Below are 140,661 nucleotides of genomic sequence, written 5' to 3'. Positions count from 1 at the left end.
GCAGCACAGACAGAGCCCCTGTAGCCAGTCGCCACGGCAGCGGCTGGGCTCGGGGAGGCCTCCCGCCAACTGGCTCCCTAACTCCTCTCCCAGGCGGCGGAGGGCGGAGGGAGGAGGGAGGCGGGCCCCAGCCACAGCGTCCAGCCGATAGCAGGCTTGGCAGCCCCTCTGGCGCGAAATCGCTCCTGGAGCCGGAGCGGGCTCCTTCTCTCCCCCGTTAAAAATCACCAGCATTTTGCAAAGAAAGGCGATTCGCCGCGTGAAAAATCATCTTTTAAAATGGAGTTTAATTTGCATATAAGGGACGCGAGATTTACGGGCGAGCGGCCCCGTCCGGAGCCGCATCTGTCTGGCGTCCGTGGTAACTTGGATGCTTTGTGACTGATCTTAAATCCTGCAGCTTGGGGGGGAGACGGAGTGCTCCGCGGCCCTGTTATTGTCAGGAGTCTAAGACTTGCCCGAGATTTATTAGTAATCTTATCACAAACATGTCTCGAGTTTTTTTGCTTTTAATATGTGCCAGGCTCCTCGGAGGAATTTTCCTCGCCGCAATTATATCCCTCGATTGCACGCGTTTCTGAAGCAGAGTTGATTTCCTTCCCAAAATAAAGCGACCTATCATCACACCACAGCCGCGCGGGCGCGCACATTCCTCCTCCGCCACTTAATAATCAATGTATTCATCATTAAAATCTGGGCCCCGCAGCCACGGTTTTTAGCATATTCTAATGACTAGCGACTCGCAAATTACAATGACCTTTCATGTACATTCTGTAAGCACCTTGTTCTCGTGTGCGCTGTATTTATAGTTTGCCAATACAAACTAGCCAAAGATTGGATAATTACTGTAATCTATTAGCTCGATTGCTTTCCCTGCTCATTTATAGCATGTGCCACGCAGGCCGTTTCCAGGAGCCGGCCTATCTTTCATCTCCCGCAAGCTCCGAACGGGAGCCAGCCTTCATCCTCACGCGAGACGCACTTACTCATGTCTGGAGAGCGGCCCATCTCCGCTCAAGGAGGCTCCACCACTGAAGGGTCCTCCTCCCGGTGAGGGTCCTGGGCTGCCTGCTGGCGACTGCGAGAGCCCGGCCCCGAGAGCGCACGCCTGCGTGGAGGGTGTCGAGGCCGCCTCCACGTTCTGCCCGCCACGCTGACCTCCAAGTAGCATGTAACAAGGTCTGCTCCTTCCCTCGCTCGGAAAGAAAAAGATAAAGGCATTTCCCTTAAACAAGAAACATTTTCTTTCTTTTTCTTTTGTTGTTTTTGTGTGTGTGTGTGTGTTTTTTGCTCTAAGGAAGTGTTGCGAGTGAAGCTTTGTTAAACTTTCTTCTTTGGTGTGTGGCTGTGCCGCGGGGCCGCTGGGAGCCGCGTGGACCCCATGGAGCCAAGGGCTGCCTTCAGACCTGGCGACGGGGGGCTGCAGGCAGTTATGGATAGACAGCGTTACAGACACTGGTAATTAACACAACACTAATTTTGTCTCCGTGGCCACGCTTTGTGGTTGGGAGCCATCGATCACGGCCTCCCCGCGTCACACAATGAGGCGGCGTTCGCCTGCTCTCAGAGTGCTTGGTCAACGCTTTCGCCCGGCTCCCCTCGCACCTGGGCGCCCGGGGAAGCTTAAAGACATAGTGCCTTCCTTCCCACCCGATTCATAAAACATCCGGCCGGATCCGTCCGAGCGCACTGCGGCCTTCCTGCCCCACGGGCACGGGGCGGGGAAAGGCCGTGCTCCTGTCCTCCCGTTTAGAAAGAAAAATCGGCCGCAGGAACCACAGAGAGATTCTCTTTGGGAGCAGAGAGGACGGGAAAATGAAACGTGGACCCGTCTGCCTTCTCTGTGGAAGGGACCGCGTGGCGTGAACCTGCGGGCACAGAGGGCCTCCTGCACCCCCTCCTGGACGCCCGCACACGTGTCGGCCGGAGGGTTGATTCTTTCCCGGGCGCCCGTTCCTCCGACTCACGGACACTCCATGCCCCTTCACCATTTGTTGTGGGGTTTTTTAATCCTCACCGAGGATATTTTCCCATTGATTTTTAGAGAGACTGGAAGGAAGAGGGAGAGACAGAGAAAGTGAAGCATCGATGTGAGAGAGACACTTCCGTTGGTTGCCTCCCACATGTGCCCTGACCAGGGCCGGGCATCAAACCTGCAACCGAGCTGTGTGTCCCAGACCAGAATTGAACCCGGGACCCTTCAGTCTGCAGGCCGGTGCTCTAGCCACAGAGCCAAACAGGCCAGGGCCCTTCACCTTTTCTTACAAGACCTACAGCTACACAGAGGCCTCATGCTTTTACATCAGGGGGATTTTTTTAAAAGCTCTACCCCAGAGGCCCTTAGAGGAAATACTGGGGCAGCCAAAAGGCGCAGGGAGAGCTCAGTTGGGTGGTAACAAACGCAGACGCGCGTGCGGAGGCGCATTGCCAGGGATCGTAACGAGTGACACCAGCAAGAGCAAGGCAGACGGGACCATTTAACTCCACGCGGCACCAAGGAGCCCCCGTGGTGCCCCCCCCCCCGCCCCCGCCCCAGCGAGCCCCGGCGGCCATGTGGCCGCCTTCATTTCTCCGCAGAAATGCCCACCCTGGAGACTCCAGGCGCCGGCTGCATTTTTATCAGGGGCCTCGGGGTGGGAGCTGTTAGGATTCTTTCCTCCCTTTCACAGCTGATCACAGCCCTTTCCCCTTTCGCTGCTGACGTACATGTACTTTCAAATATTAGCAGGAACTCCAGCCTCCGCCAGCCCCTAATTGCTCTCTCAGGGAAGGTGTCGTAAAGGCAGGTACGGATGACACCGGGGTAGCTCCGGCTTTCTGCAGGCAGCGATCCTACATCAAAGCTATTTGCAAGGTGACACCGCCAGGTATTAAAAGTACATTTTTATTAAGTGCCTTGGAATTTGCATTCTTCAGAAACCACGTGTGTGTGGTTTTATTTTATTTTTTTTAAGGTGGCCACAGAAATGTTGGGGTGAGGGACCCCCTGTGAAGGTCCGCCAGGGAGAAACACCTAAATAGTCCTCAGGCTGGCTGAATAAATCCAAGGGCTGTACGTCACAGACTCACAGGCACCTGAGTATTCTCCCATAAAGACAGGCGTGTCCGCCTCGGGCGTGGGCAGGTCTCCCTTTATACGGCTGGTGCTTTTGAAATCCTTTATTTTTTTTAATATATATTTTTATTGATTTCAGAGAGGAAGGGAGAGGGAGAGAGAGAGAGAAACATTCATGATGAGAGAGAGTCATGGATCAGCTGCCTCCTGCAGGCCCCCCACTGGGGATCGAGCCGGCAACCCGGGCATCGAACCTGGGACCCTTGGGCTCTGACCACTGAGGCCGAGGCTCTATCCACTGAGCCAAACCGGCCAGGGCTGAAATCCTTTTTAGACTCTAGAGCAGTGATGGCAAACCTTCTGAGCTCGGCGTGCCGGCATTTTGAAAAACCCTAACTTAACTCTGGTGCCGTGTCACATAGAGACATTTTTTGATCTTTGCAACCAGAGTAAAACAAAGACTTATATTTTTGCTATTTATTTTATATATTTAAATGCCATTTAACAAAGAAAAAATCAACCAAAAAAATGAGTTCGCGTGTCCCCTCCGACACGCGTGTCACAGGTTCGCCGTCACTGGGAGAGAGTCTTGTTCACGGGGCGATTTTCCACGGATGTTCAAAAGCCAACACTGTCCCTTCCTCGATCCTTCCTGAGTCGGCTCAGGCAGCGAGAGGGTTTGAAGCTGCGGTTAACCCTGCGAGGGGAAGGCAGGAATGAAATTCCCGTTGCTGGTTGTGATAAAACGTGTCTCCCCAGATACCAGCGGCGTCTGCCCTGGGGAAGGTGTGCAGAGGAGGCTGGGCGCAGGTCGACGGGGCAGGAAACGCCCGGTGGAGGGAGCCCAGTGGCCCGAAGCTCCCACCCTAACCCTTAAAACAGCAGCACCGGGTCCGAGCCAAATGCGAGCGGATGCGTGAAGGGGGGGACTTGGGGGCAGCGGGCCCTCCAGCCCCAGCCAGGCCGCCCGCCCCCCGACTCTTCGCTTTCTCGTCACTCATTCGCGTGAGTTTACCTTTTTGCCTTAAGAGGCGGCTGTGCTGTGGGTAAAACACACCGCGCCTGTTATCTGCATGCTCTCACAAAAGAAATACGATGTTAGTATAAAGTCAAGGGGTGGGGGTGCGGCGGGGGGGGGGGGGGGAGAAGGAGAAAGGAGGCTGTGAATAAATCCCGGCCGCTCACCCCGCAGCGCTGCGCAAAAGCACCACCCGCAGGCGAGGGGCGGCCCTGCAGCCGGGCCGGCTGCTAATTCGGGAAGTGACAGCGCCGGGAGCTGACGGCTGTGATTGAAGTGACTGACTGGCGGGTGCACCTGCGGGAACTGATGACAATGGCGTCTAAGCCCCTCATTAGGACGGGGCTGCGCGAGCGGCTCACACGCCCGCGAGGCGCGTGCTGTAGATAATATGACAAAGCACTGTTTTCAAATGAACGTGCCTTTGACCTAATTTTATCGAAATCATGCAAAGGAAGGGAAGGATATTTCCAAACTCTGCACGCAGCTGCAACTGAGGGTCCCTCCCCTCCTCCTCCTCCTCCTCCTCCTCCTCCTCCTCCTCCTCCTCCTCCTCCTTCTTCTTCTTCTCTCTCTCTCTCCCCCCCTTCCCCTCTCTCTTCCTCATTCTCCTTTTGTCTTTAAAATAAATTTAAGTGAAACATCCTTGCACTAGATCTGCTGGTTTGGTTTAAAATATTTGTCCGATGACAAAGCATGTATTTTTACCTTTTGTGAGCAATGCTCCTCCCGGCCAGATGAAGGAACAGTATTTTAAGGTTTTTCAAGCCCCCAATTTGCTAAATTGGACACAAGTGGAGATGAGGTTTTTATAAAAAAAAAAAAATACTAATCACGATGCCGTGTTCACAGACCCCTTGGGAGGAACCACCCCGACGCCCCGCGGACCGAACTCCGTGACTGACGGCAGGCTTTGCAGGGACGCAAAATCCCCTTAAAAAAAAAAAAAAAAAAAAAAACACAGGCTTTTCTGGTCAAAGCAGGTAGAACCAGGGGGGGAATGCCAACGCCGTAGGTTTTACAGAAGACTCCTGACTCGCTGTGGGTTTCGGTGGATCGGAACACTGCCCGTACTGCATGAAGCTTTCCCTGTGGGTCCAAGCAGACGGTGGCTGAGAAGGGGGTGGGGAGCCACCCTCCCCCCTGGCGTGGCCCCAAGGCCTGGGGAGCCGAGGCCGCAGCCGACTCCTCGTCCTGCGGCCGATATCCCACAGGAGGCTGGAGTGGCTTGAATGGCTTGGAAAGAGTTACATTTTCTTAAAAGAATACCTGGTGTTCAGGAGCCCGAGCTGCTCGCTACGGAAATAGATCGCGCTTCCCCCGGTAAACGGACCCTCTGCCTCCTGCTTGGAGCCCCCCCAAAAGCACAGAATGAATATTTATTAGCGTGAGAACCTGGCGCAGGTCGGTCCCCGGCATCCAGGCTGCCAGCACGCTTCCAGATCTCTTGCCTGGCATTTCAAAGAAATTCTATTTTTATAAAAGCTCGCGCATGTAGGTTTTGCTAGCAGGAAGGTAATTTCTCATTAGGCATCTTGGGGTGTGTGTGTGTGTGTGTGCGCGTTCTCTTCTCTCTTTTCCTAAAGAATCTCTGCATGTCCCTGAGGGGCCTGCGTTAACCCCGCACCTGGATGGAGCGACACTGCAGGTGCGGGCGGCGTGGCTCCCGTCCCCACAGCCACGTGGGCTGGAACACGCCAGACGGAGCCAGGCCAGGCCCTCGCCACCGCCACCCAGCTTCCCGAGGAGGCCGTGAAACCCCTAGGGCGGTGACGGCGAACCTATGACACGCGTGTCAGAGGGGACACGCAAACTCATTTTTTTGGTTGATTTTTCTTTGTTAAGTGGCGTTTAAATATATAAAATAAATGTCAAAAATATAAGTCTTTGTTTTGCTATGGTTGCAAAGATCAAAAAATGTCTATATGTGGCACGGCACCAGAGTTAAGTTAGGGTTTTTCAAAACGCTGGCACGCCGAGCTCAGAAGGTTCGCCGTCACTGCCCTGGGTGGTCCCCTAATGGCCGTGCCTGGTTTTCTAACGGGGAAAATGCCCAGGACACGGAAGGTGGAGCGGGCGATCCTGGGCCTCAGTGAGTCACGCCGCCCGGGGCAGGGCGGGGCGGGGCGGCCTGGGCTCCGGCCACCGCTGCGGCTTGGACCCAGGTTTTCTTCCCAGGCTGGGTGACCGTTTAAAACAAAGCCCCAGCCTGGCCAGTGTGGCTCCATGTGTAGAGTGTCAGCCCGTGGACTGAAGGGTCCCGGGTTCGATTCCAGTCAAGGGCACAGGCCTTGGTTGCGGGCTCGATCCCAGCCCTGGTTGGGGTGCATGTGGATGGCAGCCGATGGGTGTGTCTCCTTCACGTAGATGTTTCTCCCTCTGTCTCTCCCCCTCCCTCCACCCTCGACATATCAACGGGAAATGCCCTCAGGTGAGGATCAACCACAAAAGTCCCAGCTTGTCCCGGGGGGCGTCTCAGCGAGCGCCCAGGCCTGCGAAATGCTGAGGTCAAACGTCCACTCACCCTCACTCGTGCGTGTGTGTGTGTCTGTGTGTGTGTGTGACTGTGTGTGTGTGTGTCTGTGTGTGTGTGTGACTGTGTGACTGTGTGTGTCTGTGTGTGTGACTGTGTGTCTGTGTGTGTCTCTCTGTGTTTCTATGTGTGTGTCTGTGTGTCTGTGTCTGTGCGTGTGTGTCTGTGTGTGCCTGTGTGTGTGACTGTGTGTGTGCCTGTGTGTGTGTCTGTGTGTGTGTCTGTGTGACTGTGTGTGTCTGTGTGTGTCTCTGTGTGTGTGTGTGTGACTGTGTCTCTGTGTGTGTCTGTGTGTGTGTGTGTCTCTGTGTGTGTGTGTTGCATGGCAGCTGTGGGTGTGCAGGTGGGGGGCTGTTAGGTGTGGGGGTTGGGGTGTGGGGGTGAATGCTTAGGTGTGGGGGTTGGGGGGTGGGGGGTGGGGTCGGGTGGTCATGGAGAGTAAAATTTGCCTAAATTCCTAACAGCACAAAGCAAGAAAGCGAGGTGCCCAGAGAGGCAAGGACTCTGGGTCCAGGAGTGTCCTGGGGGGAGGGGGGAGGGGGGCAGGTGGCACAGCTAAGCAGCTGCAGCGCTGGGGCCGGGGAGCAGGGCAGCCGGCAGGAGCACAGGAGCCTGCAAGGATGCACGGGGAGACCCCTGAGCTGCCCGCCCTCCCTAGTGACAACCCATGCGGCCCCCAGCGAGGACTGGACGGCCGGCCTGTGACCTCACCTCTGACCCAGGGAGCAGCCCTGTGTGAGGGGCCCTGATGGGGACACCCACTCTGCCTTCCGGGCTGGCGCCTTCTCAGGAGCCTCCAGACTCGACGCGAGGGAAGGTCGCCTCCTCCGGGGCCTTTGCTAAGGACCATCCCGGCCTCTGGTGAGGTTCCGTCCGTCCGTCCTTTCTCCCAGGAAGCCTGCACCGTCGCCACGGCGAGGGCGTGTGCGCTCCTCCCATCGACAGCTCCTCGGCCACGGGGTTTGGTCCCCTTGCCCTGCGCATCCCCCAAACCCACTGCAAACCCTGGTCTTTCGCAGCCACAGGATGGGCAGGACGCGCGGGACGGAGACGCCTCTGTCCTCACTGGTGTCGAAGCCGAACCACCTCCATGTCCCTGAGACACAGGGACGGAGCCCACACTTTGGAACAGGGATCCCAGTGACCCCAAACCAGCGGGGACCTGCTGCACCGTCGCAGCGAGCACCCCCTGGCTGTGGCCACAGGAGGATGCGCGGCCCTCAGCCCTCCGCCCACAGCCAGTCCAGCCGCTGGCTTGGGAGCCGCAGGGCTCGGGAGGGAGCCGCACGGAGAACACAGGAGGGGGCACCGTCTACAGGGCTCGCGGCCGCTCTGGCCGGTGCTCTGCCTGCCCACGAGGCCCCGTGTTCCCAGCGCCCCAGACGCCCCCAGAGAACCGGAAATCCAGACAGTCATGGGGAATCTCCCATTTTCCCTGTGAGCAACACGTTCCAGTTTCCGAGTGACCCGGGAACCGCGCGGAGTGCATCGGAGTGCCGAGGGCCCCCCAGACACCCCTCCATCCAAGGACCCTGGAGGCCCACAGGGACCCCTTACTCCTCTCCTCCCCCACGCCAGCTGTCATCCACGAAACCCACGGGACCAGAAGCCGAGATAAAGGTCAGCGCTGGTGACACCCCGACCTGGCCATGGGCGGGGCCCCCTCGGAGCATGCGACACGGGCCTGCTCCTGGGGAGACATGGCCATTCCTGCCCCCCAGCCACTCAGGACCCCCAGCCTCTCAGGAGAAGGGTTCTGGGGGGGTCACTGCAGGGCCTCTATTTCTGCTTCCTGTTTCTCTTTGGGAAAAGGCAGAATCGCACCCCCACCCCCCGCCCTGTCAGGAGGGGGTCACCTTTTCCCGGCTGCAGGACGGCGCGAGAGCCAGGATTTAAACTCTCCCTTTGTCGACAGTCTCTCCCATCGGCTTGTTCTTGTTACAACAGTACATATTACAGTACACACACCACACATCGTACGGTTAATGATACAATGATTGTAAATTATTTATACATATACTAGGTGCACATTTACAGATGCGTTTATTTTATACGTTTCACATATATATATAGTGTGTGTGTGTGTGTGTCTTCTCCTTCTTTGCTAAGACCTACAGGCCGAGCCGATGCCGTGCGGACAGTATCACGTTTCTCCAAATGGGCTTTTCCCTGTTGAAATGTGATCGCCGAGGCTCAGCAGGAATCGATTGGCTCTCAGGTTCCCCGATCCTGTGCCCCCTGACTCCGGCGAGGACAGGGGGGCCCCAGGCACACCCCCCACCTCAGCTGCCAGCGAAGCACCTTCCAGCCCCTGCGGGAGGGGACACGGAGCCCCTTCCCTCGGTTCTCCGTGACCGTCCGCGCCCACGGTCATGACTGCCCGCACCTCGAGCCGTTAAAAATCCTATTTAAAGACGCAGAGGTCCACACGGTGTCACGGAAACAAATGAGGGCCGCCCTTCGGGCGTCGCGGGGAGAGCGTGATGTGGGGTTTTTTCTCGTGGCGATCGCTGTACATAAACCTAACGTATAGCAATAGCCGTGGAGAGACAGCGTGCCCTTGTGTGCGGATAATTAAAATAGGAACATCTCCGGACTAAATTAAAATGTGTAGCAGCCAGATCCTCACAGCGTCCGTGAAATTACAGAGGCTCCGGGCGAACCCCCAGCCAGGGACGGGCTTTCTCTCATCTCCCCGACACCCTGCCCCGCTCGCGGCCGCACACGCTCCTTAATGCCGCTAACCCTCTCAGCCCACTGCGCCGCCCTCCTTCTTCGCGCTCGAGGGCGGCGGCAAACCGTCTCCCGTCACGTGAGAGACTCCGCACCTCCTGTCCTTTTGATGGCACATGACTACGGATTACGAACCAAAAACTGGAACAGGGTGATGGAGATAAAGTGTGTCTTTATGAACATACAGGGGGGACATGCATGTCTTCCAGGGTGAGAAAACCAAACCCCGCAGGTCCCCATGCGAGCGAAGATGGCACCCCAACAACCTGACCACGGATCTCCCCCCTCGCCCGGGACCTGCGCCCCCGCGCGCCCCCCGCCACGGGGACCCCGCGGTGCCCTTTTCTCCTCTGCACTTTGAGCGTGGAGGTGTTATTACCCATAACTTTTTATTTAAAGGAATTGTGCAGCTGGGAAAATGAATGAATTTAATTATCAATGCAGTGTGAAAAAAATCATTAGAGCAGGGGCCTGGAACACCACATATTAAAAATAAACAAAGGCTATTAAAAAACAGTTCCAAAAAAAAAAAAAAAAAAAGAATGTCAGTTTCTCCTCGATTCCTAAAAGGTAAATACCAAAAAGAAACCCGTGCATAAACATCCGCGGTTACGGGGAGAAATTACTCTTTAAGAAAATGCTAAATGACTGACTGGGTCATTTAACTTTAAATCTATACTTTATGTGGCAGCCTCAGAAGGTCATTTGATTGCTATGCATAGAAAAATGAGGATTCTAACCCATTCTCCAAGTTTCACCTTCATAAGACAAAATTTTCATTACCGGCGTTTATTGGATGGCGAGCGCCCGGGATGGTGCGGCCGCGTAGCCAGAGAGCGAGCCTGGCTTTGCCTGTTGAAAGATGGTGGAATGATATCTTTTAACTGAATTTTTAAAACCACTCTGTATTAATATTCCCTCCATGGCCGGAGTGGGAGTATTGATTTAGCATGAGTATCGGGGATAAAAATTCAGTGCGGCCGCCTCCCAAAGGCCTTTCGGGTTGGGAGGGGAGGGGAGCCTGTGTCCTGGGCCCGCAGGGAGGGTGGGCCACCGGGGGCGGCCGGGTCTCCTGGCTGGGACCACACTCGGCCGCCCCCGAGGATGTACAGCGGGGTCTCTGACCGGGAGGGGCCCAGGCAGGGCGATGGCGGCTCAGCTGCGTCACAAGAGAAGCCACGGACCCAGAGACGTGGCCCCGTGGTCACCTCTGGCAGAGCCCAGCCAGACGGAGAGCAGGCGGCAGGCTGAGGAGTGGGCGGACGGAGGCCAGAGGGTGCCACCTGGGCCGGGAGGGCAGGGTGCCTCCGTCAGCTCGAGGAAGATCCCCTCTCGTGTGGCCTCGAGGCTGGACGCTGACGAGAGTCCCTGCTGGTGACGGGCACCAGGAAGATGCCGCTGAGCAAGACAGGCAGGAACCCAGGGCACAGCCGGAGGGAGAAGGGCCCAGGGCCCCGGGACCTCGGCGGTGTCGGCGCCCCCTGGGGACCAGAGCTTCATTCCGTGGCTGCGAGGCCAGCGGGAAGGCAGCAGCCTCATCAGATAACAGTCGCCAAGGATCACAGGGTCCAAAACAGCAATACCACCACCGGGGACCCTGGGGGCCACGCCTGGGACAGGGGTCACCCCCGCCCCCGCCCCATGCAGAGCGGGCGGCCCCAGCTGCTGCTGCAGAAAGCACACTCGCTATCTTTAAACAGTGGAGGAGGCGGGGGTGGAGGGAGGAGGCTTGGTTGGATGAATTCCGAGTGATTGGAACACGTTGCTGGAGTTAAGTTTAGTGCATGAGCCAGGACGGCTCTGCCGCGAATTCCAATGAGGCCTGAAATACCGAGGCTCTGGTGCTGCGTTCGAGCCGTGCAGCCTGACAGGCGGGAGGAGGTGGCCACAGCCCCACCGGGACCTGTCCTCATGGGATCCGGCCTCTGAGAAACGGCGAACTCTGCAGGGGGCATTGGGATGGGGCATTCGGATGGGGTGCTGGGAGGGGGTGTTGGGAGGGGGTGTTGGGAGGGGGTGTTGGGATGGGGTGTTGGGATGGGGTGTTGAGTACCCAGAGTGAAGGATGAGCCATGGGGGTCACTCCTGGACCTTGACAACCAGCAAGTCCTTCGAGGAGCAGCCAAAGTCTGTCCGCAAATCCTTCCAAGGACCCAGGTGGCTGTGGTGGACCCAGGTGGCTGGGGGGGGACCCGGGTGGCTGGGGGGGACCCGGGTGGCTGGGGGAGACCCGGATGGCTGGGGGGGACCCGGGTGGCTGGGGGAGACCCGGATGGCTGGGGGGGACCCGGATGGCTGGGGGGGACCCGGGTGGCTGGGGGAGACCCGGGTGGCTGTGGGGGACCCGGATGGCTGTGGTGGACCCGGGTGGCTGGGGGGGACCGTGTGTCTCCGTGGCTGCTCCTCCCAGCAGTTCCTTGGCTCCTCCTCGCCCCCCAGGAAGCACCCGGAGAAACAGAGCTGTGACTATAACTAAGGAACCAAGAGGCCACAGGGAGTCCTTCCCAGACGTGAGGGGGAGGGTTGGGGAGCGGAGGGGTGGAGGGATGGAGACAGAGGAGGGAGGAAAGGCAGCGACAGGGACAGTGTGGGGGCGGCTGTCGGCAGCGTTCCCAGGGCCACCCAGAGAGCGACAGGCTCTGAGAACGTCCCATCCCAGCAGCCGCCGTCTGGGCCCTGGGACAGGAGGGCAGCTGCGCCTCAGAAAGAAGGGAAGCGTGGCGGCCATCTGCGAGGTCGCCTCCCACAGCCCGTCTCTGACGCCACGGAAGCACAGGCCGGCCCCAGAGGAGCCCACGGAAGCACAGGCCGGCCCCGGAGGAGCCCACGGAAGCACAGGCCGGCCCCGGAGGAGCCCACGGAAGCACAGGCCGGCCCCGGAGGAGCCCACGGAAGCACAGGCCGGCCCCGGAGGAGCCCACGGAAGCACAGGCCGGCCCTCCATGGCACTCAGGGCCCCGCCAGCTGAGCCCAGCAGATGCCAGGAGCTTGCAAGGCAGGGTGGCAGCTCTGAGCCTCCGTGTGACAGGGAAGCAGACTGCGGCCCCCACCCCCAAGGAGAAGGTGTGAGCAGTCACAGCGGCGGCACCGCCTCCGTCCTGTCCTGGGGCAGAGCTGCTGCTGGACTTTGTGAGGCGTCAATGGAGACGCCGTTGGGTGGACATGCGTGGGTTCGGCCTGCCCGGCACGTTCCTTCTTTTACTGGAAATAACATCTCGATGTTCCTGGGGGAAAACCTCCCCTGCTCCATCCATAGGGTTCCGGGAGGTGGGGGGGAGGCAGGGGGGGCGAGGCGCGGGTCCCACCCCAGCTCCGCGGACGGGCAGTGATCCAGACCAGGACAGCGAGGACGTGGTGTCCCCCGGCCGCCGTGACCGGCTCGGGTGGGCACAGGCGCTCACTGGGGCCGGTCTGACTCAATCACGGGTTTTTGTGTAACGACGGCATCTTTCCCCCGGCGGGCGTTCCCGAGAAGACAGGCAACTGTCCGGCGCTGCTAGCGGCCATGTCATCACCCTGTGACGGGGTCCAAGCCACCTGGATCCCGCTGCCCCTGCAGCTCCGCCCCCTGCGGTTTCCAGTGACAGGAGCCGAGACAGACCGTGGTTTGACGCCCTTGTGACTAGGGCTCCTCTTATTGTTAATATATATTTTTATTGAATTCAGAGAGGAAGGGAGAAGGAGAGAGAGAGAGAGAGAGAGGAACATCAATGATGAGAGAGAATCACTGATCGTCTGCCTCCTGCAGGCCCCCCAGTGGGGATCAAGCCAGAAACCGGGAACTGTGCCCTGACCGGGAACGGAACCGTAACCTCCTGGTTTATAAAGGGTGTCCCAAAATTCACGCAAGACGTAATTTTGATAGAAAACACAGGTTTATAATTAAAATTGTAAATTTTTTATTGATTCATAAAGTATACAGTATAGGGTTATGTATGGAATAGCACATCGGGTAAATGGCCTCCACGGCTTTGCTGGCACACGCGCACTCTTTTGTTACTGCCTGAGCAGCCGCATTTTCGAAGAAGAATGGTCCGATGACGCCTCCAGCCCAAAATCCGCACCAAACGGTGACACGTTGTGGATGCATTTGTTTCTCACAATCACTCGTGGATTTTCTGAACCCCAAATGCGACAATTTTGTCGATTAACCAAGCCATCAAGATAAAAATGAGCCTCATCGAAATTCAGCCACATTTATGCGAAATGGTCATGGAAAATTTCAACAAAAGAGTGCGTATGTGCCAGCAAAGCCGTGGAGGCCATTGACCCGATGTGCTATTCCATACATAACCCTATACTGCGTACTTTGTGAATCAATAAAAAATTCGCAATTTTTATTTATAAACCTGTGTTTCCTATCAAAATTACGTCTTGCGTGAATTTTGGGACACGCTTTAGGTCAAAGCTCAACCTCTGAGCCACAGCAGCCAGGCAACTAGGGCTGCTCTTGACTACAGGAGCTGCTCACGGACGGACGGAGGGGCACACATGGGTCCCTGGGGTCACAGGAGCACGGGGGGCGGAGGGTCTCCTCTCCCAGCTCACAGCGTGCTCACCGGCTCCCGGGCCTCCAACAACACACCTGCTGCCTCGCCTGGGAGACGCCGCCGTGTCTGCCGTGCCGTGAGGAGTTCACGGTTTCAAAATTACTCATCAGGCGCCGGGTTCCCCCCCTGTGCCACCTCGGGGACTGATTACTTCCAGATCCGACCGAGCCACAAACTCTTGTTTTTAAAATGCAATCAGCACGCCCACGCCCCCGTCTATAGATAGAGGAGCAGGTAGCTGGGGCCCGGAACGCAGCGCCGAATCGCGGGAGGAACGGGGCGTCGCAGACAGACACTCAGCAGGAAAATACCGTTCAGCCCGCACTCCAAGCTGCTGATGAATAATCAGTTCATCCTGAATAATGAACGCGGAGAGCCCTGCCGCTGGGACACCCGGTCCGTTCTGGTCTGTGGAAGGGGGGGTGGCTCCGTCACCCCGATGCGCAGGCCACCGCCCCTTCCCGGGCCCTGGCACCGCTCCGGTCAGCTGGACGGCTGAGCAGAGACCGCCGGGCCGACTGCCCGGGCCCAGTGTGTCACCAGCTCCGACCGCTGGCTCACAACTCTGAGGTCTCTAAACACGCTCTTTGTTTGGTTGGTTGGTTGGTTTTGTTTTTTATAAAATATATTTTTATTGATTTCAGAGAAGGGAGACAGGGAGAGAGAAACATCAATGATGAGAGAGAATCATGGACCGGCTGCCTCCTGCACGTGCCCCCCCACCCCACCCCCGACACACACACACACACACACACACACACACACACACACACACACTGCAGATGGAGCCTGCAACCCGGGCCTGTGCCCTGACGGGGAATCGAACCGTGACCTCCTGGTTCGTGGGTCGATGCTCAGCCCCTGAGCCCCGCGGCCGGGCCGGGAGGTTTAAAAGCCCCATTTTTTGGTTTCTTCTCCTCCGTGCCTCGGGCCCCCTCATGGGGCCGCCCATGGCCGGGAACATCAGACCCTCACGGGGAGGGGTCCGCCCTGTGTCCCCGCTCCTGGGACTCCAGAAAGCGCTCAGCGGGTCACGGGCCATGTGCCCTCAAGGCCCAGGACCAGCTCCTGGCAGCGGGGACCCGGGCTCGTGCTGAGCATTTTGAAGGAAGTTGTGTGGACACAGACACACCCTCCTGTCCTGCTGGCTGAGTCGTCGGCCGCCTCCTCCCTCACGGGGTCCCCTCTCTGGAGTCAGGAGCCATGAACCTCCTCCCGGACAGACCTGAGCAGGCCAGGCAGGGGGCTCCCATCCAAGGGCCAGGCCCTGGGCCTCCACAGGAAGCTTTGGGGCCACATTTTCGGGAAACGCTGACCTAATCCTCGCATTAAGGCCGGTGTTTACATCAAAATCGGTCACATAATGAAAAAATAGAAGTAGTTCATTAATATGCTAACAAGTGCTCATTTGAACCTTGTCAAGAAAGTAATTGCACATTCCATACGTGCAAATGTGATGCAGCGAGAATGGAGGCTGGGGGGGGGGGGGGCGGGGAGCAAGGGGGGGCCAGGGTGCTCACCGAGGATACATGGGTAAGAGCTGGTGTCCACTAGGAGGGCCCTGGCTGGTGTGGCTCAGTGGATAGAGCACCAGCCTGCAGTCTGCAGGGTCCCAGGTTCGATCCCCGGTCAGGGCACATGCCCAGGGTTGGGGGCTCGATCCCCAGTAGGGGGGGTGCAGGAGGCAGCCCATCCATGATTCTCTCTCATCATTGATGATTCTCTCTCTCTCCTTCTCCCTTCCAGTCTGAAGCCAATAAAGACATATTGAAAAAAATAAAAAATAAAGGCTCGGTGGACCAACTGGCCACACCTCCCGGGCACCTCTGGGGGCTGTCCCCTCTGCTGTCCACTGAGGGGGGACTGGACGATGGCCCCAGGGGGGCGACCGAGAAGGTGTGGGAGGAAGTCACAGTCCTGCAGGGACCTGGGTGGGCCAGGCAAGGAGATGGCACCAGGGCAACCGACTCCACCCCCTTGGTCCTTTGTCTCCTTCCGGAAACCGCCAGCACCCCAGCACCCCCGGCGCCCCCGCCCGCAGATCCGCCTTCGGGGCTCAAAGCCACGGGAGGGGCACCGTCCAGGATAGAGACGGGCCATCGGTCTTCACCTTCACGGCGACAAAGGCACTAAATTAAAAACGCGTGTGTCTGCCCTTCAGCCCTGCACACGTCGCAACATGTGAGTGCACCTTCCCGGCTCATCACGCGCTCACGGGCTCCCGCTGGTCAGCAGGGCGATGGCCGTCCTCCCGCGCAGCTCGGCCGGCACTCCTGCTGTTAAAACGCATAGATTCCCGCCTGAGAGCGAACGGGCTTGGCCGACGGCAGCGGGGGCGACGGGCGGGCGACGGGGGATGGAGGGCCTGGTCTGCGTCTCCTGTCGGGCTGAGCGTTTCTGAAAGGCCCTCCTGCCACCGGCACTCGGAAGTTTCCGGTCGGCTCGGCAGCTCGGGGGAGACCGTGGCGGTCACAGCAGAGTCGGACATGAAACTGTCCGTCATTCATTGCCCTGACCGGTGTGGGTCAGTGGATAGAGCATCCGCCTGCGGACTGGAGGGTCCCGGGTTCGATTCCGGTCAAGGGCCTGTACCTTGGTTGTGGGCACATCCCCAGTGGGGGGTGTGCAGGAGGCAGCTGATCGATGTTTCTCTATCATCGATGTTTCTAACTCTATCCCTCTCCCTTCCTCTCTGTAAAAAATCAATAAAATATATTTTTAAAAAAAAGAAAGAAAGAAGCTGTCCGTCATTCAGCCACCGGCGTCTCCCAGGTTTCCATTCCTCAGTGAATGGGGGGGGCACCCTCGCCCGCTGCCCATCTCACCTTGGCATTAGGAGTATCAGCGGTCCTCCCTCCCTCTCTGCTCCCCTGGCCCCTCATTTCCATGGTAACTGCCCAGCTGCCTCTCCCGACCTCCAGGGGGTGCCAGGGCAGCACCAGTCCTCTCCTCCCAGCCCCCCACCACACCTGAGGGTGACCCCCACCAACCTGCCCCACCCCTCGTGGCTCCCCGGGGGGCTCGGCCATCCAGCTACCCTCTGGGATCAGCTCCTATGCTGGGCAGTCGCACAGGCCTGCTGGCTCTACAGTGATGGAGTCAGACACCCCCACAGCCACTGAGGCTGTGGCCAGGGAGCCCCGCTGCCAGAGGCCGCGGAATTAAAAAAATCTTTTTAAAGAATAAAATTGCTATGGCTCCTGGATGACGGATCCTGATCACCACAGGAGAGCGAGACCATAACCATAATCATCTGTGGTCCTTGCCTGGGCAGACCTGGCCTAGGGCTCCCATTTAAACCCACGGCGACTCTAAAAGCTACGTGCATAGTTCATTTTCCAGCAAAACTGCCATACGGGGAGACAAATAATTTAAGGAGGGACAATCCTTCACCGTATGCACATATTAACGGTTCGAAATCACAGCCCAGGGAGCGAGAGGGAAAACACGCTTCTGTGGCTTTTCTTCCAGCCGGAGCCGTGGCCCCTCTGCGGCCGTCCCGTCTGAGCGAGGGAGTCGGGGTGACGGCCACAGAGGGACGTGGAGCGGCCACCCTGCTCCCCGGGGCCCAGGGGGAATTCGCCGGGAGGAGGCCAGCCATGGATCCACAACCGGAAGTGTGCTCCATGGGGGACGCGCTTCGCCCCAGAAAAGCCGTCCAGGCCCCTGACAGGTGACAGCAGCGAGGTCCACCTTCCTCGGCTTCACACGGCACCGTGTCTCCCTGCACCCGCCGGAATCCACATATGGATTATAGATTATTGATCTCGTAGGGCCCAGACCACAGCCTCTCCTCTCTCTCTCTCTCTCTCTCTCTCTCTCTCTCTCTCTCTCTCTCTCTCTCGGCGTCAGAAGGCGAGGGAACAATTCCCTTCGAGGCTTTTAACCACAAGTCATCGGGCGTTTTCAGACACGGAGCCATTTTTCATCGTCAGGTTATCAAGAACCGAAGCTGGGCAGAACCTGCACGCCTTCCCGCGGCGGCGCCGCAGACGCAGGAGAGCCGGGAGGACGTGACGGGCCTGGGACGAGCGGGACTGACACGGCAGCTGCCACGGGACGCGGGACACCACTTGCGGACCCGCCGGCCAAGGGCCCGCCGCGGCACTGGGGTCTGTTTCCGGGACCAGTGCAGCCGGCGGCTCCCCGTGTTCCGCGGAGCACGCCACGCTACAGACAGAAGTGTTTCGAGTCAACACAATATGAAAAAATTCAAAATAAGACGGAAAGTGTCTGCAAACAAACCAACATAAATATACAGCAGTCCTCTTAATTATGATTATTTATGATCCTAAGAACTGGCACCGCGGCTGCGCTTTCCTTCCCAGGATCTCGCCGACTTGCCTCCACACGCAGCTCCCGAGTCCGCGGGCTCCCCGAGGGGGCGGGCCGGCGGCCGCAGTCGTCCCGGACAGCGGTCACACGTGTCCCGGGACCTGCTTGCACGCGTGCACGCGTGTGTGCGCCGCCCACACAATGGAGCCCATGTGGACCTCCCACGGGCGCCGACGTGAAGCCGCTGATGGGGAGCACCGACCTCTCTGACCGGCACCCCGTCTGGTGAGCGAAGTGCTCGGGGTCTGAAGAAAGATCCGGAACCCCACCCTCGGGGAGGCGAGCTGTGGACCTGCCTGAGAATCGCACGGGGATGACAGGGCTTCCTCTCCCTTCGCCGCACCTGCCACTGCCCGCACCCTGCCCGCTCTCCTGACAAGTCGTCACGGCCGTCCGCTGACCTCCGGGTGCGCGGGGCCCAGCGGTCACGCTGTCCTCTCTCTCCAGCCACGCCTGACAGGAGACGAGGCGGCCACGGCGGCGGCGCCTGGCACCTGGGCCGCCCGGGACCACACAGGTGAGCCGGGGGAGCCCGTGTTGTCTGCGGACGAGCAGCCGAGGGGAGACTTGACATGTGCAGCCAGGAGCCCATGTCCAAATATTCAGAAGTTCACCAAGCGGGTGACGAGGGCGCCGCGGCCTTGGGAAGGCAGGAGGGCGGGGAGGAGGGGGCCTGCCCCACCGGCCCCGCAGCCCCAGGCGGGACCCAGACCCCACAGGTCAGCTGCCTGGTCCCTCCCTGGGGGCCACGCCCGCCCCCGGCCGCGCAGGGAGCCGGGTCCCCTCCGAGGCACGGGGTCTGCGCTGCCAGGCTCCCCTGCAGCCCCTTCAGGGGCCGTGTCAGAGCGGAGAGAAACATGAAGCACTTTGACTGAAGTGAACACTCCGCGGTGAACGGCCGCCCTGGAGAGCTGTCCGGGGCTTGAAGGACACGTCCTGCGTGAAGCCGGTGACAGCGGCGTCCCTGTCGGGGGGCGGCATTTCTGCAGACTTACAAGCCGTGGGATTACGTTTGCTTCCGAGACGGAGAGCCAAGCAGCACGCGTCACGCTGCGGGGACCGCTCACGGCCATGGCGCCTCGTCCCCGCGCGGCCGTGACAGAGGAGCCTGCACTCGGGGACGTGCAGCCCGCGCCGAGGCCCGCGGACAGAGCACGCACGGAGCTCCCTCCCGTCCCCCCCCCCCCCCCCCCCCGTCGCCACACCGTCCGCAGCAGCTGCCGCAGCCCCCCATCCAAAGCCCCCGCGGCACCGGGTCTGTGAGCACAGGACGGGCACACCCCACGCCCCTCCCCACCCCGGGCTCAGAGCCCCGCCAGGCCACCCCCCCACACACCCCATGTTCCTGTCTGCCCCGGTTGCACATCAAGCCCCAGGCCTTTGCCATCCGCAATCACCCTGACTGGACGTGTCCGAGTCTGTCAGCATGATCTGCCCCTGCCGACCGGGCTCTGAGCCTGACCCCGGAAGCGGGGGAGGACACAGGCATGGCCGAGGGGCCCGTCCTCGGCTGCAGCTCAGCCCCGGGGGGGACGAGAGGCTGCGGAAGCCTGGCCAGACGTCCCTCTCTCATGATTCATTTCCGGGTGCGCATGTGGGATTCTAATGCTGGTGCAAAGGGCCTTACATGTCCTCTACCCCGATCCCTAACTTAATGTGATGTCCTCCAGCCTCCCCCACACGTGGCCACGCCCGTGGTGAGCACCTCGGTCATGGGGACCCCCGCCCCTCATCTCCCCTGGAGGTGATGCGTCTTCAGTCAGTGCCAAAGGTCTCTCCCCTGTTCTTGGCACATGTCCACATCGCTGAGGTTCCCACCGTGGTGGCTGCCCAGGACGCTCCGCCTCCTCTTCACCTGGAAGCTCTTAAATACGGAAAGCCGGAAATCCCAGGCCCCCGGGGTCCATATGTCTGGATCGACTGTCCCCCATTCGTTACACAGCTTCCGACCGATGTGTCCACCCCTGTCCCGGTCTCTCCTGACCACAAACTGCCCTGCGTGGCCTGGCCGGCAGGTAGGATAGACCTTCCCATCACCTCCTTTGTTCTTTGCACTATACTCCCGTTAATGCAACCACATTGCATGGCGGTGGGAGAAATCTACGACGGGGTCAGACCAGTGGAATTTCCTTCTTCATCTTTCAACAAAGACAGCACCTGCCCTGCCTGCATGTCTCAACGTGCCAGCGATGCCAGCGTTCCTCGCTTTGTTCTACTTCGGTCGTGTTCCGACGCCCAGCACCTCGGGCCGGTGACAAAGCCCATTTCCTGCCCACGGCCAGGGAAGGGCACCCGGCATCAGCTCTGGAGACGAACGTACAGGCGAACATGACGGCGACCAGCGTGACGCTGATCTATGGGGCCACCCACCGCTAATTGTCACCCGGCCATTTCGCTCCCCCTGGTCACGTGACGGGAGACAGCCACCGACAGTGATGGATTCTGACCCCGACGAGAAGTCCCGATTTGGGGGGGGGGGGGGGGAGGGGAAGGGAGGCAGCGAAGCCGGCGCCCAGCGTGCGGAGAAGGGATGGAGCGGGGGAGTCTGACAGTTCCAGCTGAGGAGGAAGATTAGAAAGGAAGGCCCGGTCCCACGGTATGTGGCCAAGGAAGGGCCGGGACAGCGGGGAGAATATCGCCGGGCCCGCGTCCCCGGCCGGGCTGTGGTACATGCCGGCGTGCGGCTATCGATACCCATGATTAATGGTAATGATTTATGTTAATTTTGCCATAAGGTTTATTTGTGCCTGGTGTTGAACTTAAGGACGTCAAATCATTCCTTAGAAGGTTGTTGGAGATTTTTAAAAGCAAATCTAAAATATAAAGACAGGCGTTGCATAGATCGCGGCCCAGCCCCCCAACCCCTGCCCCCCGACATGCTTTGTGAGCCAGGTCGCCACCCCCGTGCAAGGGCCTCTCGCTGGGCACCAAATCCTCGGAAAAGGGGGCCCCTCACAGGGCAAGGGCTCCACAGGGGACCCTGGTTCCTTTGGGGGGAGAGGGGTGGATCCCAGGGCAGCTCGAAGGCAAAGTGCTCCTCGGCCCGCAGCTCGAAGGCAAAGTGCTCCTCGGCCCCCAGCCCTCGGCGGCTGCCCATGGGCCACCCCGGCGAGGAGCGGGCAGGGCCAGGGCCCCTCCCCTCAGGTGGCCGCTCAGGAGCCACGACAGCCTCAGTTTCCCTTCTGTTAAATGGGCCGGAGAAACTCACCCACGTTCTGGGAACATGTCGGGGTTCACACCCAGCAATGCCTCAGTGCTGTGTCCCCCGTGATGCCCCCCACACACAACACGCGGCTGTTGCGAGGGGGCCCTGAGTCCGGCGGCTTCCCCGGGGCCCGGGCGCAGGGGCTGCCGGTGCAGAGCAGACCTGGCCCGTCAGGCGGCCACTTGGTCACCTGGGTCCTGTCCACCCGCCAGCAGGCACCGCCTTTGTCCCCTCGTGTGGCTGCGGACACCCTCTGTGGGGCCAGCCCTAGACAAGGTGACGGAGACAGGACGGGTGGGTGGGCCAAACGTATAACCTCAAAGCCTGACCCACCGCAGGGCAGACCCCCCACGGTGTGGCGGCAGCCGGAGCCCCTGTGGGGAGGTGGACTCGGGAGGAAAGGGGGTGTCAGGCAGGTCCCAGCGCCATCAGCGCAGCCCGCTCGCCCCGAGCTCCCACCGGGGACCGGCCCCGTCCGTCCCTGGCTGCCCCGTGAACTCCCGCCCAGGACGGGCGCCCCCCTGCAGCCTCAGACTCCAGGGTTCCCTCCAGGACCCTCAACAGCTCAGGGGACCATAGCTTCTCCCGCCTGGAGGCCAGTTGCCTGCCTTCAAGGAGCCTGCGTGCTCCCCCCGGGACCCAGGTCCCAGCCAGGACCAGCACAGCCCAAGCGAGGGTGAAGCAGAGCCCAGATCCCACCCACCGGCTGCCCCCTCTTGCTGGAGACTCAGTATCTGGAGCTTAAAGCAGCCGCTTCTACTGGCTCTGCACCAGGGAGGAGCTCCTCTCCCTGCTCTCCGGCTTCCCGCGGCGCGGGCCTGCCGAACCGGCCGGGTCCGGGCTGTATGGCGAACGCCTGTCAAAACGTATGGACCGCGCCATTTATCACATAATCTGCTCCGAGAACAGATAGGCACTATCAGCAATCTGCTATTGATCCGCGAGGCCCTGCTATTGTTCATCCGCGCATCCCGGATGCCGGCAGGAATTAATGAAAGAAGCCGAACAATGCATACCAATCACTCGGCCCCCAACTCCGCCGGCTGCTCTCATGGCGGTGGGCAAAGGGCCCCGGCCACCCTACACACGGGCTGGGAAGGTGGGCCCAGGAGGCAGCCCTCGGCCTGGGCCCTCGCTGCCTCCACCTTCTGACCTCAGCGGGCCCCGCACCTGTGAGCCCTGCCCGGGGGCGGGAGCAGCTCTCCGACTCTGGCCGAGGCGGCCTTACGTTGCGTTTCAGCTGCCCTTGTCCAGGCCCTTCTCCCACACGGAGTCTGTGTGCCTTTCCCCGAGCCTGCGCGCTTTGTTGTGGAGGGACAGTCTGTACAAAACACCCACAGGCCACGGCGGGGAGACGGGACACGTGGGTAGGGGGCAGAAGGGGGTGATAGGAAGCCAAGCCCCAGCCTGTCCCCCAAGAGAAGCTGCAGAGAGACACCCACCCCATCCTGGGCCCCCCACACAGACCTCCCCGCTCACACCACCGTGTCCACAGCCCAGCAGGCTTTGGGGCTCAGCTGACATGGACGTTCTGAAGCCTTGCTGATCCCGCCGACCTGAGCTCTCCCTCCCCGGGGCACTCACCCGCTCGACCTGGGCTGTAAGGAATCATATACGCGTCTCCTCCCTCAGGACTCAGCCGTAGGGAGCCAGGTACAACAGCACCCAATGATGCGCCCGACCCCTGAGCTCAGGGACATAGATGCCGTCATCTTTGCAGCCTTGCATAGTGCCAGTGCTGTTAAAAATGGACGGGTAGATGGACAGGTAGATGGATGGGTGGGTGGGTGGATGATGGATGACAGGTGGATGATGGATGGATGGATGGTGGATGGATAGATGGATGGATGAGTAGATGATGGGTGGATGGATGGATGGTTGATGTACAGGTGGGTAGATGGATGGATGGATGGATGGATGGTGGATGGATGGATGGGTGAGTAGATGATGGATGGATGGATGGATGGTGGATGGATGGATGGATGGATGGATGGATGAGTAGATGATGGGTGGATGGATGGATGGTTGATGTACGGGTGGGTAGATGGATGGATGGATGGTGGATGGATGGATGGGTGAGTAGATGATGTATGGATGATGGATGGTGAGTGGACGAGTGAGGGATGGATGAATGAATGGGTGATGGATGAGTGGATGCATGGATGAAAGGACTGGATGATGAATGGGCGGGTGGATGGATAGATGAGTGGGTGGGTGGATGGGTGGTGGGTGGTCGGTAGATGGATGGACGGGTGGATGAATCTGAACCAAGTGGGACAGGAACCCAAGAGCAGTCCACGGCTCTGAGCCCGCAGAGGTGGCACCCTGGTGGGGGCAGCGCTGTGGGTTTCACTTTCCTTCCAAAGTGTGAAGTATCTCCTCGGACTCCACCCATCACACCAGGAGCTGCTCCGCCTGATGGAGCAAAGGAGACACTGAGGCTCGGATCTGCCTGGGTCACAGGCAGCCGGGCCTCCAACAACAGACGCCCCGAGAGGCCAGCACTGGCTCCCTGACTCCACCGCGACTCCCGCGTGCAGACCCTCGCCGGGCCAGCCCCATCGGCGCTGACTGAGGACCCGGCTTGGGGCACCCGAGAGGCGGCGGCCTGAGCCGGGCACCGGAAGTCAGGAGCCCTGAGCCCCAGATTGCAGGAGGACGTTGCTGCTCAAATAGGGCAGGTGCAGCCTGCAGCCCCCCAGTCAGGAGATGGGCTCAGCGTCCCGCGCCTGGACGCCCAGGTCAAGGTCGCCATCCTGCCCTCCACTCCGTGGACACGTGTGTCTTCTCACCTTGGAGATGAGCTACTCACTCGCTCAGGGTGGGCAGACCTCTCTCTCTCTCTCTCTCTCTCCCCCCCCCCCCCCAGCAGCCTCCCTGGGAGAGTAGCAGTTCAGTCTAGTACAGCGGCCGCCAACAGGTGGTCCGTGAGGCCCGAATGGCGCCCGCTGGTCTAGTCTGTGCTGGTGCGGAGCCTGGTGTGACACTGAGAGAGGAGAGACCCGCAGGCGGGCCTGTCTGCCCTGAGGAGCCCAGAACACGGTGGGGAGTAGGTCGGAGACCAGCGGCCAGGCGAGTACAAGACACCGACCCACAGCCCCGTCCCAACAGGACCTCCCGGGACCCCAGGGTGCACAGCAGGGCAGGTGGCGTGGCCCAGACCCTCCTTTCCGAGCTCCCAGACGCCTCTTCCCAGAGCTCACGCAGCCCCGCTTCCCCCCGCGGCCCCCGCCAAGCCTGGGCCCGGGAGGCTCTGAACACGCACAGAGCTGGCCTCTGCGGCCGAGGCCGGGGAGGCGCCCCGGTGGCCCTGCCTGACCCCGGGGCCCGGCTGTTGGACAAGGGGCCCCTTGGCCACTGGGACGGTTCACACTGCTCAACCCCGGGCAGCCCGAGGCCACAGGAACCCCTCGGCGGCAGGGCCGACGAGATGGCGCCCAGACAGCTACCCGTCCCTCCCCCTACAGCCAAGACGGAGGCCACACCACACACCCAGCACGTGGGCGAGGCGGGCGTGGGAGTCGGCCCAGGTCCCTGGTCCGGCTGGGTTTGGCACACACAGGAATTACTATTTCACACTAATTACCTAATCGTTAAGCAGAGTGTATTTTTTTTAAGTCTGTGCTGTCTCTGTGTAAACTATAGAGGACCAGGCCGGACGGTGTTGCTCAGTGGTTGGGCATCGACCTATGAACCAGGAGGTCAGGGTTCGATTCCCGGTCAGGGCACAGGCCCAGGTTGTGGGCTCCATCCCCAGTGTGGGGTGTGCAGGAGGCAGTGATCCATGATTCTCTCTCATCATGGATGTTTCTCTCTCTCTCCCTCCCCCTTCCTCTCTGAAATCAATAGATATAGATATAGATATAGATATAGATATAGATATAGATATAGATATAGATATAGATATAGATATAGATATACATATAGATATACATATAGATATACATATAGATATACATATAGATATACATATAGATATACATATAGATATAGATATAGATATAGATATAGATATAGATATAGATATAGATATAGATATAGATATAGATAGATATTTTTTTTAATTATGGAAGAACTAGCAACCCTGGGTCACTTTCCCACCTGGCCACATGGGCGGGGGCGGGCAGCTGTGGCCTCCCCAGCCCGTGAACTGGGTCAGCCGCCTGCCTGGCCCCTGCGAGCACTGAGGCTGCCGACTTCGATGAGGAGGGTGGGGGCCCCTAGGGTGAGACTGGCCACAGCAGTCCCTGCCGTGGCCCTGAAAGGGTTGACGGAGCCAGTTCCCCGAGACAAGGCTCCCGGGGCCTCGCCGGCTCACCCTGGAGCCGTACAACTTGGCTGACCGGGGAGTAAAACCCTCCGAGAATCCCGGCCGGGTCTCCCCCAAGCGCGCGGGCACCGTGGCTCACCCGGCCCGTGGCGCGGGCACCATGGCTCACCCGGCCCGTGGCAGGGGGGCCTCGGGCTCGCTGTGCGTGCGGCAGGGGCTGTGATGGACGGGCGGCCGGTAAACAAAGGAGGTTAACCAAATAACGCCGGCTCGCCTGCCCTCTGCACACCCGCCGCGAGTGCCGGCTGCCACGTGAGCGCCCGGCGCCGGCTTCCATCCCGCAGAACATTAATAAGAGGGGGCGCTGACCCCCTGCGGGAACCAGGTAAATGGCAGGGAGGGGCCGGCCGCAGGCGGGAGGCATTTCGCTCGGCGCGGAGGGGGCGCCTATAAAGATGACGGGTGCCGCAGCGCCGGGGAAAACACATAATTTCTCACTGATGTGCGGCGGCGGCCGGGAAGGAGGCAGACACTACAGCAGATCCATTAGCGGTGACAAGGAGCGGTGTTCGCAGCCACCGACTAAACTGTTTTTGATTCTTTAGTACCAACATGCAGAAGGATGCTGACATTATGTTGCCAGCAAAAAAACACGCTAAAATGCATTTATTTCCTAATGTAACTCCCCTGTATTATCATAATAGAGCCATCACGGTGCTGCCAGCACCGTGGGGTCTGGAAACACCTCGAGGGGGTGGCTCAGTCGGGCAGGTTTTAATGGGGGGAGGTCTGGAGTGTCCACAAGATGGTCCCTGCCTGTGGGGCCGGAACGCGGCCGGCGACGTCTCCCCGGCAGCCTCTCCTCTGGCCACCGGAGCGCGGGACCCGAAGCACCGCCCGTCACGGCCGGACGGGACCGGGAAATGCCTGGGAGGGACACGGAGCTCAGCCAGCGTGTCCAGCTGCTCCAGGGGGGTGTGCTGGGGGCGTGACGGCCCCTCTCCCATCTCGGCTCAGTCCCCTCCCAGCCGCGATCCCCGCGCCCCCACCCTGCGCCCCACCTGCACAGGGGGATAAAATGAGTGTGCCTCGGGCTGGCCGGTACCATGACCGGACACTACATGCTGGGCAGTACGTGGGGGTCATCGGTAGCACGACCGTTACTGTCGTCCCTCCTGCGTCCGCCATGCGGAGGCCCTCGCCCAGCCTGTCTGCCCGCCGGGTCGGAAGGAGCCTGTCCCAGGTTGGCATCTGGCTGCCTCAGGCCCTCAGACACGGCCCCTACTGCTCCCGTGGCCGTTACAGCCAACGCACCTGCTCCCAGACTGTTCAGGGGTGAGGAGCGCCCAGCCCGCCGGAGGGACCGCACCTGCAGCTGCGGGTGGTCAGGGGTCACAGTGAAGCGGAAACTGAGTGTGGGGGAGCAGGGGGTAAGGGGGCAGGGTGTCTTCCCAGGAGGCAGCGTGCCCCGGCCTGGAACAAAGCGGAGACGCCGAGGCTGGGTTTCAGCCCAGTTCTCCGCCGGCCGCCTGCGGGGGGCAGGCTCTGTGTCCTGCCTGGTGTGTCCGGTTCTTTCATTTCCCGTGAACACATTTTGCGCCGACGTGATGTTTGCGCCGAGAACACGTGTGTATCGCTAGCGTGGCGCTGGGTCTTGGGTAATGCAACCTGAGAGGCGATCTGGGACAAGCACCACGTGCGGCCACGGAGAGCGGCCGGGCCACGTGGGGGGGGGGGGCCGACCACGTCCTCCCGTCTGTCAGAGCCGCATCTGGGGTAGCGAGGCCTCTGGGCGCCCGGAGGGCGGGTGTGGCCTCGTTTAATTGAGAACGAAGTCCATCGGGGCTGCCTCCTGCCGCCACAGGAAGGTCGCGTCGCTGTGCACACGTGTCGGCGGCTCCTTCGTGGTCTGTCCCCCGATTAAGCCCAGACGCCTCTGCATCGCCGCACCTGCTCCGTGTGACGGGAACACAGCCTGCCAGGCCGGTGCCGGGGCTGCCAGCAGCTCCCCGCCCCCGGGCCCACCGCGCCCGTCTCCCCCTCATCAGCCACCGACTCGCTGAGACGCGCAAGGTATTAAGACGGCAATATCGTCTTATTGGCTATTAACACAAATGTGCCAATAAACACGGTGCATAAAAATTATACATATTCCCTCGGAGTCCATAATCCCGGACTGATGCGGCATCATGCACAGCGCACGTCCCCAAAAGCGGCGCTTGCAGTCGCAATGTACAAATTGAATTTTAAATAAATTTCCTGAAACATCACCAGTGGTTCCAGCCGCATGCGCCACTCACATGGGCTAAACATAAAGCGCAGAGCGCGCCCGCCCCCCCGAAGCGCAGGGACCCGCCCCCCGGAGCGCAGGGGCCCGCCTCCGCCTGGCGCTGCTCACAGGTGGCCGCACCACATGGGTGTTTGGGTACGTGCGCCTCGAGGGTTTCCCCTAATTGCCCGCGATCATCGGGTTCCAAACAGTCAGCTTGTCTTCACCTCAGTGTCGATCAAAGAGGGAGATGTTAATTGCCTTCTCGCCCTGCCAACACCCTCGGAAGTGCTGGAGGGATCGTTAGCAGCCGCGCAGAGCCAATCAGAGTTGGCCCAAATTCGGAACCAGCCAGTGAAGGGCTTCCCAGCCCCACGTGAGGGCGAACACCAGGGAAGGGGCGCTGGCAGAGCCTCAAGCCAGACCTGCCCCAGAAGCGGGAGGGGGCGCAGCAACCCCATAACATGTCCAGCTTGCTGGACTCTGGGATCAAGGCTCTGATGCACATACGCACACGTGCACACACACGCACATGCATGCCTGCAGGTGCACACCAACACACATGCTTGCACACGCATGCGCACAGGCACTCGTGCAGACGCATGTGCATGCACACACACACACACAGAGACACATGCACACGCACACGGACAAAGCAGTAAAAACTAGATGGGCTCGAGCCTGGTCATAGTCCCCCCACCTCCCGCCTCCCTGACCACGCTGATCGGCCAAGAAGAAAAGCAAAGTGAAATCCAGTGCCTTGTTCCAGGAAGAACTTCTCCAGAACCTTCTCCTAGTCGAGTGCTTGGGGTCAGGGGTCACGTACACATTATTTCCGTTCACGCCGAGACCAAAATACCTTGTGTTCCTGCTCCCTGACGCGTTCTCCAACAGGCACGAAGGGGCATGGGGTGTGATGCAGACCCCATGGTCAGACCCCCGGCACCTCAAAGCCAGGCTCACATTGCAGCCCAGCAGGAGAGAGACACTGGCCCTCGCCGGTTGGCTCAGTGGATGGAGGGTCGGCCTGAGGACCGAAGGGTCCTGGGTTCGATTCCTGTCGAGGGCAGATGCCCGGGTTGCAGGCTCGATCCCCAGTAGGGGCGTGCAGGAGGCAGCCGATCCACGATTCTCTCTCCTCGCTGATGTCTCCCTCTCTCTCCCTCTCCCTTCCTCTCTCTTCCTCTCTGAAATCAATAACAACGTTTTTTTTAATAAAAAGAAGAAAAGACACAATGAGCCTGAGCAGTCAGCGTCTCTGTGCTGTAACGGGCTCCTCCAAAGACGCCTCGAGAAGAAATAACCCAAACGGCCCCACGATCCGCCGAGAAAGAAAGAAACACATACAGTAAGCAGAGGAAGACGAATTCAACCTCCATCGTAAAAGAAACCCCGACGTCCCATATCCCCATCTGCCCAACAGGCAGCTCTGGAGAGAGGGGCGCCGGAGGAAAGCGGGGCCGCCTCCCCCACCCCTCCCAGGACCACCCTGCCCTGGGGACAAACTTCCAAAACGCGGGGGCCTCCCTACGCAGGACGCTCTCCCCCGGGCAGCCGCTGTCGGGTCAGTGACGAATGTCGGCGCCCGTGTCCTGGGAGCGCCAAGCAGTCAGAAACACCTTCGTGGTTGCCAAGAAGGAAGTGGTTAAAGGATGGGGAACATCCATAAAACGCAGTTTTGTGGATTCTTAAAATTAAAAAAGAAATTTGTGGAAACCATTAAGGACAGGGAAAATGTTTACGATATGTTGGGGCGGGGGGAACAGGACATAAAAACTATGTAGAGCAGAATCCCAATTCTGAAAAAATAATAATACATCCCAAAGCCCATGGGCCTGTAATGAAATACATAAAAAATTTAGCAAGGCTCGTCTCTGGGTAGCGGGATTACAGGCCGCTTGCATTTTCTTCTCGAAACTTCCCCGTTTTCCCAAACGTTCAGGCATAAATTTGCATTCCTCCTCCTCGGTCCAGAAAGCGGGGTTTGCCTCTGCCCCCCACGTGGTGCCTGGAGCCCAGAACCCTGCTTTGCGGGACCCAGGCCCTGACCCCCTGCAGCTGGGCCTCCCCTCCCGCCTGCCTGCCCCTCCCCCGTGTCCGGGCCCAGGTCCCTCTTTTGTTTTTTAATATCATTTCATTGATTTTAGAGAGGAAGGGAGAGGGAGAGAGAGAGACACATCCAGGATGAGAGAGAATCATGGACCGGCTGCCTCCTGCATGCGCCCTCCGGGATGGAGCCCGCAACCCGGGCCTGTGCCCTGACCAGGAATCGAACCGTGAACTCCGGGCTCACAGGTCGACGCTCAGCCACGAGCCACGCCGGGCGGGCAGGTCCTGGTTTTTGTTGGGGGCCCTCGGTTTTCCACTCTGACCCGAAGTCCCCGTCTTTTCCCTCCAGGTGCTGCCCCAGGTGACCCGGAGCCTCAACAACGAAAGGAGGCAGGAAGGCCGAGCAGGGACCCGCCCATGTGTGCCCTCTGCACCCTCCCATGTGGACCCTCTGTCGCCTATAGGGGGCAACATCCTGTCATTGGGGGCGGCGGGGGGGGGGGGGGGGGGGGGGCAGGGACGTGTTACCCTGAGACCCCTCGTGGCTGGGCCCTGGGAGGGGGAGCTGTGGGCCCCTGAGTCGCTGTGCGAGGCGCCTTCTCACGGGGGATTTTCACACCATCCCTCCGCCAGGAGCACCAGGCCCGCTCCTCGGGAATGCAATTAAGGGGGAAATTAGCAATAAATTGTCTTCAGTCCTTGACCCAGCTCCAAATTTATGGTTGCTGGAATTTATTGTTCCAGAGGCCTGGAAAATGGCGATTAATTTCATCCTATTTCCTGTCATTCACCAGCCAAACTGAAAAGCAGATGAAGAAATGTCCTGGCCGCGGGCGTGGCTCCGTGGCTGAGCGTCAACCTAAGAACCAGGAGGTCACGGTTCGATTCCCGGTCAGGGCACAGGCCCGGGTTTCGGGCTCGATCCCCAGTGTGGGGCGTACAGGGGGCAGCCGGTCCATGGTTCTCTCGTCATTGATGTTTCTCTCTCTCTCCCTTCCTCTCTGAAGACAATAAAAACATAAGAAGAAGAAGAAGGAGGAGGAGGAGGAGGAGGAGGAGGAGGAGGAGAAGGAGGAGGAGGAGGAGAAGAGCTCACAGTCCTGGGCCCTCCTGCTGGTCTCAGACCTCCACGCCGGGCCCAGCCAGGGGCCAGAGCCGTTCCCGAACCCGGACACTGAGGGGCCACTCACCTGCAGCCTCCCCTGGCATCACCGCCCACCCAGGGGGCTTCCCGGGGCGCACGGGGCAGGACCCCGAGTTGGGCTCTGACCACGGCCTGCAGGACGCCCCGCTTGCCTGACAAATGAGCACAGATCACCCGGTTTATTGAACCATTTTCCAGGCAGGTGAGCCCCGGACTCCCCGGCCTCTCCCTCGCCTGCGGCTCCCGTTGCCGAGAGACTTACGGTCCATTCGCTCCTGGGAACAGAAGCCCCCCGGCCAGGGCACAGGCACGGCAGCCAGTTCAAAAGGTAACGGCCGCTATCCCTCACCTCTGCACCCAGCACCCAGGCCGGCGCCACCTCCAGGCAAGGCCAGCACCTCTGAGGCTCTTCCAGTCGCCTCCAGAAGTAACGGGGCGCCTCCCCAGCCCCCCGACTTAGAGGTGCTCCCCACCCACCCACCCCCCACCCCCGGCAGGACGAGGAGAAGACGCTCTCCCTCCAGCCCACCCGAGGGCTGTGCTGAGCCTTTGCCCCCAGCGATGGCGCGGAGCTGTGTGGCCGGCGTCCTTCCCCCGTGAGGACGAGGAGGCACAGGCCTGCCTGGGTCTGGCCCCGACCCCCAGCGCCCCAGCGTCCTCCCGGCCCCTCTCTCCCGGCCACACTTTCTTCCACCCACAGCAGCCAACCCTGCTCCCGGAGCCCGAGCCAGATGGATGAGGAGTCAAGGGGGGCCCTGGCCCTGACCTCCCGCCCGAGCTGGGGTGCAGGTGGTCCCCGCAGGGGGAGCAGCTGGTCTGAGGGGTCACAGCGTCCCCCCCACCTGGACAGGGCCAGGCACAGAGCCAGCACAGGCAGCGTGTCCGTGAGAGCGGAGAGGGACAGCCCATTTCACAGAGCGGGAGGCTGAGGCCAGAGCAGGGGCGCTCTGGACAGAGAGGCCGCACGGCCGGGAGCGTCTGCTTCGATCTGAAGCGGCCTCCACCGCTGACCAGCCTCAGTCTCCTCGTCTGAAAAAATGGAGGACTGGCCCGGCCGGCGGGGCTCGGTGGCTGAGCGTCGACCCGTGAACCAGGAGGTCACCGTTCGATTCCCGGTCGGGGCACAGGCCCGGTCGCAGGCTCGATCCCCAGTGGGGGGCGTGCTCTCTCCCTCTCCCTCTCCCTTCCTCGCTGAAATCAATAAAAATATTTTAAAAAAATAAATAATAAAATAAAGCCTCCCCCTCGATGCTTGGTGGCCTTTGGAAACAGGTTTTTGCTGCTTGATTCTGACGCTGTGACCACGAAACTCCAGAGGCAGGACCCTCACCGCCCCCTGGGACGGCCCAGGTGCGGTCACCTGCCCGGGGCCCAGGCGGGGGAGGGAGACGGGCGTGAACTCAGAGCGGCCAGCCCAGGGCAGGTGGGGGGGGGGGGGGCACGGGGCTCGGCCGCCTGGAGCCGTAGGAAAGGCGCTGGCCACGGGCGGCTGGAGCACATCCCGGCTCATCAATCAGGTTTTATCGTGACGCCCCTAGCTCAGCTCCTACGGCAGGAAAGCCGCCTCGGCAGCAGTTTACAGCGTTTCCAGTTTAATAATCCCGCTAATTGAAAGCAGCCCGGATGCGGGTGGGGGCGGGCGCCGGCCGGGGTGCGCCATCCGGGTCCTCCTCGGGGACAGAGCGGCCGCGACGCCTCCCGCCCCGACAGCTCGCTCCTGCAGCGTCAGCTGTGGCCCTGGAACCTTTCCCGCCTGCGTTTTATTTTTCGTTTGTATGTTTGTTTCTGTTTTTTGCTCATCCTCACCCGAGGATATGTTCCCCTTGATTTTAGGGAGAGTGGGAGGGAGAGGGAGAGGCAGAGAGAACAGAGAGAAACATCCAGGTGAGAGAGACACACCGATGGGTGGCCTCCTGCACGCGCCCCGACCAGGGCCGGGAACCTGCAACAGAGGCACATGCCCTTGACCAGAATCGAACCCGGGACCCTTCCGTCTGAGGGCTGACGCTCTAGGCCAGTGGTTCTCAACCTTCCTAACGCCGCGACCCTTTAATACAGTTCCTCATGTTGTGGTGACCCCCAACCATAAAATTATTTTTGTTGCTACTTCATAACTGTAATTTTGCTACTGTTATGAATCGTAACGTAAATATCTGATATGCAGGATGTATTTTCATTGTTACAAATTGAACATCATAAAAGCATAGTGATTAATCACAAAAACAGTATGTAATTATATATGTGTTTTCCGATGGTCTCAGGCGACCCCTGTGAAAGGGTCATTCGACCCCCAAAGGGGTTGCGGCCCACAGGTTGAGAACCGCTGCTCTAGCCACTGAGCCCCCTGCCAGGGCGGCTCTGCGAGTTCATGGCGGGTGTCACAGAGCGGAATCGTTGCGAAACCTGCCTGTCTCTGTGGCTGTAACCGCCCTCTGCTGCCAGCCGGGACTTCCTCTCCCTCCGACAGAGAATTCCTGGCCTTTCTGTCGTGGTCTCTCCTTTCCAATTGCCCGGGACCCCAGCTGGGCCCCCGGCATCTCGTCTGCGAGAGGGGTCTCCACGCACGGGGGCTTCGGGGCTCTAAGGGAGAACGTCCCGATGGCAGTCGATCGCGTCCCCTCCACCCTCGCGGCCTCACTCGCTGCGGCTGCCAGCCCGGCTGCAGGGCAAACCTGGACCCTCCTGAGAGGTTCGGTGCAGACGGCGCCCACACGGCCGGGAGCAGTGATTCAGTGCGCGGCCGGGTGCGGTTCAGTCTGCGTCGGCCGCTTTGCATCCGTATGTCATCCAAACAGGGAAGCGATTTAACGATTTTAGCAGAAAAGCCCCATTTCTCAGCCCTGCCTCTGCCTCCCCAGGCACAGCCCCCACAGGGGGTGGGCACAGCAAGGACGCCTCTGCCTGAGGGGGCAGGAGCCCACCCCACGCGCCCTCGTCCCTGGGGACACACTTCTGTCCAGGAAGGTGGCTCCCCAACCTCTGAGACACCCACTGCTCCTATCAGAGTAGGGAGTCGATCCTCCGTGGATGAGGGAATGAGCAACAATGGCCAGAAGTGCCCGGCAGGCGTGGCTCAGTGGCTGAGCATCGACCTAGGAACCAGGAGGTCACAGTTCAATTCTGTGGTCGGAGCACAGGCCGGGCTGCGGGCTCCATCCCCAGCGGGGGGCGTGCAGGAGGCAGCAATCCGTGATGCTCTCTCGTCATCGATGTTTCTCTCTCTCCCTCTCCCTTCCTCTCTGAAATCAATAAAAATATTTTTTTAAAATGGCCAAAATGTGGGGGGCGGGAGGATGTACTAAAAAGTCAACAAGCATAAAAGTGCAGAGAAGGTTCGCTGCCCACGAAGGCCGTAACCAGAGTCACACGGAGCGGACGCTGCCGTCACCAAGAGCTCAAAGTGGTTCTTCTCAAACCTGACCGGCTCCGCCCACACGCACCCCACCCAGATCTGGGGGCGGGGACGCGGGGGCAACTGGCAGGTTATCAGAAAAAGTGCCTCCTTAGGAAACCACACGAGTGCGCTTAGCAGCGGTTCCCAACCCTTTGGCGTTCGAACGACCCTTTCACAGGGGTCGCCTAAGACCGTCCTGCAGATCAGATATTTACATGATGATTCAGAACAGCAGCAACATGACAGTGATGACGTAGCCACGAAAATAATGTTATGGTTGGGTCACACCATGAGGAACGGTATTTAAAGGGCGGGAAGGTGGAGAACCACTGGCTTCGGGGTCCAGGTGAATGAGGCTCCGACCTAGGCTCACACGATTGAGGAAAAGTCAGTGTGCGAGCTCGTGTGCACTAGACGTCAGTGCGTGCGTATCCCCGCGTGTGCGAGCTCGTGTGCACTAGACGTCAGTGCGTGCGTATTGCCCGCGTGTGCGAGCTCGTGTGCACTAGACGTCAGTGCGTGCGTATCCCCGCGTGTGCGAGCTCGTGTGCACTAGACGTCAGTGCGTGCGTATTGCCCGCGTGTGCGAGCTCGTGTGCACTAGACGTCAGTGCGTGCGTATTGCCCGCGTGTGCGAGCTCGTGTGCACTAGACGTCAGTGCGTTCGTATCCCCGCGTGTGCGGGCGAGTCGGGGGCACTTGCACCGCTGGACGGAGCACGCGGGAACCCCTTGGGCTATTCCTGTAAACCTTAAGTTGGAGGTAACGTTTTTAAAGGTTACCAAACATTTTTAAATAATCGGCAACTTAATGTATTTAAAGTTAAATTGCAAAATAAATTTGAGCTGGTTCTAAACAAATCCCTATCGAGTCTGATTTTTAAAAATGTTTTAGAAGAACAAACACGCCTGAGAATCGAGAAGGAAGACGCACGGCCGGCTGCGGGATGGAGCTCCCCGCGCAGAGCGGGCGTCACCTCCGTCGGCCGTAAGGAAACGCGGAGCCACCAGGGCCGCTCAGGTTTTCCTGAGCTGCGGTCCCATCCGAGACACCGGCGTTGTCACCGGCGCCCTCGGTCCCGTGTCCTGACCTGGACAGTGAAGAGGTGTTGTAGTCGAGGCTGCCCCTCAATGTCACATCAGGGGGGGGGTTGTTTTCCTTTTTAATCCTTACCCGAGGGTATGGTTTTATTGATTGAAAGAGAGAGAAAGGGAGGGGGAGGGGGAGGGGGAGAGAGAAGGGGGAGATGAGAGAGAGAGAAGAGAGAGAGAGAGGAAGAGAGAGGAAAGCTCAGAGAGAGAGCGAGAGAGAGCGAGAGGGGGTGGTCAAGGAAAGTAGAGATAGAGAGAGAAGTAAGGTCTCGGAGAGGACGAGGATATCGAATTCTCATTGCTCCTCATTCCTCCCCCTCGTGCCCCTGACAGGATCTAACCCACACCATGTCCCCCCCTTGACCCCCGACACCAAACCTGTCACCCTCTGGGCACAGGACGGCGCTCCAACCAACTGAGCCACCAGCCAGGCTCCTGTCAATGGTTTTTAAAATCCCAAAAAGAATTATAAACTTCTTGGAAATATATAGATTACCGAAACGGGCCACAAAACCGAAAAATCTAAAATAAAAGCGGTGCAGCCCCAACCCCGGGAACCACGTTGCAACGAAAGAAACACAGTTACGGGGCTGTAATGCCATCACCTGCTGGTCCCTTGGAAGTTCACCTGCTTAAAATGTACAGCAGAGTGTGAACCGCAGGGCGTCACCTTTGTGTCCTGGAACTTCAGCTCACGACCGATTTATTGACTCTGATCATGTCTTTAAGATCGAAATGTAGTATTTGCCCACTGTTAATGGCGTGAAGACCGGGAGAATCAAGAACCAACTGAGCCCTGGCTGCTGTTGTTCAGTGGGTAGAGCGGCGGCCGGCGGACCCAAGGGTCCCGGGTTCGATTCCAGTCCTGGCCCAGACCCTGGTCGGGGCTCATGCAGGAGGCAACCAGTCGCTGTGTTCCTCTCACCTTGATATTTCTCTCTGTCTTTCCCGCTCTCTTCCACTCTCTCTAAAAATCAATGGAGAATATCCTCAGGCGAGGATTTTTTTAAAAAATGGAAAGAACATTTTTTTAAAAAAAAGAACAAACTGAAACCTGACAGCAATGGTACAATTCAGTGGTTCTGTGCAAGAGGGACAATTAACTAGAAAAAAAGAATCAGATTTTCAGGAGGATAACACTAGGAGACGTGACAAAGGATGGATAGTCTGAGGTCGCCCGAAGAAACCGAGAGCATAAAGCCTCCACACAGAAGACCAGACACTCGGTAGCGAGAGGGACCCAGTCACGGCACGTTCACGGCCACCCAGCCACCTTCCTGACTTTCGTAAAAGAAGAAACGCGGAAAGCCCGTCCGGAACAAAACAAACCTGTGACGCGTTTTCTGGTGATGTCATCTTAGTGAGTTTCAACTGGGAGGCATTTGAAATGGAATGTCGACAAATCGATGATGAGATTATCCTCATGTTTTAGACGTCAGAGGAGGAGCAACACCACGGGCAATGGCCACGTCACGTGGAATGAGTCACACCTCACAGCCAGGCTCTCTCTCTGGTCAACGTTGGTCCTGGAGCACTTCATATTTTTATATATAAATATATTTTTTATTGAGTTCAGAGAGGAAGGGAGAGGGAGAGAGAGAGATAGAAGCATGAACGATGAGAGAGAATCATGGACCGGCCGCCTCCTGCAGGCCCTACACTGGGGACCGAGCCCGCAACCTCGGCCTGTGCCCTGACCGGGAGTCGAACCGTGACTCCCTGGTTCCTAGGTCGACGCTCAACCGCTGAGCCACACCGGCCGGGCCAGTTTCGGACTTTGGATCTGACTTCACTGCAGCGAATCGGGAAAGACCCCACTCACACCCAAGTGGCCCTTCTTCCCTCGGGCCAGTGCAGCCCAGCACGGCCTGGGCAGAGGTCGGAGAGGCCCACTGTGCTGGACGCCGGACGCCCCATTGCTGGGCGTGGACAGACCACCAGGCGCCTGGAGCCCACCTGTTGTCCGGGATGGGCACACGGTCAGTATCCTCGCAGGTCCCCAGGGCTGCCTCTCCCGGCCCCTCCACAGGGAGTCCCAAACCCACTGCAGGCAGAGAACCCCATGGGGCGGACGGCGGTGGCCCCACTGAGCCAGAGCCGTGAAGGCAAGGAAGGTTCTGAAATGAGGGCCCCTTAGGAAGCGTGAGTCTAGCCTGGCCGGCGTGGCTCAGCGGTTGAGCGTCAACCTCTGAACCAGGAGGTCAGGGTTCGATTCCCAGTCGGGGCATATGCCCGGGTTGCAGGCTCAAGCTCCAACGTGGGGCAGGCAGGAGGCAGCCGATGAATGATTCTCTATTATCTGTTTCTGTCTCTCTCTCCCTCTCCCTTTTTCTCTCTGAAATCAGTGAAAAATACATATATTTTAAAAAAAGAAAGTGTGAGTCTGTGCAGCCAGGTGACCCACCAGAGCCCAGTGACTGTTCTAACGACACCTCCTGCCAGGGTTCGTGCCAACAGAGGTTCTGACAGGGACCCAGATGCCCCAAGGAGCCGGCAGGCACGGAGGTGGGCAGAGGCCCGGGGCCCGCATAGCTCCGCCGGGAAGGCACGCCCAGCTGCCGCCCACAGTCTGAGGATTCAAATAAAATTAAAAACCGGTGGAAGGACATCAAAAACACAGCCCACGGGAGGAGGAGGGTAAATTGGAAACTTCTGCTCCGCGAAGACGCCGGGTGCGAGCACAGAGGACAAGCCACAGACGACGGGAGAAACACTGGCCGGCCACGCGTCCAGCCAAGGACTCACGTCCAGATTACACGCCCAGCAGCCGGGAGACAAACAACCGCTTTGTAAAACGGGCCAAACGTTTAGCAGACGCGGAACCGGGAAAAATCGACCAACAGCAAAGAAGCCTGCAGAAAAGGCGCCCGGCCCCCCTCGCCTTCGGGAAACACAAATCAAAGCCACCAAGAGCCCTGGCTGGTGCGGCTCAGTGGACAGAGCCTCGGCCTGTGGACGGCAGGGTCCCGGGTTCGGTTCCCGGTCGGGGCGCAGGCCCGGGTTTCGGGCGCCATCCCCAGTGGGGGGCAAGCAGGAGGCAGCCGATCGATGATTCTCTCTCATCACGGATGTTTCTGTCTCCCACTCCCTTCCTCTCTGAAATCAATAAAAATAAAAAATGAAAATAAAAAACACAGGGAGACGCCCCTGCACACCTACTGGATTAGCTCAGATGAAAAAGGAAACAGAGAAAACTGAGGACACTCAGCTAGAATTCCCAGCGCACGCTGGCCGGCCACGCTGGGAGCCCTGCTGGCTGGGTGGTTCCGGTGGCTGGCGCATCCTCACATCCACCAAAAAGGTTGTGGGTTCGATTCCCGGTCAGGGCACATACCTAGGTTGTGAGCTCAGTCCCTGGTGGGGGTGCATATGGGAGGCAACCGATCAATGTTTCTCTCTCGCATCCATGCTTCTCTCTCCGTCTCTCTCTGTCCTTCTCTCTCTCTCTCTCTCTCTCTCTCTCTCTCTCTCTCTCTCATCCATAAACATATCCTTGGGTGAGGATTTTAAAAAATAAAAATGAAAGTTTATGTTCCCATAAAAACTTGAATCCCAATGTTCATAGAAAATTTATTCACAATCTACAAAAAATATATATGGAAACCACACAAATGTCTTCCAACCAGCAAAGGGACAAGCTACGTGTGAAACGTTCCGGCCACGAAACCCTGCTCAGTGGTGAAAGGGGACAAACTACCGAGACGACATTCGCAGGATCAGAAACGTCGGGTCCCGGGGGTTTGGGGGGCGCGAAGGGCCCACGAGAGAGTCCGGGGTGAGGCTTGGTGTCGTCAGGAGGTGGTGAGCTGCCTGTTCACGCCTAGACCCACGGAACGGCACCCCGGAGAGCGGCCTTCCCCACCCGTGAATTTAAAGAGAACACGTTTGTTAGAAGGATGTGAAGAGTAACCAGGAGGGAAGAAGTTTCCTTTCAAAGTGGCCTTGCCCCCCAGTTCAGCGACCATTACAAGCAAACCCACCCATCGGCCTTCACGGACATAAACCAGGCGGGAGAGAGGTCCCTGCAGGGCCCTGGAGCAAAGTGGGAGCAGAGAGCAAACTAGGAGGCCTTCCCGGAGGAGGCCGGAGCCCAGGGCGTGGCCATGGGGAGGCAGGGGCGCAGGGGCACGGACGAGGCCGATTCCAAGGTGGTCGGGGCGTGGGTGAGACGGGCAGGAAGCCGCGGGGACGTAGAGTCGAACACCCTGGAGCCACCAGGAGACACTGGCTCTTACCAGTAATAACTAGTCTTTTCCAAAGGAGACGGGCGCCTGCGAGCAGCTGTGGGCCCGTGACGTCGGAGCAGCGCAGCCAATAAATTAGTTTCATGTGGAAACCGGGTCGTCCCTGGGTGAACAGGACCCGGACATGACGAACTCATTACGGAGCAGACAGCCTGGCAGGCCTCCTCCCGGGCGCGCGGATCCGCTCAGATGCAGGCAAGATGGGCTGTCTAGACGCCCCCCCGAAGTGGGCTCCCTCCCCTCCCCGCCCGCCTGCCCACCCCCAGCCCCCAAGGCCTTCCTCCCAGCCGGGTCGGCTGCAGCCACACTTCAAGTCTCAGCTCTGAGGTCACCTCCCCAGGGGCCACCACCCAGCTGCCCGTGGGGCCCCCCTGCACCCCTTTCCCGAGGGGACCCCGGTATCTGTGCATTTCCTTCACCTAACATAGTAACGTCTCTACGCTTTTTTTTTTTAATCCTCACCCAAGGATATTTTTCCATCGATTTTTAGAGAGCGGAAGAGAGAGGGAAAGACAGAGAAACACGATGTGAGAGAACCACAGCGGCTGGTTGCCTCCTGCACGAGCCTGGACCGGGGCCGGGGCCAGGGAGGAGCCTGCAATCCAGGTTCGTGCCCTTGACTGGAATCGAACCCGGGACCCTTTGGTTTGCAGGCCGACACTCTATCCCTGAGGAGGTGACAAGAGCCAAGGCAGCCGTTGGCCCAGCAGCCTCGGTCTCACCAGCGGGGTTTGGGGAGCTCAGACTCGGAGGCCTGGGGCCGAGGCTGCCCCCTGGTGGCAGCCGGCTCTCCACCTCCCTCGTCTCCAACTCCCGGACGGTCCTCACCCATCGTCCCTCGCACCTCCACGGGGACCCTGGGCCGTGAATCACTTCTCTCTGTCAAGGTTATATTTTCTTGTTTTAAAAGAGCACCTATTCTTCTTCTGGTTCTGAGGGTGAAAAAAGTGGCCCTTTTTTTTTTTTTTTTTTTTTTTTTGGCTGAGAAGGTGGCTGGGTTTTTCAATATATTCATGCAAACGAGATATTTCATCTCATGGATTTTATCCCAGTTCTGTCTCTGCACATTTTAAATAAATTAAGATGAAATAAATCCGTTTTATTATATTACCCGGTGCCATCTCCGTGAAATAATGCCCGTATTTGTATTTCCTAAGGAATGTTGACGTGGCTAAAAATGTTGCCGCAAGTGTAATCTTTGAGGATTGGGCTGCCAGGAAAAAGAATAAATCTAGGCCTTTGTTTGGAGCCGGAGTGGCACCACTTTTGATGGAAATGGCCCGAAGCAGCCGCCCTCAAAATACGGACATGGCGGCAAGTCCGCAGAACGGGTCGCCGCGGCTCGGAAGCAAACGTGCGCGCCTTCCTTTGTTTGCTTAGCATCTGTCCTCTCTCCCCAGCCCAGCCCCCTTCCCCCACGCCAGAGATCGACTGCAGGGCTCCCCGTCTTAGGGAAGGAGGAAGGAGGTGTGGTGGGCGGCCGAGCTGCCCTGGGTGGCCACCGACCGTCCCCATGCGGCAGCCTTGGGGCTCCAGACCTCGTTCCCCGGGCCCCGCGAGGGCGCTGACCGCAGACACAGTGCATCCGCACCCCTTCTTTCAGAGCGGCAGGACCGCAGGGCCCCCCCAGAGATGCCCTGAGCTCAGCACCGTCTCACGCCCTTCGAAGGACATGCGTGGCCGGCACCTGCGAGGCCGCCTTGCAGGAAGCCGGCCTCGGGGACAAGCAGGGCTCACCCCGCCAGGCGATGACCCGGGGTCGCCAAGAACAGGTGAGACCAAAGGAGAGTCCAACCTGTCACCACCAGGGTCACACCACGTCCTCCCAGCAGCTGGCTCTCCTGGGACCCGGGGTGTGAGCAGGACGCTCAGTGGGACAGCGGGAAGCGGGCACCTCTGCCTGCTCCCTCCTCCTCCTCCTCGCCCCTCCGTTTGCGTTTCTCTCTCCGTTGGCTTTACGCTCAATGTATACATTGGAGGGTGGACAGACAGGTGGACGAGTCCCTGTACCCAGCCCAGCTGTCTCTTGACAACAGACCTGGCCTGGCCGGCGTGGCTCAGTGGTTGAGCATCGACCTAGGAACCAGGAGGTCACGGTTCGATTCCCGGTCAGGGCACAGGCCCGGGTTGCGGGCTTGATCTCCAGTGAGGGGCGTGCAGGAGGCAGCCGATCCATGATTCTCACTCATCATTGATGCTTCTCTCTCTCTCTACCTCTCCCTTCCTCTCTGAAGTCAATAAAAAATTTTTTTGTTAAGAGAGAAAGTACCTCCAGACCCACCTGGGAGCACCCTCAGACTCACAGGGTGACACGTATCCTGCGAGCCGGGATCCTCCGTCCATTAAACCAAGGCGGCCTGCACATCCCCTCCTGCCACGGGGAGCAAACCCCACACCTTGGGGCGAGGCCGGCGAGTCCTGAGCGGGCCCCTCCTCCCGCCGTCAGTGCCAATGGCGTCCCGTCTGACGGGCCACTTTTGACAAAATGCTGGCGCCACAGACACATAAACACGCCAGAGCCTTTGGAGCTGATGTATGGTTGCATTTAATAACCATTTGTTTGCATATTTCTTATCATGCTAATGAATATAATTACTTTAATTTATGCCATCAAGCGATGATTCTCTTCTGATCTATACGTCACTTAAATGTGTAGTGTTAGCATTTTGCACAAACTGGCACATTGGAGAAAGGCGGGACTTGGAGCCACCATCCCCGGTCGGTCGGCCGGGCCTGGGGCCGCGACACCAGCTCTGCGCTGGGCCCCCCTGCGCACCCCCACTGGCCGGGGGGCCTTCTCCGAAAAGCACGCACTTTCCCTCCCAGGAGGAGGCCTCGGGGCACTGCCCCAGCACAATGCTCAACGCGCCGTCATGAAAACGGGTTTCGTGCCCGTTAATGGTTTCCCTGACGGTAAAAGTAACGCATCTTTATTTTAAGAAAATAAACACAGGCGATCACAGAGAGGGTCGATGGAGATGATGAGTTGGACTTCTGCATTCAAAACACTTAGAAATATGTATGTACTTAGATGTGTAAGCATATCTGAAATGACTGGGGCCCGACTGCTGTGGCTCAGTGGTTGAGCGTCAACCTATGAACCAACCAGGAGGCCACGGTTCAATTCCCGGTCAGAGCACATGCCCGGGTGGTGGGCTCCATCCCCAGTGTGGGGCGTGCAGGAAGCAGCCGACCCATGATTCTCTCTCCTCATTGATGTTTCTCTCTCTCTCTCCCTCGCCCTTCCTCTCTGACGTGAATAATAATAAAATATATTTACATAAATAAAATAAAATGCAGTGGATACGGCCAGCGATGTCCTGGTGGGTCAGAAAGCATGACATTCCCTGAACTACAGGGGAGGGCGGATTGGACCTAGAAAAGCATCGACTCAGAGAAGAACCACGGCAATGAAGCGAGGGCCCCAGGGAGGTGCCAGCCTGCGGCCGGTGCGGGGTGTGTGGAGGGGTGGCCTGGGGCACTTGCAGAGCATTGGTTGAGAACTGCATTGGGGGAAGCCATGTGGGCCGCCCCTGGTCGTGTCCTACCCCTGACCGGTGATGGGCACCGGCCTGCAGGCCAGGCTGTGTCTGCCAGGACCCCCTCCACATCCACAGCGCAGGCGACAAGCTGCAGACACAGGTGAGAAATGACCTGAGGCACCAGGCCTGAGACTCGGCCGCCCACCCAGAGCCCTCGTGCAATCATCGGCCAGGGCTCTGACTCCACACCATGCAGCCTGGCCGGCAAGCCTCCTTCCCCACCAGGCCCAGCAGGGCCATGGAGCCCGAGGGCCACGGGCAAAGGGAATCGGTCACAACAGCCACATGGCCCAGGACGCACTCTCCATCCCCCACGAGGGGCCACCTTCCCCTCTTCCCAGGAGGTGCTCTTCCTCCCGGCCAGGTCCTTTCCCACAAGATGCACTGGTGGCCCCGCCTGGAAGGCTCCTTGCCATTCAAACAGCACCCGGGGGGCCAGCGGGAGCCCCTCGGGGGCGATAACCAAGCAGACAAAAGGACAGCCGTGGCTCTGAAAGGCATCTCGTCATTGGCACTACAGCCACAAACGTAGACGGAGCCTACGTGCCAAAGCCACCAATGAGCATGCCGCTCCGATGGACATCCAAGCAGGACCCAGCGTCTCCTAACATAACAGCCAAAATGTCCAGAATTTAACTAAAGAACCAGAAAATCACAACGCGAGTGAGAAAACACAACCCACAGACGCCAGCGCTGAGAGGCGTCAGATCCTGGAAGTAACTGCTGTGGATCTGAAAGCAGCTGCCATGAACGTGATTCCACCAGCCATTAGATGTCCTCTTACAGCCAATGAAAAGCTAGGAAAATCCCAGCAAAGAAGCATTAACTGATTAAGAAGAGCTGGATGGAAATTACAGAACCAAAGAGGTCTATCATAGAAGTAAAAGCCTGCTGGGGAGACTCAGTCTTGAGTGGGGTTCACAGAAGATAACATCAATGGACCTGAGGACAAACCCACCTGAACAACAGGCAGAAGATAGATTTTTAAAAAATGAAGAGAGATTCGGGGGCCCGTGGCCATAAGCAAAAGATGCAAGAGTCGTATCACTGGAGTCCCGGGAGGAGTGTGGGGTGAAAGAGTATTCAGAGAAACGGGGCTGAAAACTTCCCAGATTTGGCAAAAGATGTAAAACCCACAGACTCAAACAGGTCAGCAAACTTCAAGTAAGATAAGCATCCCCCACCCAAAACAAATCCATGCTAAGGCACATCCTAGTTAGGTTTCTGAGAACTAGAGAAAATAGAAAACCTTACACACAGCAAGAAGAGAAAGACAACGCGTCACCAAGGGAGAACCTGAATCAAAGGACAGCCGGTTTCTCGTCTAAAACCGTGAAGGCGAGAGGGAAAGAACTGTCAACTGAGAGTTCTACACCCAACTGAACTAGCCTCTGGAGACGAAGAAGAAGGAAAGCTGTGCTTCATGCGAACACTGGGGGTCGGGGTTGGCAAGTAAGGCAAGTACGCCTCTTGGGTTTTTTTTCTACATGATCTTGACTCTTCCCGTGCATTTACTCTCCCAAATAAATTTTATAATCAGCGGAACCATTTGCATAAGAATGTTGTTGAACATTTACCTGGTGTCGGTTCATTTGGGGAGAATATACACCTTTACAATATTGAGCGTTCTCATCCAAAAAATAAGATAAATAATTGCCAGGGATCCTTGTTTTGCTCATGATTTGAATGGAAGTGTTTCTGATTATTTCACCACTACTATAGATCTGTGGTCGATGTCTTTACCTTGCTATTGGAATTTGTCTTCTGTTTCTCATGCACAGTAATATATTGGGGGCGGGGGGGGGGGCTTATCATAAAAGAACAATTTTTTTAAAAAAAATACGTTGACTTCTTTTATGATTTGAATACCAAAGATGTGCTAGTCTTATAGAATTAGTTGGTTAGCTTCCCAATTTATAGCATAAGAATTATTTATTTGTGGACTACGTGGTAGATCTAAATAATAAAAACATCTGGGCTTGATGTTCTCCATAAGACTATATTTTTTACTAGGTTTCTAGTCTCTTTAATAGAAATCAGCATAGCTTTTCTACTCCTTCAGCTAATTTTGGCCATTTATTTTTTACAAAATTATGCATTTCATCTACTTTTTCAAAGTTATTAGTATGAAGAAAGTATCTTATAAAACGTAACTCCCTCTGCATCTGTAATTGCACCCCCTTATCTCATTCGTGATGCTGCTGGTTTTTACTCTCTCCCTTTTATTAATCAAATTTGAGGAAGGTTTTACAGATCAGTTCTAACGGCTTTGTTTTCCTTGTTTATTTTATTCGTGTCAGTTTCTGTCTTTATTTCCTACTTCTACTCTGCGCAGATTTGATTTTTTGTTGTTGTTGTTGCTCTTTTTCTAGTCTCAGGAATATTATGCGTGGTCCATTTGATTTCAATTTTCCTCATTTTCTAATCTGCGTATTTAAGTCCATAAATTTTCCTCTGATTGTTGCTTTGGCCACACCTCACGGGGTTTTAATATTTAATGCTCTATTGCTCGTTTCTAAATAGTAATCTCCACTTTTTATTTCCTTACGAGCACAAGACTTTTTATGTCTTTTTCTGTTTATTAGGATAGAGATTTATTTCCTGGTTCCTGGGTTAGTTTCTCGTTTGGTCAGAGAATGAGGCCGACGTGATCTTTACCCTTCAGAGTCGTCGAGAGTCCTTTGTTGTCTCATGTATGAGCCTCTGTGTGAGTGGGTTGTGGGTGTCTCTGTACATTTGTTTGTACCGGATTGCTCGTTATGTCGCTGTTTCTATGCGTGATTATTTTTCTCTGCTTGAAAACCTCACTTCTTTAAAAAGGGTGGAATTTTCCGGCTGTGATTGCAGATTTGTCCATTTATCTCTGTTTCCCTATTTGCGTCTGTTTTATTTGTTTGTTTGTTTTTGATGCTTCCGTTTTATATTTTTAAGGGCACGGGGTGCACAATTGTTACATCTTGGATTTTTTTAACAATATGAATGCTCCTGTGTGATCTTTAACGTGACTCAAATAGCACCTAAACCACATGAAGCGCCGTGCTGCTAGGCCCACTTCCGGACTCCGTTTCTCTCCTCTGTGTGACTTGTTATTTTGGAACCAGCACCACACAGGTGGGGGGGGACACCCCCGCGGCCGCTCAGGCTGATGCTGAGGATGGGGGACCCCCCGGACTCTGGGGCACCGCCCCGCCCCCCGCGTCTCACGCGGAACCGGGTCCAGGTGTGCGTTCTCCCTCGTGATCGGTTTTTGCACCACGACTGTGCCCCCCGAGTCAGGACGGGAGGTTTGGAGACACGTTTGGGGGATCAGGAGGCTCCCCTTGGTGCCCGTTTACAAACGCTTTCCCAAGCCCAGCAGTTTTCTCTCCTCCTCACAGGCAACAGATTCAAACAGGAGGACAGGAAGCCGATGACAAGGGTAAGTGTCTCTCCCCCCCACCACACACACACACACACACACACACACACACACACTCACATACACACACACATACACACACATGCACGCGCGCGCACACACACATGCACGCGCACACGCACACACGCACACTCCCATACACACACATGCACACGCACACGCACACACTCACACACGCACACACGCACGCACACTCACACTTGCGCGCTCGCACACTCCGTGCAGCCCAGCGAGGCTGACAGCTGCTGTGCGCCCCTCGGCCTCTCCCTGCACTGGCCGTGCTGATGGCGTCAGTGGGGCTGTGAAGCCAGCAGGGGAGAGGGTGCCTGCTGTCACCAACCCGGTTCCCCAGGAACAGAGCGGATGCAGACCCCGGGTGCAGGTGCGCAGATGCAGCGTCTGTGGGCTCTTTGGTGCTGGGAGGGGAGCGCGGGTGTGGGGAACACAGGTGCCTTCTTTTAGGGGCGACGGCAGAGGGAATTCACGGAAACCAGTGAGGTCTGCGATGGGCAGCACAGACCAGGGGACGCGTTTGCGGGGGGCAGTGGGACTCCAGCATCACGTCTGTGTTGCGTCTAAGCAGGCGGCCACCCGCTGTGCAGACGGCCAAGTCCTGTCCCTGGTCAAGCGGCCGGAGGACAAGCAGCCTTGGGTGGACACCGCCAGGGTCGGCGAAGGGAAATGCAAGGTGCCTGGTGACATTCCAATTTCTGGAGAATGGCAAATGCGTTTTGGGTATAAATATGTCCCAAATATGCATGCGACATACTTAGGCTTTTAAATAACGGACTAACATGCTACATACTAAAATATAATTTTAATATCAGTATGCCCCATGGATATTTGAGACATATTTATGCTTTAAAAAAAAAGATTGTGCCCTGACCAGTTGGCTCAATGAATAGAGCGCCAGCCTGCGGACTGAAGGGTCCCAGGTTCGATTCCGGTCAAGGGCATGTACCTTGGTTGCGGGCACATCCCCAGTGGGGGGTGTGCAGGAGGCAGCTGATTGATGTTTCTCTCCCATCGATGTTTCTAACTCTCTATCCCTCTCCCTTCCTCTCTGTAAAAAAATCAATAAAATATATTTTTTTAAAAAAGATTGGTTGTCTAAAGCTCACATTTAACCAGACATCCTGTGTATTGCATCGGGCAGTGCTGCTCAGGGTGTCCCTGTGGCCGTGCTGAGGTGGGAACCAGGTGTGAGCGCTCACTGCCGTCTGCCGTCAGCAGCAGCCCTGGCTGCAGTCTCCACACAGAGCCCGCCCGGCACCCTGGCCGCAGGGGCTGGTCACGGGCGGAGCCCGGTCCTCCTCCCCTCCATCAGCTCCCGGAGACGGCTCAGTCCCCTTCAGGGAGCTGCCTTCAGGCCCACCGGTGCTGGCAGCTGAGCCACGCTGCCCAGACCACGGACCCGGAGGCGAGAACCATGCACGCAGCCCAGCGACCTCGGTGTCTGGGGGAGAAAACGGGAAGAGATGGAATCGCCTCACCCTAGCCACTAACCCCCGTGGCACGGCACCTTGGTCAAACGAAGCAGCAGAAGTCATGAGACCAGGGAGGGTCCGGCAGCCGCGTGTCCCCTGGTGCAGCAGGCGGGGGGCGGGGGGAAGCCCTCCTCTGCCTCAGCCTCGGGCCCAGGACGAGGGCCAGTGCCCTCCGGGCACCCGCAGCCACAGCCCTAGCCCGGCCCAGGGACACCTCTCCACCTGCTCACCTCCGCCTCTGCCACCCTCAGCCCAGCCCAGGCTTCCTGTTCAGTTTGCACCGTGTTTCCTGTTGGAATTAATTACCAATATTTGAAAAATTAGGGAATTTGCCAGGCAAATCCGGGTTCCCCGTTTCCCTTCACGCATCAGAAGCTCCTGTAACACCGGGCCTCTGTCGGTCCGGTTGTGGGGAGCCGAGAGGAGCCGCCCTCCGGACCGGACACACATCTGCCAGCTCTCCCGGTCCCCGACCCCCTGCTGTCTGACTCCAGGGCATGGGGCACCAGGCAGGGCCCACACTTGGCCCCTGAGGACCACAGAGGGAACACAGGCAGCCTCTGCCCTCCCCAGCGGCCCCCGCCCCCGCCTCTCAGAGGAACCACGCTGTGGGCACAGGTGAGCACAGGTGAGCCCTGCTGTCATTCCCCCAAGGCCTGAGGCCCACCACCCACCACCCCAGCCACAGAGCTGGAAACCGCCTAGAAAATGATCTAAACCAGTGGTTCCCCACCTTCCTAAGGCCGCGGCCCTTTCATACAGCTCCTCATGTGGTGGGGACCCCCAACCATAACATTATTCTCGTTGCTGCTTCATAACTGTAATGTTGCTGCTGTTATGAGTCGTCCTGTAAATATCTGATAGGCAGGATGTATTTTCATTGTTACAAATTGAACATCAGGAAAGCATAGTGATTAATCACAAAACAATACATAATTATATGTGTGTTTTCCGATGGTCTTAGGCGACCCCTGTGAAAGGGTCGTTCGACCCCCAAAGGGGTCGCGGCCCACAGGTTGAGAACCGCTGAATTCTACACGGAAAAGAAGCACCTTCGACAAACCTGGAATAAAGCCAGGGCCCAAGGTAAATCCGGGGCATGAGCCGAAGGCCCATTTCACAGACCCTGGCCACTGAGGCCACAGCCCCATTCACCCCGACTCCATTCTTCCTAACGTCCAGAACCAAGGTCCCCAGTGTGGGTGGAGGGACGGGTGTTTTAATCGATGTCTTGAGTGCCGACGGGGGGGAACGGTTCTGATTGGCTGATGCAGAAATTGGGATTCTGGGCCGAGCCTGACAAAGGATAATGTATCTTTAAGCTTAGGTGCCCTTCAGGGACTGTATTGGATAAATGTCTCCTGAAAAGCCTGTAAATATTCCATCGCCTCCCTGTCATTACTACCATGAAATGATAATGAAGCATGAAAGAAATATAATTCCATATTCAGATGACAGCATTAGCCTCCATAAGCAAACTGAAATATTTATTAGTAAAATGCTCAGTATCTACGCCTGTAATCTAAAAAAAGGACAAAAATGTTTTATAATAAAAAAGAGATTGAGTGCAGAGGTAAAATCTGGTTGGCTGGTTTTATTGCTTATTATTAAATCCTGGCAAAACAATTATTTTTTTCTTTTCATTAGTAAGACACCCAAATTAAAACTATGCCCTCCGGCTGCGGGGTTTTACAGTAGTGATTAAAAACAAGGAATGGTGATGCATGGGGCTTCTGACAATGGCATAATCAAATTCATTCATATTGTTCAATCTTTCACTGACAAATATTTTTACAGTGAACTCCACCAAACAAAGAGTCACATGCAACAACTATCAATACAGAGGAATCAAGAAACCTCCCTATTATTTAAACGGCGAAGTGATGCCACGTTGCCACAGCCTCGATACAAATATTACAGTGCAGTTAATTAGGGTAATTATTGCCTAAATTGTGCTTAATTGTCTTACGCTGAATGGGACGTGTGAATGGAGCTCTTTTGAGCTTTTCGGGATGCGTAGGTGCCGGTGAACTGCTCCGTCATAATTTAATAAGTTCCGATGGTATTTCCTATGAGTCAGGAAATGCATCTGAATACGAGCAAAGAGATGAACGTCGCCACGGGCCCTGACCTCCGTTTCACCTTATTGGAAAAGAGGGGGAGATGAGTCATTTAGTGGAACCCAGGTCACAGCACACTGGGCGCATTCCTTTCAGGAAAAGGGACAGAGAGAAGCAGGGTCTTTGAAGTGAATGAAAAATTAGACATTCAAGTGACCACGATCAATTCTGAAACACAGCGCGACATTAATTACAGCTTTGCATCAGAAGCAGGAACGCAGGTCTCAGACAATCGGCGTCATTTATCTCGAGCCGCACGCTATCGGAGGCATTAAAGAGCCGAACCGGCCCCGCTGCCGGTTCGGGGGCCTGGCGGCCGCGGAGCACAAATGATTAACTCCCAATTATGCCGGGACGCGCCGGACACTCCAGACACTTCAGCGCAGAGTGCGCGGCGAGTCCCGGGAGCCGGAGAGGGACAGGCGCGCGGCTCTCTATCAAAGCCCAGCGCGGCCACCGCCGACGAGATCCAGATAAATTGCAAGGAGCCCTGACAGCCGCTGCCGGGAGCTGGCTCGGCAGAACCCAGATCTCTAATTTCTATCTGTTTTGAATTGCTCGCCTGGTATTTGCATTTTTATACAATCAGTTGAAAGGATTTGTTCTCTCTGCTCCCTTCTACGGGCCACCTCGGCTGCACTGCTTCCCCTCACACAGGCAGCGTCCGGGACCTGTCTTGGGAGTGGGGGTTGGGGGGGGGGGAGATTCCGTGTCCCAAATGCACCTGCCCCGCGGCCCGAGAGGCCATTGGTGTCCGGGGGGCCCAGGAGGCCCCGAGCCATCGTCCCCAGAAGAAGCTCAATGAATAAACATGCACCGCACAGCCGGCCGGCTCCTCAGCTCCTTTGGGAAAACCGTGACGTCAGGGGCACTGGGGCGGGGCGGGGACTGGGGCGAACTTCCAACACCCATCCCTCCAGGGGCGGCGGGGACTCCGCTCACACGTGGACAAGAGGAAAAGCTGCTCCCGGTGGCCAGGCACCCCAAACTCTTTAAGAAAACTGGACCCCTGAGTTGTTTCAAAGAATTCCTTCTCTCTCTTTTTTTTATTTTTATGTCAATTCACATTCTTAAAGTAAATAAGAGAACCACCCTGCTGGCTAAGGGAAGGCGCTTCGGATGGCCCATCCCACTCGGGCCGCCCAGCCTGCCTCCCGGTCCGTGCCTTGGATGTGACACCCATCCAAGTGGTTGTGAAGGGACCGCTTAAGCTGCAAGAACGCAGGATGTGCGACTAACCGGATGGCTCCCTTGCCGTGGATGGCACACGGTGGGAACCACGGACATTCGTGATAATCCCCCCAAAGACCCACTCAGTTTCTCCCTCAAATTCACACGTCGGACAATCACAGCTCAGCAAAGGGTCCTCCCCCCTCAACCCACAGCTACGCCACGGAACACGACGCAGACGTAAGAAAAGATGAAATGCCTCCACTTGTGCCCACGTGGATGGGTCCTGGGAGCATCTGGCTTCATGCACCAGCGAGCGAGAGAACAAAAAGCAGCACGTGAACAAACAGGTACGACGAACACAGATGCGAAAATCCCAGACAATCGGCAATGCAGTAAAAGGACAATGGGCGCTAAAACGGAATCCCTCGTAGCCACAGCGACAGTACTGGGGTCCCAGAGCGGAGGGGCAAGGGCAGGATGAAGTGGGTCAAGGGGTCAAGGAGACAGAGGCGAGGCTGAGTGGGGAGCACACAGATGCCCTATTGTAAAGCCCAACACCTGAAAGTTATATGATGTTATTACCCAGCATGGCCCCAGTGCCTCTAGAACAGTGATGGCGAACCTATGACACGCGTGTCAGAGGTGACACGCGAACTCATTTTTTTGGTTGATTTTTCTTTGTTAAATGGCATTTAAATATATAAAATAAATATCAAAATTATAAGTCTTTGTTTTACTATGGTTGCAAAGATCAAAAAATGTCTATATGTGACACGGCACCAGAGTTAAGTTAGGGTTTTTCAAAACGCTGGCACGCCGAGCTCAAAAGGTGCGCCATCACTGCTCTATAATAATAAAAGCATACCTGGTAATATGCTAATTAGACCAGACGTTCTTCCGGACGTCCTTCCTTCCAGACAAAGCGGCGGCGGGCGGGGCCGAGGCAGAGGCGGGCGCCGAGGTGGTGGGGGCCAAGGCCCTTGCAAGAATTCCGTGCATCGGGCCTCTGGTTTAATAATAAAAAATAAACAACAACAACAATAGCTATGATTAGGATTATCAGAGCGAGCACTCCAAGCCCACACGCCCCAAGGGTTACACTGGAGGCTCAGAGGTGGCAGACGTGGAGAAAGCAGAGGTCGGGGAGACTGTGGGACCCGCGTCCCACGCTGGCAAACAAGAGCCCAGGGAGGGGAAGGCGGGTGCCCCAGCTGAACCCCCAGACAGAAGTGAGGTCAGTCTCGCGTGGATAAAAAGCCGTGGTACGTGGACACCCTGGAACACGATGCAGCCGTGAGAAAGGAGGTCGCGTTCCCTCTGAGGCAGCAGGGAGGCCGGGGAGAGCCTCGGGCTCCGTGAAACCAGCGTCGGGGACAGACAAGGGTCCCACGATCGCACTCACGTGTGGAATCTAAGCAACAGAATAAACGGATGCTCAGAGTGGATCCAGGGAAGCAGGGAACAGAGTGCGGAACCTCAGAGGGAAGGCGGGAGGGAAGGTGGGCGGAGGGATCAACCAAAGACCGTGCGTGCATCTATGCATGGTCCATGGCACGGACAGTGGGGTGCTGAGGGCCTGGGGGGGCGGGGGGGCTGGAGGGAGCCAATGGGGGAGGAGGGGGACATACGTAATACTTTCAACAATAAAGGTTAAAAAGAAAAAAGTGAGGTCAACCGAACCCCATCCCCGTCACCTGTAAGTCACCCGCTCGCTGCAGTGGGCGAGAAAGCCGGTCGGTGGGCGGCCCAGCTCGGCAGAGGGATGGCTGCTGAGAGCGCAGAGGGGAAGAGACGGGCCCAGGGACACCTCTCCTTTCCCTGGGCGGCCCCAGCCCACCTGCTCCACATGCTCGCCTCCGCCTCCCCCATCCTCCTCACCTGGCAGCCCAGGCCCAGCTTCCTCCCAGGTGAGTTCTCTCGACTTCGTGCCGTCAGCTCTGCCTGTGGCTCTTTGAGGTGCAGCCCCCCAGCCTGGGGCTGTCCAAGGGGAGCAAAGGCCCCTGAGATGAGGGCAGCTGCCCCCGCCCTGCAGGCTGCTCCCCTCTCCTGGGCCTGGGGAGACGCCCTCCGTCCCCCTGCCTGGCCTGGGGTTAGTGGTGGGGATGCTGCCCTGGGGGGAGTCGTGCCCCTCTCCTTGCCAGCCGGATCCAGGGGCTCAGAGCCTGGCTTCCTCCTTCACAAAAGGAAGCCGATGGATCGTGCCGGACGCCCAGGGCCACCGGCTGAGCTGGGAGTGACTGCAGGCTGGTCTGTGCCCAGCTCACCTGGCCGCTCACCTGACCACGCACACAGCCTTCTCTAAATACCAGCGACCTCTGACCTTGACCTTCACACCCTGGCCCAGAGCCACCCGCCCCCATCTCTGAGCACCTGGGCTGTGCGTGCCAGGTCTCACACCCCCACCCGCCGCACCCTTCCCTCTGGGAAAGGCCACCCAGCGTCGCTGCTGGGAAAAGACACTTTGTGTCTTTGCTTCTCTGATTTTATTTCAGAATCTGCAGGGGGCAGCCCCCCACACACACACACCCCTGAACAGAGGCGGCTTCTCTTACCCGCACACACATGTGTGAGAAGCTCTCCTGCTTCAGGTGGGGCTCTGGGGGCCTGGGCTCTGCATCGGCCCATTTCACAGATCTCAGCCGTCCCAGAACCCCCACCTCGGGTCCTTGGGAACACACCTGGGGTCCTAACAAGGACGGGCTCAGCCGGGAAGAGGGATGAGGTGCGGCTGCCCGGCCATGCCTGCCGAGCTGCTTCCAGACCTCCCCGGGCAGGTGCTGGTGCCACAGGGGCTGTGAGGAGCTGCTTGGGGAAAACGCACGTGTGCCCCGGCCAGTGTGGCTCGCTGGTTGAGCCTTGTCTGTGCCCCAAAAGGTCACGGGTTCAATTCCCGGTCAGGGCACTCACCCAGGTTCCGGGTCCAGGTGTGTGCATGAGGCAACTGATCAATGTTTCTCTCTCACATTGATGTTTCTCTCCCCGCCCCCTTCCTTCCTCTCTCTCTAAAAAAAAAAAAAAAAAAAAAAAATCAGCCTAACCGGTTTGACTCAGTGGATAGAGCGTCGGCCTACAGACTGAAGGGTCCCGGGTTCGATTCCGGTCAAGGGCATGTACCTGGATTGCGGGCACATCCCCAGTAGGAGGTGTGCAGGAGGCAGCTGATCGATGTTTCTCTCTCATCGATGTTTCTGACTCTCTATCCCTCTCCCTTCCTCTCTGTAAAAAAATCAATAAAATATATCTTTTAAAAAAATAAATAAATAAATAAAAATCAATAAATTGGAGGGAAAAAAGAAAAAAATGAATGTGTGGTTGTCCGACCAATGAAACCCTCTGGTTCGCCTCCCCAGTAATAGGCGTCTACGTTCTCACGGACCCGGGCCTTGTGCCTGCTCACTGCCCGTCCATGTCCCCGTCCGGGGTTGCCTGTCTGAAGATATGTCGGCTGCCAGCGGCCGGAAGGAGGCCAGGGGCCAGGGGCCAGCTCCTGACTCATTGAAAACCCGAACTTGCCGCGGTCCTCCCCCTGCTGTGCGGTGATGCCACACTTCGCGGCGTCCGACACGTCAATACGCGGTGAATCTGAAAAAACAACGTCCCGGGGGCTTTGCAGAGAGCCGGCCGCTCCCAGTTGATGCTGCTTTTTTTAACCGTTATTTTCTTCTGTTTCCCACAATGCCTCGGCTCGAAGCAAACAGAAGCTGAGTGATTACCCCGAAGTGTGCTAGATGAACTGGAAAAAGTCTATTCAAACAAAGCTCATTAGTTCTGATACCTCCGGGGCGATGACAAATTAAGCGTCTGGTGAGTGTGCGTCCAGACAAAGGAGGGACGCCGGGAACAGGGCTGAGCGAGGCGCGGTGTCAATAGTCCCCCTGGAAAAGGTAGAAATTACCGTCGGAGCTAAAATGGAATCCCTTTAAGGACCGTGTACGAGATAGATCATCCCTTCACCCTGCAGTGCGTGGGGGAGCCGGCCCTGATGGATTCGCGCGGCCGGGAGCGGCCGCCCGGCTGGGGCCGCCCGGCCAGGTGCGCGCCCGCCCGGCCCACCTCACACCTCCACCCCGAAGGCCTGGCGCCGAGGGGAATCCGTCCAAGCTCCTGGCACAGAGCCGCGGGGCCGGGAGCCGCTGGCTGCTGGGTCTCAGGCCACAGCCGCCTGGCTTCGAAGGGCGCCAGGACCGTCAGGTGACCTTGTGCTCCCAGCCCCGGTGCACACTGAGCCCCCCTGGCTTCTGACTCCCGGCGTGTGAGCCCGTCCACGTGAGCATCTTCGGGAATTCTAAGTCATCGTCCTGCTTGCGAGAACCTGGCCTGGAGGCCTCGTGACTGGTTGTTGAATGAATGAAGCACAGATGCATGATGGAGGGAGGCCGGGAGGCATCAGGGTGGGCCGCGCGGGGCTCTCCGACCGGCCCTGGGTTTTCCGTAAGCGCGGCGGCCGCCACGTACACCTGCCTGACGGGCTCACAGCCTTGTGGCCTGTTGTCGGGATTTCCAGCTCCCAGACGGACGACGTGGGGAGGCCTCGGAGAGCCCCCCGTCTCGGGGTGACGTGGCCCCCAGGCCCATTCCTGCTGCTCTTCCTTCTCATTTGAAACACGTGCCACTACAACGTTCAGATTTGTCACAAATGCCCTAGCGACCAGCTTCTTCGGCAGCTCGGAGACCTGGCTGAGCTGAGCTGGTGCCGCCAACAGTGCAGACGGCCAGGACGGAACCCCAACTGCCCCTCTGACGGGGATGCCCAGCCCACGGCCCCCGGTCCCACCAGCCTGGCCCCTGAGGCACATGAGCTCACAGCTCTGGCCTGTCAGTCACAGGGCAGGAGACCAGGAAGTGGGCGGCTGGCAGAGCCCAGAGTGTGCCTGTGGCAGCCAGGGTCACCCCCAGGCCAGCGTTCTCCCGGCCACCACGCCCGCTCCCTGTGGAGCCACCTGCTCCCTCCTCTGGTTTTGCCTCTCAGGGTCCCCCTCCCTCTCCGGGTCCGTCTGCCTCTCGGCGAGGCCGGCTCCAGCACGTGAGCAGCTGTGTTCTTGTTCCGACAGCTCCTTTGCACACCCGCCCGTCAACATGACAGTATCTGGGAGTGTGGAGGGTTCTTCATCGCACCAGTAATAGAAGCTCATTCCTGGGACACGTGGGTACGTGGATAAGAAACTAAGCCACCGGGCCCGCCGCCAGCCAGGCCGCGCTCGGCAGGCCTGCGTGGTGTCATGGTCCCTCTCGCTAAGCTCCATGTCGGTGCCCGGGGTGCCCAGGCCCAGGCCTCTCGGACACACTCACACCCTCGTCCTCTCTCCAGCCCCACAGCTTCACGCCTCAGCCCTCCGCTCCGAGGACACCACTCGGTCAGCACCCCCCTCTCCCCGCCGTGGGCTCTGGCTTCCTCTGCCCCAATCTCTCCGCTGGAATTTCCCTGCCACGGCTCACACTCAACATCCAAAAATGCTCCCCCAAAGCTCCGTGAATGCAGAGGGGCCCCCACACGGCACTGGCACCCCAGCTCCACCGAGCCCCAGCCCCTCCGATCGGCTCATTTAAAAGGTTGATACTTTGGTCCTGGCCTGTTGGGCTCAGTGGACAGAACGTCAGCCTGCGAACTGAAGGGTCCCCGGTTTGATTCCGGTCAAGGGCACGTACCTCAGTTGCAAGCTTGATCCCCGGCCTCTGAGGCTGTGGGGACAAGGAGGTGGGGAAGGGGTTCCCTGTCCCTCCTCACTCACCAGCATGTACCTCTTGTTGGCAGGAACGAATTTTTTTTTCATACATGTTTTTATTGATTTCAAAGAGGAAAGGAAAGGGAGGGAGAGAGAGAGAGAGAGAGAGAGAGAGAGAGAGAGACATCAATGACGAGAGAGAACCATGGATCGGCCGCCTCCTGCACGCCCCCTACAGGAGATGGAACCCACAGCCCAGCATGTGCCCTGACCGGGAATCGAACCGTGACCTCCTGGCTCACTCCACCACTGAGCCACCCGGCTGGGCCTAATAGAAAGTCTTCATCACTCTTTCTCACCCAAAATGTCCTTGCCTGTTTATTACTCATTTAATCTTCCAAACGAACTTTCCCCGAAGTGAAGTTTTGGGGGAAAGAAATGTCTTTCTGTTTCTGAAATTATCTTCAAATTTATTATCTTCTTCCATATCCATCACGAATGCTTCTGAGCAGCTTGTCTGCAAGCCCAGCCCTGGGCTCTCGGTGACCCTGAGGGGTCTGTCATGGGGAGGGGACGGGGGAGAGAATGACAAGCCAGCTCCCCATGAGCCCTCGGGGTAGAGGACAGTGTCCTCAGGGCAAAGTCCCCTGACTGCCCAGAGGAGCAGCTGGGGGAGCCCTGGTCCCCTGGCCTGAGCCCTCCTCCGGCACTCGCCAGCCTGGGCCCCCGTTGACCGCAGACGATGAGGACAGAGGGATGGAGGTGTCAGGGGCCAGGGGAGGGCCAGGGAGGTGGGGAAGGGGCATCACCCCAAGCACACAGACCCTGGAGCAGCCAGACCCCGAGGACCGGGAGAGCATACAGCAGGTGCTCGTCCGTGCTGGGCGTGGACGGGCAGCCTGCTCCTGGGAGCGTGGGTCGTGTCCCCTGAGGGTTTTGCTCCTGTTCCAGGGAGACCGCCCGGGGCCAGGACAGCGCTGTCTCGCCCTCGTTTTGAAGGATTTTTTTATCTTAAAATATTCAGTTTTCTTGAACATCTCAAAACAAAATCTGACTTGGAAATAGTGCTTCTCTCTGTGGTGGTGGGTTGGGAGGAAAAGGTGGAGTGATTGAGAAGCACAGACTGGTAGTTACGAGAGAGTCCCGGGGTGTGCAGCACAGCACGGAGCAGAGCCAGCCACGTTCTAACAACCACACCAGGAGCCGGTGGTGCCGGGACGAGCAGGGGCCACCCTGGGAAGGAAGCGTAAGATTTCCTAACCGCGGGGCTGCACGCGGGACACTCGTCCCGAATGACGCTGAACGTAAAGTGCAACTGAAAAATAGAAAAAGCAGCCACCGCGCAGGGACCTCCGCACGCAGCCGGGGGGCGAGGAGGGGGACCCCTGCTCGGGGAGCCCTGCCACTCCACCTGCAAAAGGCGTGGGAACGAATGGAACTCCAGGCACCAACCCTGCTCCCTGTCGGGTCCGGACCTATCTGCAGGAGCCTGTGACGGACATGGCTCTTCATGGGCAGTTTTCATGCAAAACCACTTTGTGTGCGAATATCGCAGGAGCAGGAAGGCCGAGGCTTCCTCCTGGGGAGACGCGGCGATGAAATCGCCCTTGACCGTCGGCCTGTTCCCATCAGCGTTATCCTGGGCCCCAGAGCACAAACAGGGCACGTAGGGGAACGAAGCTGCAGGTTCCGCTGAGAGCGGGTGAGGCGGGTGGGCCCGGCTGACCCAGCGTCCTTCCTCGCCACGCCAATGGCGGCCTGGCCACGGCCGAGGTGGAGGAGAATCCAGCTGTCACCAGCGCTGGGTCCCTTCCCTCCAATCCTGCTGCCTGGGCAGAGCTGCTGTGGGCTCAGCGCTTGAGGGGTCCCCACCCCAGGAGGCACCAGGTGGAGGCACACGGGGCCACCCCCACAGCCCAGGAGGCCTCGTGGAGAGCTGCTTGCACGTGTGGCCCAGTCCAGCGAGGCCGGGAGCCCAGGAGCCGGTGGGCATCCTGAGGAGGGGCCCAGGCTGGGCCTGAAGGGACAGGTGGGCAGAGTCTGAAGAAGCCAGGAGAATGGAAAGGGGGCGGGGGGGGGGGGGGGGAGTGAGATCAGCGGGCTGGGGCCTCTTTTCCTGGCCACCCCAGCCTCCGAACTGTGACTTCCCCGCCCGCCCAGGGTCACCGGCACATGCACCCCGGAGCCCCCGCCCTTCCTCTCGGCACAAAGCCCGCTCTCATTCCCCTGCGGCGGGTGAGAGGCAGGTAGGGAACAATGCTATCTGTGCGGGCGGCACCCAAAATACGACTGCCATTTATCCCCTCTGTGGAATTAGAGCGCGCCCGCCGTAATGAATCATCCCCCCGCCCCCCACCGCCTCGGCTCCAGTCCCCATTCAGGGCCTCTCACCGCATCGCAGGCTAAGAATAACCCACCGGGCGAGTGCACGTCTTCCCGAGACAATGCGGGGCCCAGACGGGCATTGTGGGCCGGAGAGCGATGCCCACGGGGGAGGGGCACCGACCGGGCTGGGGCCGGGTGGGCATCGTGGCGGGAGGAGGACAATGCCCACAGCGAAGGGAAGGAGGGTCCCAGGGCGAGGGCTGCGGGGGAACCTGGGTCCCGGCTGCACCTGGGAGCAGGGACAAGGGCTGTGTCCAGGCTGCTCCCCCACCGGGTTGTTCCCTTCGGTGCCCAGGTCCCGCGCAGAAACCTCTGCCACAGGAAGAGGAGCCCATCGCCCACCGCCCACCGCCCGTGCCCTCACCCTTCATTCAGGCGGAGGTTTCTCAGCACGTCCTCAGCACAGCCTCATCCCAGCCCCGCCCACCCAGCCTGCAGCTGGCCCCGCCCCAGCCTGCAATTGGCCCCGCCCCAGCCTGCAGCTGGCCCCGCCCCGGCCTGCAGTTGGCCCCGCCCCAGGCCTGCAGTTGGTCCCGCCCCAGCCTGCAATTGGCCCCGCCCCAGCCTGCAATTGGCCCCGCCCCAGGCCTGCAGTTGGCCCCGCCCCGGCCTGCAGTTTGTCCTGCCCCAGGCCTGCAATTGGCCCCACCCCAGCCTGCAGCTGGCCCCGCCCTGGCCTGCAGTTGGCCCCGCCCCGGCCTGCAGTTCGTCCTGCCCCAGGCCTGCAATTGGCCCCACCCCAGCCTGCAGCTGGCCCCGCCCTGGCCTGCAGTTGGCCCCGCCCCAGGCCTGCAATTGGCCCCACCCCAGCCTGCAGCTGGCCCCGCCCCGGCCTGCAGTTGGCCCCGCCCTACATGGAGCTGGCCCCGCCTCCCTCACCTCAGTCCCTGCCCAGTGCAGGCTGGTGGCAGCAGGTGGCTCCCTGGGGCTCTGACCTGGGGTCCCTGCTCACCCTGGGCAGGGGCAGCAGACCCGGGCTTGCCCTGTAACGTCTCCCGCACCAGGGCCAGGCCAGGCGGGTCCCGGGAAACCACCTTCCCAGGCCCCATGGCTGTGGTCTGTCTCCCCCACCAACTACAACTCCGAGCCCTCTGGCCGCCATGCCTGCAGCGGTGGGCACACCTGTTCTGATGAATAAAAGAAGGAGTAGGTGAGTGAGCGGAAGGCCATGTGCTCGGAGACATGCAACAAACCCAGAGGGAGCGTGGCCGGAGGAGGAGGCTGCCCGCGGGTCCCCAGGGCGTGAACGGCGAAGGCGGACTGGCTCCGTCCGACCTTGAGATTCCAGCAATGACACAGGAGTCGTTTCCCCCTGGTTTTGTTGGTGGTGATGGTGTTTTCAGCTTCATATGTTCTAGACTTAGAGCGGAAGAAGTCAGAAATCGGGAAGCCACAGGGTACAGAGGGGAAAAGAACTCCAGCAAAAGCCTGGTCTCGCTGGACAACGGCGAAGGAAGGAGGCAGCCTAGTGAGACAGAAAACGTTCCGTAACAGCCACCCTCCTCCAGCTGACACCACAGACGAAAAAATAAAAGGCTGTGCTTCTACCCACGGCTACCCCAGCAAAGGCCAAGGAGGCGTCTACGCTTCCACCCTCAAGAGACGTAACAAGGAGGTCCGGCCAGTGCGGCTCAGTCAGTGGTCGCGCGTCAACCTATGAACCAGGAGGTCACGGTTCGATTCCCGGTCAGGGCACAGGCCCGGGTTGTGGGCTCGGCCCCCAGTAGGGGGCGTGCAGGAGGCAGCCAATCCATGATTCTCTCTCATCATTGATCGGCTGTTTCTATCTCTCTCTTCCTCTACCTTCCTCTCTCTGAAATCAATAAAAACATTTTTTTTAACGAGATGTGACGAGGAATGCCAGCGTCCCCACTGGGGGGCCATCCGAGGAGCCCGGGCATGAGGCAGGTGGTCACTCCCTCTGGCTCCCTCTCCCAACGCGTCGGTACAGACCTGGGAGCCTCCCTCCCACCCCTGATGGAGGCAGAGCGGGCGCAGCGAAAGGCTCTCTGAACAGGAAGGACGCTGTGAAACGCCAAGAAGGAAGGGAGGATCGATAAGCTAACATGTGGGTAGGCTCCCCGTCTCTTGCGTTTTCCAAATTGTCTTGGGCGGTTGAAGCAAAAGATTATAACACGGTTTGCTGTGGTTCTAAATGTCTGTGGAGAAAATGCTTTAAACAATGATATTGTAAGTGGGGAAGATAAAGCTACTTAAAGGGAGGAAGTGCTTCTACACGTCATTCAAACGGGTGAGATGGCAAGACCAGCAGACTCTGATAAGTTATGCACAAAGATTGTAAAATCTGGAGCAAGCAGTAGAAATGTTATACAAAAAGATACACTCAAGCAATTCAGATAAATCAAAGCGGAATTCTTTAAAAAAAAAAAAAAAAAATGTTCACGTAACCCACAGGCAGACAAGAAAAAGAAAACCGAGAAGCAAACCCCAGAACACAAACAATCGAACAGTAATGGCAGAATTACGTTCTAAGAAGCCAAAAATTATATTAAGTGTAAATGATCTAAATACACCAATTAAAAGAGAAGGCAGACATGGATTGTTAAAACACGACCCGACTACATGCTGTCAACAAGAAACTCACTCAGCCCTGGCCCATGGGCTCAGTGGTTAGAGCATCAGCCAGTGCCCTGAAGGGTTGCAGGTTCGATCCCCAGCCCCAGTTGGGGCACATGTGGGAGGCAACCAATCGATGTGTCTCTCTCACTTCAATGCTTCTCTCTCTCTCTCTCACCCTCCTCCCTCTCTAAAAATCAATGGGAATAATATCCTCGGGGAAGGATTCACAACAACAAAGCAAAAAAACACTCACTTCAAATACAACAGTTTAGGCAGGTGGAAAGCAAAGAGATGGAAAAGGCATATCGTGCAAATCTTAAAGGGAAGTGCTGGTTGTGGTAACATCAGATAAAACAGACTTCGGAGCAGGGACAGAGGAGGCCGATGACGAAGAGGGTCCATTCACGGAGAACACGCATCCGCTTTGTGCAATTATTCTCATCTGCGGGGGCAGACATGGAGGACGGTGCGCAGACACCACGCCAAGAGCTGCAACCTGTGCAGGGTAAACGGGCGGAGCTGACGGGAGAGACAAACCCGCAGTGTGCTGGCCCTCACGCCAGGTCCCCTCTCTCGGCAGCTAGACAGGAAGCCAACAAGGATGTGGACGGCCGCCCTGACCGGTGGCTCAGTGGATAGAGCGTCAGCCTGCGGACTGAAGGGTCCCAGGTTCGATTCCAGTTGAGGGCATGTACCTTGGTTGCGGACACATCCCCAGTAGGGGGTGTGCAGGAAGCAGCTGGTCGATGTTTCTCTCTCATCGATGTTTCTAACTCTATCCCTCTCCCTTCCTCTCTGTAAAAAATCAATAAAATATATTTTTTTTTAAAAAAAAGGATGTGGAAGGCCTCACAACACCATCCACCCATAAAAATGAGTCAGCATTTATAGAACAACCTGCCTACAATGGCAGAACATGCATCATCTTTAAGGGTCCGCGGGACACCAGCAAAGGTGAAGGGATTTAAGTCACACCGAGCGCACCTTCGCCCACACCCAATCCAACAGGACCAGCAATGGAGTAATGGGTGGGACCGTGAGTACATTCCTAGGAGAGAGTTTGGGGACGCGCGCGAGAGAGAGGAAGCGGCCAGCTCCCCCTGTCCCCTGACGCCCAGGCCGCAGGCACCTTCCAGAGGGAGGCAGGACACACATCCACAGGCGCCCAGGATGCAGACGGGTGCTCCCAGGACAGCAGCAGCAAACAGCACCCCCGATGCCCCCACACACAAAACAACAGCTTTATGTTTTCTTTCTTTAATATGTTTGTATTGATTTCAGAGAGGAAGGGAGAGGGAGAGATAGAAACATCCATGATGAGAGAGAATCATGGATCGGCTGCCTCCTGCACGCCCCACACTGGGGACCGAGCCCACAACCCAGACATGTGCCCTGATGGGGAATCGAACCCTGACCTCCTGGTTCCTAGGTTGATGCTCAACCACTGAGCAACACCAGCTGGCTCACAGAGCACATTCTGGGATTATTATTTATGTATTAATGACAGTATTATGTATTATTATTAACAATAACAGGTATGGGCCCGGGCGGGCAGGGGACACGTGCTGGTCAGCAGGGGTGCCTGGGCCACAGGACAGCTCTCTCCACGGAAAACCCAGGAATTGCTTCCGTGATTCACTCGGACGACGTGAACACGGGCCCACGACTTGGGCGTTTTCCCGAGAGGTTTCTCGGCTGCCTTTTGAGCCCCTCCCTTCCTGACAGAGCAGCCTCCAGGCTCACATCTGAGCACCACCTTCGTGAGCGGTTCTGGCTACACCTGCCCCATCTCCACCCAGGTGCCAGCCAGGTGAGGGGGCCCACCCCCGGCTGCTGCCTCTCCGCCAGCCGCCACTGCCATCTGCCCGCCCGCGCCCTGGCCTTCCCGAGAACTGCCAACCATGCTCTGCGTTAAGTCAGCATCTCGTCATGAAACGGGGGGGGGGGGGGGGGGGGGGGGGTCCTGCGGCTGATACCGCGCGCCCAGGGCGCACACTCATCTCCAGGAGCAAGATGGCGAGTTGAGTTTTAACGATGAAAAGGCCTTTCTCAGGGGAGCTCACTGGAACTCGTTACGTATATGAAGGCCACCATTTAAAGATCCGGTAACTCCGGAGATGATCTTTTTAAAGCAGATTTACAGCAGAAAACGGTTAGATTCTTTGACTTCTGTTATAATTTTCCATTCTGTAATTTAATACCCCTTTAGTTTATATTTGCGCATTAAAAATACAGCATCGAAAAGTCCATCAGTAAATACTTTTAATAAGTGCAATAAATAAGTTTTACAGTGTGCATAAATCTAAAAACAAAACCCAACATAAATTGTTAATCTTACACTTTTTCTCATTAATTGCAGTACATAAACATATGTTTTATACAAAGATATTTGCTACAAAATAAGTATAATAAATACAGTTTACCGCATGTATTAATCTTAATAGTTACAAGCTGTTAATCTTATATATTAGGTAATAATTTGCAATAAATAACTGTTTATTATCTTGATGTTTGCTTGTCTTGGGTTTTAGCAGTATGCAATAAAGAAATGCAATTTTGAATAATTTGATTGTAAGACTGTTGGGGAATACTGCACGTTGTAATTAGCTGAGCGAGGATGCTGGTCACAAGAAGAACTGTGGAGATGGGCTAAAACAACCAACCTATATGTCAGTGAGCCCACAATAGCATATATTGTGTATTATTGGAAACAGTTCAGTTTCCAATAACACACGATGTTTAAAATGCAAATGCAATCAGTGGGGCAGGTTGCGTTCGTTAGTGCTGTCAGCCCTCCACGCTCAGCGGAGACGCGGAAAGCGTGGAGCCCCGGGTCCAAGCCCAGGTGGGCATGCGGCTGCCTCGGCATGAAGAGGACCGCTCGCCCTTGACCGAGGCCCCTCCACCTGGGCGGGCCCCTCGGGAGCCGCCAGCAGAGCGGCACCCGCACCCACACCCACACCCACACCAGCCTCCGCCCGCACCCCCTCATCCCACGGAAGACAACAGCACTCCCGTTTCTCAGGGAGGGGTTTTCACCTTCCCTGAATCGAATAGAAACTGTTCATTGTATGTGCAAAGGTAATAATTTGTCATAAATAATTGTTCATTATCTGGGTGTTTGCCCGTCTTGGACTTTAGCAATAAAGCCGTGCAATTTTGAGTAATTAGATTGTAAGACGGCTGGGGAGAGGCGGAGGGTTGTAATGAGCTGAGGGAGGGTCCTGGGGGTGAGACACCAGGGCAGAGCCAGCCCTCTGTGCACAGAGACGCGGAGCCGGCCTCTCAGTGAGCACAGAGGCCGTTAAATATGCCTCGGCCGGCCCCCGTGGCTCAGGGGCTGAGCGTCGACCTACGAACCAGGAGGTCACGGTTCGATTCCCGGTCAGGGCACAGGCCCGGGTTGCAGGCTCCATCCCCAGTGCGGGGTGTGCAGGAGGCAGCCGGTCCATGATTCTCTCTCATCATGGATGTTTCTGTCTCTCTCTCCCTCTCCCTTCCTCTCTGAAATCAATGAAAACATATTTAAAAAATAAATAATAATAGTAAATATCCGTGCACACAGAGAACCAAGTGCCTTTCTGCCAACCCCACTCGAAAGCCTCCTCAGAGGAGAGCAGCTCAGGCTGGACCCTCGAGCTCCCATGACGCCGAGGAGCCCAGGAAGCTCAGGCCCTCCTGCGGGTGCGGGCAGGGGAGAGGGTGCAGCCTCAGAGGAGGGTCTTAGCCAGGACCCAGGAGGCCCCGGTGCTGCCCAGTGGGCACCACAGCCTCACTCGTTTGCCTCACCCCTCAGGGCAGCAGCCATGCCCGGGCACATGTCCGTGGGCACAGAGCTGGCCTGGTCCCAGCAGGATGACCTCCTATTGTCCAAGGAGGACCCTGTGGGCACAGTCCCCTCCCCCAGCCAAGAAAGGAGGGAAGGGAGGGAGGGCGGGAGGAAGGGGGCGGAGAGAACACAGTCCCAGATCCATAGAACACAAGCCACTTCCTGCTGTGGGCGATGTTAGCACATACATTCACACACACACACGCAGACACACACACACGCGGACACGCATGCAGCCACGCCGTCTCCACACCGAAGCCACCCACCCTGTGCCCATGTGTTGCTGGTGGGTGCCCCAACTCCTTCTACACCTCGGCTCTCCATGGCCTGGCACAGCCGGCAGCCCCCACCCTCTTCTCACCCAGCCCTCTGGACTGGATCACCAGGTACCACGCTGCCTGGCCGGTGTGTCCGTCCACAGCCCGGGACTATCCATCAGGGCATCCAACAGCTCTGCTCACGGTGCCCCGCCCGGGGCCTGGGCCTCGGGCACGGCCGGTTCCCGGAGCCTGGGAGCAGGTTCTGGGTCCAGAGGAGCAGGCTCATGACTTGTCCTCCTGGTCCCCAGCGCGGGGCTCCCACCGGTCAGTCACCCCGCTGTCGGCCAGGCTGCGGAGGCCGTGCTGGGTGCTGGGTGCTGGGTGCTGGGTGCTGGATGCTGACAGGGTGACCCCAGCCCCCTCCCCCAAGCCCCGCGCCATCAGCAGGCGGGTCCCTTCCCGGGCTCCCACCCAAACCCTAAGGCGAGCCGCCTGGTCTCAGGACTCAGAGAAGCGCAGGGAAGGACTCGCCCCACCACCACCTCCACCCCCCCCAGCCCACCCCCATCAGGACCCGAGAGGCCCCGACCATCACCCCAGGAGGACTTTGGGGACACCCCGAGTATGAGGCCCTGGCTGATGCATGAAGTGCAGACACTCTGACGCCCTGAAGGGTGTGACGGCCGCACAGCGGGGCCTGGGGCAGTTTTCAAACTCGGGGGGGGGGGGGGGGGGGGGTCAGACCCGAGCCGCGTGCCCCCGGGGCCCCAGGCCCCGCGCCCCGGGTGTGCCGGCCACACGGGGACCCCAGGGCCAGAGGGAGCTCGTCCATCCCCCAGGAGCCACTGTTCTCTCCCCGCTCCCGGCCACCGGGGATTAGACGTGGAAACCAAAACGCGGCGGAGTGTTCATCGCCCCGTGATGAGCGGGATGAGCGGGATGAACGGCAGAGGCCGGCAGAGGTCAGCGGGCGGCGGGTCTGCGTGCGCACACTGCCACCCGGCGGCCGCGCGCGGAACTGCACCGCCGCCCGGCGCCCGCGCCCGTGGCCCCAGCCGCTCCGACCTGCAGGGGAGTCCACCCCAAGTTAGCAAAGGCCATCGCTCACTCCCCCCAAACACACCTGCTCTGATGGGCAGCTCCGTGCATGGCCTCCTCTCAGTCTGTGATGCGCGCGTACGAAATGCATGTCCAGACCATGTTGACGCCCGATTTTCTACATAACATTTAACGGAAGTCATTTTCATAAATATCTTTTTTAAATATATTTTTTATTGACTTCAGAGAGGAAGGGAGAAGGAGAGAGATAGAAACATCCACGATGAGAGAGAATCATGGACTGGCTGCCTCCTGCACACCCCGCACTGGGGATGGAGCCCGCACCCCGGGCCTGTGCCCTGACCGGGAATCGAACCCTGACCCCCTGGTTCCTAGGTCCACGCCGGCCAGGCCCTAAGCATCTTTTCAAGGCCTGCCTACTATTTAAACTTACGATTCAAAAATCAGTTAACTGTCCCCCAATTACTGTTCATTTAAAGTATCCTCGGTGTTATCATGGCGGACAAGGTGGCGACTGGTCTCTGCACGGCCCTGGCCACAGGGGTCACTGAAGCTGGGCTCCAGGAAGGGGCTTCCCATTTCTAAGGTTCTCCGTGGCGTGACTCTGTCTGAGACCCGTGATCTGCAGGAAACAGGATGTTACAGGAAACGGCGGTGACAGGGGAGGCCCGCTGCTGCTCCGGAAGTCTCTGCCGTCAGTCAGCGTCAGCCCTCCCCTCTCACCGCGCAGCGAGATGCCAGTCCCATCAAAATCCCATCAAAATGGTTTGATCGTGTGTCACACTGATTTCAAGTTTCATTTGAAAGTAAAAAAGAAGTTTTAAAATATCCCAGGAATGTTTTTTAAGGGAAAGAGAAGGAGAGAGAGCAATGGGAGGGGATCGCTCAATCAAAGAGACACATTGCAGAAACCTGCAATCATTAGAACAGGGACACGCAGAGCAGAGAGTACGGGAACAGGCCCGAACAGACGCACATTTAATTTTAACGTGAAGGCGTTTCCATCCGTGGGGAGCGGATGGGTAATCGATAAAGACATAGGTACAATCTGCCACTCGTTCAGCAAACAAATAAAATCCGTGCCCTACCTCATCCCGTGTATTAAAACGGAGTTAAGGATTTAAATTTTTAAGTGAAGCTATAAAAGCACCATTTACATAATGTACTGTAATGGGAGAGCTCTCTGTACGTCCAACTCCAAATGCAGAAACTGGAGAGAGGAGAGAGAGCTGGATTTGCATCGTACGGATTTAAAATGGCCATATGTGGAAAGTGCCGTTTTCAAATTGAGAGGCAAACCAAAAACCAGGGAGCGATATTTTCAATGCATCACAGAGAGAAAGCTTTCTTACAAACAAATAACAGGCACCAACATCCCAGGAGAAAGCAACGCACTGAGGACATAAACAGCAATTCACAAAAGAAGGAAATCAATCCACAGATAAAAGACGCTCGACCTTATTAGTGATCAAAGGCATGCAGATTAAAACAAAAATGAGCCCGGCTGGTACGGTTCCGTGGTTGAGCATTGACCTAGGAACCAGGAAGTCACAGTTCTCTTCCTGGTCAGGGCACAGGCCCGGGCTGCAGGCTCCATCCCCAGTGGAAGGGGGGGGGGGGGGGGCGGCGTGCAGGAGGCAGCCGATCAACAATTCTCTCTCATCACTGATGCTTCTATTTCTCTCTCTCCCCTTCCTCTCTGAAATCAATAAAAATATATTAACAAAACAACAAGCGATCACGTTTGCCCCATTCTGGTGAATATAAAAACAGTGATAGCATAGAGAGTTGTAAAGGAATGGGGAAATGACCTCATTTCACTGACGGGCGAATGGCGTAACCTTTATGAGGGGTGATTTGTCAATACTACCACAATCCCTAAAAGTCAATCACAGATGTGTATAAAGACGTAGTTGGAAGGTTGTCCACTGCTATCCAAGACAAGCCAAATGTCCGACAGAGAGTAGGAAATTATGCGTCTGTGTATATGTGCATATAAATGATCTCCACACGGTAGCGTCCTTAAAAGTAATGCTATAGAAATGTACCTAGTAACATTCACAGGCTGCTAAGCGATAAAAAGCAAGGCACAAACTGGGTATCCAGGCCCTGAACGTCTGGGGGTTCACCCCGCCCCCCCCCCGCACACACACTGCTCCCCCTCACACTGAGTGGGCCCCGTCTTCCTCACCTAGAACCGTGGGCGCCAACCCTGTTCTCTGGAAGGTTCTCCCGGTGACCGAGAATCACGCGCCTCATGCGCCCCTCCTTGGGGGCACCTTCCCCGCCCGTCTCCAACCTGGTCTCCTCGCCCCAATTCACAGGCCAGGGCTCACCTCCAAACAGCAGGCACCACAAATCGCAGCAGGCGGAAAGCACGATATTTTAAAAAACCGAAATTAATGCAAACAGAAACCGTGATGAGCAACATCTCAAAACGTTAAACGAAGACCCGCTGGCCTGGCACTGCCTGACCCCGGTTGGACCTTTGCCCTGCCTGTCACACTCAGCGCCGGGCAGGGGTCCTCGCTGGTCCTGCGTCCCGGCCCCTGGCAGAGAGCGGGGCCCGGGGTCAGAGGGGCCCAGGGACCCCAGAGTGGACGTCGCAGGTGGAAGGGGCCCCGGACGCTGAGCTGGGAGCTGTTCCCCACTCGGACCCAGAACCGGCTGGAGGCTCCCCTCCGACCCAGAGGTGCCCCCACGGGACAGGCCCTGCCACCCAGCAGGCCCCCAACTTCCCGCCGGTGGGAGCCGGCGCCGGGCTCAAGGCCCCTCGCTGCTGCTTGAGAAACGACGTACTCTGTGCAGAGCCCACGGCGAGCAGTGGACACACAGTCAGGCGGGTCTGAGAGCACGGGACCGATGTTCTGTGGGCCCTGACCTTCCCCCCTTTCCCACAAGGGCCACGGCCAAGGGCCACGGGAGGACGTGGGTGCCAGGGCTTCCGCATGGAGAGCTCAGCCGGACACCCCCCCCCCCCAGGCCCCGCGCCCTGTCTGCGTCCTCGCTGACAACCCGTCCACGTGAGGCGGTCAGAACCACAGGATGGCTTTGCCTGAAACGCGCTGCAGGGCGCACCCGACCGCTAAATAGAAATGCCCTCCGCCACGCTCTCCTTGCTCATTCGTGTAAGTTCTTTATAAGAACAGGAGAAAAGGAGAGATGAGGAAAGGCACAATTTCATCATTTTCTCTTTCCCCACCGTTTTCTTACCCCGTGTCCCTACTACCTGAGCTGCAGGGGAGGAGGGGAGGACGGGAGGAGCCGCGGGGGGTCCACGTGACGTCTGCTCTGCCCGCTGCCACACTCTGCTCCTGGGCACTGCCCGGCCTGCCCGGGCACCTGCCTTTCCCTCTGGTTTGGAGGGGCACCTGTGCTTTTCTGCCTCGGAGGATTGAATAGGGGAGGAGCACCCCAATCTTCACCATTCACTCCCCAGATCCCTGCAAAGAAGCCCAGCTGGGGAGGTGCCTGTGCCCACCCGATGCCAGCAGCCCAGCACTGCCGGCTCCTGGTGCCCGGGAGGTGGGTGAGGACGGGGAGGCACATGCCACTTTGATCCTCTGTTAAAACTCCCAGGGGGCCCGACCCCCTTTCAGGAGGGACCTCGGGTTCCGGGTCCTCCCAGAGGCCCCATCAACCCCCGTGTCCCGCCCCTCGGCACACGACTCGCACAAAGGCCTCCGTTCCCGTGGCGGCCACGCTGAGCCCTGGGAAGTTCTGCGTGACCTTTTATTAACATTTTTCTAAACCAACATGGTTTGGTTTTGTGGGGATTTTTTTTTTTTTTTTTTTTTGCTACGAGCACCCTGAGGAATTATGAAAAATATTTTTTTCTATAGTTTATCCCATATGCACTTAATAGGCTCACAAATATAATGCCATTATAAAAAAGAAAAACTGCCAACTCCGCTAAAAAAATTGTCATAACACTAAATTACGATATAAATATAAAAGGAGTGTGTCTGTGAAATATTCACTCAGCGAGCACCCCCAGGTGACGGTTTCGCGGGGCCGCCTGTATCCCTGCGAGATCCATAACGCGTTCGGATCTGCGCCTGTCGCCACATGAATCAGGTCGCTAACGCATGTGCCTCTCGGAGCGGATGTCTTCCCCACAGAATGTGCTATAAAAAAAAAAAAACCGCGGAGATCCGGCTGCTTTGTCTGATCGGCATAATTTAACGTCCCGCTGATCACACTGCATCTTGAGGAAAAGTACAGGGTCCCAGGTCGCTGTTTACCATCCATGGCTACGACTATGCAAACAGGCTTCCCGAGCCCGGGATGACATAACCAGGGTCAACGATGTTTGAAATATTCGGAGGCGCGTTCCCCACCTGCTCGGTGTGCGGTGCCGATGTCCGACAGACGCACGTGGATCCTCCTGCCTTCCCCGGTGTTCCCGCCCGTTGTTCTCCCCGCGGACTCCCGGGGGCGGCTCCGGGAGGGGCGCTCCCTGCCGAGGGAGCCGGGCCCGCGGTCCGTCCCGGGAGAGTGTGTTCAGGCGGTAACGACGCGGTCCTTAGCAGGCATCGGCGTGGCGGCTGCTCGCTGCCCTGGGAGGAGAGAGGGGTGGAAGCCAGGTCAACGACGCGGTGCCCAGCTCAACGCACGCAGACAATCACACGCCTCTGTGATGTTTATTGTTTCTTTTTTTAAGTTTGTAATTTCTCCTTTTTTTTTTTTTTTTACAGAGGAAGGGAGAGGGACAGAGAACTAGAAACATCGATGAGAGAGAAACATCGATCAGCTGCCTCCTGTACATCTCCTATTGGGGATGTGCCCGCAACCCAGGCACATGCCCTTGACCGGAATCGAACCTGGGACCCTTCAGTCCGCAGGCCGACGCTCTATCCACTGAGCCACACCGGTCAGGGCACCTCTGTGATCTTAGGTTCCTGCCACAGGTTCCAAAGTGGGCAACTGTACTTAGGCATCACACGTGTGCACATACATGTACACGTATGCACACAGGACCACGCGTGCACACATGGACACGCGTGCACACAGGCTTGTGATTGGGTGGAAGCACAATGAAGGCTACAAGCCACGTGCTCCGCTCCGCGCTCTGTCCCTGTTTCTCGGAGAGGAATTTGCGGCCGCGTGTGCATCTCGCTCAGGCCGCCGTGAGCCAGGACGGAAGGCTTCGTTATTCCCACGAAAAGGAGGAGAAAGGCATGAACTCTGGCCTCCGGTGCCCAAGCCCGGAAGAGGAGGTGAGTGAGAGATGGTTGGTATCAAAGGTATCTGAGCCCGGCCGGCGTGGCTCAGGGGTTGAGCATCGACCTAGGAACCAGGAGGTCACGGTTGAGTCCCCGTCAGGGCACAGGCCCGGGTTGCGGGCTCCATCCCCAGTCGGAGGCGTGCAGGAGGCGGCCGGTCCATGATTCTCTCTCATCTCTGAGGTTTCTCTCTCCCTTCCTCCCTGAAATTAATTTTTAAAAAACTTTTTTTTTTACAGACATCTGAGCTCTGAGTTCGCAACCCGGCCTCCTCCCCAATCACTCTGCATTTCATTCTCCAGTCATGGGGTGGGGCCAGATCAGACAAGACCACCGTCACCCCGACACCAAGCCAGCAGCTGGGGCCGCCCAAACAGGCCAGTTCTAGGAAGAGACGCACCCCCCGAGAGGGACCAGCGGCGCAGGGTGGCCGGCTTTCCGTCGTGTGCTGCTGTGACCCTGTGGCCGCCACCGGCTCCGGGCCTCACAGCACCCCAGGGGCTCCCTCCGCCAGCGACAGCCCCCCCCACATCTTTGGGGTCCTCAGAAATCCCAAGGCAAACCCTCTGAACCAATCTAGTATTTGTTTCTGTTTTTGTTAACCCCCAGCTGAGGCTATTTTTCCCGTTGCTTTTCAGAGAAAGGGGGGGGGAAGAGGACAGGAGGGGAGAGAGAGAAGCATCCATGAGAGAGAGACATGGGCTGTCGCCTCCTCCATGTGCCCCGACCAAGGCCGGGGATCGAACCTACAACCAGGTATGTGCCCTGGACCGGAAATCGAACCCGCGACCCTTCAGTGCACGGGCTGGCGCTCTAACCACTGAGAACACTGGCCAGGGCCTAATCCAGTTTTTTTGTTTTTTAAAATATACTTTTATTGATTTCAGAGAGGATTGGAGAGGGAGAGAGGGATAGAAACATCGATGATGAGAGAGAATCATCAATCGACTGCCTACTGCACGCCCCCCCCCCCCCCCCCCGGTGATCGAGCCCGCAACCGGGGCATGTGCCCTGACCTGGAATCGAACCCTGACCTCCTGGTTGATAGGCCGACGCTAACCACTGAGCAACGTGGCCGGGCCCAATCCAGTTTCTAAAACACGGCCGATATCCCCGCCTTCAAGGACCGTGTAGGTGTCTGCCAGCCCTTTCATCAGGACCCTTGTCCCCGGAGGGAACTTCCTCAACAGGCTTGGCTGCAGGTGACCTTCCTGCTGGGCTCTGGCCCTGGGGGTCCCCGGACCCCAGGGGTGACCCTCGGTGGGGGGAGGGAGACAGGACACAGGGCGCAGGCACACCAGCGGGCTTCCTGGAGAATTCCAGGTTCCCGGGAGGTTTCCCAAAGGCCAAAGGCTCCGTGAGCATCTGGTCCCCCAGAACCTCGGCTGCGTGCGAGGCGGCAAACGTTAAATCATGGGAAGAGAGCGATTTCTCATCGTTTCCAGCACATAAATGTAGCTCAGTGCATGTGATTGTAAAATAGTGTTTCTACTTACGTTCCTACACATCTGCTGCTGTGTTTACTCATCTCTCGTTCTGACTTTTAGAAATAGCAATCAATCTGTTTTTTAATCCCCTCTCCGATGACTGACTGTTCATCGCGATAAGGGACAGAGGGCGGCCCCTCCTCGAACCCCGTCCCCTTCTAAGATGCACAGGGGTGGGGAGATGCTCCCCGGTCCTGGGTGCTCCGTGCAAACTCACTCAGGGGCTGGTGGCGGCTCAGTGGGTGTGCACAGTGTGAGACTCCCACCCCTGTAACAGCCAGTGCGGCAAGGAGCGGCCCTGGTGGCAGCTGCCACACGGTTCACCTTATGCTGCGTCCCAGATACGAGGCCACGGACGCTGCGTGGAGAGTCAGTCACGGCCGAGCCAAACGGGGAGCCCGTCGGTAGGAAGAGGAGCAAGAGGAGTCTCCACTTCTGGGCCCTGGTAAGAGGGAGGAGTTACCAACGCAAGTGTCTGGACAGAGAGGTGTGTGCACAGAGGTGTGCAAGCTCAGGTGTGCAAGCAGAGGTGTGTGCACAGAGGTGTGCAAGCTCAGGTATGCATGCAGAGGTGTATGCACAGAGATGTGCAAGCTCAGGTGTGCAAGCAGAGGTGTGTGCACAGAGTTGTGCAAGCTCAGGTGTGCAAGGACAGGTGTGCGTGCAGAGCTGTGCAAGCTCAGGTGTGCAAGCACAGGCATGCAAGCAGGCTCAGAGGGGCTGCTGCGTAACAAACAACCCCATCGCAGCAGCTCACACAGCAGTGGTGCTCTCTGCTGGGATCTGCGTGTCTCACGGGACAGGGCTCTGCACTGCCGGTGGCTCAGTGATCGGCCGGGTCATCCTGTGGCCCCTGCATCTCCGGCCGTGCGTCTGCACCGTCTCCTCTTTGTCATGTTGGTAAAAGGGGACCATGTCCAGCAAGGAGCCCCCGGGCTCCGCCTTGTGGCTTGAACTGTGGTCGAAGCACCCAACGCCAGGGCGACAGGACCACGGGTGTCCCTGCTCAACCCCCACCTCGGGCCTCCGCCGCGTGGCCTCCTCCTCCATCCGACCGGGGTCTGTGCTGACGGCACGGGCCCCTCTCAGACCACGCCGACCCAGCTCCGGCTCAGCCTCCTCAGCCAGGCTGCGGGCCATTTCGACCACATCACGAAAACGCGAAGATAAAATGAATAGAAGGCTCATTTGTCACGGAAAATCCGGGAGGCAGGGCCTGGGGGGGGGGGGGGGGCGTGTTCCTAGTGTACTGCGTGCTCCCCACACCCAGCAGCCTCTGATTTCCTGTCATCACCTGGCTGCCCGGCTCCCGCCGCCGGTGGGTTCTGAGACGCCGATGTCACCGGCATTAAGATGACGCCCTTTGCCCTCCGACGGCTGCAGGGACCGAGCCTGCGGAGTCGGGCGGTGATTGTCTTCCCCCAAAAGTCCTTAAATAATAGCCTAAAATCTGAAGAATTACTTTAATACTTCGATAAAAATAACCCAATTCAAAACATTTTCGAGGAAACAGAGTTCCTTGCTCTAGGCGACCGCGTAATGGCTGAGGAGAAGTGGATGGCCTGTCACTTCTGATTAGAGGGCTGAGCCTCTGTGCGCTGAGTGAGGGGACATGCCTGGTAATAGGAAGTGCAGATATTAAAGTTAATAAAATAACGTGAGCACGGTCGGCACACGGAACTGGACCAAGTGCAGCCCGGCATCCGGCATCCATTTCCCCGTCCGCGCGACTCCTGTGGCCCCGCATCTAATGAGGAGCTTAATTTCAGTTTCCAACGAGGGTGCAGCTGAAAATACGGTTTCCAGATTAGACGGATATTTTATCCGGCTCCGGGACAAACGGAGCCAGGAGGGGCTGGCAGGTGGGCGCGGGCGGGCGTTACCGAAGGGATTACCGGATTGCAAACCGCCCGGCCCGCACCCTCCAGGCGGCCTCCAGAGGGATCGCCGTCCTGGCCGTCGTTATAAATAATTAGGCGCAAACACGGTGATCTCGGGGCCTCACCGCAGAAAAGGAAGGGGCACCCCCTGTCTCTCCTCCCCCCGCCCCACTCAGCCGGGCCAGCCTCCCCGTCGTCACACACAGCAGGCCGCCCGGCCCGTGATGGCGTCTTTAATGGAAACCCAGCGCCAACCGTAATGGTTTTGTTTTTCGATACATTAACCTCCAACTTGCGTTCTCACGATTAAGTGCCCAGCTGAGAGGCCCCTGGAATTTTTCCTCCCGTGGAAGCGCCGTCCCCACGACCGGACCCTCTTCGGGGATTTGAACGCAATTCCGGGAGCTGGTCTCGGGGAGCCCGGAATTAAAGTTCTGCTCGCCACGCTTCCCTTTCAAAATATTTAGAACTTTGACAGATACGACATTATGTTTTCATTAAAACAGCTGATTTCGGAACGCTGGCCTGTGCAGGGCCGCCGTAAACAGTTTATGATGAACTGCCACGCTCTTTAATTAAAACAATAAATCCCGCCCGCGCATTCCCGCAGCCTCGGGTCTGACCTTTGCCTCCCGCGCTCCACCGCCCAGCCGCCGCCGCGCCCCCCACGCCGGGCGGGAGGGCGTTAAAACACGGTCCTCGCGGCAGTAAAGATAAAATAGGAGAAAACGTGCCATTAGTCTCCGCAGTTATGATTAATTCAGTTCATATTTTACAATCTGGTTACGGAGGGAAACTGCACGCTCTACATCAAGGGCTTGCCACTCACCGCACCTAATGTGTAAAAATGCTTGATATTCCAGAAAATGGCACCAAGCTCACTCACCGCAGCCCGTGCCGGGAGGAGCCCCCCACACAGACGGGCGTGAGGAGCCAGGCCCCCACCTGCACATAGCCCGCGCGGCTGGCGGACAGACGGCCGGTGCGGACGGCAGCCCGGCCTCCCCGCCGCTGGGTCACGGTCAGACGTCCCCTACGTCTCTGGCTTTGCCGCTGCAGCAGCTCGCGGGTGACGCGACAGCCGGGATCATCTGTTGTGTGGCCCAGGTCACCAGCTCACCCTGGCCCTGCCAGCTCCAGGCAGAAACTGCAGGGGACCGGGTCTCACTGCCCCCCCCACCCCCAAAGGGCTCCACAGGGGGACAGATGGACAGCAACGGGCCCCAGGAGCAAACGCCCGGCCGTGGGGGGAGGAGACTTTCTGCAGTGATGGGGGTGCACGGGCACCTTTGGGGTCTGAGGGCTGGTCCCCAGCACCCCCATCACACCTACCGTGGCTTCATCCTGGGTCTCTGCTCCGGGCCTTGCCCCACGCCCGCTGCTCATGCATATGACACATGCACAGGCACGGGCATGTCTGGAGCGGGCACAGCGAAGGGACCGTGAGCTGCACGCCCCCTGTGGGTCTTGGTTGGAGTGGCAGGCAGAGCCCCGGGAAGACGGGGGAGGGAGGCGTCCTGGCTACAGGAGGCCACAGGGCCCTCAGCACAGGACCAGGGTCCATCTGCCCAGGGCGGGAGGAGTGGAGTGACCGGGGGCCACCTCCCAGGGGGGAGCGCAAGACCCCACCTCAGCCCCGCCCCCTCCCACTCGGGGCTCCTGCCCGCTGACCTGCTGGTGGGGACCATCTGCAATGGGGGACAAAGGCGGGCCTGCCAGAGGGAACACGGCCCTCAAAGGCGGGACACGGCCCTCACGTCCAGCCTCCGTCCCTGTCACCCTCACGGCCTCACTCTCTGAACGAACCCTGCGAGTCACAGCCGAAACCGACAACCCTCCATGGGCCCCGCCGTTCCCCGGAGCAAATCTTCTACATTTTCCACCAGCTTGTGAGTAGGGGGGGGGGGAGAATTGTGGGGGGGAGACGCTGGCCCGGTCGCCCACGAATCCTGCAAGCCCAGGACTGAAGCGGCATCGAACCTGGCCGCCCCGGTCAGTCTGCCTCACCGGGTCCTTTCTCTCGCCCACAGCCCTGCTGTCCAGCTCGCTGTCTTATAACCACGGGGCCCAGACGCCCGGCCTGAGCTCCAGGCACAGTTCAGTGGTGACTGGGACGGATGCCAGCATCCCAAGTCTGTCCCCATTTCGAGGCTCAAGGACTCTCCATGCCCTGGGCGGTGTGGCTCAGTGGACAGAGCACTGGCCTGCAGACTGAAGGGTCCTGGGTTCGATTCTGGTCAAGGGCATGCGCCTCAGTTGCCAGCTCAATCCCCGGCCCTCGTCGGAGCACACGCAGGAGGCAACCAATCGCTGTGTCTCTCTCACATCGATGTTTCTCTCTCTGTCTCTCCCCCTCTCTTCCACTCTCTCTAAAAATCAATGGGGAAAAATCCTCAGCTGAGGATTAACACAAAAAACAAAGAAATAACTCTCCAGACGCCACTCACTCTACCGTGAAGGCAGGTCCCTGCGCCCACCCATGCCCTCCGTCTGTGCGCCCAGCAACCACGGGTTGTAGCGTTAAAGCGTGGGAACCAGGAAGGGGTGCCCGGCCGGCCTCGTGGCACTAACTGGCTCTCGGGCACCCGTGCGGATCCGGATCCCGGGCGGCTATATTTGTAGCTTGTTAAGGGTGGGTGGTGGGAGGACTCCTGTTGCTATGGGAACCCGTGCTTCAGGCGGGCTTCCCGAGTGAAGATTGAAGCTGGGTTTCTCCTGGGTGTCTCCTCAGGGTCGGGTTTCAGAGGAAGAAGCCACGTGATCGAGCCAGGAGGGGCTCCCCGTGGTTTGGGGAAGGTGGGGGTCCCGGGATTGGCTCGCTGGGGAGAGAAGACAGTGCTGAGGCCGGAGCCGATGGATGACAGTGCCCAAGGATGACGGTGCTCACAGATGAGGGTGCCCATAGATGATGGTGCCCATGGATGACAGTGCCCATGGATGAGGGTGCCCATAGATGATGGTGTCCATGGATGAGGGTGCCCATAGATGACGGTGCCCACGGATGACAGTGCCCACGGATGAGGGTGCCCATAGATGACGGTGCCCACAGATGACGGTGCCCACGGATGAGGGTGCCCACAGATGACGGTGCCCATGGATGACGGTGCCCACAGATGAGGATGCCCATAGATGACGGTGCCCACAGATGACGGTGCCCACAGATGAGGATGCCCATAGATGACGGTGCCCACGGATGATGGTGCCCTCCCGGAGGAAAGGGCTGAAAAGAGACCCCAGGCCAACCCCGCCCAGCCAGGAGCAAGCCTGCAGTGCCAAAGCCGCAGCGTCACCTCGGGGTGACTCCAAGGTGCCCCTGAAGGCAGACTGAAAGCCCATACCCGCTGGACCGGGAAGTGCTAATGCCCCAGCACGCTTCCCCCCGCCTCCTCAGCCTCGTCCACAGCCTCCTTCCTCCAGGGATGAGGCCCAGGAGAAGGGAGACCAGGGTGAGTCCTGGGGTCGGCACTGGCTCCCCGGGACACTGGGGACCTATCGTTGGCCGTCAGATTTGCTTCAACCATCATGTCAGGACTCGGCTCTCTGGCTGGGGCGTCAGCTTGGTGCCCACCAGTGACCCCTCCACCTGAACGGAACCTCAGCCGTGACAGCCAGGCCTCAGGCTCCCCCCGTGAGGTGCCCCTGCCAGCGATGGGGTGTGAATCAGCCCCCCGGTGCTCAGAGTGCAGAGCTTCTGCCTCCTTTGGGGCGGGCAGGGGGCCCACGCCTTCCTCCCACTGCCTCGCAGGCCGTACCTGGGGGTCTCCGCAGGTCACGCAAAGCCAGACACTTTGCCCATGGTGAGGGCAGCCCCAGGGCACCCCAAGTCCCAACCCAGGTGGACGGCGTCACCCGGCCTTAGCATCTGGCCACGTGCCGGGCACAGAGAGACTCCGAAACGGGTTGGCCGGAGAGTGGACGTTGAGGCCAAGATGCCAGCAAAGTGGACAGGGAAAGAGGAGCCAAGAAGAAGGGCGGTCGGCACTCTGAACCCACTTCCCACCAGCCGCCCACGTGTGCCCGCGCCATGGATGCCCGGGACACAGATAAACTGGACATTGCCTATCCCTGCCCTCGCCTGGGGGACAGGGACGGAGACGCGGGGGAATAAATGACCAAGCCCGGCCGGCAGGGCACCGTGGGTGAGCGCCAACCGAGGAACCAGGAGGTCACGGTTCGATTCCCCGTCAGGGCACAGGCCGGGGTAGCGGGCTCCATCCCCAGTGGGGGGCGTGCAGGAGGCAGCCGGTCCCTGATTCTCTCTCATCCTTGGTGTTTCTCTCTCCCTCTCCCTTCCTCTCTGACATCAGTAAATAATATATTTTTTAAAAGAAATAGAGGTGGTTCAGGGGCTGGGTCCTGCGGCGGCTGGGACACCCTTGGTCGCCAGTGACAGAAAATTCAGCCCGGAAGGCTCGAGGCCAAGAGGACGTGCTGGCTCCCGGGGGCGACGTCTGTGAGTGCCGGGCCCCTGCTCCCCGAGCTGGGGAGCCCTCCCTCCAGGCTGGGCCAGGTGAGTCCCAACCAGAGCTCAGCCCTGACACCTGGGGCCCAGGCCGCGTGGAACTGGGTGTGCGATGCACCTGAGCCCATCATTAAACCAAAGGGAGCCGTGCCCCGATTGGCTTAGTCTGGGTCACGTGCCCTTCCCGGAGCAGGAGGACCAAAGCTCCTGGAAGCCGTGGGCTCAGAGAACGGAGGGGGATGTCGGGTTGTGAAATGCAACAGGCACCCCGTTCCCAGCATCGCCAGACCCAGCCTTGGGTTGGACCAAAGATCTCCAATTCCGCCGAGCAAGCACCATGCCCCGCGCTCGGGGAGAAGAAGGAATCCGGCCACTTACCTGTGCTGAGCGCCCTGCCTTTCGGCGTCCAGGCTGCCGGCGGCCCTGCACCCCCGACTCCGAGGGGTTCACAAAACCCCTTCCTGGAGGTGAGGTCTCACTCACTCCCGTCTGGGACTCAACGGCTGCCTCCTGCGTCTACGTACGGAGCGGAGACCCAGTGATTCAAAACTCCCTGGTCAAGCCCGGCCGGCGCGGCTCCGTGGTTGAACGTCGACCTATGAACCAGGAGGTCAGGGTTCAATTCCAGGTCGGGGCACGTGCCCGGATTGTGGGCTTGATCTCCAGTGGGGGGCGTGCAGGAGGCAGCTGATCCATGGCTCTCTCTCATCATTGATGTTTTGATCTCTCCCTTCCTCTCTGAAATCAATAAAAGTATATTTCTACACACACACACACACACACACAACTCCCTGGTCAAGATTGGGGACACCGAGGCAAACAGGGGGACCAAGATGCTGCCCGATATATTCTCTAAATTGTTAATTAAGATTACAAGTCACATTAAGCGGTGACTTTCTGTAAGGGGGACAAGCACAGAAAGACACCGACTCCAAGATGTTTTATGGCCACTTAGCTTCACCTTAGATGCCGGCTTTTATTGGAACGCGTTAAACTCTCTTTGCTGAAATGCAACATGCATATGGAGCAATGCCCACGACGTGAGTGTGCACGTCAACGCGTTACGCCGAAGGAAACACACTCAAGAGCAGCCACTGAGACCAAGAACGCTCCGGAAGCCGCCCCGTCTGTGGCCGTCTGTGGCCGTCTGTCCCAGCACCTGAGAGGACTGAGTAAGACCCTGTGTGTCCAGTCTGTTCCTGGTCCCTCGGATCCTATTGGCAGCATTCTTACCCCATGCGGACATTTCTGCTGGGAGAGAAGCCGCTGGCCCACCTGCTCCTCTTCACAGATAAAGGGAATCGTCCTCCCGACGGTAGCGCCCCAATCGGTCCAGCCCGGATCCTAACCAGGACCCAACTAGGGAGAACCCGTGGTCAGCATGGGAGGCAGCCAGGGCTCAGTGTAGATGCTGGTTCTTCTCTCTATATATATGTTTCTTATTGATGTTAGAGAGAACGGAAGAGAGAGAAAGAAACATCATTGATGAGAGAGAATCATGGATCAGCTGCCTCCTGCACACCCCTCACTGGGGATGGAGCCCACAACCTAGGCATGTGCCCTGACCGGGAATCGAACCGTGACTTCCTGGTTCCTAGGTTGACGCTCAACCACTGAACCACACTGGCCAGGCCCTCGGCCCCCCCTAAATCTGGGTGTGAGTGCGCAGCTGTGTGCCCCAGGCAGAGCCCCACTGCCATCGCCTGCCCTGCCGTAGCCAAGCAGGCACCCTCGACCCCCAAGGGCACATGTCTGGATGCAGGGGGAGGTAGGTGAGGAAGAGGCCCTCCTTGCACCTGCTGACGAGGCTGTTTTGTTGAGGCCCTTGTCCCCGGCACCTCCACCCCCGCCCCCGCCCCAGGCAGCATCAACGTTGGCAAATTACCTTCCAGGCCCCTGACTCTCAGACAGCGCATAGCAGAGCCCGGACAGGCCGGCTCAATAAACGTTTAATTAATTAATCAATCAGGCCCAATCAAAGATGGGCTGATTATCTAGATCTTTTTATCTGTACAACGCTAGGCGGCTGGCTAATTGCTTTTTCTTACAGTTTCTGGAATGACACTGGTTTCGAGAGCTACACAGATACAGCCTCCGAGGTCAAAAGCCTGATAAGTATGAAATATTCCCAGGGCGCCCTTCGGAGCAGATTGCTGCGGAAGCCACAGTCATTATCCTGGAAGTCGATGCCTTAATGTCGCCGTAATGCTGAGGCAGAGAACACCGGCTCATGATAGGGGAGCTGAGATCCGAAAATACGGCTCCGCCAAGAACAAAAGGCCCCAGTCGGGGAGCCTGCGTCAGCACTCCGCTCCCCACCGCGGCGTCCACACACGTGCTGGCCGCCAGGACAAAGACTGTGCTAGCGCAGGACGGAATGTAGGCGGGTGCACACCTAAGCGAGAAAGAGCCACGGTGAGGGGAGAGGCAACGTGGTTCCTGAGTTAAACAAACTTCCCACAGTCTCGGAGATTTCTGGGCAACCCCCCCAACAGCTTCCCGCAGCCCCACACTGGGCTCCCCAAGCGTCTTCATGCATTCACTTAAGAGTCATAAACGAGCTCTAGCTGGTGTGGCTCTGTGGACAGAGCGTGGCCTGCGGACTGAAGGGTCCCGGGTTCGATTCCGGTCAAAGGCACAGGCCCGGGTTGTGGGCTTGATCCCCAGTGGGGGGGCGTGCAGGGGCTGACCCATGATTCTTCATCATCATTGATGTTTCTATCTCTCCCTTCCTCTCTGAAATCAATTAAAAAAATGTTTTTTAAAAAAGTCATAAATGATCTGCCTTAGACACACTCAGATCACAAGACGCTGGGAATTCTGTGCGGTTTATTTCTAGCTGTGAATGTGAGACTTGGCCTTTCTGGGTATTAATCTGGTGGGAGCTATGCTCTCGGTGGATTTGGGGGTGAATGAGATAATGGCATCTGAGGGCCCACCCACAGCCCGGCACTGGCGACACAGCCAGAACCTGCCACCTCTCGGTCACGGGCAGCGGCGGCGCTCAGACACACCCTGGACCTCAGGACCGTGTGGGAAATCCTAGCAGGTTCATACAACTGGAAATTTGGGGGATCTTCTAGGAGCTAGGAAAAATAATTCACCAAAGCATCTTTTGCCCAGCTGGTGTGGCTCAGTGGTTGACGTTGACCTAGAAACCAGGAGGTCATGGTTTGATTGCCCCGTCAGGGCACGTGCCCAGGTTGCAGGCTGGATCCCCAGTGTGGGGCGTGCAGGAGGCAGCCGATCCATGATTCTCTCTCATCATGGATGTTTCTATCTCTCTCCCTCTCCCTTCCTCTCTGAAATCAATAAAAATATATTTTAAAAAACAATAATAATTTCGAAAGCCTCTTTCTCTCATTTTCTAACGATTAGCCTTTGATTTGTGAAGAGCGCGTCGGGTTGGGCTGGAGCGCTCCCACGTTCGCCTGGAGCGGTGGGCTGGCCGCGGCCCAGCCTCCGAGGCTGCCAGGAGGCCCCTGATTCTCACAGGCTGAGCCCGGAGACGCGTGAGCCCGACCATAAGCGCTGCCTTCGCGGGCTGTCGGGGGTGCGAACCCGGACGCAGAACGGCTGCCAGCGCAGGGCCCTGCACCCGCAGCGACGCTGACACACCAAGACCCACAGCCGCTGCTTCCGCATCTCCCGGTTTCCAACGCTGTCCACGCCCCCGTTCAGCCGCACACTGTGCATAAGTGACTCGACAAACACACATGTCGACACACACATCAGTCACATGTTGACCTTCATGGTCAACCCGTTATTTATTTTATTTTTCAGAGAGGAAAGGAGAGGGAGAGAGAGAAACATCGATGATGAGAGAATCATGGACCGGCTGCCTCCTGCACACCCCACACTGGGGATGGAGCCCGCAACCCGGGCCTGTGCCCTGACGGGGAATGGAACCGTGACCTCCTGCTTCATAGGCCGACGCTCAACCACTGAGCCACGCTGGCCGGGCACAACCCCTTTAAAGGGTGCAACGCATTCCATGGGATCGGAAAACTGGGGCCTGGCTCAGCAGGCTCGATCCCCACAGGGACCAAGCAGGAAGCGGCCGATCCACAACATTCCTCTCTCATGGACGTTTCTCTCTATCCCTCTCCCTTCCTCTCTCTCTGAAAATCAATAAAAACGTATTTTTTTTTAAAAAAGAAGAAGAAGAAAAAGTAACCCTGGAAAGGGCTGCTCACCCGGAAACTCTCAGGACAGAGGGGAGTGAGTCCAGAGGCCTTTGTGGGGAGAAAGGCCACGAAGAGGGAGGTCAGTGGCCAGCGCTGGCCTCGGGGCCTGGGTGAGCTGTCCGCGGTGCTGAACCCCCCACGGGGCACCGCAAAGAAGGTGCCCCTCCTCTGGCACTTTACCTGCTGGAGAGGGGAGGCCGTCACCACAGACCCGGCAACTCTGCACGTTGCGAACAGCAGACGGAGTGACTGAGAGACGTTGGTGGGGCCGGAGCAGCCACCAGGGCAGCCTGGGAGGCCAGGGAAGGCCTCTCGGAGGAGACGGCCTCTCACGGAGACCCGCAGGCTTAGACAACGCCCGCCGCGCAGCCTGAGCGCCCACAGCCGCCCGTGCCCAGGCCCGGCCGCGGCTTCGGGACGGAGAGTTCCGGAGGCTCGCGCCCAGGGAGCCCGTCCCGGATACGGTCAGTCGGCCTTGAGAGAAGTTTCTGGACGTGTCCCCCAAGTCGATGACATGAAGGAGGTGCTGGCGGTCACTTTGGTCTTGGTCTCTGACGAACCCTTTCTAGGAAAGCACAGCATGGAGGCCAGCGGCTGGGGCGCGGCACTGGGATCTACGTCTCCGGCTTCTGTAGCTTGCGTGTCGCAAGCCATCGCGTGAAATGAAAAAAACTCGCACAAATGTAGATCAAATTTGTTTTTGTTGTTAATCCTCACCAAGGGATATTTTTCCATTGATTTTTTTTTTTTTTTTTGAGAGAGAGAACGGATGGGAGAGGGAGAGACAGAAAGAGAAACATCGACGTGAGAGAGACGCATCGATTGGTTGCCTCCCACATGCACCTCAACCAAGGCTGAGGATTGAGCCTGTCACCAAGGTACATGCCCTTGACCGGAATCGAACCCAGGACCCGTCAGTCCACAGGCCGAGGCTCTATCCACTGAGCCAAACTGGCCGGGGCGAGATTGAAATATTTTTAGTGTCTTGCATCTTAATTATTCAGAAATACTATGATCATCTCATAGCAATTGACAAGACCCAAAGCACAGTAACCAGAGACTGTACTGACATAGCAGCTTTACCCCACCTACGACCCTGCCTCTCACACAACTGGTTCAGCACCTGGAAGGTCCCTGTAATGAATATGCTATTAAGCAGGGTGGTGGTTTTTTTTTTTAATTTGCATGCTTCTCTTATACCGATTCAGCAATAAATTTTTCTGATTTCCTTCATAAATAAGTTTCATTATGCCTCATTATTTAACACAACACGTTCGCCTTCCCTGGAAGGACACCGTATATTTGATGACCTTCCTATATAAAGTCATAAATTTAAGAAAAGGGTTACACAACCTGCAAGGAAATAAGCAATCAGACCATGCAGACGGGCCATCGCCAAAAGTCTGCAAAGAGACCGTTTCACCACGCGGAGGGCGCAGGCGGCATTTCTCTGGACTCCAGCACGAGCTAGATCCCAGCTCTGGCACCACCCACTCCGTCCCTGCGTTGGCTTAGTGGGCGCTTTCAGACAGACCGAGCAACCAGCAGAAACCGTGCACAATGCAAATGGCCTCGCAGCCCTGCTTTATGGACTTACCGCCCCGGCAATAAAATTATAGCCCTCGGTATTACGCTGATTTATGGCAATTTTCACTTTCCGTTTGGAATGGACGTGGGAAGCCCCGGAATTGAACGCAGTGTTGCCACCCCCTCAGGGTCACCCCTGAGCACGAGCACGAGCGCCTCGCGTGGGCCTGACGCACGGACGCCGGCGCATCGCTGCGGGCGTTATGGGGGATGATGTCACCTTGGGGTCACATCACAGCAAACCTAAACTTCCATTCCCAGAGAAACAACGGGTTGTATTTGCGATTGGCGGCAAAAGCATACTCCAGCGATGCCCTCGCTGGTTTGGCTCAGTGAACGGAGCGTCAGCCTGCGGACTGAAGGGTCACAGGTTCGATTCCAGTCAAGGGCACAGGCCAAAAAAAAAAAATAATTAATAAATAAATAAGAAGGAAAACAAAAGAAGGGCACAGGCCCAGGTTGTGGGCTTGATCCCCAGTAGGAGCCGTGCAGGAGGCAGCCAATAGATGACTCTCTCTCATCATGGATGTTCTGTCTCTCTCCCTCTCCCTTCCTCTCTGAAATCAATAAAAGCGGTTTAAAAAAAAAAAAAATGCTCCGGCGATGCTCGAGGGCGTCCCGAGTACCAGGTCCGCAGGAGGAAGGTTCTGGCATCACCGTCCGGGGCAGAGACGTCGGTTCGTCAGTGAGGAGCCATCTGTGCAGAAGGTGCGATCCCCGGCTTCTGCCGGCAGCGTGGCCCCGGGTTTGTTTTTCTCTCCTGAAGCTCCCAGGGCGTGTCCCTCTCCTTCCTCGGTCTCTCCCCGTGGGTGACCTCCCTGAGCCTGACTCTCTTCCAAAAGGATTTATCCAACCCCCCTTCACGCGCCCCCCAGCGCACGGGGGGGGGGGGGGGGGTAGGGGGGGCAGTGCCAGGAGCCGGCGCGCCCGGGAGGCCTGTGGTGCCTCACAGACTGTCAGGGATCCACTTCCATCTCACAGGCTGGCAGGCGGTGCTGCGAATCGGAACCCAGGGGAGGGTGGGCGTAACACTCAGACGCCTCTGCCCAGCAGTCCTGTTTCTAAAGCTTTGTTTTTCGGACAGAAACACGCCGGTGCACAGAGCTGTGCGTCCAAGGAACCGGGTTACAGCGAGTCACTGGAAACAGACCCAGGCCCATCGCAGAGGGCGTCGGAGCAACATCACAGCACGTCTGCCGCCAGGGCCGGGAGCCTGTGGAGTCCACGGGCAGCTCTGCCCACCACTCGCTGGGTTTCTAAGATCGTGAGCCTCCACGGGGAGAGGGGGGCGTGCGGGACAGCACACGCGCTGTGCTCCGTGCACGTGTTTGCACACGACCTCGCTATGCTCCCTGTGCTAGTCCCCCCCCCCCTCCTTCCCCCTTGCTCTAAAAAAAAAAATCAATGGGAAAGTATCCTCGGGTGAGGATGAACCAAAAAATAAACTATTTTTAAAACTGCTGCAGGTCGCAATTCAAGGGGAAAGTGAAATGATGAAGAAAAGACAAAGGAGACCCCAGAGGGGGAGGCAGGAAGGCCGGCGGGGCCGAGGCTGCGGGCGCACAGCCTCCCCGGCTCCCCCCTCCCCCCCCACGCGGCCAGCACCTGCTGTCCCCCTGCTCTCCTCGCATGCACGCTCCGCCTCTGCCAGTCCCTGCCCGGGGATCCCCTCTCCCTCGTCCCCAACGCGAGGAGGAGCAGAGCCCGCCCTGTGCCTGCTGCCGCGTGCAGCCCGACCGGCCGGGGACACGCTGTGTGCGCTCGGGGCCCACAGGGGGGCCTCACTGCGGACAGCCCGCCGCCACCGCCCACCACTGGGGCCGGGCTCAGCAAGAGCTCCAGCACTTAGCTGCCTCCCTAAACCCCATGAGCAGCTCTGCCAGGAGGCGGGGGACACGGGGGACAGAGTCCGGACGCCTGGACATATTCCGGGGGGGGGGGGTGCTCCCTTTACAAGTCCTCCAGGGACACATCATTCACAGGGAAGCCGCCATTCCGTCGACATCACTTAGTGACTCAAATCCCGTCAAACAGCATCAAATCCTCTTCTCAGCCACCGATAAGCCGCGTTTAACACCCACCGGCTTCCGGTCTGAGCCCACACCACTGGCCACTCTCTGCGGGCTCGATCCCCAGTGGGGGGCGTGCAGGAGGCAGCTGATCAATGACGCTCTCGTTATTGACGTTTCTCTCTCTCTCCCTCTCCCTTCCTCTCTGAAATCAATAAAAACATTTTTTTATATAAAAAAGAAACATCCCAGAAGGTCACGTACGTACAGTGTCCTGCTTGGTGCTCCAGTGTCGGGGGGTTGGGGGCTCTGAGCTGGAGGGCATTCGAGGGAGCCTCTCGCCGCTCGCTGCCCGCTGCCCACCCGTGACTGCCCCTCGGGCAGCAGGAAGTGGCCCTCCCTCCCGCCAGCAGTGAGGGTGCCAGGGTGTCTGCGGTCTGTCACCCGGAGGAGCTGTCAGAATAACAAACGACGCCTTTTAGGTCACGGGATTACCCCTCGCCCGGCCTGACGAGCAGTTACTTCTGCTGGTGGTGCCTTTTCTCATCCCCGGCTCCTTCTTCTTTTCATTTTCTCCCTCCTGCCCTGCCTCCCATCAATAAAGGCCGCGCGGTAAGGAGGCTGCTGCTGCGGGAAGACGTTAACACATCCTATCATCATCTCCCTGTCACGTTCAGAGGCAGGTGGTGTTACCTGTCAACGGGCTTAGAGAGCTGCCTGTCACCCGCCCAGCGGAGGCACCGGCAGGGACAGTGGCCCCAGGAGGCAGCCCTTGGGAGGCACAGAGTCCCATTCCCGTTCCCCTGGTGGAGGAGGGACTGTGGGGAGCACTCCCGGCACCGGCCTCCGTGGGAGCAGAGAGACCACCTGGCAGGGTGAGCTCCGTGCCCGACCGGGCAGCCCGGCCAAGCCTCCCAGAGCCACGTACCGTCTGTGGCACATGCCAACCCAAGGAGGCCCCCATGTCCTCCCACAGCCCCTCTGCACCCCCACTCCCAGCCTGTGGGTGCCTTTCCTGGAGCACAGCCGTCAATCAACATGCATCCAGGGACTCTGCCAGACAGCAGGCTTACCGACGGATTCAGGGGCTGGGGCTGGGCCTGGGCCCCCGGCCTGGGCAGTCTTTCCCTGCGTGCTGCGGCCTCGCCGCTCATCCCAGGTGAGCCACTAGGTGTCACCACCCCAGACTGTGGTCCTTACTCCCAGGTCCTGGGTACCGGACAGTGAGCATCCCAGGGACGAAGGGAGCTCGTGCGGAAGTCCATCCCCACCTGGACAGCAGAGCTGCTTGAGATGCTATGAGAGTATGAGCACCCCAGGGTCCCCTCCTACACTATTCAGCCACTCAGACCCACGTTAACCCTTCGAGTGCCAACCAATACCCAAGGAACTATGCTAAATTGCCAAGGCATTTTTGCTGATTTTACGCAGTTTAGGGAAAAAAAATTATGAATCGCAAGTAAATGAAGTTACATATTCAAAAACTTAAGAAAACCTTTACTACATTGACATATTTAGCAATATCATCATCACTAATAAAAGCAGACTTATAACTGGACGCCATTTCGAAGCTTTGATAGCGCTCCCGGCACTTTTGGCGAAAGACAGGAGTGCCATCGTGCTCCCCAGCACCCTAGGGGTTAAGCAAGACCCACGTCAGCTCGAGCCAATGAAACTATGTCCGAATGTCTAAAATGTTTACTGGCGCCTGGCTGGCGTGGCTCAGTGGTTGAGTGTCGACCTATGAACCAGGAGGTCACGGTTCGATTCCCAGTCAGGACACACGCCCAGGTTGTGGCCTCGATCCCCAGTAAGGGGCGCGCAGGGGGCAGCCAGTCAGTGATTTTCTCTCATCATGGATGCTTCTATCTCTCTCTCCCCCTCCCTCCCTCTCTGAAATCAACAAAAATATATTTCGGCGCCCTGCTCTGCCTCCAGCCCTTCCTCGAGGTCGGGTGCAGAGTGTCCCTCTGGCACACTCAGGTCTGCAGTAAGGAATGAACGAACACGGGTGCCTCGCAGCACGTGTCGTGCAGATGTCGGTGTGCTGCGGGAATCATGGGCTTTTAGCGGAGAATGAATGACAGACGGATAATTCATGATGATTCTTGAGACCCGAGCTGTAATTATGAAGTATTTCTAGGTATATATTCAGGACGCACCGTGTAAAGAACCCAGAGCTAACGTTAATGTAGTACTGACAGCCGGATACATAATAACAGACCGTGCCTTTTAATCTTACATCCCTCCTGACTTAGGGCGAGCCACCTTTTCACTCATTAATAAAATCCAGCCTTGTCATTATTCTTAAGGCGAAGTCCCGTTTTGAACCCAGAGGATCCTATAATTAAACTCTTCATTTCCATATACCACACATCTGAGGCTCAGAAATAGCATGGACTGAAATCTCGTCTTACAGGCGGGAGAGCACGTCAGAAACACGGAGCCCTCATGTCCCCGCGAGGGAAACGGAAAGTCACGGACGTGTCTGCTCATCTTCTCAGCCGCAATACGACATCCTCTTTTTCCCTTTCTGCGTTCCCGCCTCCTCTCACTCTTCCACGATCTATCCTTTCTGGAGACACTCTATTCAAAGTATATATATATATTTTTTAAGGTCATGGTAAGAATTACAACACAAAGAAATACAGGCTAACTTGTCTCCTCCAATTTTCTGTGCCAGGCCAGAGGCTTACATGAGTCATCCCCTCAAACGAAATCTAACCTCATCTTACACACCAAAGGCAAGGAGTCCTTCCTGAGTGTCGTACCTGGGGACAAGCTGTTCTCAAGTTCCGCCTGGCCCGGCGTCTCATTCATCTTACTTCCTGCACGGCCCTCGGGGCTCCCAAAACGTCAACGTGCTCTGGTTTGAGTTGTCAAGGAAACACCATGTATTATTATCAGACTCCTCCTTTTTTTGTTTTTTAAGCGTTTTTTATTGATTTCAGAGAGGAAGGGAGAGGGAGAGAGAGGTAGAAACATCCATGATGAGAGAGAATCATGGACCGGCTGCCTCCTGCACGCCCCCCACTGGGGATCGAGCCCGCAACCCGGGCCTGTGCCCTGACTGGGAATCAAACCGTGACCTCCTGGTTCATAGGTCAACACTCAACCACTGAGCCATGCCAGCCGGGCTGTACTGGCTTTTGAAAGTTACCTCGATTTTTTCTGTTAGACTCTGCATCTGATACCATCTCTGTTTCAGGAATGAAGGTGCTGATCTTCCATTAACCTTCCTGTCTGCCGGGAATGGTTTCGTCCCATCAGTTCTGCCTCTTCCAGAGGCTTCAGTGAATGGGGCGGGGGGGGGGGGGGAGGGGGGCGTGTCAGTCAGCGGCGGCTGTCACACTGCGTGACAAACAGCTCTAAAACCTCAGGACTTCCTCCCCCTGCAGATCCATCATCGTGGGTCGGCTGGGGCTCCGCGCCTTCGTGTCACTCTAAAACGCAGGGTGCCAGGGTGGCCACCACTGCAAACACTACCGGTCATCTAGCCAGCGGGGGACGAGTGCTCTGGACGAAACTGCACTGGCCACTAACTGCTCCAGGATGGACGTGGCACCCCTCACTTCCACCCGCCATTCACAGCCAGCGCCAGCCACAGGCCGCACCTCCGAGCCTGGGGCTGGACGGGGAGGTTGGAAATAGCTGGTGGACACCGGAGGGCACACAGGGACTTCAAGTATGCATTTGCCTCCCTTCATTGTTTTAGAATTCCCTTCTTTTCCCTAGATTGTGGTTTCTCCGCTATGTTTCTACACTCCCCCCACCACCCCCCAATCAAATAAACCTCTGATTTCGGTTCTGCCCAGTTTCAGGTTTGAGGACATTCCTGCAGAAAAGCCTCTCTTTGGAGTGTTATTAACTAGGATTGTTGTGGCAGCGAAGGGACGGGGAGGCACTTGCCCACGGACTGTGTGAGCTCACGGTCTCCCTTCTGGGTATTCCTGGTTCGCCTCCACTTCTTTTCCTTCCACCCTTCCACGCTACTCTCCTGCTCAGCCTCTTTTCTTGAAAAACAGATATATCTCCAACCCTTCCTTTTTCCTTTTTCTTATTTAGTCCAATCAGCAAGATATTCTTTAAAAAATAAGGTTTCTAACTGCTGGCTTGCCAAGCCCCAAATTCAGGTGAACACTGAGTTCCTATCTCAGGAGCTACCGACTGTCGGAACAGGGACTCTCAGTCCTGCGGGCCCTCCTCCCCCATGAAAGCCCGGCCTGCTGCCAGTCCCCAGGGGCGTCTCAGCCCGTGGCTGCGACCAAGGCTTCAGTTTCACTGTCTCCCACTGCGGCCCCAGCACCCAGACCCAGCACCCAGCGGGCTCCTTCCTAAGGCACCCACACTGCCAGCACCCACACCCTCCAGCACCCACACTGCCAGCACCCACACCCTCCAGCACCCACACCCTCCAGCACCCACACCTCCAGCACCCACACCCTCCAGCACCCACACCGCCAGCACCCAGGGTGACGGTGAGCTGCGTGTGCGAGCAGGGCTGTTGGCGTCCCTGCGTGTTTCTCAGGCACCAGATCCCAACGACACCACGGACGGTTGCCCCCCCCCCCCGCCCACGCCGGACGGAGACTGCGCTACCGTTACCGGGTGAAGCTGCCAGGTCTGCCCACAGCCCTGGGAAATCTTCAGGCCCTCCACAGGGTGCCCGCCGGCCCTGCCCACCTCCCGCAGCCTGGCGCTGAGCGGGACCCCAGCGGGACCTCCCTGCTTATCAGCCACTAAAGGTGCAGCCCAGCCAAAAGCTGCACCAAACTCAGAGGCTGCAGCGAGGCCCTGGCGCACAGACGCTGCAACGTGAGCAGACGCAGGTGACGCGCGGACTCGGCCCCGACGACCCAGAAAACAGCGCGGTGGCCTTGGGAGCCCACCGCCCGCCCCGCCCTCGAGAGCCTGGGGGCGTGGCCTGCGCGTCGCCCCGCCCTCCCCGCGCCCGCCCAGCTCGCGTTCGCGGGGCTGCTGTGGGCGTGGCCTGCTGATCGCCCCGCCCCTTCGCCGCGGCCCTCGGTCACCTGACGGCCCGCGTCTCACGTGACCGGCTCTGCGCCGCCATCTTGGATCTCCGGTGAGGAGCGGAAAAGCGGGGGAAAGGAGGCGCTGAGCTGGGAACGCGGCGGGAGAGGACGAGGGCGAGGGCACAGGGGCGCCCGGCCGGCCCCAAGAGGCCCGCGGAGCAGCAGCCGCCGCCCGACCGCAGGTACTGCGCCCGAGGCCGCCCCTCGCCGCTGCGGGCGCCGCCGCCGGCCATGTGCGCCTCCCGCGGGCCCCGCCGCCGTCCCCTGCGGCCCCCGTGCGCCCGCGACGAGGCCCCCGGCTGCCCCGCACCGCGCCCCCGCCGCCGGCCCGTCAGCACTGCGGGTGCAGAACAGCCCGCGCAGCAGCCCCGCCGCCCTGCTCCCGCCTCGCCGGCCGGGAGGAGAGGGCCCGCCGGGGGCGCCGGGCAGCGGCTCGTGCGGCTGAGTGACAGGCGGGCCAGGCCGCCTCCGCGCCGGAAGCCGCCTCGGTGCCGGCGGGCTGCGCTCTGCCCTCCGCCCGCGTCCCGGTTACCGGCGGCCTCGGGGCTGTGGCCTCCCGCGCCCTTTCTCTCTAGTTCTCCCGGCTCCTCGCGCGGCCCGTTTCCTCGGTCCCTCGTTAGCGCTCGCTCCCGGCGGGGAGCAGGTGCTGCCTGCCCCGGCGGTGACCCCAGCCGGAAGGTCGCCTCCAGGTGAAACGGATCCGCGCCCTTTGAACTTGCAAGTTCTTTAAGGTGAACCCGCCGGCAGCGGGGAGCGGGCTGGGGTCCGGGCCGTGGGACACTGCGTCTGGCCCCGCGAGGCCCCCAGCCCGCGGAAGTGTGTGAAGTTTGCAGAATCACCGCTATTAGGTTGTTTTCGGTTAAGATTTAAAAACCAGCATGCGATCATCGCTCCTTACTCGTTAGAAAGTGGTTACCAGCAAACCAATAGCATCTCGAGTCCGATAAGTTCGGAGCTAAAGCATAAAATTCACAGTCACGGGAGAAGTTCCCAGAGGCTTTTCGTTATAACTTACACCAAGTCCGAAACCCTCCTTGTTCGGTAAGTTCTGTAAACGCGCGCCCCATAATCGGGTTCTTTTTGCCGTGGAAGATTGAGGAAGGTTCCACCGCCCGACACGTCATTACGTTGCCTCTCGAAGGAGGAGACGTGTTTGACACTCACACTGTCCTTCTCGGCTGCAGCCGGGTTTGGAGGACGGACCCAGGAGCTGCTCGTTTCAGGAATTGACCTACAAGACACTGGGCTGCCGCCGAGCAGCCACGGAACCTTTCAGTCACCGGAAGGCACTGCCCTTTCCTGATTGGCAGCATCACTAGACCCTGCCCAGGGTCAGCCGGCTCACAGGTTGATACAGACTAGCAGGGAGAGCCTGTTTCTTTTCAGTGTCACTACTTACACACTTTGTTCTCACGGAGAAACCAAAAGAAATGGGTGTGTTGAGGAAGGATAGATTTAGACTCATATACCCTTGGATTCCAATTCTTAAGCCATTTGTTACTTTATGTCTGTGAGTCTCAGATTCCTTGTCTGCAAAAAAGAGGTTAATATTACCAGGGGCAGGATAGAAGAGGTCAAGGGGGGGACATATCTAGTGCTTTCAACAGTAAAGATTTAAAAAGGAAGAAAAAGGTTCACATTACCAGGAATTACATGAGCGGTAGACAGAATCTGCACAGACTCTGTCAAGGGCAAGGACCCGCCCCCACCCCCATCATCCTCACGGTCTCCTGTACCGTGCCTGGCGCATTGTCGGTGCCCAATAAATGTTAAATCTCACCTCTCTTCGACCGAAAGGGCACTTCACTCTCTGTTAGGCTTTGGTCATTGGCTGTTTCTGACGATTGTACCTTGTGTACTGTCGCATTGTTTAAAAGCTGTTAATTCTTTTAAATTTCTAACCAGGTTTGTCTTATTCTCTCAACTCAGTTTTAAACTGCGAGGACTGTTAATTTGAATGTTTTTCATTCTTCCTGGTACTTTGCTTGGTGCCTTTCGCATAACAATGTTTTCTATAACTTTTTATTTTAAAAATTTAAGCCTTACACAAGTAGAATAGTACAGTGAGCCCCTCCTTGCTCATCACTCCAGTCACACAATCTGCTAATCTTCTTTAATCCCCAGTCTCTCCCATCAGCCTCCCATCAGGGTAACGTTTTCTGTAGGTGCTTTTACATTGACCTCTTGGAGACCATGCATAGTATGCAGATTAGCACAGTCCATGTTGCTATTATTCAAATAAATTTTACTTCACTTGACATGCAGTCCCATATGCTTATGCACATTGGTGGCCTAAGTGAACTCTGTGAAAATTTAGAGTTGGCCTTAAGGTCAACTTGACTCTCTCTGTAGACTTTATTACAAGCTGTTATCTAATCTGATTAGCAGAGACTTTGTTCTACTGAGACTTATCTTTTGCTTTGATTTTTGCAAGTGTCCCCAAACTGGTTTTTCAGGTGTTTCTCGGTGTATTTGATGTTGTCCAGTCTGTCTTAAAGATGCCATTTCCCGACATGGGCAGCCTCTGCAGTGAGACACGTAAATGCCCAGGGAGATGGCACCTGCTGCAGGTTTCCCTGAGCACACGGCTTTCCACGTGAGTCTCTTGTCAGATTGTTTCATAATGTGTTTTGCTTGACGTGAGATAACTCCTCCTCCTCCTCATTGCACAGGGAGCAGTTGGCGTGCTCTGCCCCCTCCTGTCATGTCCAGGAGTGAAGAGGGGTAGCCTGTGGGTATGCAGAGCTAGCCTCCAGGTTATCAGTCAGCTTGCTGAGGTCACGTTTCCTGGGAAGGAGGCCTTAGGTCTGCAGTAGAGCCCCAAGTCTGTGCAAGAAATTGAGTGTTCCAGGGTTCCTATCATTAGTTTGTAGTTAACAACTGAACGAAAGAAATAAAGCCTGAGAATGGCCCAGAAGGGGAATCCGTAGTCAGGTGAGGAGCCGCAGCTCCCTTGACCTAAACGTGGAATTCACAGGCAGCAAAGTGACTTGGAAAGTCACACAGGGTTTTTCTAGAGAAACAGATTGTTCTCTCAGTCACTGGTCCCTCTTAGTGATTGAGGTTGAGTGTAAAGGCTTAAGACACTTGTTCTTTCTGCCTGAGAAAGACCTTCGTAAGGGAATACAGATGGTCCCCAGACAGGATTTGTCTACTTCATGATGGTGCAAAAGCTGTATGTTTGGTAGACACCATGCTTTGAGTTTTGATCTTTCTCTGATTCTGGGCAGTGGCAGCCCCGGCCAGTCACGGTCTCGAAGGTCAACAACCCAGACTCCACAGAATAGTGTGGAGGGTGCTTTTTGACTAGTCGGTCAAGGAGCATCTGTCGTCTTTTGGGAGGTAATATCCTCAGGTTGTTCAGGAGAGAGTGGCTGTAGGGCCACAGGCCCCGGATTGCTGGGTGGTCATCTTGTGGTCACGGCTGGAGCGCATCCCGGTGTGAGTGTGGTCGGTCGGGAAGGTGGTGGGGGAGAAGGGCACTAGAGAAGCCAGGGGTAAAAGTTTGCACTTCTGCCTGATGTGGGCCCAGACAGAAAGTTAGTGTGCCTGAGAGCAGGAAGTACGGAGCACCCTGGCTGCTGGGAGTGGGTAGGGGAGACCGTGCTGAGCCGTCTGAGCACTGTGGGGTCTGGCGGGAGTTTGGGTACAGTCCTAGCAGGGGCCACGATTCAACTCCTGAAATGAGAGTCAGAGCCTGTGACGGGGGGTTAAGAAATAGCATGGTCTTTGGTCTACAGCTAGGGCCACTAAAACTTTTGCTGGAGTTTATTGAATGTTGTGAGGTTCCAAAATGCACCTAAAAAAAAGCCTAAACCTAAAAAACAGATCCAAGTCAACAGATAATCTCACTTTAAGCAGAGGGAGTGTTTGAAATGAACGTACGTGCTGTCAGGAAACTGGTGAAGATTAGGCTGAACAAGATTGCATTTTCCATTGAGTGACTCCCTTGGCCAAACGTATCACTTTCTAGGGACACATGGGTGTGTGGATAACTAGGATGTCAATTGTTTCCGTCTTCGATGGCCCTTTCCTTTCGGGGGGGAAAGAAAAGTAACATGTGTAAGTGATAGCTGACCACTAATATGACCTCTGGAGAGCCCACAGCGCAGTTTGTGGTTTCTCTTCGGGAAGATGAAGGAAGTAAAAGGAGGAACTGGATTATTGTCTTTAGTTTCATTGCAGAGTACGTCTCAGAGCTCCCTGTGCCCTTCCCGGTGAGTTAATTACTATATGTTCACAATTCCCAAGGCTTGCAGAGAAGAAAAACTACAATTACATTTGGTGTAAGAAGTTGCCTCAGTCATGTATCGGCTCGAGGGATGGTATTTCATAGTGACTTAAGGTGGTTCTGCCTGGGAATGGCTGTGTGCGCTCCACCAGTTGTAACCTGGCGTCTCTGTGGTCTGTCCCCCTTTCTAGGTATGGAGGTGAGCAGCAGCGTCGCCATGTTGGTGCCAGACATTGGGGAACAGGAAGCTCTATTGACGGCCGACACTGTCATCAGTTCTTCACTGGAAATTGATGGACAAAGTTCAGCTAAAACAGATCCATTAATCCATGTTATCCAGAAGTTGAGCAAGATAGTGGAACATGAAAAGTCACAAAAATGTCTTTTAATTGGGAAGAAGCGCTCACGTTCAAGTGCTGGGACGAGCTCTCCCGAAGCCCAGGAGCTCGGTGAGATTCCAGCGAAAGGAGCCCCGCCCGCTGTTGCTGACATCAGAAGGGCCGAGCCGACGCCAATCCCTTTCAGCCCGGACCCTCTCGCCCAGAACGATGGGAAGGCGATGTCTTACCAGTGCAGCCTCTGCAAGTTCCTGTCCTCATCTTTCTCTGTGCTCAGGGACCACATCAAGCAGCACGGCCCGCAGAATGAGGTGATTCTGATGTGCTCCGAGTGCCACGTCACATCCAGAAGCCAAGAGGAGCTCGAAGCCCACGTGGTGAATGACCACGAAAACTATGCCAGCGGCCCCACGCCACCCAGAGCCGAACCGAGCGTGAGCCCCTCCAGCTCCGTGTGTCTGAGGCCCACAGAGCGGAAGCGCGAAGGCACTCCCGACCTCTCCGTTAGCGTGCGCAGTCCACAGACGCAGGTCATCCCCGCCGCCTCAGCCTCCGAGAAGGACAGGGGGAGGAGGAAGTGGTACGCCTACGAACAGTACGGCATGTACCGGTGCTTATTTTGTAGCTACACGTGCGGGCAGCAGCGAATGTTGAAGACACATGCTTGGAAGCATGCCGGGGAGGTGGACTGCTCCTACCCGATTTTTGAAAATGAGAACGAGCCCCTGGGCTTGCTGGGCTCCTCCGTGGCGGCTGCACCAGGCGGGGTCGATGCCGTGGTCATCGCCATCGGAGAGAACGAGCTGAGCATCCACAACGGGCCGGCGGTCCAGGTGCAGATCTGCAGCTCAGAGCCTCTGTCCTCGGCGTCGGCCCTGCCGGGTGCGGAGCGAGACGCGGGTCTCGGCCGGTCGGGGGCCCTTGAGCCCCACGAGGAGGACATGTTGGAGGTGATCTCGGACGCGGAGGAGAGTCTGATGGCCGACAGCCTCCTCTCGTCGGCACAGAAGATCATCAGCAGCAGCCCCAACAAGAAAGGGCACGTGAACGTGATCGTGGAGCGTCTGCCCAGCGCCGAGGAGACCGGGTCACAGAAGCCTTTCCTCGTGAATGCTGCGCTGGAGGAGGGGGGCCTCCCGGCCCCTCCAGGGCCCCCGACAGGCTGTGAGGGGAGAGAGGAGGCCTATCGTGCCAATCAGTGTACCGTCGACATCGGGGGGCTGATCATAGGCTGGAGCAACACAGAGAAGAAGGAGAGCGAGCTGATCCATCAGGGACTGGCCCCTGATGAGAACGCCCCCCCGGGCCGAAGGAGGACGAATTCCGAGTCCCTTAGGCTGCACTCGCTGGCGGCAGAAGCCCTGGTCACAATGCCCATCAGAGCCGCCGAGCTCACGAGAGCCAACCTCGGGCACTACGGGAACGTCAACCTCTTAGACCCAGACACCGGGCAGAGACAGGTGGATAGCACCTTGGCGGCCTATTCTAAAATGATGTCACCACTTAAAAACGCTTCAAATGGACTAACGAGTTTTAACCAAAGCAGCTGCCCCTTGGTGGCACTCCCAGAGGGCAGGCAGGAGCTGTCCGACGGGCAGGTGAAGACGGGCATCAGCGTGTCCTTGCTCACTGTCATTGAGAAGCTGCGGGAAAGGACGGACCAGAACGCCTCAGATGAGGACATCCTGAAGGAGCTGCAGGACAACGCCCAGTGCCAGCCCAGCGGCGAGGCCGGGCTGTCAGGCGGCGGCTTGGTGGAGTACATCCCCAATGCCGAGCGGCCCTATCGCTGCCGCCTCTGCCACTACGCGAGCGGGAACAAGGGCTACATCAAGCAGCACTTGCGGGTCCACCGGCAGAGGCAGCCCTACCAGTGTCCCATCTGTGAGCACGTGGCCGACAGCAGCAAGGAGCTGGAGAGCCACATGGTCCACCACTGCAAGGCCCGGCTGTACCAGTGCAAGCGCTGCGCCGAGGCCTTCCCCTATAAGGTGCGCGGCCCAGTGCTCCCAGGAACCCCAACTCAGAGCAGGGACAGGCCTGGTGGGTGCAGTCCTCCCACAATCAGTCTATCGGGAAACACACCCAGGAAGGTTTGATAGCTGGCCCAGACGATGGGGACTGAAATCTGGGTCATCGGGACTCCTGGGGTGGGACTCTCCCTGGCAATCTCTGGCCTTAGATAGTGTTTTAGAGTCTCTTCAGAATGTGTGGCTTTTACAGTGCAGGGGGGTGTTACATGAATGCACAGATGTAACACGGGGGACAGCATACATACACATGGATGCACAGATATAACCCACATCAGCAACGCACGGCCCTGAAATGCAAGTTGTTCACGCCAAGGGCTGCGCAGCCAGCCCACAGTGACTCATTTCATTGCAGAAGGAAGAATGGGCTGGATGAGGGACAGTGCCGTGGACAGAGAGCCACGTGTTAGCTGTAAGGGCAGTTTAAGGGACTTTCAAGGTCGCTTTGACTATGTGACTTTCACCTTATGTGCGACCTCGAAACCACCAACCAGCATGAAATGCTGTTTCTGTAAATGAAACTTGCATTCTTTGGGTCCGTGATTTAGAACTTTCTTCTTCAAGATGCCAGTTGATAGGTGGGGGAACTATTTTTTGCTGTCCTAAAGGGCCCACTGGGAAATGGGACGTGGCCTTTCAGGCGACCCAGGGTCGGCTGGCAATGAGAGGGTTCAGGAAGGAAGGGCCTGGGAGTGAGACTTGGCTCCACTCAGATGGCCTCCTGGGATCTGGAATGGCCTTGGCCACTGGACAGGGGGGCCATTTGGGTGGGGCCAGGCCTATCCCAGGGGTGCCTGCAGCGACTATGCTCTTGATTCCTGGGAGGCAGTGGAGGAGGCCTCAGTGGCTGATGGGATTTCTTTCTGTGAAAGCGCTGACTCTGGGAGCCCTCTGGCCCCCTCCCTGGGCCTGTCCATGGTGCTGAGTGTGCACACACCACGCCAGGACCTGCCTTCCTGCTGCTCCCCCGGGCAGTTCTTCCCATAAACCTCCAAAGGCTGGGATAGTGCTGAGGCCCATTTTCTTCTGAAGCGTTGGTATTGGGTTCTAGGCTCCAGGCCACGGAAGCACAGGCTCCTGTAACTGCAGTGAGTTCATTAGGAATTGCTGTTCATTTCTCTCGTGTCCAGAGTCAGCTGAGGAGCCATGAGAGGGAGCAACACAGCCTTCCAGATCCCCTGTCAGTCGTGGCTTCTGCTGAGCCCAGGATTCCCAGGGACAGCGCTGAGGCGAAGTGTGCCCAGGAAGGTAGGTGTGCGTTCCCACACAGGCTGCACGACTCGCATCCCAGGTGAGAAGCGCCCTGAGCAGTCTGTCAGGTGGGGGGTTTCAGGAGTAAAGCTGCATCTGTCCTCTCTTTTGCACTGTGGGTTCTGGTCTCCTCCTGGGGACACTCTTGAGTCCTGAACGAAGTACTGTGAGTAAGTCCTCAGCTCACCTTGTAGGGAGATCTGACACTGACATTTCTGCTGTCCTGTAAGAGCCAAAGGCAGCATGAAACTTAGGTGCCAGGCCTGCACCAGGGAAGCTGCATCGAAGCAGCAGCCTACCCCTCCCCCAGCTCAGCTGACCCGCGAGAACAGCTCACAGATGGCAGGCCCCCCCCCCCACTCTAACTGAGGCCCCTGCTGTGATCTTATCGTAACCAAGGTTGCTGCCAGATGTCATCTGCACTCTCTTTAAAACACGGCACCAGATCTTTTTATGTACGAGTTAGGTACCACTCAGTCAAGTCTCGGCTAATAGGAATATTAGAATCAAAAGATTTCACTCGAGTCCCATGAAAAGGCGGGTGCCACATCCGGAGAATCTGGGCTAACGGTGCTGAGCTGCGCTTCCCTGCGTCAGCTCACTTAAATTGATAAGCTCCAAGTGTCTTGAGTGTGGTGCATCGTGTTTATGGGAAATAAAACATATTGGGGTGACTTTCCTTTTCAGATTTCCTAAGAATTAAAGTTAGAAACAGTTGCAGAGTGAAATGTTTTCCTGTAATGTTCATCACATTATACCCCAGCAAGCATAACCGACGCGGGAATGTTTCTGAGAGAACTGTGCTGACACCCGCATCCCCTGTCAAGCAGCTGTCACCCCTGCAAACGTCTCCCAGACAAAAGGAGTTTATGACAGAGCATCTGCCTTTGCAGAGATGGCTGAGCTAAACAGTTTGCTTCCTTTCTGCGGAATAGCCTGAGTGCTCCTCTCTGCACATTGTGCTCCTCGTCCCTGTGAAGGAGCCTTAAAGCATTTGGTAGCTTTGGACCGTGAATCCCTGATGGCGGGCAAAGGAAGTCCTGCTCAGTGGCACCGCCTGCGGTGAGCACAGGGCCAGAATGTGTCCTTTAAAGCAGTCATCTAACGGTCCAAAGGGGCCATTAACAAATTAAAATCACTATTTTAATGGAAAGATTAACACGTGAGTTCAAAATTAAAGTAACCAGTTCATTATTGTGTGGCGAGCTGTACCTAGTGTCTCTGCCACAGTCCCTCTTGTAGCCGCCTGGGGGTCGAGTGTGGCTTTCACATGCAGGCCATGCCTTCCCCTCCCGGCCCACTCGCCCGTCTCTGTCACCAGAGAGTGACAGTTGAGATGACAGATGACCTCTTGGGCGCTTTATTCATTCAGCGTTGAGCTTTCAAAATCTGGTAGTCAAACCAAAGAACAAGTTCCTAGCTCGCAGAGAAGGGAAGAATTAGCCATTGGCGTCCCTGAACCCTGAACCGTTTCGTGGTCTCATTAAAGAAGGAGGAGGCGTGTGCCCTGAGGTCCGTCTCTGCCCATGAGGACGGCACGGGCACCTCAGGCACGTTCCAGCTCAGAGGCGCAGGGCCACAGTAACTGGGACGTGTGTTCTGCCCAAGTCAGGACCGTCCTGAGCTGGCCCTGGTGCCGGGAGGACGGTAAAGGCGGCAGCACCACTGCGGAGACCAGTGACCAAGACAGATGGTGCTCCAACAGAGCCGCGGGCAGAGCACCTCCAGGTGTGCTTCCTTGTGAGATTTAAGTAAACTGTTCTTTGTTGCAAACCTGCAATTTGTCAAGCCCTGGGGAGTCGCTGTAAACACAGCAGGCAGGTTCCTGCCCGCAAGGAGTTAGCAGCTAGGACATGGCAGAGACGTCACAGGAACGTACGGGTGCGGCGAGGAAGAACACAGTGCCCCTGGCGTGCTGGCCGCACTGGAACCCTCCGCTTACTCCGTTTTGTAGATAAGAAAGCCCAGCCCCCAGAGGGGAAATAATTTGCCTGTGATCACACGGTGCTGGCAGCAAAGATGAGGCCCAAGGTCTTGAGTTGAAACCCAGGGCCTTCTCCTTGGAAAAGGCCGAGCAAGGCAGCACAGCCTCTCCCGTGTGCAGCAGCTTTTCGTGGTGTTTTTATTCGTTGTGATTGACCTGCAGTGCTGCGCACACAGAACCATGACCCGACACCCATGCTTTGTTTTCCAGGGATGTTTTTAAACTGTGTTTGGAACAGTGCCCTTTACAACCAAGTCCGAATTGTTACCTACCCAGTAAGAGTAGTACTTAGAGTATAATCATGATTAGTGTGTCTGTTAATGTAATAGATTTATACCAGGATGGAGGTCACTGCACAGCGTTGCGTGGTGTGTACCAGCGGACAGCTGCTTTTGCTGGTTGGTGCATTGGCAGCTGACAGTCATAAACAGGAAACCCACAGACTGAGAAAGCACTGGGCTGTGGTATCCGTCTGTTACGGGGACTTCGTGGCCACACTTTGGATTATTGGATTCTGATGCTAAATTCTAGCTTGTTGGCAAATCGTTGTTTCCCTGAGACAGTGTGCCCACGTTGATTAGACCAATACCTTTCACATTAACTGTGTGTCTGTGGTTAACTCAGCTGCTAGTAGTCAGCGGGCACTGGCATCAAGTCCATTCTTTTAGATTTTGTGCAGGTTATGAAAGACCAACCAGTGTACCTAGGTCTCCCAGTCTGCGGTGGTCCAGGTCCAGGTGACCTGTGAGCCATTTCTGGCTTGTTAACTTGATCTCGAGAGCGTGGATGGAGGTATTAGCACTGCTGGTGTAAATGCTCATTGACGGTGGGATGTAAGTGCAGCCATTTGAATCTAATGAAAGCCTGTCACTAAAACTCTGAAATGCCTTGTCCAGAGAATAAGTCTTCAGTCCAGAAACAGTACAGATGCGACGTGTGTGATTACACAAGTACAACATACGTTGGTGTCAGAAACCACAGACGGACCCACAACTCGGACAAGCCGTACAGGTGAGTGTGCCGACCCTGGTTCTAATGCTTGTGCTGCAGCACTTTATCATGAAGGACAAAGCGGAAGTTATTAAACACTCACGCACTTGTTTGAACACAGGTTAAATGCGAAGGCGCTTTCACAAGTGGTGTTTAGTTGTTAAAGACTATGAGTTCTAAGCTGGAGTCCGGCCCACAGGCCTGTGTCTGGTTGGAATGAGGGATGATGCCCGTGGCTGTCAGTTCCGGGTTCCAGTTTCATAGATTGTCACAGCAGTTTTCAGTCATTCGGGCCCTGAGTATTCCAGCAAGAGTCCTAACGCTTAAAAGCAGTAAAATTCCCTATGAAAGGTCCTGTTTCTGGAAATGTATCACGTGCAGAACAAGATCATTTAACTTTATTACTTGATTTTCCATAGAGGCTAATTCTACTAGTTTTCAGGAAATAGCAGGATTCTCAATTGATGGAGATGCGCTGATAGATAGAAGTCTTTACTCCTAAGTGAACTTGGCCTCTTGAGCATAAACCGCTGCTTTCATAGTCAGCTTGTTCCGCCAGCAGCCGGAGGAACCCGGTTCCCACCCCAGGGGGCCGGCAGGACAGGGGGCCGGGTCTGGGCCCGCACTCGCACCCCGAGGGAAACTTGTTCCATGGGCCAGCTCTCCCCTGGGGTCCTGGGTGCAGCACGGGTCGGTGTGGGGAGGTCTGTGTGACATCTCAGTGAAACCTGACAGAAGGTGCCTGACAGGGCCCTGCTTTCATCCTTTGGTGGGGCTCCCTCTACAGACCTGGCTCCCTCCCGCTGCAGGTGCTCTCTGTGCGGGTACGTGTGCAGCCACCCGCCTTCCCTGAAGTCGCACATGTGGAAGCATGCCAGCGACCGCAACTACAACTACGAGCAGGTGAACAAGGCCATCAATGACGCCATCTCCCAGAGCGGCAGGTACAGACCCCACGCGGCTGCGCTGTCACGTGTAAGTTCCAGCCCTGCCTTCTAACCCACTCACAGTTTGGTGCTTTGTTTGACTTTAAGGGTTCTAGGGAAGTCCCCTGGAAAGACTCTGTTAAACGGCAGTGAAGACGGAGCTGACCCTCCCACTGGGGGGGTGGACACTGTGGTGTCGTCCTCGGAGCCGGCTCCCCAGGCTCCCACCGAGCGAGAGAAACTGAGCCCTGCAAGTAACTCCTCGTGTCGCTTAGACAAGAACCCCGGGGCGGCCCCCCCGGGGATGGAGTACTGCGTCTTACTCTTCTGCTGCTGTATCTGTGGTTTCGAATCTACCAGCAAAGAAAACCTGTTGGATCACATGAAGGAGCACGAGGGCGAGATTGTCAACATCATCCTGAACAAGGAGCCCAGCGCAGCTCTCAACACGAGCTAGACCCGAGGGCCTGCGTCTCACCTCAGACGCCCGGAGACACCGGAGGGGGGACCGACAGGGGTGACTTTGGAACCAAATGTGTAATGTAATCAGAGGAATTCCACATGGATGAGCAGCAATAATATTTAAGTATTCTGAGGGAGGGGAAATGGGTTGGGAGGAAGCAAAGATGTGACCCTGTATTGACCCTCTGTTACCTCTTGTTAGTGTTGAGCGTATTTATTACTAAAAGCTTATTGCGGTCTAGAAATGCAAGCAGAAGAGCTAAGAAAGGGTTTTTCAGGAACTGTCCTGAAACGATTGCTATAAAAGCAACACAGTCTCAAGCAGGGCTTGGTTTTCTTCCTTTGCAGCGAGACAGCGGCTCTGCAGGGAGGGCTTCCCAGCATTCTACCTGAGTCTTCCCCAATGGAGAGGACATGTCAGATACTCAGTCTCAGAAACGTCGTTTATCCTTCAAAAAAAGGAAAGAAAGGAGACCTCTGAATCTACCCCTAGATTGTAAATAGGCATTTAAGGAGTAAATGACTGTCTTAATTTTACAGGGTTTCCTGTGGGCACTAGACTCAGCCAGACCTTGGGGTTCCTAACACTGTCTCAGCCCAGGGCAGGTGCTCCCCAGAGGTTCCGTTCGGGTCTGATGGGTCACCACGGGGTCTCGGCAGTTACACAGCCGTCTGCCCCTCTCCTGAACCAGTCCGAGCATTTGGCTGGAAGAAGACTATTAAAACAACAAAGTATACAGATTTGCACTTGATCATCAGACCTTGGAAGTAGTTTGATCTCTCTTTTTTTAATAGTTTGATCTCTTAAATAATAATCATTTGGGGGAAGAAGGGTGAGATCAAGAATCCCTTAAAATGAGGGCTTTGAGGTTTTTCTTTCCTGGAGTTCATTGATTTAGTTACACTTAACATAAGAGATGTTAACCACATGTGGCTAAAATGTGAAAATTCGGGTTGTTTCTAAAGCTTAATAACAAATAACATTTGGCAAGTCTGCAGGGTTTCTCCTTTCTAGGAAATTCCTCCTGTGGGCTTTTGCTTTAGAACACGCCGTCAAATAGATGTGACTTCTCCTTTGTTACACGTTTTGTATCCACGCGTTTCCCAGTCGAGAGGACGGGTGTTCTGTTTTGCGTTGGGGGTTTGATCACTTGCTTGCGCCTTGTTTGGTGAAGTAAGCTGTGCCCGTAGCTGGAGGCGGTGCGTGCGGGCCACCTCTGGTGCTCTTCCTCCACGGCTCCTGCCCGGCGCCGGTCAGCGGGAAACGGAGGACAGGTTTGGAATGTGATACTCATGTTTTAGGGAAGAATGCTCTTCCCGAAGTCCAGGTGTGACCTGAACGAGTTAACATTTCTGAGTAGCATTAGGAACTATTTCAGTGGGGCCAGGCATCATTTCATTTTCCTGATGACTTAACACACAGGATGGATGGAAGCTGTAAGTTACTTATGAAAGTTCCTCCATTCCTGATGTGTGGATCTGACAAAGGTAAAACAAATTTACTTACCGTAAATTCTGTTCCCCAGGTCCACTGCATGTGGATCTATAGTCATTTCCTCCTGTTTTCAGAATTTCATTTCATTTCAAATTCAAATAAAATATTTTAAATAGTTCCATTATTATCACTTATGTTACCCCTCAGTCAACTCCTCCATTGCTTGTAGCTATGACCCACTATTTCTTTACAAAAATCTCTGATTGTGAAAATTAACAACCTTGGAAGAATTTTGTTTTATAAATTTTCCTTGGCTTTAATTTTGTGTAATCATTTGGAAAATACGAATAACCAAAAAAATCCCAACAATTTCAACAGTGAATTTTTAAATTATCTTTCTTCATTTCTTTAAACCACTTCCATTGATTGTTACTTAAATTTTTCATTTGAAATCATGGATTTAAAGTATCCCTAGCTCATGGGATAAAAACTAGCCCAGAAGTTCAGTCTTCTAATGTTCATCTGGCCTAGACAATCCTCAGAAGCTCTCTCCTGGCCTGTAGGGGGAACCACATACCCAAGGCATTCTCCTTACCGGTTTGTGGCCAGCCTTAAATACCCTCCCAGAGACAGTGGAGTGTTTCTAAAGACTAAACACGCCGTGGTAATAGAGGAAGAGACAGGCATTCAAGTAACCAGAAGGAGTCCCCTTTCTAGGAGTAACATCTTATTTACTGGCTCTGACCTGTTGCCATACAAGACCTTTTGTTCTCCACTCTGAACACTTGATAATTCTAAGAGTTGATAGTGAAAATAGTTTTTCAGATAAACTTACTGAATAAGGCAATGGTGGGGAGGGGAAGGTGATGCATGTGCCCATTATAAGTAACACTTTTCAGGGCTCCACTGTTTTCCCTTCCTCTAATAATCCAGAACACACTGGCCGGGCTCCGAAGTGCCAACACTCCGCGATCGGGAGGCACCACATGGTAGTGACACTTGTACAGCCTTTGCCCAGGTCTTGCATCCTGTTCGAGGGGGCTCTCTGTGGCCGGGTGTCATTTCTCTTTCCTCACAGAGCAGGGGAGGGCATCCACGTTTACATTGCATCTCCTGCAGTGTACGAGGCTTGGCAGAGACGAGCAGACTCCCCTGGTGAGACTCGGTATATTTTCAGTTTTCATAGTCACTTATTTAACCTTTTTTTATTGTACAGCAAGGTGCTCTAAGTCATATTCTATAAAATATATTTAATAGAAATTTGAGTTTGCTATTCAAGGACATGAATACATGTATTTTTTTAAGAAATGAGTATTGTGTAACACTATAGCATTGCTTCTATAGCCAAAGTCTGAACATTTCTGGAACACTGACATGGGAAGACTACAGTTCATCCTGACAATGTGTAAAATGGGATGGTTTGCATTTTGTGAAATTATCCTGCACAGCGAGCTGCATGCCTTAATGCCCGAAACTCCAGGGTTGTGTTCACGGCAGAACAGCTTGCCCGCTCACCAGTGAGGCAGGGCTGCCGTGCGCCAGCTGCCTTCGGGAATACTGTACAATGTTAGAATAATTTATTTTGCTTTATAGAAATTTGTCATGTATTGACTTTAATATTGTATTTTGGTAATAAACTTTTTGTTAAAAACACTTGCCTCGAGGCTTTATTAGCAAAAGATTATGTCCGTACTTACCTTGGAGACACTGATGTGATCGCTTAGAAAGTTAGGTTTAGGTAATGACTTCCCAAGGAGTCAGCTAAGGCTTAGGACCTCCCTCTGGTAACTTGTCCAACTAATGCCGACTAGCACCAAACGATGGTGAGAATTCAGCCAACTTGGAAGCCTTTTCCTCGCTACACGTTCGTTCTGTCTTCCCGTCCTCACATGCTTTACATTCTTGTGCAGAGTTACAGACTAGCTCTGTGCATGACAGTTACATTCCTGATGGAAGGCCAAAGACTGTGTCTGTGCCACCCCGGCCATTGTGTGGGCCACACCAAATGTTTCCGCACATTAGATTTGCAGCGTTGGGCCGTGAAGCGAACGTCATCTGACTGTCGTTGGTCTGGTTGTCCATTTGTGCCCGAGTATCCTGGGCCGCGTTCTCTTGACACACTGTGGACCAGTAGCTTTATTGCTAGCTTTACCCAGTGGCCAGATAAGTTTCTACTGAACAAGTACAAAAAATGCTTTACATAAACGTTAAAGGCATGCTTTAAAATTAAATACCGGTTGCATTTTGAATAACCCATTGTTATTTATTACATGTTCTTACAAGCAATATCTTTTTAAAGTATGATACTTTTGTTTTTACAAACACTGTAATATGAAGCGAGAATTCTCATGATCCGTCTGCAATGTGTTAACACGTCTGAGGCCAAACGTTCCCTCACAATAGCTGTGACCCTCATCCTGGCTCCGTAGGGGCCACAGCTATGTCCCCTCTCTTCCCAGAACCAAACTCCACTCTGCACCGAGCTCCAGATTCACTGTAGAAAGCCCAGCATGGAGGGTGCAGTGTGGGAGCCATCAGACGCATGGCCATTGAGCACCGAGATGCAACTGGTGTGCCCTATGTGTGCAAGACACGGTTTCAGAGACTCAGTACAAAAAATTGGGCGGTATCTCAATAGCTTTTTTATATTGGTTACATGTTGAAATGATGACATTTTGGATTAAATATGTCATTAAAACTTACTTCACCCGTTTTTATCTTTTTAACGTGACGACTAGAAAATCTTGCACACCTGGCTCACCTTGAGTTGCTGGTGGACACCTGTACAGAGACGGATGACCTGACAGCCGTGTCAAACCTGGCCCTACGCCACGTCTGCAGGTAACATGTCCTTGGAACGCAGCCACGCCCCAGCTTACATGTTGACTGTGGCTATTCTTCAGTGAGAGCAGCAGCATCCAGGAGTTGTGAGAGATGGGACGGCCCACAAGGGAAAGTATGCTCTGTGCTTTAAAGCTCCCAGAGAGGAAAGCTTTTTTTTTTTTTTAATATGTTTTTATTGATTTCCGAGTGGAAGGGAGAGGGAAAGAAACATGAATCATTGATCAGCTGCCTCCTGCACGCCCCACACTGGGGATCAAGCCCGAAACCCAGGCGCGTGCCCTTGACCGCAATCGAACCCAGGACCCTTCAGTCTGCAGACCGAGGCTCTATCCACTGAGCCACACGAGCTAGGGCGAGAAGAAAGCTTTTTATAGCACCGCTTCAGGACTAAACTATTCCTCCTCCCGCGGTAATTTTCATAAAGTGCTCCTGGTCTCCTAGAGGCCTCCTCCATATTCATAGCTCACTGCTCATCATCGCTGCTACGGAAAATCAAAGCAACTCGTTTAAAACAACCGCACAATTAAACACTAAGTAATGCGTCCTGGCCGGTTCGGCTTAGTGGATAGGGCATCAGCCTTCAGACCCAAGATCCCGGTTTGGTTCCGGTCAAGGGCACGCACCTCGGTTGCAGGCTCCTCCCCGGCCCAGGCCCTGCTCCGGCGCCTGCAGGAGGCACCCAGTCGCCGTTTCACATCCATGTTTCTGTCTTGCCTCCCTCTTCCACTCTCTCAAAACCAATGGGAAAGTACCCTGGGGTGCGGATCAAAAATAATAAAAATGCAAACAATGCCGTGAACAGGACCGTCTCGCGTTCCTCACCACCACCGTGCAAGCCGCTGCCCACCGGCTCGGTGCTGCCTGCACAACTGAAATGCGGTCCCGCCGGGGCGATGACCGGAAGTGTGCTGCTCTCTTTCCGGCGGCGCGGCTTGGGTGCCGACCCACCGGAAATGCATCGCTTCCTTCCGGCCGGCGCCACACGGGGAGGGGCGGGGCCACGATGAGGGGCGGGGCCACGCTGACGGACGGCGCCGGCAACCTATGGGCGCGGCCGCAGCGGCCCGGGATGTCCGGCCTCCCTGGCGCGCCCCTTCCCGGGCCGCTGACGCCTGAGGCCCTATTTCCTAGCGGCGCGCGCCGCTCCTCGGCTCGGGCATCGCCGCCCCCGCCCTCGGCGTCCCGCCCGCCAGCCCTGCCCGCCCGAGCGGCTCGAGGACGCTGAGCGCAGGTCCGTCCCTCCGCGAGCGTGCGGGCCTCCGCGAACGGGAGCTGGCGTCGCGGCCCACGGCGTGTGTCCTGCTGTCGTGGCGCCGGGGTGGCTGCGTGGGCTCCGACAGCCTCCGCGCCTGCAGGGACCTCCGGGCTCGTCCCGCGTGCGCCGGGGGCGCGTGGGTCCGTGTGAACGAAGGAGCGAATGAATGAATGAGCGAGTGGATGCGTGAGTGAATGAATGAATGCGTGAGCACGTGAGTGAATGAATGAATGGATGAGTGGACGGAGGACTGAGCGCGTGGATGGACGTGTGAACGAACGAGTGAAGGAAGGAGCGAGTGGATGGACGAAGGAGCGAAGGAGCGGGCGGGCCGGTGGGCGGGGGCTCTTGCTCGGGAGCAGGCGGTGCCCTCAGGGGCCCTAACCCGCCCGAAGCTCCACGCCGGGTCCGCTCCCGCGGGCAGGTCACTAGTGGAGCGTCCACTCCGAGCCCGATGGGCAGCGCTCGGGGCGGAAGGGAGGCCGAGGCCGGCACCGACCCCGCACGGACACCCCGCCCGGCCCAGGCTCTCCCCGCCGGGCTCGCCGCTGGGCCCCAGGGGGCGGGCGGGCAGCTGCGGGGTCGGTGCAGGGCGGGGCCGCATGGGTCTCCGCGGCCTCCCGCCGGTGCCTCCACGCGCGCTGCTCTTGGTTCTCGGCTGGGGTTCTGTGCGGGGTTCCGTAGGTTCCGTAGGTTCTCGGGTGGGGTTCCGTAAGTTCCGTAGGTTCTCGGGTGGGATTCCGTCCCGGGTTCCAGGAGCCTTGCTGGGGGTGGAGCTGCGAAGGTGAGACCGGGAAGCGCCCAGGAAGGTCACCTAAGCCGGGGGGACGGTGCTGGCTGCGGGCCATTCACTCTGCTCCCCGCAGGTGCGTCTGCAGGAGCCTGGGACGAGCCATGCGTGGGCGCCGTTGACACCATGATGTCCATCAGGCAGAGGAAAGGAGTCCGAGCCGCAGACCCGTCGGGGGACGACGCAGCCCAGCAGGAGGACGGGGCGCCGGAACCTAAGCTGCCCTCCGGTGGGTGCCGCACGTGGCCTTCGGTCACTCCCACTTGTCCTGACACCCCCACATTTCAGTCTGATGAATAAGTGAGCACACCTGAGGGTCTGAGACAGACTGTGCAATTCTTTATTTTTTTAACATTTTTATTTCAGAGAGGATGGGAGAGGGAGAGAGAGAAACATCAATGATGAGAGAGAATCACTGATCGGCTGCCTCCTGCACGCCCCCCACTGGGGATCGAGCCCGCAACCCAGGCCTGTGCCCTTGACCGGAATCGAACCGGGACCCTTCAGTCCGCAGGCCGCCGCTCTGTCCACGGATCCGAACTGGCCAGGGTGGACTGTGCCATTCTTTACCGACTTAGTTCTTTATCGGTTTGACTTTTCCAGAACGTCATACCAGTAGAAGATTATGGAAGATTCTGTCATTTACAGTCGGTGGAGCCGTCGCCCTCTGTGCTGGACTCCTGACGTCCGTCTACCTGGCCACCTTACATGAGAATGACCTGTGGTTTTCCAACATAAAGGTACGGGTTCCCGTGAGCCCGGCATGAGATTCCCGTCAGTAGGTCCCACAGAATCCAGTCCCTTCAACAGTGTGGCGATGGAGTAAAAAGACGTTGTGTTTTTTGGTAAAATAAGATCAGAATGTCTACAATTCAGGGGGTTTCCTAACTTATTCCAGGGAAGCAGCAGTTACTCGGACCAGCGCTTTCTTTTTGTTAATCCTCACCCGAGGATGTTTTCCCACTGATTTTAGAGAGAGTGGAAGGAAGAGAAAGGGAAAGAGAAACATCAATGTGAGAGAAACACATTGGTGGGTTGCCTCCTGCATGTGCCCCGACCAGGGCCCCGGACCAGGGCGGAACCTGTAATCAAGGTCCGTGCCCTTGACTGGAATCGAACCCGGGACCCTTCTGTCTGCAGGCTGACGCTCTGTCCACTGGGCCACTGGATCGTGAACTTGGTGCCGTGGGTCACGAGTAATGCTTTCCTTCATGACATCAAGTACAAGAAAGTGCCGCCACGTGTGCGGGGGTGCGGGATCAGCCATGAAACTTCATTGTGTGTGTGTGTACAAATGAGGTCACAGCATAAACGTTTTTCTTCTGTTGGGTGGTATTAAAAAAGAAAGAAAGAAATTCGAAAGGCACTGCTCTGCGCCATGGAGTCCCCCCGCCCAGTGGTCGCAGCGTGTCCACCTCTAACTGGATGTGCGCGTGGCGGGGGCCAGCCATGACTCCGGGGAAGGACCATAATTCTCATCACACTCAGGAAGCTCTGTGGTGTCTTACACACCAGTTTCCTATTGTCCCTCTTTTCTCTCTCTTTGTAAGCATTTCTAGTGGGTTTTTTTTAAATATATATTTTTTTATTGATTTCAGAAAGGAAGGGAGGAGAGATAGAAACATCCATGATGAGAGAGAATCACTGATCGGCTGCCTCCTGCACACCCCCCACTGGGGATCGAGCCCGCAACCCAGGCCTGTGCCCTGACCGGGAATCAAACCGTGACCTCCTGGTTCATAGGTCAATGTTCAATCACCGAGCCACACCAGCCGGCTCTAGCGTTTTTTAATTTGGCACTGTTTTCAAAACGAGTATATTACGCAAGGAAACTTACGTATTGACAGTGTTTTTGAACCAAATATGCCTTTTTCTTCTTTAACCCAAAGTGTCATGACCTGTGACCTTACCACCGTGGTGTCTCATGACTGGCTGCTTACAAAGGTAAAATTCACCTTCGAGGGCCGAGGATTTCTCATCTGTGAGAATATTCAGAAGAAACAACGTGGAACGTAAAGATAGTTCCCATAGGGAGTTTGCCAAAGTATCTTGAGCTTTGGTTCCCACGTTGGAATGACCAATTAATTATCTGACTGATCTCTGGTAGCTTATGGCATGGCCTGTATCATTACACCTTTATACAAAGTGTGATGATAGCAAAGAAGAATGATCCTTACCCTTTAGTGACAATCGCTAGTTTTTCTTGTCAGAAAGAATTTCACTTGCCGAAACCGGTTTGGCTCAGTGGATGGAGCGTCGACCTGCGGACTGAAGGGTCCCGGGTTCGATTCCGGTCAAGGGCATGTACCTGGGTTGCGGGCACATCGCCAGTGGGAGATGTGCAGGAGGCGGCTGATCGATGTTTCTCTCTCATCGATGTTTCTAGCTCTCTATCTCTCTCCCTTCCACTCTGTAAAAAATCAATAAAATATTTAAAAAATAAAAAAATAAATAAAAAAAAAAAAGAAAGAATTTCACTCACCTATCTCTCTTTAAAGCAGAATGTTTATAAGCAGGTTCCCTAGAATTAAGCAGTTGAATGTTTACTGATTAGCACAGTATTTTGAATAAAGACTCAAATACCCCTGTGTGGGCACACAGCGAAGTCAGGTGCTGGTAACGGAAGAGTAAGGAGGGTGCAGAAGAGGGCCCATAACTTAGCTTTAACCTGTCGGGTCACCAGTCGGTCAGCAGGTGTCTGTGGAATGAAGGAAGGAATTCTCGGAGGAGCAAGAGGCCCGTCAGACACAGCGTCCGGTGCGGGGGCTGGGTTAGCGCTCCGGGCAAAAGGCCCTGCCCTGCATTCCCTCAGACTGATGCCGGCCTTCCCTTGAAGTCGTTTTCTTAAAGTGCATTCTTCCTTCTCATTGAAAAATAAACCCCTTGACAACAAGGGCTAAATTCTTGCGCCTTTCTGTCTCCCCAGCAAATCAAAGTCCAGTGATAAGGAGAAGTAGTTCCCCCTGGCTGAACGCACTCGAGACCCTGGATTCTTTAGTCGTTTTTCCTCACGCTAGAATTTCCCACTGTCCCTCATTTATTTGCTATCACAGAATTTGAATATCTTCCCACTGAATACTCTCACACAGCGAGGGGCCTTCAGAAGCAGTAGGGCTAGTCCACAGCGTGGCAGCCACGTGAGGCCAGGACTGGCCACCTCGGGGTCAGCCCGGTGGGAGGGCAGTCACTTCGATAGGCGTTCGAGCGCCTCGGAGCTTGGCAGCTCCAGTCACCCGAGGGCGCGAGCCGTGCATTCTGACGGGTGGGCATGGGCTTGCCAGCCAGCTCCCCGTGTACGTGCCGGGGAGACGTTTGCTGAGGGAGCTGAGGGCTCGCTTCCCAGCGCCGACGGGAACAGCTGTCTTCTGTGAGCTGCTGTTCGCTGGTGAGATGATTGTCGACCTAATTCGGAAACAGATTTCGGTTATAAGGTTAATCTTCCCGTGCTTCCCCACCACCTGCAGCCTCGTCATTTGGGGGGCAGTTTTTATAAGCAAAAGTGATTTACGTGAGATTTTAAAGGACCGAGTGAGATGTTCCGTTTGCACCTTTGGTGTCGTTTGTCTAAAAGGACGTGTGACCCTGTGTGCTGCCAAGGAGGCGGATCGCTCATTCTGGGCAGTCATTTTTTTTTTTCCCTTGATGCTTTTCCTTTTAGTGCTTCTGTTAAATCACTGTATCCACGACTACAGAATGGTTTGAGCTGTACAGCTCCTTAAAAATACACTTCCTCTGTCTCTCCACTTCTTTAGAGAAGATGTTCACATCTCGGCATCGCTTTCCCGGTGGAACCCACGCAAGTAAAAGGGGAGGTATTTGCTCGTCTGCATTCTTTAGAGGCAGCGCTATTGCTGTGCGTCGTCCGTGGCACAACCCACCCGCCCGGCAAAGTATAAATTGCTGTCGAGCTGGGGAAGGGTTTGAATGGGGGAAGCAGATGTCGTCTTAGCAGGAAGCAGATGTAAAACTTGCAAATGTCTGTCTGATAAAGTATAGCATTTGGTTCCCTACAGCTGGTGCCAAGATCACCAATTCATCATGTTTGAATGCATTTTTCCTAATTACGACCCTCTGTTCCTCACTCGTTCCGGGCGGATTAAGGAGGGGGCAGGACGCAAACACTTTCTCCCGTGAGTACTTCGAGCAAGGCCTTTCTTTCCCCGTCTCGATGAAATCAGTCTTTTCTCTCGGCCGGCGTGGCTCAGTGGTTGAGCATGGGCCTGTGAACCAGGAGGTCACGGTTCGATTCCCGGCCAGGGCACAGGCCCGGATTGTGAACTCTGTCCGCTGTGTGGGGCGGGCAAGAGGATCAATGCGTCTCTATCATCATTGATGTTTCTGTCTCCCTCTCCCTCTGCCTTCCTCTCTGAAATCAATAAAAATACATTTTTTTTAAAAAGTCATTTCTTCTCGGAAACCGTGTGGGGAAGGAAGCCCCCACAAGAGAGTGACGGATGGGGCTCTGCAGGCTGATTTGGGACGTCGGTGTGACGTCAGCATGCTCCCCGGGAGAAGAGGAGGAGTGTCATTACGCTGAGTGTGGCTGTTTTGCCTGGAAGGAAGCTAATGTCGACTCAGTTAACGTCCATGCCCAGCCTCGGGGGGTCCTTGACCCGGTAGGAGTCTGAACATTGGCGAGGGGAGCGATGCCAGTTTACTTTACTGTCATCAAAGCAACAGAGCCGCCGACTCCGAGGTCGGAGAGGCTGCCTGCCCTGCTGTGGAAGGCACGCCACAGAGCCACGGGGGAGCTCGGGAGCCTCGTTTCACACTGTCCTGCCCGAGAAGCGATGTGCGATGAGATTAAACGTTAGAACCTGACTGGGCCTTCCTTTTTTAGTTTTAATATGTTTCTATTGATTTTTAGAGAGAGAGGAAGGATAGAGAAATAGAAACATCGATGAGAGAAAGATCACATCTCTCGGCTGCCTCCTGCACGGCCCGCACTGGGAATCGAGCCCACAACCTGGGTGCTGACCTCCTGGCTCGTGGGTCATTGCTCAACCACTGAGCCACACCGGCCAGGCTGGGCCTTCTTTTTAATATTTTATTTTTCCAGAATAAGTTTTTTTTCCACAAAAGGAAGCTCATTATATCCAATTTGCTACCCTACCCCTCCTCCCATTTTTTAAAACAGTTAACAATGATAGAACATAATAGTTTGTTTTTCAAGGTCAATAATTAGATGTCTATACTCTTACATAATTGAATATTTCTTCAATGCGCTATTCATGAATTGATTTATAACACCTTTTTTTTAAGAATAAGAAAGTTAAAAAAAAAGAATAAGAAAGTTATTTAAAGAAATACTTAAAAGGGAGAAGAAGTAAGTAATTTCCAGGTATGACGATAAATAGCATGAGTGGTTCCTTCAATGAAATATTTATTAGTATTTGAAAAATAGTTGGCGGTACGGGAACTACAGAGGTGGCAGAAGAGGGTTATCAGTGAGGAAGTCGGATGTGTGGTGTTTGCCGTCTCCCCAGTGGAGCCGGGGTTGTGGGATGTGGACCCGCTGTAACAGGAGACGTAGGTCTTAGGGCGTTGCAGATCTTAGGGCCTGGTTTCGAACGCTGGTGTAAAGGAATCTAGAATGACACAGATTATAACCATCTGTTCACGCAGAATGCTTCACATATACATACATGACATACAGGATCTAAGCATAGTAGAGGGATTATTCCCAAAGTCTTCCTATCCTCAATACCAGTTTCCTGCATATTTTATGTTAATGTCTTAAATTTTATAAACGAATCTTACAACGCAATTGACTAATAGCTATTGCTTTAAATTTCCGTTCTAAAAATGGACTGTGTATGTTAAAGCCCTTTAGATATCTTGTACCCATTTCCCTACATGAACACTTCCCATTTGTCAAAGTAAAATTCACATGTAAAAGGTCTGTCGCATTTCACTACGACGTCCTTAAACTTATAATAAAAGGAAAACTATTCACCTCATGTAGTATTGTCAGCTTTTAGGCAAGTGTCTAATGCAATTACAGTTCTTTTCATTTGGGGGTTTTTATGCTGTTTTGGTTTTGTTTCTCACTAATATTACGTAAGAATGGTGGTGAGGGTTTGTTTGTTTGTTTTAATTTGTGTGAAATACAAGAAAAACGTTGCCTCTGAAACATCAACTAACTGGAACTAATTGTCTCTGCTTTTAAACATGCTTTATTATAAGAAATTTTACACATCCATAGAAGTAGAGAGACTCGTATAATAAACCCCTAAATACACACCCAGCCTCAGCCATTATCAGCCATCCGTTGCTTCTGTTTGCCGAGATTTCTTAAGACTCTGCCTCCAGAGTGGTTTCCCTTCTAAGCTGTAGTTCTGTGTCCTGTCTCGATAGTGACAACAGAGACGTAACCAGACTAGGTTGTGTGAACCCAAATGAAAATCGCCCTCGTTTCAGGAGGTGGAGCGGGAGATCTCCTTCCGGACGGAGTGCGGGCTGTACTACTCCTACTACAAGCAGATGCTGCAGGCGCCCAGCCTCGCGCACGGTAAGGCGCCGCGCCATGCGGGTCCCCACCTGCTCCCCTGTGTCAGCCAGAAAACACGTTGGCACGGAGGCACCTGACATGCTCCATGGAACGCGTGTTGTCTTTGTTTGACCCTTTGTCGTTTTACTTGTTAAATAACGGAATGTTCTGCTCTCGACGCTGTCTAATACCTTATGTATCCCTCCTTCCCCCCCTCTGCGAGCCGCCCTCCCATAATTCATGTGTGTGATTTCTTGGTCTCGCAGCTGACTTTTCTCGCGATCCCCTGGGAAGAGGTCTATGCAGGTGACAGGGCTGTGGTCTGGATGGATAAACCAAGCGAATTACAGCCGTCCCCGTGCCTCATGCATTCCTTTATTTTTGCAGTGGCCATTTCCCCCATTTCCACTGTTTCTAAGTGCTCACAGCCCACACGCTTCACCTTGGCCCCAGCGAAGGGAAGCGGAAGGGTCTTGTGTGCTGATGCGCGTCACCCGGCACGAGGCACAGCGGTCCTGTCCCGGACTCAGGCTCAGATATGTTTTTGGCGGGAATTCTCCAGGGTGATGTCTTGTGCTTCCCTGTCACAATGAGAGGCGTGCGATTTTGCTTCTCTTCCTTTTTGTGCCATGAAAGTCCGTTCCTGTGTGGAAAGGCTAATTACCCCCCAGCCAACACGTAATGGTTTGGCAGCTGTTTGAGGCCGCGTCGCCCGTACCTGTTACTTCAGTAGAGCTGCAGAGTGACACTGACTCTGCCCTCCCTCCCGGATCCGCCAGCTGAGCTCTGTTATAGAAACCCTTTTTCTCACCAGCTGATCGGTGGCCCCGAGGCACAGTCAGTACAGGAAAGGCAGGCTGAGGTGAGCGTGAGTCAGGGCGCTGTTGGCCAGGGCTCAGCAGTGGGCATTCAAGTGGGTATCTACCTGCTTCTGGGTGGGGTTTCGTGGGGAGCAGAGCAGCTCCCTCGCTGTGACCTGTTGAAAGTCAGCCCTGGGCACAAGGGTTTGTCCTTCCCGCCCCTGCAGGCCACACGAGGGGGGAGGGGTAGGCAGTGGCATGTCCCGCCTCCAATGGGTGACCTGCCTCCTGTCTGATGACCCGGGCTCAGGCCACGGGCTGGGACTGGAAAGAGGGTGGAGTTTGGGGGTCAGGGCACGTGGCCCCAGGCCAGACACCAGCTCCTCTGGCGAAAGAAAAGAAAAAGACAGTGTCTTTAAACAGAAACATCATCGATCAGTCTCCACAACAGAGAGGCATCGAGCCCAGCATGTCAGAAGTCCGTAGTGAGGTGAGAAGCTGCCGTGAAGGTGGCTGTGCCACCTTTTCAGTGTCGCTGGACCCGGCTCACCCGGCGCTTGTCCAGGTGGTTCTTCCAGAGCATTTCAAGCAGATGCCGAGGGGGCGAGTCCTGCAGCAGCTCTGCCTCCCGGGGTTTAAAGGTCCCTGACAGCAGGCAGAGCCACGCGTGGCCGGCGTTCGCCACGTCTCTGCCGTTTCTTCTAATCTGTAGGCTTCTTCCGGCTTTTCTTGTAATTGTTTGTGGAAAACGCTGAGTGATCTGTCGGATAGTGTCCCACTTTCTGTGTTTTCCTGGAGCCCCGGCGCCTGCCTTGCCGTGGTTCTGTGGTCTGAGCGGCCCACCAGGTGGTGGTGGGTCTGGCGCTGGCTGGGTCCAGGTTCTGGTTCGGTCGGAATGCTTCCTGGAGGGTGTCGTCCGCTCCACAGCAGGCACGGTCTCTGGGCCTGGCAAAGACTGTGAGTAGTTTTGAATAAATGAATTACTTTAATGGTAATTCTTTTTCCTGTTTTTTTAAATATCAACCCTAGGTTTTCGTGGCTTAATGTACGATAACAAAACAGAATCTATGCGGACCATTAACCTCCTTCAGCGAATGAACATTTACCAGGAGGTCTTCCTCAGTGTTTTGTACCGAGTTCTGCCCATACAGGTATGTCGTGTTCCGTGGCGTCGAGTTGTTAAGAGCAGGTGAACGTCAGGATCTGCCATTTCAGGTTGAAGTTTGGCGTGTGTCATTCTGACCTTCAGCCGGCTTGGTGGGAAAGCAGCAGTACCCTAATCATCTTCATAAATACTGTGACGTTTGCTTTTTATTCCCGTCTTACAAGCTGTGTGGTACATGTGATGCTCACGGCTTACGATGTGTGTGCAGTCAAGAAGCGGTAAACGTTTTCAGGTGGACACATGTGATCGCTCCTCACGTATCTTTGAAATAAAAGACACTGGAACGTTACCAAATCACAATGACCTCTCTTCACGAGAGCAGGGGGAAACCGGACAAAACCAGGTGTGCCCTCGTCTGAAGAGGGAAGCCCCCTGAAGGCTCTCTGGAGGGATGTGGGCTGTGGAGTGCGATCAGCTCCAGGCTTCTGGGTGAAGTCCTACTGTGTGTTGTTTGAGTGGCAGGGAGAAGGCAGGGCTTCCCTCACGAGTAGTTTCCTTGTCCCTTTTGCAGAAGTACCTCGAGCCCGTTTACTTCTACATCTACACCCTGTTCGGGCTGCAGGCGGTCTACGTGGCGGCTCTGTACGCCACCAGCTGGCTCCTGAGCGGCACCTGGCTGGCGGGGCTCTTGGCGGCTTTCTGGTACGTCACCAACAGGTGAGTCGGAGCCGCTGTCGCCTCCTCCCTTTACACAGAGCAAAGGGCAGTCGCTGGCTTCCCGGCTCAGAGGAAGCTGCTCTGCGCACCTGTCAGTCAGGGAGCCTCTGCCAGCGCTCGGCCTGAGGACAGGGGGCCGTGTGGTCAGTGTCTCCAGCCACACACCTCACCCCAGAGACGTGTGTGATTCCTCACCGTCACCCCCAATGGGGTGCGCAGCTCTCGGCCCGCGGCGCGGCAGGCACTGCGAGTGTGAGGAACGCTGCGTCATCTGACTTCCTATTCCAAATACGGGAGCAGGATGAAACCGCTTTTTAAAAAACATATTCAAGATAGAAAAACTGCCTGACCTGCCGTCGCAACACCAACACTGAGGAGGAAACTGACAAACTCGGACACAGGGTCTGACACTGATTCTATGTCAGAATCCCAAACAAACTGCTTTCTCCTACAACCTCACTGAGGGATTACTGCTGGCTGAGCCCTGTGCAAAATGCTTCCCGAGTAGCCCCTTACGAGCCTTAGGGAGGAGAGACTGTCATTACCCCACCCTAGGGATGAGGACGTTGAAGCTTAAGGGCTAACTCACAGTGATAGGTGAGTCTGTGTACCTGTGAGAACAAGTATATGTCAAGGCAGGTGCATATCTGAGTCCGTACACACGCTGCGGAGTCTTGGTCAGAATTCTACCGGAGGGGTGCGACCACGGTGCCAGGCTGCCTCTTAGCATTCTGATCTAGCCTATTATTCCTGCTAAGAGTGAATGGATAACAGGGGAGTCTGGCCGGACACACAGCAACCTCCTCTCAGTTTAGGAGGGCTGTCCTGAGTATAGGGCTGCCCTAAAAAAAAAAAAAAAAAAAGAGTGAATGGAAGTCAAATGTGTTTGTTTTAAGAGTAAATCAAAGATATTTATTGAAGGCCTACAATGTGTAGAGACAGTTCTTGGAACCAGTGGAAAAAGATGAAACCTGACCTCTATTTGCCCTCTAGGGGTCACATTCTAGGGCAGTGGTCGGCAAACTGCGGCTCAGCAAACCACGGCTCTTTGGCCCCTTCAGTGTGGCTCTTCCACAAAATACCAATTTCTGCGCAGGGGCCACAAAGTTTCAATCTCATTGTATGTGCGCGCCCACACGTGGTATTTTGTGGAAGAGCCACACTGAAGGGGCCAAAGAGCCACATGTGGCTCGCGAGCCACGTTTTGCCGACCACGGTTCTAGGGAAGCAAGGAGTTTGTAAAAATGGTCAGCGGTGACAAGTTCAGGGCGTGTACAGCGTAAAGAGCACAGAGGAGCTTGCACTGGTGAAGTGGAGGCAGTGAGGCAGTCACAGGAACACACATGTGTCTGCCCAGATCCCCCTGGCTGGCTGCCACGTGTGGACGGGCACCTGGACATCCTCCCTGCCGAGTTTACGTTGCGGGGATGGTGGGGGAGGACAGGTGGTTACTGAGAACCAGTCACCAGAGCCTGGTGCCCTTCGTGTGGCATAGCCGTTGTGTAGGACAGTGGAGGCGGCCACGGCACGGGTGGCCACGGCACGGGTGAGGACTGTGCTCCCTGTGTGTGCAGGACAGACACCACCCGGGTGGAGTTCACCATCCCGCTGCGGGAGAACTGGGCGCTGCCCTTCTTTGCGGTCCAGGTCGCGGCCATCACGTATTTCCTGAGGCCAAACCTGCGGCCTGTGTCCGAGGTAAGTCCCAGAATCCTTCCTGTTTCTAATCTCCAGTGTCATCCAAGCTCAGAAGTGGTGACAGGCGGGTGCCCCGGGGCCTGTGCGGAGTCCTTGGTTCATGACCAGTTTTTGAGTTAAAGGAAGCCTTCTTCTGAGCCTCCTCCCCCTTTGCCAAGAAATGGTTTCCTTTTATTGTTTGAAATGTGCTCTACAGCAGGGCTGGTGTGGCTCAGTGGTTGAGCGTCAGCCCATGAACCAGGAGGTCACGGTTCGATTCCCAGTCGAGGCACATGCCCAGGTTGCAGGCTCCATCCCCAGTAGGGGGCGTGCAGGAGGCAGCCGGTCAATGATCCACTCTCATCATTGATGTTTCTCTCCCTCTCCCTGCCTCTCGAAATCAATAAAAATATATACTTTTTAAATATACTTTTTATATAATCCGGCCTTAAGTAGTTGCAGCAAACCCACAGACAATTTCTGCAAAACGGTGGGCACCCTTAAGCCACTGCTCTTGCGATGCCACTTGGTGTGTGGTCACCTCTGTGCTGGTGTGGGGTCCGCGCAGCGCATGGTTGCCTCCAGCGCTCGGGTTGTCAGAGCCACGGTCTTTGTTCTCTGTTTGCTCAGAGGTCCTGCTGCCCTCGAACCCGCCCGCGAGGCTCCTTATCCCTCAGGACAGGCGTTACAGAGGTTTTCTCTCCACAGCGGCTGACCCTGCTCGCCATCTTCACGTCAACGTTTGTCTTCAGTCTGACCTGGCAGTTTAATCAGTTCACGATGCTGGTGCAGGCGCTGGGGCTGTTCGCGCTGGACTCCCTGGACATGCTGCCAGCCGCCAAGGTGAGCACGCGGCAGGGACGGGGAGGTGGCGCTCGTGCTGTGCTGTCGCAGGCGCGCACGTGTGTCACGTGGCGGAAATGTGCTGTTTGAGCCGGTGGTTAACAGCCTCGTGTGACCATCTAATCCAGGGGTGGGCAAACTTTTTGACTCGAGGACCACAATGGGTTCTTAAACTGGACCGGAGGGCCGGAACAAAAGCATGGATGGAGTGTTTGTGTGAACTAATATAAATTCAAAGTAAACATCATTACATAAAAGGGTACGGTCTTTTTTTTTTTAGTTTTATTCATTTCAAATGGGCCGGATCCGGCCCACGGGCTGTAGTTTGCCCACGGCTGATCTAAACCCTTATTCTGCTTATTGTACGTGAAATGGCCAATTTATTTGGAGCACAAATATCTAGATCAATTGTCCTTTATAGGGAAGATTTAAATTTCAATTCATAAGACAGCTCTCAAAATGTGTGGCTGTGCACCGTCTCCCCAAGGAAATCTGTGGGTCTGTAGCAACTTTCCTGTGGTCCCTTATAACATCCTCATGGCGACATTAACCAGCCTCGGGGGTGAGCCCGCTGAGGCCACACGGACTCCCTCTGAAATGAGGAACTTCAGCCCTGTTTGTTCCTCGTGTGTGTTGCAGGCCTGACTTTTAAATGCTGACGAGGGCCTGTTTCCTTTGAGGTCGGAGCACAAACAAGGGGGAAATGTGACTTGCTGCTGAGTAAGAGAGTTGTCATAAGCTAGCGTGAACCTGCGACGGTCTAACTGAGAGAAAAGAGAAAAGTATCAGCTCTTAATTCTATTTATTCTTTTGAGGCCTTTTTGCGTGGCTCCACGTGGGCTGAGCTCTGCTTCTTTGAGTTTTCATTCTGTCGGTGTCACTGGCCAAAGCTGCTCACGGGCACTGATTTCCCTGCACCTCAGCCAGCACCTGTGCCCGTCCCCCCAACCCTGAGGCCAGTGCGCGGCCCTGTCTTACCACCAGCCGGTCCCCACACCAAGGCCGAAGGCCGGCCGAGGTGCTCACTTGCAGCTCCAGTCCCTGGGGAAGTAGGTGTGCGCACACACACGCACGCACACACACACGCACACGCGCACGCATAGGTAAAAGGAAGCAATGGACGACGTGGTCCTAAAGTGGGAAGTTGGGAAGTAGTGGGAGATGATGAACTGCTGATGGTCAGCTGTCAACAGTAACTTAAAGGAATTCAGGAGAAGCTGAAGGCTACAGATTGCGTTTCCAGGATGCAGTTAAAGCATCTTTCTTCCTCTGCTTCATAGTATCCAGTTTGTTGCCTCTGTAATGTTACAGAATTCCCAATGTTGTGTGGTTAAAGTAAACAGACATGTGTGACTTCGTTTCTACTTTGGCCTGTACTCCAGTGGGTGTTCTTTGCGTGTGTGTAACTTGAGACGGGGCGCTGGTCTCCTGATAACCTGCCTGCCCCCCCTCCACTCCCCCTCCGCAGGCGACGTGGCTGTACTCCATCCAGGTCACAGCTCTGCTCCTGGTCTGTGCCCTGCAGTTTTTCAATTCCATGATTCTTGGATCTTTGCTTATCAGTTTTAACCTCTCAGTATTAATTGCAAGAAAACTTCAGGTAGGAATTCTTTTTTTTTTTTGTCTATAAATTTTTTAGTTCGTGGGACCTTTCATGCAGCATCCAAAGGAAAACTGATGACCGAATTCCCACTGAAAAGTGGGAAGGGCATCATTGGGTTTTTGGAAATCCATGGTTAGCATTGATGAGAGCTGCCACGGACAAACCGTCACAGCTGTGGTTAGAACAGGCTGTTCGTTGACTCAAAAACATTCATTCTCATTCCTGCTTTCAACCTTAATTATAAGTAAGTGTCACTCGTACTTGAGCTCTTTAGATGCTATTATATCTGATCATCTGTAAAGTTATCTGAGGTTAGAAGAAAACTAGTAGGTTGTTTTCCACATATTTCCCTTATATGTTGCGTGACCCAATGTTTCAAATGCTTATGTAATCTTAAGTGTTTATGAAGTTATATTAAAATTTAAGAATTAAACCTCAACTCTTTTAATTTCTAGAAAAATCTGAAAACTGGAAACTTCCTTCATAGGCTTGGGAAACTATTGTTACATTTACTTGTGGTTTTATGTTTGACGCTTTTTCTCAACAACATGATTAAGGTAGGTTAATAAAATGGCATATTTTACCATTTCTAAAGAGTTACCAGTTTTACCTTAAACAGGCTCAGTTTGGGGGGATATTGTCTTATATTTATTAGCTGATTGGGGTGACATTGGTCAACATGAGCATATAGGTTTCGGGTGTGGGTTTCTATGTTACAAGATCTGAACAGGCTTAGTGTTAACTTGTTTCAGTAACAGGATTATTTTCTTGATTTTAGTCCTTGCTTTCTATTCACTCTAACATGTTCTACCTTGAACTCCTTTTGAGTTACTAAACTTTTTAGAAACTCAACTTTAAAAGCCTTAAACAAGTATTTCTCTCAATTTAAAAAATTCTATTTGTGGCCATTGGAGGTTGCAGATTATCGGGTTATTGGTTTTCTGATCTAAAAGATGATACTCAGCCCTAGCCCTAGTTTGGCTCAGTGGATAGAGCATCGGCCTGCGGACTGAAAGGTTCCAGGTTCAATTCCGGCCAAGGGCACATGTCTGGGTTGTGGGCTCCATCCCCGGTAGGGGGCGTGCAGGAGGCAGCCAATCAATGATTCCCTCTCATCATTGATGTTTCTATCTCTCCCTCTTCCTTCCCCTCTGATACCAATAAAGAAATATTTTTTTTTATTATTGCTTAAAGTATTACAAAGGGTATTACATATGTGTCCATTTTATCCCCCCGCCCTAGACAGTCCCCTAGCCTCCCCTATCCCCCAATGTCTTATGTCCACTGGTTATGCTTATATGCATGCATACAAGTCCTTTAGTTGATCTCTTACCCCCCTACCTCCTGCCCCCCAACCCTCCCCGGCCTTCCTGCTGCAGTTTGACAATCCGTTTGAGGCAGCTCTGCCTCTGTATCTATTATTGTTCAAAAGTTTATAATGGTCTCTATTATAAGAAATATATTTTTTAAAAAATAAAATAAAAGATGATACTCAATGGGCTTCTAAAGCCAAAGAAGCGCACCTTTTGTCTACTTTACATATTAAACTTACGCATAAGATTCCGTCTGACACAGTGATTCTGCCGTAAAAGGAAGGGACAGCCTCGGGTCCCTGCTCAGGAGGCGTGGGCCCTGAGGACGTGGTGGCGCGTGTGGCCACCGCTGGTTCTGTGCGCCCCGAGCCTGTGCCTGGGGGGCCCTGGAAGCGGCACACGGGGCACTGACGCAGTTTCCGGCTTCTCCCTCCCACAGAAAACGCTGAACCTGAAGTCTGATGAGCACATATTTAAATTTCTGAAGGCCAAGTTTGGATTTGGAGCAACAAGGTACACCTACATTTAAAGTCTTTTTTATTTTTCTTTATACAATAAAATGTATGTTTGCTTTTTATATTAAATCAGCAAGGACTTTAAAAGTTAAGTTATCATTGTGCCTTCAACTGCTCATTTCAGGCTCATTTGGGGGAAAATGGAAGTTTCCTGACATTGGGTTTAACCCTAGGTTTCCGTTTGTCCCCAGAGACTTCGACGCGAACCTGTACCTCTGTGAGGAAGCGTTCGGCCTGCTGCCCTGGGACACCTTCGGGCGGCTCTCGGACACCCTGCTGCTCCACGCCTACGTGCTCGTGCTGGGCGTCACGGCGACCATGGCGCTGGCTGCCGCCCTCCATCACCTCAGGTGTGCAGGCTGCAGACTCCGGCGCTGGGCCGTGAGGCTCGGTGTCGCGGGAAGCAGCAGACAGAACAGGGTGGTGCTTTTCGGCCTCATGGCCCCAAGGCAGGTGGGGGGCTTTATTGACGGAAAGACGACTTAGAAAGGCGTGTGCAAGGCTGGGGTCCTGACTCGCGGAAACCACCTGAGAAGCAGGTGCCGTGAACGATGTTAGACGCGTGAGGCGCGTGGTTAAACGTGGGTGCGTCGCTCCAGCGGGCGCAGCGGGTAGAGCCATCGGCTGGAAGTGCCCCGGGCACTGTTGTCGGTTCAGCAGGAACTGAAGCCCAAGTTCATGACACGTCTTCACTTTTTCTTATTTGTAAAAACTTAAAAAATACTGGTAACTCGTAAAACAGCTTTCGAGATCTTAGTTTCCGCATTTCAAAAGGATTTCTTTTTGTTTGCTATTCTCTTATAATTTAAGGACTGAAGTACTATATCCTTAAAATTAAATTTGTTACATTTTAGTTTTTCTGCTTATTAATGCGTTCCTATTGTTACACTTTTAGCCTCATAAACAAATTAAAATGACCAGTGGCAATTCATTTTGTCTTAGGGAAGTAATACATTTCTAAATACATGAAAGGGTGAGTGTATTGTCTCTAGAAGAGAGTTGACTAAGTTAGCATCCTGTGTCCAGCTCTCACGTGTCTGTGCTGTTTTATCCAGCGACTCTCCCACCCAGGGTCACACGGGAAGGTGCGCGGTCAGCCTGGGGCCCGACACCGCCTACAACTTAACACACACCGTCGCGTTCGGAGCCTTGGCGCTGAGCACAATGAGGTATTCTCGTCTCATCTCCGACTTATCCTCTTATCCGGCCGCTCTTCACCGGGCCTCAAATAGCAGTGTCATGGGAAGCTGTCGTTGTCTTCCTTAACGGCCGAGGTTCCCACAGAACATCCTTGTCTGCCGTCTCCTCCGAGGACAAAACCGCAGTCACAGCGGTTTTCCCAGATCAGAGCATCGCGGGGTTGATCCTGCGTCAGCCCTCGGGCCGGGCGGTTATTGCTCCCCTGGCCGACGTTTCTGCGCAGTCGGGTAGGATCTGACCGCACGGCTGTCTGGGGCTGACCTCTGCCCGCTGTCCCCGCAGAATGAAGTACCTGTGGACGCCGCACGTGTGCGTGTTTGCAGCTTCTGGCCTGTGCAGCCCTGAAGTGTGGGGGTCGATTCTGAAGGTCGCCCGCCTTCACACCCCAGCAAGGGTCAGTGCGCCTCCGCCCCTCCATGTCACGGCTTCTCGTGTCTCCTCCTGCCAGCTCTGTTATGTAGGAGTTGCCCAGACAGCCGCCTGGTAAAACGGATACTAAATGTGAAGCTAAAAGTGGAGAACAGACACATTATGATTTTATAAGGATTTTTTTAAATTTTATTTTGTAATCATTTCTTTCTTTCCCAGCCATCAATTAGATATGCTCATTCTACAGAATTTAGAAATCCTGAAAAGCACAAAAAGAAAACTTAAAAATCGCCAATAACCCTACCGTCCAGAGCTGTCACTAATGTGACTGTAATGCGCTACCTGACGGTGCTGGGCAGCCGGCAGTGACCAGCCTCCAGGTGTGGTTCTGCGTGTCCTGCCCTCTGGCCTCACTAGGGGGCAGCGTGGGCAGCAACCCCGACCCTGACCGTGGTTCAGTGGCTTTGCATGTTGGACACCCCATGAAATGCTCCCTTACATTGTATGTCTGTTATTTAAAAAAAAAGTCATATGTTTACAAAGCAAAACTGTGAGCCCAACGTGTTCCAAGCACGTGTCCCTAACACTGTCTCCGCAGGTGTGTGTGGTGCGGCACGCAGTCCCCCTGCTGACGCTGCTCTGTCTGGGCTGCAAGGTAGGACGCGGTGCCTCCTGGCACTCACCTGGGGCAGAATGGGCGCGGGGGCTTGGTGGGCTGCCGGCAGAGTGCCCGCGGGGTTAGGACTCCCTCCCTGGCCTCTGGGGAGCTGGCTTTGGTAGGAGGACTGGTCTGTTTCCAGATAGTCACGTAAACACTACCAGTTCAATCCTTCTGATTAGTTTTGGTTTCAACCTACTGTTCAGATGGTGCGAATCCTGCACATAGAGGTGTTTCCAGACCTGATTTGAGGTGAATGAAGTAGGAGCTTTGCTCCCCCGGGACCTGCTCTCTACGGAGTGCGGGTGCCCTCACCGCGTGTGCGATAGAGGCTCCCGTCCCCGTGAGGACGGCGGGCACCCGCAGGCAGGGCAGCCCAGGCCGCGGGGCCCGCCATGCAGGTTTGGAGGAAATGGCCCCTGTTCGCAGTGGACTCGCTTAGGGAATGAAACAGCCCAGCTTCGGGTCTGAGACCCTCCATTGAGAGACATGGGCGTTCGTCATATCGGCGACCCTGACGCTTTGTCACCTCGACGGTTAGAGGCTGGGACTGTCGCCTGGCGGTGCCCCAGCCCAGCAGCGAGCAGTTCCCGGTCAGCTCCTGCCCTCCAACCCCAACCACACGCAGCCCCTGCTCTTCGTCCCCGCCACAGCGACCGCTGGGGTGAGGGTGACTGTTGTTGGTTTTGCTTTCGCTGCAGTTCTGGCCGGGAGTGATGGACGAGCTGTCGGAGTTGAGGGAATTCTACGACCCCGACACCGTGGAGCTGATGCACTGGATTAAGTAAGGGGCCCTTCCCGCCACTCGGTGTCACCGGGCCGGGGTCAGCCCCGCCTCACGGGGATGCCGCTGTCTGCTCCCTTAGGAAGCTCCTGGCGTTAAGTGGGTGAGCGCCGTTGCTGGGAAGTGAGTGATGGGCGGGTCCCCACTCGGTGCAGGGCGCCTGCTGGCACCAGCTCGGCCCCGCTGGGCGCTGGGCTGCGGTCCGGCATCCGTGGGAGTAAATGCGCAGCCCCCGGGGATGGGTCACGGCTCCTCTCAGCGCAGGTCCCAGCCCGGTCAAACCCCGAGGATGCCGCTCGGCTCCTGTGCAGAGCGTGGGGGCTGACGATTCAGGTGGACCCCCACCTGTCACCTGACCTGGGGAGACCGCGCTGGGGCTGAGACACTCACCTTCCAGCTCCAACACCCCGCGGACGGCCGTGTTCGCGGGCAGCATGCAGCTGCTGGCCGGGGTCAAGCTGTGCACGGGCAGGACGCTCACCAACCACCCGCACTACGAGGACAGCGGCCTGCGGGCGCGCACCCGGGCGGTGAGGGCCGTGCGTGGGACCTGGGAAGGGCCCGGGACGAGGTGGGGGGCGTGTCCAGGGCTCAGGCCCCGCCCCGTGGGAGGTGAGGCCCCGCCCGCTCACCGGTCATCGCCCGCAGGTGTACCAGGTCTATGCGCGGAGGCCCCCCGAGGAGGTGCACGCGCTGCTGCGCGCCCTGGGCGCCGACTTCGTGATCCTGGAGGACAGCATCTGCTTCGAGCGCAGGCACCGGCGCGGCTGCCGCCTACGGGACCTGCTGGACGTGGCCAACGGACACGTGAGCGCGGGCGGGTGGGCTCCAGGGCTCTGGGAGGGGCCGGGCCCTGAGCCGGCATGGTCTCCAGGTGTCTGCACACGGGCACCAGCCTGCAGCTGGCTGGTCAGGAGCCTTTGCCCACGGGTCTTGTGGAAGGTTTTGCTGTTAAAACCAAAACCAAAACCTCGGCCTTTCTGAAGCTTCTGCTCAAGCATCAGTGGGCCGGTCCCTCGAGGCTGTGGCTGTGGCTGTGGCTGTGGCGGCCGCGCCGTCTCCCTCTCTCCCGGGGCCTGTCCACGGGCCGCGTGCACTCCAGGCAAAGACTCCACTGTACAAGGTTCCAGGCTCAGAGAGCTAAGAGCTAGTCTCTTGGAGGAGTTCAGGCGCCCAGCACGGGATCCTGAACTGTGGCCACCAGCTGAGCTTGGCCCAGAGCCCTGCCCCGTCCCCCCACCAACCCGTGTGTGACTCTCGGTTCCCCACCCACTCCTGCCCTGAAGGCCTCAGGAGCCGGGAAAGGATTGGAAGCTCGGATTCCTGCCCGAGCAGAGGCCCTCCTCACCACCTTGAGCGCAGGAGGCGGCCCCGGGCTGCGTGAGTTCTGCTCTGTGTAGCGTTTTCACGCGGCCATGAGTGAGCTGAGGTTTGCTGGGTCCTAGCGAGTCCTCCTGGTCACGTTTGTGAGAGAAACAGTGTGTCCCCCTCAGACAAGATCGAGCTCCGTCCCAGCTTTGCCGTCGGGGCGCCCTGTGCCCGGCGCCCCCTCGGCCTCGGCTCTCCCCCGGGGCTCTCCCCCGTGTGACCTCAAGCAGCCACTGCCATCGGAACCACGTCCCTTACGTTCACCGAAGAAACCCAGCTCCTGTCCCTACCGTGTTGTTTCTTATAAGTTTGATTCTTTTTTACCAAATTGTACTTGGTTTTGTTTTGGCTTCAGATGATGGATGGCCCAGGGGAGAACGAGGCGGGTCTGCAGCCGGCAGGCCACCCCCGCTTCTGCGAGGAGATACGGAGGGGCCTGCCCGCCTACACGGCGCTCTTCACCCGCGTGTTTCAGAACAAGACCTTCCACGTCTACAGGCTCCAGAAGCACGTGGCCGGGCCTCCCGCTCCGTCTCCGTCAGGACAGGCTCGATAGCTGGCGTTTCGTGGTGATGAAGCTGGAGCCTCGGCGCCGTGGTCGCAGCAGGCTCTGCGCTCGGCGACGTTTACACCACGGTCCCCGCGCGGGAGCCTCTCCTACCAGCTTCTTCGTCGCCTCGTCTTGGTCCTTCTCTGGGGTGGTCTCCAGCCTAAATGCTCTCAGCTTCCCAGGAGGGACGTAGGGATCCGTGGCCGGGAAACAGCACGTGTCCATCGGTGGCCTGAACCGCCGCATGTCCTGTGGGAGATCTGCAGCCCGTCCAGGGTTTGAAACCCTCTGAACTTTCAGGTGACCTCCGGCCGAGGGGGCTGAAATGCATCGAGGGTGCGTATGTAACACTGTCTCACTAGTGAAGGCCAATCAGTGGCTTTTTAAAGGCTCTTTATTGTCCTATTTCACCTAAAAGTTTTATAATATTTTCAGATTACCATGCTTTTAATATTTCCAAAACAATCATGTTAGGTCCTTGTAACCAGAATGTCTTGCTGTGCTCCGTCTGAAATGTATCGTGTAACACATGTCGTGTACTGTGGGTGCATGTGGTGCGTAGGCACATACGTGTGCATGTGTGAGTGCCAGACACAGGGACGTTTCAGGATCCACATTATAAGTCTTTAAGGGGCGGGAATGTGTATGTGGCCGTGTGAGTGTCCCTGTCCAGTGTGATCATTTTACGACCTACTGACACCACTGACCTATCCTGCAAGAAAGATAACTTCTCCTTATTTCTTACTTGTTTAAATGGACTGGGTTTGCACAATTTTATAAACGCTTTGTTTTTAGCCTTTGTATTTTTACAGCCCAGCCTTCAGCCTGAATATTTTCTAAAGACTGTCTCTTACCTGCGTCACTAATGCAGTATTTCTGGCCGAGGGCCTTTCCTGCCAAGTCGGACTGGTCTCCAGTGTCACTGTGAGGGGCCGGGGGTGGGCCACTTCCTCCCTCCACGTACCCAAGTGCCTCGACGTCCCGCTCACCCCTGCGCACGAGGGCTCTGCGTCTGCTCGCGAGGTTTCATAATTAACTTCTAATCACGGGGCATAAAGCTGTTGGTGAAAGCATTTTGTCCGCTTCATTAAACCAGGATGGCCGACGAAACTCACGTCCTCCCTGTTGCTGCCGTTGGGAGTGGTTCCCACGGCCCCTTGCGGTTACAGTGACGTCAGTCTCCACAGGCACCGCCGTGCGTGTCACGCGTCCTGTGATTTTATGCTCGTCCACTCCTCTAAGCAGCGTCTAGAGCAGCGGTTCTCAACCTTCCTAATGCCGCAACCCTGTAATACAGTTCCTCATGTTGTGGTGACCCCCAATTTCATTGTTACACATTGAACATAATTAAAGCATTGTGATTAATCACAAAAACAATATGTAATTATATATATGTTTTCCGTTGGTCTTAGGCGACCCCTGTGAAAGGGTCGTTCGACCCCCAAAGGGGTCACAACCCACAGGTTGAGAACCGCTGCTCTAGAGGAATGTCACACTGCCTCGTTGGACTCCAGGCTGCTCAGCTCCTACCAAAACCTGTTGAAATAAAAATGGACGGTAGCTGGGCTTCTCAGATCCTGCGACTGGCACGCCTGATCCCGCCCCCCCCTCTGCGGGGGGATGATGGGTGATAACACTTGGTGAGAGCTGAGGGCACGGGCACACGCAGGGCACAGCCTAATGGGCTGCGGGTTCATTTATTTTTTTTAATATATTTTTACTGATTTCAGAGAAAGGGAGGGAGAGAGAGATATCAGAGATGAGAGAGGATCATGGACCGGCTGCCTCCTGCACGCCCCTCACTGGGGATCGAGTCCGCAACCCCAGCCTGTGCCCTGACTGGGAACCAGACTGTGACCTTCTGGTTCATAGGTCAACGCTTAACCACTGAGCCACCCGGCTGCGGGTTCTGTTCCAAACCCTCTGTCTCAGATATGTGTCCGTCCAGCTCGGACGTCCCTGCGCGTTAATTGTAGCCTTTCTTTCGTATTCGGAGTCTCAGGAGCATGTGCTCAGGTTTCAGGCCTGTCCTTGCGGTGTGTGTGGCCTTGGGGGTCTCTTCATAGGCTGGTGCTGTTCTTGCTGCACAGGCGGGTTCAGGCTTCAGAGAAAACATGAGTGCCCCACAGCCTGCAGACTGAGTCCCCCGCACGCACGCGTGTACACACACACACACACACACACACACACAAAACGCTTCCCTTCCCCGTGACCAGGCCCCGCCAGATGTAAATAATGCTCTCTGTGCTGCTCTCCCCCTGCCTGAGCCCCCGCCACACAGCCCTGGGGGCAGCTCGGATGTGTGACGGCCTCAGGTGGCAGCTGTTCCGGGGATAGGATGACGCTCATCTGCTTCAGAGCAGCAGCGGGGCCTCTGGTGCAGGAAGTGCTCTCACCCACTTAGTGACTCACCAGCTCCCAGCGCCTCCCCCGGCTGCCCGCCCAGCACCCAGGCTGCTCCTCCCTCCGCTCCCTCCCGGGAAGCTCTGCTCGTGAGTCCACCGTTCCCCTGAACCCAGAAAATGGGGTAAAACCAACCGTTGCTTCTGCAAAAATTAACAGGAATGATTTGATCTGATAAGCAATTTTTATGAGCAAGTCAGCCTTTTTCAATCGGGTGTGGTCGAAATAATCAAATATTGGGAACACAAAATTCAAGGAACTATCTGAGCTCCGATTGCGTCATAGACTTAAGTACTTGTTCCCCTTTTTAAACATCTAGACGGGCCGGGCAGTACTAGACTGTACCCCGCCGTTGGTGGCAGGGTTTATGCTCAAAGGGAGCTCCAGGCAGGACCCCGTGCAGGGAGTCACAAAGGAAGCACAGTGTGAGTTCAGGGTCAGGGCCCCGGCCGGGACCCTCACTTCTCCAAACACCAACCAGGTCCCAGGGGCTGGGGAGGCTCCATGAGGACTGGAAGGTTCCAGTCACTTACGCAGACTTTAAAACGGCGTCACACAGGTGGGGCGTCATCCAGGCCAGCTGCTGTCCCCTTGACAACCGTGTCCTTGACCTCTGACCTCCACCAGGGGCGGGTGACGGACAAGTGCCGACAGGACGGGACAGAGGAGATACTCCGTCGTTCCACGTGAGCCTCGTCTGAGCTACAGCGACTGGAGCTCATCTTTGGCCAAAACCTACTGGAACAGACATAATACCCCATTTTTTAAACCTTGGGGTTCATAGGAAGATGTTGAAATGTTCTCAGTTCATGCATCCTGGTTACTGTGGTCACAGACTCTTCCTGTGTGACAGGCAGTTTTCTGGCCTAAAAGGGTGCTGGGCCGTCGGGGGGAAGCGCTCCCGGGAGGGGCCGGCTGGCGTGGCGACCGGTGTCCTGTGTGTCAACGTCCTGTGGGCGAGAGCTCACCAGGAGCTTTTATAACTGACTTTATGGAGATTACACACGAAATAAAGCTCTTTCCTTCCGACCAGGCGTGTCCCTCTGTGAAGTCAGAGCCCAAGGAGCCGCTTGCTTGTCTGTCCACCGGCGCCTCGCGGGCGTTCGTGCTGGTCCCTGAGGAGGGCGCGTGCTGTGTGTCTGGGCCCTGGGCTGGCTTCTGCTTCCTGGGCAGGTCCTGGGCCCTCAGCATTCGGGGAGGTGGGGCGGCACACATTTGGTCACAGCGTGCAGGTGACACGTGTGCTGTTCAGAGACGATGTGGGAACTGCACGCGGAAATGCTTGGAAAGACTGCACCCCTCCCGCTAGAGGACACGCAGTGCTCTGTGCTGACCCTGCGCGCAGCTGGCCACACGCGTTAGCTGCCGGAGCCCTCTGCGTGCGTAGGAGGGTCTGCAGCGAGGACGTCACAACATTGTGGGTCGGTGGGACCTGGGGCGGGAGTGAGCTGCGTGTGACAGGGATTTCACGGGGGACACCAGCCGGCACCCCTCCTCTCAGAAGCGGTTTGTGAGACTCCTAAACCGTTCAGTTCACACGCAGGAGTCTGCCTTATAGGGCTGCTTTGCTCAAATGCAAGTAACCGCACTACAGTGGAACGTGAAATCGATGTAGTGAGTCGCAGCCAAGGTTACTAAAGAGAGAGAGAGAGACAGGGGAGGGGGGAGTGCCACGCAGGAACCTCCGAGCCGTAGGGGTTTTACGAGTTCATTTGGCCCCAACCGACGACAGTTACCAGGAAGCAAGACCTGACGCGCTGGGGGGACCAATGGCTGGCAGATGCCTTCACACGTTAGGAATCTAAGGAAAATGGCAAGGAGGCGGAGGAGAGGCCAGGGTCAGATCGCAGGCTAGCGAGGCTGTCGAAGGTGTGGACGCACAGAAACGGGCGGGGCTGCGTAAACCCTTCACTGGAGAAGTGCTGGGCCTGGGCCTGGCTCCCCGCTGTGACCTGCTCAGGGAGGGGCTTATGACCCCACCTCCCTGCAAAGTTACTTCCCATAGCACTGGTTTCCCCTGCACAGCGACCCCTTCTGGTCACCAGTCCATGAGCGGACGGGCCGGTGGCCAGCCCTTTGCTCGCACAGTGTGGTCTCGGTGCCCCGGTCCCGACCGTCTCCTGGTGAAATGGGGGGCCCTTGGGATGGGGCAACACCGTGACGGTGGGATGTGAGCTGGGGCCACATGTTTCCAAAAGGGAAGGCGGTCGGTCCAGGCCTTCCTGGTGAAAAGCACTCTGATCGTCCCCTGCTGTGAACGAGGACGGCCCACGCATGGCCTGTCTCACGTCCGTGTTTTGCATCTAGTGTGATAGTCGCATAAGCCCGTGGTCGGCAAACTGCGGCTCGCGAGCCACATGCAGCTCTTTGGCCCCTTGAGTGTGGCTCTTCCTAAGCCTTAGGAGTACCCTATTTAAGTTAATAACAATGTACCTGCCTATATAGTTTAAGTTTAAAAAATTTGGCTCTCAAAAGAAATTTCAATCGTTGTACTGTTGATATTTGTCTCTGCTGACTAATGAGTTTGCCGACCACTGACATAAGCCATGAAGAGTGTTGGCAGTTTTCTTGTGCATCTACTGCAGCCGTGGGCAAACTATGGCCCGCGGGCCGGATCCGGCCCGTTTGAAATGAATAAAACTAAAAAAAAAAAAAAAAGACCGTACCCTTTTATGTAATGATGTTTACTTTGAATTTATATTAGTTCACACAAACACTCCATCCATGCTTTTGTTCCGGCCCTCCGGTCCAGTTTAGGAACCCATTGTGGCCCTCGAGTCAAAAAGTTTGCCCACCCCTGGTCTACTGTCATCGTGGACAAAGAAACCAAAACACGTGCAACCGTTGTTCTGACGGATGTCATCGCAGACAGGCAGACACGCGACTGGCTTCTGAGTCAGCATCCATCTGTAGGTGCACAGCCTCCTCGTGTCCCGGAAGCGCGGTCTGCCCTGATGGCAGCGTGGCCCCCGGAGTCTTTAACGCCTGCAGGCGGGCAGAGGTCCGTTCGCAGTTAGACACCTGACAGGCCGATCCAACAAGGTCAGCAGCGTCTTTTATCCGATGTCCCACACACATCTCCAGGTGGCAGTCATGAGTTGAAGCCTCTGGCTCCTGGGAGCAGTTGCCTCCTTGGCGTCATCCTGTTGTGACTCCGTCAAACCTGTCAACAGTGTGCGAGTCTCCTTTCCGTAACGTCAGCTCCTGAGTCCCTTCATCCGAGTCCAGCTTCAATGCACTGAGATGCCTGAAGGAACCCAAAGACCGAAAGATGGGGTTTGCCAGGGAGCTGGGAGGAACCCAGCCGTCGTCTTGGGCAAATAGATGATATAGTTCAAACTAGTTGGGCCTGGCCGGTGTGGCTCAATGGTTGCAGTTGTCCCATGAAACAAGATGTCACCTGTTTGATTCCCGGGCACATGCCTGGATTGTGGGCTCAATCCCCAGTAGGGAGCGTGCAGGAGGCAGCCGATCGATGTTTCTCATCGATGTTTTTACTTCACCCTGTTTTCACCCCAAAGTGAATATGATTTACAAAAGGGTGATTTTGCTTCGCAAAGGAGTGAATTTAATTTGCAAAAGGGTGAGTTTTTAAGTGGAAAGCCTGTATCTTTCCATCCCTCTCCCTTCCTCTCTGTCTAAAAATCAAAAACATTTTTTAAAAACGCTTGAACTAGTTTGGGATTTTTCATAATGAAAAAAAAACACCAACAAAGCAGATGAGGAAATTAGGAAGTTTACAAGATAAGTGGAAAGGGGAAATGCATTCCCCCAAAAAGCTGGTTCTTCAAGGCTGCTTCCTTTTCAAAGACAAATGATAGAAACAGCTGATAAACCTAAGAAAAATTTACAAGATCCGGGAATGTGATGAAAACAGGCCCAGAGTCAGGATCAGCAAAAGGAATGACGTGAAGCAACGTGTACAATTCCATGGCAACGGAAACCAGAAGGACGGGTCTCTGACAGGCTCCCAATGTGCTGCCCGCAATGCCCGTGGAGGCCACCAGGGGGCGCTCGGGCTCGCGCCGATCTGCGGCTTCCACCCCGAAGGCCCTTTGTCCATTGGCCCCTGGGACTTGCAAACAGTCTCAGACGAGTGAGTGGTCCCCTGTCCCGGGCAGGGCCTGTCCTCTCCGTGGGCTGTGGGGCATCCCCCCAGAACATGCCCATGTTCGCCGGCTCACCCGGCTCTGGCTCCGGGCCTGCCTGGCACTGACCGTCAGGACTCTCACCGATAGGCGCTGAGTGCTGGCCGCACGCCGGGCGCAGCTGGTATTGGGCCCCGGAGAGTCCACGGGGGCTGAGGGGTGTGGGCACTGGCAGGCAGACGGTGGGGGCCAGGGGAGGCGGGACATGATGGAGGGAATTAGTGAGGACAGACAGGTGACGAGAGAACAGGCATTGGTTCCTTCAGATACTTACTGAGCATCGACTGTGTGCCAGGCGCGGTCCCAGGCTGCAGGGACACAGCCAGCAACAAGCAAAGCAAACACCTGTATCTTCCCAGAGATTTCACCGGAGGGAGCGTCTACAGTGAACACAAGAGCCAGCAGGTGCCTGTTAGCTCTTTCCTCTCGGGAGAGGATCAGACAACGGAGAGAATGCACAAAACAGAGAGAATCAGGAGAAAATGGGTTAGGGTCAGGGTCAGGGGTCAAGGGTCAAGGCTGAAAGGTCAAGGATCTCTCCATTTTCTCCTGATTCCCCGTTTTCTGCGTTCTCGTGCTTCTCTCCTGATTTCCTCTGTTCTCCGCGTTCTCTCTGTTTTGCTCACCTGGCAAACACTTATTGAGCACCGACTGCACGCTGGGCCCTGGGGGCGGCACCGTGAGCACCTCCTCACCTACCAACAGGCAGGACCCAGCAGGTGCCGGGCGCAGGGTGTGCAGAAAGCCTGGCCGGGCGGCTCTGGGACCCTGACTGTGACAGCCAGGAGCCCCCTCCCCAGGGCTGCCAGTGAAGATGGCCACCTGTTGCCAGGCAACGGGAGCACTGTCGGGAGGAGAGCTGGTCTTCTGGAGCCTTCTCCAGGCCCCCTCCTGGGAAGGGCTCGGGCATGGCCCTCAGTTCCACGTCCCCCTTCCGGGCGCCTCCCAAATGCTGAGGTCTGGCCACCGGGTCAGAGGCGAGGAGGGGGTGTGGGGAGCGGGAGGCCTGGCTGCAGGGCCTCAGTGGGGCTCCCTCCTCATTAAGCCTCGGTCCCCACGCTGTAGGTGGACTCGCAATCCCACAGTGTGGGGGCGAACAGAACGCAGCCCAGCGCCCGGCCAGCTCCCACCCCTCTGGTTCCCCAGAAAGGGCGCTGCTTCCTGGGGAGGAGGCGGAAAACTGGGTCACGGATGAAAGGGACGGAGAGAGTGTGGGGAAAGGCAGAGCCCATCGCGGGCAGGCGCTTACCCAGAATATCATCAAACACCCAGTGAGTCAGGGAGAGGAAACCAGGACGTCCGTCAGCTGGAGGCACGGCCCCTGTGGACCGTCCGCCTCCCTGGCCCACGTCAGGGTCTCCGTGCTCCCGCCCTGTGTCCCCGCCTCCTGACCTTCACACCTGGTCTAATCCGGCCCCTCGTCCTTACATGAGGGCGGTACCCAGTGACTTGAATAGACAAAAGTAAAGGGCATCGGGCTGCAATTAGGTTACAAAGGTTTCCAGGATTAGGTCAGTGGGTCGGTCTCTCTCCCTCTCTCTCTCTCTCTCTCTCATCCCTCGCCCTGGGCAAGCAGGGTGCCCTCTGGGCACCGGGGGCCAGGGGCAGGGAAGCCAGAGGGGAGAGCGGGTCTTGCACAGTGTGCTTGCCAGGGCCTGGAAACCTTTTCTCAAAGGACCGCGTGTAAGACACTAAATACTTCTGGCTTTCTGGGCCGCGTGGTCCCTGGGACAGGACCCGCTGAGCTCCTGGAGAGGGAACCAGACACGGCTCTGTTTGAATGGACAGGACGACACGGCTCCTGGAGAGGGAACCAGACACGGCTCTGTTTGAATGGACAGGACGACGCGGCTCCTGGAGAGGGAACCAGACACGGCTCTGTTTGAATGGACAGGACGACGCGGCTCCGGCCTTTTCCTCCGCAGTGTCTCTCCGTCAGTGCCATCTGGAGCTGCTAAGGTTTTATTGCAAAAACACTTTATTTACCAAACAGGCAGCCTGCAGATTTGGCCCCAGGGCTGCCGCTCCCTGGCCCCTGCTGGAGGTGTGAAATGTCAGTGTGTTCAGCTGCTGTAACAGACGCCACACTCTCCTGTCAGCTCTGGGGGCCGGAAGTCGGGGACAGAGGTGCCGGCAGACTGGGTGTCTGGCGAGAGCCCTCGGCTGCCGTGTGTCCTCAGGTGGTGGAGGGCAGGGAGCACTGTGGCATCTCTTTTGTGAGGGCACTAACCCCATTCGTGAGGGCCCCACCCTCCTGACCTAATCACCACAGGCCCCACCTCCTGACACCATCACATTGGGAGTCA

At 56.3% G+C, this 140,661-nt stretch overlaps 2 protein-coding genes and 1 non-coding gene across 15 annotated transcripts; all 3 read left to right on the top strand.

Moving 5' to 3' along the window:
- Nucleotides 1-93,314: 93,314 nt before the first annotated feature.
- On the top strand, nucleotides 93,315-108,576 carry ZNF507 (zinc finger protein 507). Of its 9 annotated transcripts, none has more exons than XM_036303473.1 (6): nucleotides 93,315-93,458; nucleotides 97,699-99,836; nucleotides 101,006-101,123; nucleotides 104,007-104,121; nucleotides 104,850-105,044; nucleotides 105,135-108,576. In XM_036303473.1, exons 2-6 carry the CDS (start codon nucleotides 97,701-97,703, stop codon nucleotides 105,481-105,483), a joined length of 2,913 nt encoding a protein of 970 aa, XP_036159366.1. In that variant the 5' UTR covers nucleotides 93,315-93,458; nucleotides 97,699-97,700; the 3' UTR covers nucleotides 105,484-108,576. The 9 variants fall into 9 exon arrangements, 7 of the variants coding, with proteins under 7 accessions (XP_036159366.1, XP_036159368.1, XP_036159369.1 ...); XM_036303475.1 differs by lacking the exon at nucleotides 93,315-93,458 and adding an exon at nucleotides 93,491-94,317; XM_036303476.1 differs by lacking the exon at nucleotides 93,315-93,458 and adding an exon at nucleotides 94,324-95,872.
- A 2,271-nt stretch (nucleotides 108,577-110,847) lies between these two features.
- Nucleotides 110,848-132,914, top strand: DPY19L3 (dpy-19 like C-mannosyltransferase 3). 5 transcript variants are annotated; one of them, XR_004966752.1, is made up of 20 exons: nucleotides 110,848-110,998; nucleotides 111,889-112,041; nucleotides 112,416-112,552; nucleotides 118,233-118,323; nucleotides 120,132-120,253; nucleotides 120,779-120,924; nucleotides 122,499-122,622; nucleotides 123,310-123,444; nucleotides 124,913-125,044; nucleotides 125,503-125,604; nucleotides 126,800-126,873; nucleotides 127,067-127,225; nucleotides 127,931-128,044; nucleotides 128,358-128,469; nucleotides 129,043-129,099; nucleotides 129,804-129,886; nucleotides 130,284-130,416; nucleotides 130,535-130,693; nucleotides 131,610-132,140; nucleotides 132,676-132,914. XR_004966752.1 is itself a non-coding variant. In XM_036303481.1 (19 exons), exons 2-19 carry the CDS (start codon nucleotides 111,939-111,941, stop codon nucleotides 131,808-131,810), a joined length of 2,169 nt encoding a protein of 722 aa, XP_036159374.1. In that variant the 5' UTR covers nucleotides 110,848-110,998; nucleotides 111,889-111,938; the 3' UTR covers nucleotides 131,811-132,914. The 5 variants fall into 5 exon arrangements, 4 of the variants coding, with proteins under 4 accessions (XP_036159374.1, XP_036159373.1, XP_036159375.1 ...); XM_036303481.1 differs by having other exon boundaries at nucleotides 120,779-120,909; nucleotides 131,610-132,914; XM_036303480.1 differs by having other exon boundaries at nucleotides 131,610-132,914.
- LOC118653046 lies at nucleotides 121,656-121,788 on the top strand. The gene has a single exon (XR_004966759.1).
- Nucleotides 132,915-140,661: the final 7,747 nt, after the last annotated feature.

The sequence above is a fragment of the Myotis myotis genome, unplaced genomic scaffold (genome assembly GCF_014108235.1).
Source record: "Myotis myotis isolate mMyoMyo1 unplaced genomic scaffold, mMyoMyo1.p scaffold_m19_p_37, whole genome shotgun sequence".
Lineage (NCBI taxonomy): Eukaryota > Metazoa > Chordata > Mammalia > Chiroptera > Vespertilionidae > Myotis > Myotis myotis.
Note: the sequence above shows the minus strand (reverse complement) of the source record. Positions and strands in the feature narration are given on the sequence as shown.

Bases quoted from the DNA above. Each gene is read 5' to 3' on its own strand.
- DPY19L3 (XM_036303480.1), top strand. From the start codon at position 111,939: ATGATGTCCATCAGGCAGAGGAAAGGAGTCCGAGCCGCAGACCCGTCG. The intron at 126,874-127,066 runs GTACACCTACAT...GTTTGTCCCCAG, and splicing joins TTTGGATTTGGAGCAACAAG to AGACTTCGACGCGAACCTGT. The intron at 128,045-128,357 runs GTATTCTCGTCT...CTGTCCCCGCAG, and splicing joins TTGGCGCTGAGCACAATGAG to AATGAAGTACCTGTGGACGC.
- ZNF507 (XM_036303471.1), top strand. From the start codon at position 97,599: ATGGTATTTCATAGTGACTTAAGGTGGTTCTGCCTGGGAATGGCTGTG. The intron at 99,837-101,005 runs GTGCGCGGCCCA...TCTCGTGTCCAG, and splicing joins CCGAGGCCTTCCCCTATAAG to AGTCAGCTGAGGAGCCATGA. The intron at 105,045-105,134 runs GTACAGACCCCA...TTTGACTTTAAG, and splicing joins GCCATCTCCCAGAGCGGCAG to GGTTCTAGGGAAGTCCCCTG.